The 110325-nt window shown below is 55.8% G+C and overlaps 5 protein-coding genes across 19 annotated transcripts in view; 2 read left to right on the plus strand and 3 right to left on the minus strand.

Annotated features, from left to right (window-relative positions):
* The window catches only part of JAK3 (Janus kinase 3), a 15178-nt gene extending 6940 nt beyond the window's left edge, over nt 1–8238 (plus strand). The window contains exons 10-24 of one of the 3 annotated variants that reach the window (XM_086698648.1): nt 74–260; nt 1237–1364; nt 1533–1664; nt 2381–2465; nt 2851–2978; nt 3602–3734; nt 3810–3961; nt 4081–4231; nt 4828–4967; nt 5049–5238; nt 5512–5636; nt 5902–6074; nt 6500–6617; nt 6833–7055; nt 7985–8123. In XM_086698648.1, coding sequence (XP_086554774.1) covers nt 74–260; nt 1237–1364; nt 1533–1664; nt 2381–2465; nt 2851–2978; nt 3602–3734; nt 3810–3961; nt 4081–4231; nt 4828–4967; nt 5049–5238; nt 5512–5636; nt 5902–6074; nt 6500–6617; nt 6833–7015 — 2025 coding nt within the window. In that variant the 3' untranslated portion in view covers nt 7016–7055; nt 7985–8123. Of the gene's footprint in view, nt 1–73; nt 261–1236; nt 1365–1532; nt 1665–2380; nt 2466–2850; nt 2979–3601; nt 3735–3809; nt 3962–4080; nt 4232–4827; nt 4968–5048; nt 5239–5491; nt 5637–5901; nt 6075–6499; nt 6618–6832; nt 7056–7984 lie in introns of those variants that run through there. The other 2 variants (XM_086698647.1, XR_015248465.1) reach the window with 2 other exon arrangements.
* Nucleotides 8239–12461: 4223 nt separating this feature from the next.
* Nucleotides 12462–14339, plus strand: INSL3 (insulin like 3). Of its 2 annotated transcripts, XM_086698649.1 has the most exons (3): nt 12462–12681; nt 13552–13638; nt 13795–14339. In XM_086698649.1, the coding sequence occupies exons 1-3, from the start codon at nt 12489–12491 to the stop codon at nt 13995–13997; spliced, it is 483 nt and encodes a 160-aa protein (XP_086554775.1). In that variant the 5' UTR covers nt 12462–12488; the 3' UTR covers nt 13998–14339. The 2 variants fall into 2 exon arrangements, with proteins under 2 accessions (XP_086554775.1, XP_025772284.1); XM_025916499.2 differs by lacking the exon at nt 13552–13638 and having other exon boundaries at nt 12463–12681.
* Nucleotides 14340–17311: 2972 nt separating this feature from the next.
* Nucleotides 17312–32845, minus strand: B3GNT3 (UDP-GlcNAc:betaGal beta-1,3-N-acetylglucosaminyltransferase 3). 8 transcript variants are annotated; one of them, XM_086698658.1, is made up of 4 exons: nt 32829–32845; nt 22070–22119; nt 19982–20583; nt 17312–18367 (listed from the first exon to the last, which is right to left on the minus strand). In XM_086698658.1, the coding sequence occupies exons 3-4, from the start codon at nt 20558–20560 to the stop codon at nt 17816–17818; spliced, it is 1131 nt and encodes a 376-aa protein (XP_086554784.1). In that variant the 5' UTR covers nt 20561–20583; nt 22070–22119; nt 32829–32845; the 3' UTR covers nt 17312–17815. The 8 variants fall into 8 exon arrangements, with proteins under 8 accessions (XP_086554784.1, XP_086554780.1, XP_086554778.1 ...); XM_086698654.1 differs by lacking the exon at nt 32829–32845 and adding an exon at nt 31842–31882 and having other exon boundaries at nt 19982–20580; XM_086698652.1 differs by lacking the exon at nt 32829–32845 and adding an exon at nt 31699–31835 and having other exon boundaries at nt 19982–20580.
* Nucleotides 32846–42755: 9910 nt separating this feature from the next.
* On the minus strand, nt 42756–69495 carry FCHO1 (FCH and mu domain containing endocytic adaptor 1). 3 transcript variants are annotated; one of them, XM_086698660.1, is made up of 29 exons: nt 69424–69495; nt 64433–64477; nt 64115–64201; nt 63607–63677; nt 60407–60498; nt 59300–59374; nt 58112–58253; nt 55848–56000; nt 55644–55748; nt 54211–54309; nt 54021–54117; nt 53050–53094; nt 52854–52932; nt 52329–52353; nt 51945–52002; nt 51332–51510; nt 51222–51246; nt 50833–50884; nt 49907–49998; nt 49269–49544; nt 47341–47453; nt 47137–47224; nt 46892–47000; nt 46038–46193; nt 45587–45719; nt 44918–45117; nt 43972–44027; nt 43437–43601; nt 42756–43027 (listed from the first exon to the last, which is right to left on the minus strand). In XM_086698660.1, exons 4-29 carry the CDS (start codon nt 63631–63633, stop codon nt 43005–43007), a joined length of 2664 nt encoding a protein of 887 aa, XP_086554786.1. In that variant the 5' UTR covers nt 63634–63677; nt 64115–64201; nt 64433–64477; nt 69424–69495; the 3' UTR covers nt 42756–43004. The 3 variants fall into 3 exon arrangements, with proteins under 3 accessions (XP_086554786.1, XP_086554788.1, XP_086554787.1); XM_086698662.1 differs by lacking the exon at nt 49269–49544; XM_086698661.1 differs by lacking the exon at nt 42756–43027 and having other exon boundaries at nt 43464–43756.
* A 12097-nt stretch (nt 69496–81592) lies between these two features.
* On the minus strand, nt 81593–99470 carry MAP1S (microtubule associated protein 1S). 3 transcript variants are annotated; one of them, XR_015248466.1, is made up of 8 exons: nt 99324–99470; nt 97885–97986; nt 96340–96422; nt 95202–95342; nt 92192–94547; nt 83267–83502; nt 82195–82427; nt 81593–81820 (listed from the first exon to the last, which is right to left on the minus strand). XR_015248466.1 is itself a non-coding variant. In XM_025916575.2 (7 exons), the coding sequence occupies exons 1-7, from the start codon at nt 99442–99444 to the stop codon at nt 82272–82274; spliced, it is 3195 nt and encodes a 1064-aa protein (XP_025772360.1). In that variant the 5' UTR covers nt 99445–99470; the 3' UTR covers nt 82187–82271. The 3 variants fall into 3 exon arrangements, 2 of the variants coding, with proteins under 2 accessions (XP_025772360.1, XP_086554789.1); XM_025916575.2 differs by lacking the exon at nt 81593–81820 and having other exon boundaries at nt 82187–82427; XM_086698663.1 differs by lacking the exons at nt 81593–81820; nt 96340–96422; nt 97885–97986; nt 99324–99470 and adding an exon at nt 95597–96333 and having other exon boundaries at nt 82187–82427.
* Between the last annotated feature and the right edge of the window lie 10855 nt (nt 99471–110325).

Below are 110325 nucleotides of genomic sequence, written 5' to 3' on the forward strand. Positions count from 1 at the left end.
TGCTCAAGGGAGAGGGGGTGAGGGGGAGGAAGGTGCTGCCCGCTTCCACTGAGGGACCACTCCTCCTTTGCAGACCCCCCTGGGTCCTGATTACAAGGGCTGCCTCATCCGGTGTGACCCCACTGGAACCTTCTCCCTGGCTGGCCTCGGCCGGCCCCACAGCAGTCTTCGAGAGCTCTTGGCAGCCTGCTGGGATGCTGGGCTGCACGTGGATGGGGTTGCGCTGAGCCTCACCTCCTGCTGCGCCCCCAGACCCAAAGGTGAGCCCGCCCCCTCCCCTGGGCCGCGCAGTTGACCCCGGGGCCCTGCCTCGTGTGTGGCAAGCGGCAGAGATTGCCCGTCAACATGGGTTAGGGAAGAAGAGGTGACTTCTTGGCCTGTGGAATGGATGTTACTTTCAGGCACCACTAGGTCCAGACGCGGCGGGATCTGAGAGATGTCACTGGCGCGGAGTCTCTCTCCGTCCATCTCTTGCCTCTTCCTCTGGGTGACTTTCACTCTCAGACAAACCCCTTGGCGGGGACAACTGGAGGTGTGGGTTCTTCGGAGTCTTCCAGAATCTCTAGCAGGACTGAGACTAGGTGGCTCACAGGGTCACCTCCCCCCCGCCCCCCCCCCCCCACTGGGGCTTCCTGGAGTCTCCTTTCATTTTTTTTCTTAAAGGTTTTTAAAATTTATTTTTGAGGGGCGCCTGGGTGGCGCAGTCGGTTAAGCGTCCGACTTCAGCCAGGTCACGATCTTGTGGTCCGTGAGTTCGAGCCCCGCGTCGGGCTCTGGGCTGATGGCTCAGAGCCTGGAGCCTGTTTCCGATTCTGTGTCTCCCTCTCTCTCTGCCCCTCCCCCATTCATGCTCTGTCTCTCTCTGTCCCAAAAATAAATAAACGTTGAAAAAAAAAATTTAAATTTATTTTTTAGAGAGAGAGCGAGCGGGGGAGGGGCAGAGGGGGGGAGGGGCAGAGGATCCAAAGCAGGCTCCACGCTGATAGCAGTGAGCCAGATGGGAGGCTCGAACTCACGAACCGAGTGAGATCGTGACCTGAGCTGAAGTCAGACACTTAACCAACCGAGCCACCCAGGTGGCCCCTGGAGCCTCCTTTCAAAGAAATCATGTACTCGAGTCCTGACCTCAGGGTTGGCTTCTGGGGGAGACCCCAGACTAAGACAGGGTGTGACCCAACCTTAGGGGGTCTTTCACCTCTGGCCTTTGGTTGTTCCCCCACTACCTCCGCCCCATAGAAAAGTCCAACCTGATCGTGGTGCGGAGAGGTTGCAGCACTCCCACATCATCCCTTGTTTGGCCCCAATCCCAGTGCCAGCTGAGTCAGATGACGTTTCACAAGATCCCTGCTGACAGCCTGGAGTGGGTAAGCGGCCCCCGAAAGTGGAGGGGGGGAGCCTCCTTTGGGGTCCACATCCTGTCTACACCCTCTGCTGTGTGGCCTCAAGCATGTGACATGACCTCCTTGTGCCTCTGTTTCATTATCTGTAAAATGAGGCCAGGGTCCCACCAGGAACCCCCCTTATTCTTCCAGCATGAGAACCTGGGTCATGGGTCCTTCACCAAGATTTACCGAGGTTGTCGCCATGAGGCTGTGGACGGGGAAGCCCGGGAGACAGAGGTGCTACTCAAAGTGATGGATGCCAAGCACAGAAACTGCATGGAGGTGAGGGTGATGGGGACCATGAGTGTGGGGTCAGGACTGGCTGGAGAGAGCGTTGTAGATGCAGGGAAATTTAAACACACACAGGTCTTAAAACGACAGAAATGTAGCCACGGCATCTCCAAACCATGAAATACAGAAGGGGTCAGAGGATTTAGACGCAAACAGAAAGAGTACACCAAACAGAAGAAACAACCAGTGCAAAGGTCCTGAGGCAGGGTTGTGCCCGGCATGTTTAAGGAACAGTGAGGAGGGGGCACCTGGCTGGCTCAGTTGGAAGAACATGTGACTCTCGATCTTGGGGGTCATGAGTTTGAGCCCCACGTGCGGTGTAGACATGACTTAAATAAATACAACTGGGAAAAAAAAAGAAAAAAAGGAACCGTGAAGAGGCCAGTGGATAGAGAAGAGGGGAGTGAGGTAGATGGAAGTGTCAGCAGGGACTGGGCCACCCAGGGAAGGCTTGAGCCTGCTTTCAACCCCAAATGTCCCACTTCCGTGTGAGAGACCCAACGCAGATTTTGCAGCAGGGACTTCCAGCCCCCGCCAGAAAACCTTGATAGAGTGCTGTGTACCCCGGTGACAGACTCCAAGGTCAAAGGAGGCTTGGGACGAGGTCTCTTCCTGAGGCCGATTTGCGAGCAGCGAGTATGGGGTCCTCGGTGTGACCCTGGAGCGGGAGGAACCCATGGGCCTTCTCTCCCTTCTCCTCTCCCCAGTCCTTCCTGGAAGCAGCGAGCCTGATGAGCCAAGTGTCGTATCAGCACCTCGTGTTGCTCCACGGCGTGTGCATGGCTGGAGACAGTGAGACACCACCCTCGTCCCCACCCCTGCCCACGGGGCGCATAGCGGGGAACATGACAGGGGGATAGATACGGGATCATGTGTGTTGGGGGGCGGCGCCCTGTGGGTGGTCAGGGGCCGCTAGACCGCCTTGGAGGTTAGACGGTGATTCTGGGTAAGTTCGAGGCAGAGAAGGCAAGGGTAAGTAGGGACGAGGGGAGAGGAGGAAGGGGCGTGTTCCCGGCGGAACACGCAAAGGGCCGGAAGTGAGCTCTGGAGAGAGCTCACCGCCTTCCAGGAGGACGGGTGCGTCGAGTAAGGATGGAGGGAACGGTTCGGACTGAGAGCCCGCGGGACCCCTGATGCAGTCCCGCCTCCCAGCCCCGCCCCGCCCTGCTGCCACCAGGTGTCATGGTGCAGGAATTTGTGCGCCTGGGAGCCCTGGATACATATCTGCGCAAGTCTGGCCACCTGGTACCAGCCAGCTGGAAGCTGCAGGTGATCAAACAGCTGGCCTATGCCCTCAACTATCTGGTGAGTGTTCCTCTGCCCGCTCTACCCTCCATTCATGGAATGGAGGGGGAATGGAGCGCGGGCTCTGTGGTATGCGTAGGAGTGTGGCAAGGAGGCCAAGAGGGGCATTTGAGACTGCCGGAACAGCCTACGTACGGGCTCAGAGGTGTAAGAGCAGGAGGAGGGAAGAGCAGCTGGTCATTGGTGGGTCTCCGGGGCGTAGGGAGCAATGAGCCTGGGCAGGAGGCCAGAAGAGGGCCGGAGCTGGGGTTTGAAGGTTGCACAGTAGCTTAAGGGGAAGAAAGAAGGAGGCACAGCCCAGGCCAAGGTCTGCAGATTAGAAGGTGTGTTGCATGTCCTGGCATGAATCAGGCAGTTCGGCTGGCAGGAGACCAGGGTAGGGGTGTGGAAGAATCTCATAGGGACAGTGAGCAAGTATCTCAAAGGGCCTTGAAGGCTAGGCTGAGAACCTCTGACCTTACCCTGAAGGCAACAGGGAGCCACAGGGTGCGTTTGAGAAGGGGAGGACCTACCAGTAGTCCAGGGAGTGGTCTCAGCAGTAACAGGTGGGCTTTGAAGTCCTGCAGCCAGACTATCCATCCATCAAACCCTCCCTGGCATTTCTCTGTGTCCGGCCCCCTTAGGAAGACAAAGGCCTCCCCCATGGCAATGTCTCAGCCCGGAAGGTGCTCTTGGCTCGGGAGGGGGCTGACGGGAACCTGCCCTTCATCAAGTTGAGTGACCCTGGTGTCAGCCCCACTGTGCTGAGCCTGGAGAGTAAGTGTGGAAGGGTGGAGGCAGGGGCCTCGTGGGGCCGGGGAGCAGATCCCTGACCCCAGCCCCGCTCCCCAGTGCTCACTGACAGGATCCCCTGGGTGGCCCCTGAGTGTCTCCAGGAGGCCCGGACCCTTGGCTTGGAAGCTGACAAGTGGGGTTTCGGTGCCACAGTCTGGGAAGTGTTCAGCGGGATCCCGATGCCCATCAGTATCCTGGATCCTGCCAAGGTCAGAGCACCAGTGGTGGCCTCCAAAGCCCCTATTTGGCAGCTTGGGGAGGATGGGCTGGTCTGGAGGGGCCTCCTGAGGGTGCGCTGGCAATGACCAGCCACTCTACCCACCCTCAGAAGCTCCAGTTTTACGAGGAACGGCAGCACCTTCCTGCCCCCAAGTGGATGGAGCTGGCCACACTGATCCAACAGTGCATGGCCTATGAGCCAGGCCAGAGGCCCTCCTTCCGCGCCATCATCCGTGACCTGAACAGCCTCATCACTTCAGGTGCCCGCTGGGCCGGGCAGGGTGGGCGGGGCTGGCAGGTCATATCGCGCCCAGAGCAGGGAAGAAGGGAGATTTGCCCGCAGAGCCTGCCCTATGTGCTTGGCAAGGTTGGAGTGGTTGGTGACTGTAACAGTCAGCATGAGCCTCAACAGCTGCTGTAACAAACAGACCCCTCCCCGCCTCAGCTCTAGGTTGAATGTGATGGATATTTACTTTTCATTCAATGAGGGTGTCCGGGTCAACAGGCACCTCTCCCTCTGTGTGGCTCCATGCATCCCGTGCCGGATCCTTTGCAGACAAGACGGAGACTGTGGAGGGTCCCCATGTTGGGTTTCCGTGGGCCAGGCCAGCGCTCCTCCAGTGCTTTACCTGTGCCCCGGAGCTATGGGTAGTTGCACAGCTTGCATGGCACCTAAGGGGGCTGCCTTTGCCCAGCGAGCATCTTTTTCCAGCCCCCACAAAGTACCCTTAGGCTTGCGGTGGCCCTGCCATAATGCACAGAGAGGGTAAGCAGGCGGATCGAAGTCCCACAGCAAGTCAGCTTAGGAGCGGGACCCAGGACTCAATGTGCTGGTCGCTTTACCTGTGCCCCGCAGATTATGAGCTCCTCTCAGACCCCACACCTGGTGCCTTGGCGCCCCGTGATGGGCTGTGGAATGGCGCCCAGCTCTACGCCTGCCAGGACCCTACCATTTTTGAGGAGAGACATCTCAAGTACATCTCACAGCTAGGCAAGGTGAGGTGGGCTGGGCTGGGCTGGGCTGGGCTGGGCGGGGAAGCACCCCTGCACGTGGACACCAGCCCCGCCGTCCCCCAGGGCAACTTTGGCAGCGTGGAGCTGTGCCGCTATGACCCACTGGGCGACAACACGGGGGCCCTAGTGGCTGTGAAGCAGCTTCAGCACAGCGGGCCAGATCAGCAGAGGGACTTCCAGCGGGAGATCCAGATCCTCAAAGCCCTCCACAGCGACTTCATTGTCAAGTACCGCGGTGTCAGCTATGGCCCGGGTGAGCCACTTCCCAAACGTGGAAGCTTCCATTTCCACACCCGAAAAATGGGTCATTATGAGGTTTAAGGGAATCATTGTATATTGTAGAAAGTACTCAAGAGCCATTGGCCATGAAAGGCGTCGTTGTTGGGGTTCCCATTGTATAGAAAGCAATCCCGAGGCTGGGAGGGGCCCGGGGTCATACTCTGACCGCGGAGGAAGAATGGAGAGGGGGGGTGGACAGAGTTGGGCCCTGTGGTGACTCCCCCCAGCCTCTCCCCGCTTCACCCAGGCCGCCAGAGCCTGCGGCTGGTGATGGAGTACCTGCCCAGCGGCTGCCTGCGCGACTTCCTGCAGCGACACCGCGCGCGCCTCGACGCCAGCCGCCTGCTCCTCTACGCCTCGCAGATCTGCAAGGTGCGGGGCCGTGCCTGGGGGGACCTGGGGCCTGAGGTGGCTAGGCCCGGGTGGGGGTGTGCGTGGAGTCGCGGGGAAGCCTGCACGTTGAAGTTTGCAGCCTAGGTCCGGTCGGAGAAGCGGTTGAGTTAGGGCTAGGGTCAGCGCTGGAGTGCAGGATGGGTCCAGGGTAGGGTCAGGCTTGGGGTCTGTGGGATTGGATCCCAGGTCAGGCTTGGGGCCCCTGCGGCTTATGCTGGGGTCCGCACCTCGTGGTCGCCCGCAGGGCATGGAGTACCTGGGCTCCCGCCGCTGCGTGCACCGCGACCTGGCGGCCCGTAACATCCTGGTGGAGAGCGAGACGCACGTCAAGATCGCCGACTTTGGCCTCGCCAAGCTGCTGCCGCTCGACAAAGACTACTACGTGGTCCGCGAGCCCGGCCAGAGCCCCATCTTCTGGTGGGGATCCCGCCCCGGCCTACCTCTCCTCCCCACTGCTCTGGCCCCCACCTCGCTCCGGCCTTCGGGGGCCGGCCGCGGCCCCGCCCTTGCCGCCGTCCTGGCCCCTCCTCCTAGCGCACCGGCCCGCCCCCTCGGCATCGGCCCCGCCCCTCCCCCTGGAGCCTGGGCCCCGTCCTGACCCCGCCCAGGCCTCCCGCTTCTCCCTCTCCCCTGATCCCTCCGGGGCTTTCACAGTCCTGGCCCCGCCCCTCCCACCGTCCTAGCTCCTCCCCCCAGAGCCGGGAATGCCCTCCTACATTGCGGGGGGGGGGGGGGAAATGACCCCGCCTACAACTGACCAGCTCCCCTAGCCCAAGGCTGTCCCCTCTCCCGTCCTCTGCCTCACTCTCGCATCCCAAGACCTCCTTGTCCCCCCGCTCCAGGTACGCCCCAGAGTCCCTCTCTGACAACATCTTCTCGCGTCAGTCGGACGTCTGGAGCTTCGGGGTCGTCCTGTACGAGCTTTTCACCTACGGCAACAAGAATTGCAGCCCCTCAGCCGTGAGTCAGCGCCCCTGGATCCCCAGTAACCCTCCTCTCCCTCATCCCTTCCTGGCCCGTCCCTGCCCTGTTTGTGCCCTATTTGCTCAGTCACTGGTCCCAGCGTTATATAGGCCGTCTATAATGCGAAGGACGTCTTCACTATGGCTGACCCCCACTACCACTGGCAGCCCCCTCTGCCTCCATCGCAGATGACCCTTCCTTCTCCCTTACAGAGGCCCTCTCTCTCCACCGCGGGTGATTTTCTCCCTGCCTTCACTATGGCTGCCCCTTGGCCCCAGTCTCGGGCGGCTCCTCCCCCACCACGGGTGCTCCCTTTGGCCCTAGGAGTTCCTCCGGATGATGGGATGGGAGCGAGACGTCCCCGCCCTCTGCCGCCTCCTGGAGCTGCTGGCTGAGGGCCAGAGGCTGCCCGCGCCTCCTGCCTGCCCCGGTGAGGTGAGCGCTGGAGGGCCTGCCTCAGTTTCCCACTCTAGATTTTCCCCGGACCAGCCAGCTGGCCCCTTTGGACTTCCCCACCCATGGCTGCCTTTTGATGGAGAGCATACCCTGGGGCGTGAAGCTGAAGGGGATTCTGGCTGTTCTGTGGCTGTATGCCAAGTCACAAATCCTCTCAGATCCTCAGTTTACCTATCTCCAAAACGGGAGTAACAATGCCTTATGGGGTGGGGGAAGGTCAAGCAAGTCAACACCTCTCCCGTACTCAGTTTAGAGTCCATAAACGTTAATGACTCTTACAGTTGATCATCACAACTTTTGCGGAAGTGTATGACGTGAGGCTGGTCATCTGTAAATTGATCTGCCCAGGCCCCAAATGTTTACTGAGTGCTGACTGTGTGCTGGGCTTTGTGCTGGGGTGCTGGGGACCCAGCAGAGGACAGAACAGATACAGATACAGATACAGACAGAACAGATACTATCCTGTCCTCTTGGTAACCAGCAGAGGCTAACAAGAACATTCTGGTGGTTATCAGTGTCTGGAAAGAGAGGAACAGGGGGACATGAGGGTGGGTGATAAGTCCGGGAGGGCCTCTTAGAGGGGGCGATCCTGAAAGGGGAGGAGGAGGAGCCCACCCCTGGGGAGAGCCGGGAGAGGGCATTCTCGGTGGAGGACACAGCAGGCACAAAGGCCCTGAGGTGGGAATGAGTTTGGTGCATTTAAATAATGAGATGGGGGCAGATGCGGCTGCAGGAAACAAGAGACCAGGTGATGGAGGGAGACAGGGGAGGGGATGAGATTTTGTTCGAAGTTCTGTAGGGAGACATGGGAGGCTTTGGAGCAGAGGAGGGATGGAGGTGAATTTACATTTTAAAACGGTGAATAGGAGTTGCATGTATGATCCTGTTGTCTCCTCGCACCCCCTCAGGTTCATGAGCTCATGAAGCTGTGCTGGGCCCCGAGCCCGCAAGACCGGCCAACATTCAGTGCCCTGGGCCCCCAGCTGGATACACTGTGGAGTGGAAGCCGGGGGGTAGCATAGAGCGTGAGACTCACGCCTGCCCTGCTTGTCCGCAGGGAGAGCCCCACGCACTTCCTTTTTCTCTCTCCTGCACGCTGCATGCACACCTCTGGGTTCTGGTCTTTGTGGATTGGCCGTGTGCCCTTCGGCAGGAAGTTGCCACTCTCTGGGCTTCCTGCTTCACAGAGATCCCCACGGGGCAATGACATTGCCTTTGGGAGGGCTACCCACCCCTGTTGGGGGGCAACAACCGTCTTGTGGCCTCAGCAACTTGAAAAGGTTCAAGATGAATCCCTCGGTTGGGGGCGTGGCCAGCTGTGCCTTGCGACGGGAATTGAGGAACCAGACTGAAGCCCCTCCCATCTCCCTACCCTCTTGGATTTGGTCCTGGGCTTCCTGGCGCAGCGAGGACGTGGCATAGCTTTAAATATATGATCCCAGGCTTCTGTCCCCCCTCCCTCTTGTGCTGGAGCGAGCCACAGACAAGAGCAGCTGCCCTGGTTGGAAATTTGCTTTGGGGGGCCAGGAAGGCTGGGATCACAGTCCACCCTAAATGTACCAGAGCGTGTCAGGTTTCATGTTGGCCCACTTGCACACTGGGGCCCTTTCTTGGCCCACTTGCACACCGGGGCCCTTTCTGTCCTGACCGGAGGGTCACACAGTTGATGACCCTGGAGACTTGCAGCAGCTAAGGGAAGGAAAGGTATTCTCGGCAGAGGGAACAACATGGTGAGAGTGAGGAGGCTCAGAGGACAGAGTTTAAGAGCCCACGGTTCTGCCACTCACTTGCTGTGTGATGGCAGGCAAGTTGCCTCCCCTTTCTGGGTCTCCTGTATAATGGGCAGATTAATGGTGCTGGCCTCCTGCTGTACAGTTTCCAGAGCCTTGTGAGAAAGCATCTTGGGCATAAGTAACCCCCACCCCCACCCCCACTTCTCCCCTGCCTGCAGTCTTTTCTGCCACTTTTGCCCCCTGGAAAACGTATTTATCTCTCAAAACCCCAGCTATCCCCTCCCTGCAGCCTTCCCTGGCATGCTCCCACCACTTCTCACCGGCCGATCACTCTCCCTCTGATCCTAGGGCTGGGGTGTCTGTCCAGATCTGTGTCCTCTCACCCAGAGGCTCCCTGGGGGCTGGGCTGGGGGGGGGGGCGGGGAGCCACAAAGGGGATTCTGGGAATGTTTGTTGAATGAATAAAGTTCAGCGAGAAGAATGGTTAAGTTGCTGGACTTGGGGTGATGGGGCATTATGGGAGGCTGTAAGCTGGGGAGGAATGTGGTTAGGGCTGGGGGATGGAAAGCTCCAGCTGCTGGCCTTGGCTCTGTCCTGAGAAGCTGATTACGGCCTCCTGGTGGGTGGAGAGAACAGTTTGCTCTGGGTGGGGGGGTCAGAGGGCAAGGTTGGGCTGGGAGGGCTAGGCTATGAGGAGGGGGTCTAACATCAGTGGGGGCCAAGCAAGTCTCCGTCGGGACTGCTGGGAGATATGAAGAGGCACAGAGAGAAGTAGAGAGAGAGAGACTCAGAAAGGGCAGGAGAGACACAGTGTCTCTCTTCTGTCTCTCTCTCTCTGTCTCACCTGCTGTCTTAGCCCCGGGAAAGCCATCTGCTTGGGTGCAAGGTGGAAGGGGGCTGCTTTGGGCTCAAGCAAGATACGGTTCTCAGCCCGGGCCCTCTTTTGTCTCTGCTTCTTTGCCCTCCTTGGTAGAACAAGGTCCTAAGTCCTCCTGGGCACCAGGCTGCCACCAAGCAGATGCCGAGCAAACACAGCCAGCTTCATTCTGGGCCCACCAGTCCCTGCCCAGCCCAAAGGGAGAGACAGAGCCGGCCAACAGCCCCAGCCCCAGGCCCAGCCTCCTATGACCATGGGCAAGTGTGGCGGTCCCCTCTCTGAGCCTCGGTGTCCTTATTTATACAGTAATAAAGGGGCGCCTGAGTGGCTCAGTTAAGCGTCCGACTTCGGCTCAGGTCATGATCTCGAAGTTCGTGCATTCGAGCCCCGCGTCGGGCTCTGGGCTGACAGCTCAGAGCCTGGAGCCTGCTTCGGATTCTGTGTCTCCGTCTCTCTCTGCCCCTGCCCCACTCATGCTCTGTCTCTCTCTCTCAAAAATAAACATTAAAAAAATTTTTTCTTTAAATAAATAAAATGGTGGTGGTTGTGGTTGTGTTTAAAAAGACTGCTCCCCCGCGCCTGGGTGGCGCAGTCGGTTAAGCGTCCGACTTCAGCCAGGTCACCATCTCTCGGTCCGTGAGTTCGAGCCCCGCGTCGGGCTCTGGGCTGATGGCTCAGAGCCTGGAGCCTGTTTCTGATTCTGTGTCTCCCTCTCTCTCTGCCCCTCCCCCGTTCATGCTCTGTCTCTGTCCCAAAAAAATAAATAAACGTTAAAAAAAAAAAAATAGTTTAAAAAAAAAGACTGCTCCCCCATTGCTCCTCCTGGGGGAGCTACGCCCACGGCCCTGGCCCAGGGGGAGGGCCCCTCACTGTCTCATGCAGATCCAGCTGATCGGTAACCAGTGTGGAGGTTACAACCACTCTTGGGGTTCTTCCTACAATGGTGAGATGCCCTTCGGCAACACCCATGGTACACGGCCTCAGGCCACACATGGAGGTCACCTGTAGGAACAGAGTGCAAACTCAGGCTTGGGGCTCTGCTGTCACTGGGGTCCAGGGTGGGGGCCTAGGGTTTCCCCGGCTCACTCTGGGTGGATTTAAGACAGCGGGAGTTTAATGTTCGGAGCACAGGGCTCGCTTCCCCCCACATGGTGGCCTGAGTCCCTGTGCGTGGTTGCGTAGGCGTCCTGGTACAGACTCCTTCCTCCGGCCGTCTCGGGCCCCGGCTCAGCGCGTCCAGGCTGCTGTGGCACAATACCAGGCGGCTTCCCCGACAGACGCTTCCTTCCCGCAGCTCCGGAGGCTGGACGGTTGAGACCAGGGTGCCAGGGGTCGGCCGAGGGCGGGCCCTCCGGCTTCCAGATGGCTGCCTTCTGGCTGTGTCCCCGCGTGGACAGGGAGGGGGCGTGGGGGCACATCCTCTCACGGCCCCTCCTTCGGCAGCACCAACCCCGGGATGGGACCCCCACCCCCCTGGCCTCCGCGACCTAACCCCCTCCCGAAGCGACCCCCTCCAGACACCATCACGAAGGGGAGTGGGGCTCACGCATAGGAAATGAGGGGGTGTTTTGCACTAGTTAGGGCTCAGCTGATCGATGACTAGTGTCGTGGTTGGACTGGCCTTTGTGGTTCTGCTTACAAGACGCCCTTCCTCCGGACACCCATCGGGAAACTGAAAAAAAAATAAAGGTTTCTCACTTACCAGACCTGGAGATCACCCAGGGCGCCCAGGGCCACATAATGAGAGGGGCGAGGGGGGACTGAGACAGAGCTGCTTGGTCACTGGCTGGGCCTCTGCTCTTATTGGGTCCAGGATGGGAGCCCAGGGTTTCCAGGGCCCATTGTTTCTTGGTAAACTTAAAACATACGAGTAGTGGGGGGTGCGGGGGCAGGGGTGGGGTGGCGCCTGGGTGGCTCAGTCGGTTAAGTGTCTGACTCTTATTTCGGCCCAGGTCGTGATCTCTCAGTCTGTGAGTTCGAGCCCCGTGTTGGGCTCTGTGCTAACAGCTCAGAGCCCGGAGCCTGCTTCGGATTCTGTGTCTCCCTCTCTCTCTCTGCCCCTCCCTGGCTTGCGCTCTTTGTCTCTCAAAAATAAATAACCTTTTAAAAAGAAATTAAAAAACAAAACAAAACATACGAGTGGGAATTTAAAGCCCCAGGAGGGGAAGAAACGGGGGGGGGGGGGGGGGGGGGAAGGCAGCCTGGTTCTTTCTCTAGTCGTGTGGCTGGCAAATCGGTTTATTCCAGAGAGCCATCATTTTTTTTTTTTAAGTTTATTTTTGAGAGAGAGAGGGAGAGAGTGAGCACGTGCACAAGCTGGGGAGGGGCAGAGAGAGGGAGAGGGAGACACAGAATCCAAAGCAGGCTCCGGGCTCTGAGCTGTCAGCACAGAGCCTCACGCAGGGCTGGAACCCACCAACCGTGAGATCATGACCTGAGCTGAAGTCACTTAACCGACTGAGCCACCCAGGCGCCCCCAGATAGCCACCTTTGAAGATGGGCCATCAAAAGTTTAAGTCAGATACTATACCAAAGCCTGGCTCAGGCGGTGGAGCACGTGACTCTTGATCTCTGGGTCTTGAGTTGGAGCTCCACTTGGGGCATAGAGATTACTGGGGTGGGGGGGGGAGTGGAGGAGGGACACACCTGCTGGGGCTTACACTACACTTGCACTCACCCCACCCTTGACCTTCTCCCTGAGCCATCCCGCGGAACGTTCTGTCCCCCATCCAAGGTCCCCCAGCTGGGGCTGGCTGGCCGCCTATAAGAAGGGATCCCCGCTGGGGCCGGACTCCTGCCGCCATGGACCCCCGCCGCCCACTCACCTGGGCACTGGTGCTGCTGGGCACCGGTCTGGCGCTCGCGCTGGGCCCCGCGCCTGCTCCGGAAGCCCCAGAGAAGCTGTGCGGCCACCACTTGGTGCGCGCGCTGGTGCGGGTGTGTGGCGGCCCGCGCTGGTCCTCCGAAGACGGGCGGCGAGTGGCTGGCGGGGACCGTGAGTGGAGCCGCGCGACGATTGCGCTCCGGGGTTTCTAGCTGGGGCAGGTGCACGCGGGCGCTGGCGTCGGGGCGGGGGCAGGCGGGTGGTTTGCAACGCGCGTCCCGGGGGTCCACTTGCCCACCGGTGTGTGCAAATTCGTCAAGGATGCGTCCCCTGCCGGGCAGGAATCAGTGCGAGGCGAGCGCGGCGGAGTCTTACAAGCGCGCACGGTCAGAGCCTGCCTTATTTACAATCCCAGCGTTTTGATCTTCGCGATTTGGGGCGTTACTTGAGGTTTTTTTTTTTTTTTAATTTTTTTTAACGTTTATTTATTTTTGAGACAGAGAGAGACAGAGCATGAATGGGGGAGGGTCAGAGAGAGAGGGAGACACAGAATCCGAAACAGGCTCCAGGCTCTGAGCGGTCAGCCCAGAGCCCCACGCGGGGCTCGAACTCACGGACCGCGAGATCGTGACCCGAGCCGAAGTCGGCCGCTTAACCGACTGAGCCACCCAGGCGCCCCTAGGTTTTTTAAAAACAGTGCATTAAAAGAGGATTAATCTTCATTGTTGAGTGTTTAGGCTCCCGCTTGAATTGCGCACTGAGGCCAGCGCTCGCTCTTCTCATCCTACTGCGGGCCCTGGTGCGGAGGATGGAAAACAGATTTGTGTGCCCATGTGCGTCACACGTGTGTGTCCTGATGTGTGCATCTTTGCGACCCAGATGCAGGCGGGCACCCATAGGGAGAGACTGGGAAGGGGTACGAGGCTGTGTGCCCGTGTGTGCGTGTGTCCATGTGAGCCTGCACACAGGTGCACACGTCTATGTCACATGTCACCTCTGCTGTCTTCGGCTTTGTGAAGCGTCTGCGCGTCTGTGTGGTAGGTGGCTCGTGGAAACGTGCACAACCGGGGACCCGTGAGCGTGGCTCGAGAGTGCGCACACCTGGATGGGGGATTATGTCCGTGCTCGGTATACAGTAGGCACTTAACAGTCGCTCCCTTTCTAATTGTGCACGTCCTGAGTGTCTGGTGGGTCACGGCACAACGTGAGCGTGCAGCTGTCTGCACGTATTGGGGAGGGGTCCTCTAGGGTCCCCTGTCTTGCTGAATTCTGCTCCGTCCCCAGGTGAGCTGCTGCAGTGGCTGGAAGGACGACATCTCCACGGGCTGGCGGCCGATGGGGACCCCACGCTGGTTGTCGTGCCACAGCCCCTGCCCCAGGCCTCTCGCCGTCACCGCCCCCGCCGGGCAGCCGCCGCCAACCCTGCACATTTCTGCTGCCTCAGTGGCTGCACCCGGCAGCACCTGTTGACCCTGTGTCCTCACTGAACCCGCCTGGGTGTGGCCTCAGAGGATCCAGAGACACCCCCCCCCCCCCAGGGGTCGGGTCTGGCGGGCTCCTGGAGCACCATAAAGCCCCATCTGGGAGGACGGGGCGGATCACCTCCCAGCACTCACCGCCTCCCCCGGGCCACCTTCCTCTGTGGGGCCAACTGCAAAAAAAAAAAAAAAAAAAAAAAAAAAATCGCACCTCAACCCTGGCCTGGAGGGTCCTTGGTTTCACGGGGATGCCAGACCTCTGAGGAGCCCCAGGCGCCACCCACCCCGTATCTGTGGCACCGACCCTCGTTGTTGTCTCCCTAATAGTAAATAAATGAAGCTCCTGCAGAATCCGAAGCAGCCTTTTGCATTTTTCTCAAGGAAAAAGGGACAAGCCTGGGTCAGCCCTTGCGTGGGTGGGTCGTACCCCGGCAGCCGGGGACCCACGGGGACCCACCCATCACTTTCAGGAGCGTGACGGCAACTGGTGAATCATCACAATGCGAAGTGGGAAAACAAGGGGCACCTGGGTGGCTCGTGGGCTAAGCATCCGACCCCTGATTTTGGGTCAGGTTGGTAGAATCAGCCCTGAGATGCACGCATGCGCGCGCTCTCTCTCTCAAAATAAATAAACAGTAAAAAAAAAAAAAAGGGAAAACTAAGGCCCGGGGGAGATGGCTGTTTGCCAAGGTCAGACACAGAGGCAATGGCCAAGAGCAGGATTTGAATCCAGGTTATCTGTCAAGACCCGTGAGGGGGACGGGCTTCATGTCACCTAACGTCCACTTAACGGCGGACAAACATATGGACGCCGGAATGAGTCACAGTGGCCACTGACTGATCCGACTCTGACCATTTTTCTCACCTGCAACCTCCAGTCACCCTGAGATGGAAATAGTACGATAGGCCTCCGGAGTGAAAACGACCAAGCATTTGACTACGCGATCCAGTTGTCGCATGTGTCTTACTTCCCTACATCTGCCATAACAAATTAGCAGAAACCGGGAGTCTTAAAATAGTAGAAATTTCTTCCTTCATGGTTCTAGGAGCCAGAGACAGAAGTCAAGGTGTGGCCGGGTGGTTTCTGTTCGGTTTATTTAGTTTTGAGAGAGAGAGAGAGAGAGAGAGAACGAGCGGAGGAGGGGCAGAGAGAGGAGACACAGAATCCGAAGCAGGCTCCGGGCTCTGAGCCGTCAGCACAGAGCCCAGTGCGAGGCTGGAACCCATGAACCTTGAGACCGTGACCTGAGCCGAAGTGGGACACTTGAGTCACCCAGGTGCCCCTCTGTCTTTTTAAAAAACGATGTTTATTTTTATTTGAGAGAGGGAGAGAGAGAGAGAGAGAAGGGGAGGGGCAGAGAGAAAGGGAGAGAGAATCCCAAGCAGGCTCTGCACTGCCAGCCCAGAGCCCGATGTGGGGCTTGAACTCATGAACTGTGAGATCACGACCTGAGCTGAGATCAAGAGTCGGACGGTTAACTGACTGAGCCCCCCAGGAGCCCCTCTGTCTCTGTCTTCACGTGGCCTTCTTTCCATGTCTGTGTTCATTTCTCTTATAAAAACACCTTCATTGGGTTTGGGACCCACCCCATTCCTAATCCAGGATGATCTTACCTTGGTCCTTACCTTAATTATATCTGCAAAGAACCTATTTCCAAAAAAGGCCATATTCTAAGGTTCCGGGGGGCTGTATCCTGCTCAATCCGGGGCAGCAGGGGAGCAGGACTCTCCCCCCCCCCCCCGGGGGCAATGGGGAGCCACAGGTGTGTGAGCAGGGGCAGGATGAGGTCTGACCTACATGTTAGAAATCCCTGCAGCCCCTGTGTCATCCGGGCCTGCCTTCCCTTGCCTGGATGGTACTGTCACCCCCCTTCCCAGCAGTCCCTATGGCAGCCATAGGGCTTCTTAAAACTTAAAAAACAATCATGTCCTTTCATTGCTCAAAGGTACCATCACTCTCAAAACAACACCCTCTCTCCTCACCCCAGCCCACGAGTCCCCATGTGGCCAGCCCCTGTGACTTCGCGTCCCTCCTTACTCCATATCATCCTTACTCACCTACCTCTAGCCGCGGCCTTTTCGCTGCAACTTGAACATTTCCGGATTGTCCCACCGCAGGGCCTTTGCACATGCTGTGCCCTCTGCCTAGAACACCCTTCTCCCGGTTCCTCCCAGGGCCATGTCCTCCTTCCGCAGGTCCCAGCTCCAGTCTCCTGATCTCTCAGCTAATACTCTTTCCCATCCCTGTGTGTCCACCTGCTTGACTTCTCCAAGTTCCTACCACTTCCGGTAACTTCCTATTTGTTCACAGGTTTGTTTTCTCACTACAGGGTGGGTATCTGCCAACACAGCACCGGCAGCAGGAATATAGGGCAAGGTGTGCAGCATACAGGAGGCGCACAAATCCTTAAAGAAGGGAGAGCAGGAAGTGGGACAGAGGACAGCGGAGCCACGATCCTAGTGGGAGGGGCGTCTGGGGAGGAGAGGGGCTGGGTGGTGTTTGGAAAGAGCCTTGCCGGAAGCAGGAGGCCCACAGCCAGGAGCAGTCTCACCCCTGTGCCTCTCTCTCCCCCCCGAGCGTGCTGTCCAGCTGGCGGTGAGACCCAGTCTGGGTGGGGTGACATGAGCTGAGGGTGATAGGGAACCATCAAGGGTACGTGAGCAGGGGCAGGATGACGTCAGACCTGTTGACAGGAGCTCCTGTTCATCCAAGTCATTTTTGCTGGTGTGTTTTCTACTACAAACGTGACTTGTACAGATCGTAGACTGGTCTCAGTTAAAACTTGCAAACCGCTTTAAAAACAACAAAACCCCCAAAACTCAGGTCCTCACAAAACATTTTATTCCCGGAGGGCCCACTCCCCAGTCCTCACTCTGCCGAGGTACCCCCTTCCTCCCTCCCAAGCACAGCTCCGAAGCCTACAAAGTCCAAGCCCCCCGACATCTGCCCAGAGCCAGCAGGGCTGGGGTGGGGGGGTATCACTCTTCTGCTTGGATCTCCCCAATCCAACATACTGGGGTGGGGGCCGGTCTTGGGTCCCCAGAGCTCAGAGACATCCAAGGGCTTGAATCGCCCCGTTCTCTGGGCACCGGGGTGAGCGCGTGTGTTGATCTCGTTCCCGGAATTTGGGGGGAGCACAAATATGGGAGCTGGGCTCTCTCGGGGACTCCAGAAAGTCCGAGCTCTCACAGCCTGAGTCAGACAGCCGTCTGCCTCCTCTGCCCGACATTTCCACCATTAGAGCAGGGAGGGGGTGGTCCCACTCACGGGGCTCTCCAGCCCCTTCTACCATCCGAGGTCAGAGGTGGGCAGAGACCCCGGGGTGTGTGGGGGGGGAGGCAGAGGGAGGGAACAAAACCCCTTTCCCAGCCAGCCAAATACTTCTCACTTCAGCTGCACATGGACCTAGGGTTCCCAACGGACCTTGAACCATGGCTGGAACTCACCTACCATTAAACCACTGTGGCTTTACTACCAAGGAGGGCTTGGCCACCATGGAAGGTCCGTCCCATGATCAAGGTCGGAGCTGGGAAACGGGACCTTGACTCAGAAGTGCTTCTGCAGTTGGCTGCCCTGGGAAGAGATTGTCCCCCTTCAGCTGAGAGGCTAGGGAGGATGACGGAACATGGGTTCGAGGACCGGGTGGGTTTTGCAGGACGTCTAGGAGTTTGCCAGCTAGACTAGTCGCTCATCAAACCCGCCCTGGCGCTCCGCTGTGCCCGGCCCACTTGGGAGAACAGAGCTTTCTGCTTTCCGGGAGGAAGATGCAGCCCCTTCCAGTGGGGGTGGAGACCAGAGCCTAGAGGCTGCGGGCCCTGATCCCACCTCAGTAGACCTGCATCTGCTGGCCACAGGTGAGGTTGGGTCGGCTCAGGGCGTCCCACATGAGTAGCATCTCGTATGGCAAGAAGCGATGGACCAGCAGCAGCTCCCGGTAGAAGCAGGGGTCAAAGGAGGATACGCGGGCCGAGGGAGCCCCAATGCCAGCTGTGCGGATACCGCCGTGTGAGGCGGGCTTCAGACCTTCCTGCTTCAGGCACATGCCCAGGAAGACATCATCGATAGGGAAGAGGTCCAGTGTGGAGGCGGCCCGGCGCAGGGCAGTGGCCGTGAAGCGGGACAGCAGGAAGCCACCCCCCCCACAGTAGGGAGGGTACTGCTCCTCCTGTGTCACCACTGTTGGCACATAGTACTTGCTCCAGGGAACCCGGATGGGGCCCACACTGTGGATCAGTTGCCCCACAAAGAGGTGGCGGTCGGGATTATGGTCCCGCAGGTAGGAGACCATGTTGTCTGTGTGTGCGAAGACGTCATCATCCCCATTGAGCACGAAGCTGGCATTGGTGCACCGAGTCTCCTGCCACTTTAGGAAGAGCACCTGAAGGCGAGGCGGACAGGGCACACGAGCTTGAGGGCTGGGGCAATCAGCTGTGGGTCCCGGCCGGCCGCCCAGCCCAAGGAGCCCAGACGAGGCTGTGTCCCCGGGCCAGCTAGCATGGGTTTGAGGCCCCACCCTGAGCTTCAGTCTCCAACCTTCCGGACAGACCTCATCAGAGGACCTGTCTCCGGGAGTGTTGGGGACCTGTGGAGATGATGCTCAGTAAAGCGCCAATAAGTGCTGGAAAATTGTCACATTTACATTTATTGTAGCTCCTTCTGACTCTGCCTGGCCAAGCACTGCTGGTAAATAGTTACTCGTCTGTCTATTATTTAACATCTACCTTCCCCACCAGACTCTAGGCTTCCCCTGGGGTGGGGGTGGACTGTGTCTCTCCCGTGTTATCTCCCGAGCACCCAGTGTGGGGTCATCGCTTCGTAGGTACTGGATTCAGATTTGTCAAATTGACATTTTTACATGCTTTTGTGTTTTGAATGAAGAACGTGACAGGTTGAGAGGCTCTGGCCCTCTAACCGCCTTAGCTTCAGTTTCCTCCGTAATAACTTTTGCTGCAACGCCAGGCACCACCCTGCCTGGAGTCTCTCCTGCAAGCAGGGGTGATCTTCAACCCCATCTACCGATGAGGAAATAGAGGCTCTGCAGATAAAGTGACTTGGACAAGGTCACACAACAGATACGTAGCAACTTAAGGTCTTGAGCCCAGACCCGTCTGTGCCAACTGTAAGCAGGGACCTACACTGGGTCCCCTTCGACTCCTGGGTAGGTCCTCAGAGCCTCTAATTCTAATCTCATTCTAATTCTGGTCTAGAGAATGTCGGTGATGGTGTGTATCAGAATGCTAGAAGCTCGGAGCTTCCTAGTGGGGCAAGTGAAAAGGGAAGCAGGAAGCATCCTCATAGCTCTCAACGGATAAAGAGGGAATTCTTTGGGTTTCTGGGCCATTTCTGAGGCAGGGACGTGAGGAAGACCAGGTCAAAAGCGGGGGGGATTCCGGGCACACCGAGCCTGGGAGGCTCACCTAAGGCTACTCCTTATCTGGGTCAAGGCAGGGTTCTCTCTACTTCTTGTGGGTTCTGGTCCACCAAAAAGGTCTTTATTGAGCACCCGTGGCACAGACGTGGGCCTCACGGGGAGACAGAACAAGTCAACAAGATGTTCTGTCCAGCGCCCCGAACCCCCGCTCGTCATCTGAACATCTGGCACTGCTCTAGAAGCTTTGTAAATATGATCTCCTGTAATTCTCGTAACAGCCCTGGGAGGGAGGTGGGCAGATCCAAGCAATCCCATTTCCTTGATAACTATGAGGAAACGGAAGCCCCGAGTGGTAAATGATTATCAAGCAAGCAGCAGAGCATGAATTCAAACCTAGGGCATCAGGCTCCGAGAGCCAGCCGGGCTTGTACATCGGGTCACCCTGCCCTTTCCCCCCCCGCCTCCCTTAGCGACTCCGATCGCCGATCGCCGTGAGGGCAGCGAAGAAAGCGGGGAGGGATGGATGGGGACTTCTGGGCCCCTGGGCCCCTCAGAGGAGGCGGTGGTGAGGGGGCAGGGAGGAGGGGGTGGCCCTCATCAGGTGACTCCCCGCGGGCTCACCTGTTTGAGCGTGAGGTTGAAGAAGGAGTCATGGAAGTCCCACTGCAGGATGTCGCCGTGCGCCTGTGCCTCCAGTGCCAGCAGCCGGTTGACCTTGCGAGCCTCCAGGGGGTTAGGGGCCGTGCCCACCAGGAAGAGGCGGCGCAGCGGGGCACCCCGCACCTGGCGCTCGCGGCCCCAAGTGCGCCGCACCAGCTCCCGCCGCTCGTAATTCCTGGGTGAGGATTTGATCACCAGCAGCAGGAAGACGGGCGGTGCGCACTTGCCCAGGGGCACGTCCTGCAGCAGCGGGAAGTCACGGCAGTGCTTGTACAGCAGGAAGTCACGCACCTGCTGTGGCTGCCCCTTGAAGTTGGGCAGGGTGGCCACGGAGGCGTTGGCCCTGCAGGGGGCGGGCGGGGGGCGCGGGGCGGGCCGAGAGGGTAGAGAGGGCCAGGTCAGGGCCACGGGGTTGTCCTGGGGCTCCTTCAGGCTCTGGAAGGCGGGCGATGACATGTACAGACTGAAGAAGAAGAGGGTGACGATGCTCAGAGCTACAGGCAGGGCCGCCTCTGTGCTGCGGGGCCGAGAACATCTCATCCTGGCCGGCCTGGTGGTTCCTGGTAGGAGTAACTACCTGGTTAGGTAGGCACTGAAGATACCAGACGGGTCAAGCGCCTTCCCTGAGGTACCTGTGGACCCCAACACCTGGGTGCAGCCCTACAGTCGCTCCGGTCGGTACGGTATCGAAACGCACCCTCTCCTATCCCCCCCACACCCCACACCTCCTCCCGCCCCTCAACCCACGTTGGCTCTGACAGGTGCCCAGGCCCTGCGGGGGATTAAATCCTTACAGACAAAACCGAGGCCTGGAGATGCCAAGGTGAGCCTCCCAGGCTCGGTGTGCCCGGAATCCCCCCCGCTTTTGACCTGGTCTTCCTCACGTCCCTGCCTCAGAAATGGCCCAGAAACCCAAAGAATTCCCTCTTTATCCGTTGAGAGATATGAGGATGCTTCCTGCTTCCCTTTTCACTTACCCCACTAGGAAGCTCCGAGCTTCTAGGATTGCGAGATCGTGACCTGAGCTGAAGTCGGACGCCTAACCGACTGAGCCACCCAGGCGCCCCCGGGAAGCCCTCTTTAACCCCTCGGGAACACTCCTGATTCTGTCTGGCACCTGTAGCTCTGTCTACCCCTCTCTGGTCCAGTCTTGATCCCGCGGGGGTGTCTGCGTTTAGCTTTGTCTTTCTAAGACTGGTGACTTCCTGAGGGTCCCTGAATTGCCCAGCAGGGGGCAGACACATGGGGGAAGCAGGGAGTGTTTGAATGAATAAATTCATGAATAAAAGTAAATTCATGAAGGTTCTCTCTGGTAAACTCTGACTCATCCTCCGAAACCCCAGCTCTAATGTCGCCTCCTCCTAGAAGCCTTCCTTCCCCGTATCCAGGCAGAGCCCTCGGTCTCCCTTCCAGATCCCTTTCCCGGGCTTCCCTGGATTCCCTTAATGTCCTTTCGTCTGGAGAGGTAGTGTCTCTAGTGTTTTTCAGTCCTAAATGTGAAGGTCTGTTTTCCGGCGCAGCATGAACCTACTGGATGAGACCCAAGGCAGGACTCACCCATTCTCAGATGCGTGGTCGTGTTGACTCACCCCAGAGAGGTACAGACTCCAGAGCCCCACTCCTGGGTTTCAATCCCGCTGCCATCACTCCCCGTGCGTCCTCTATACCCTGGGCCTCGGTTTCCTCAGTTATAAAAGGGGACATCTGGGGCGCCTGGGTGGCGCAGTCGGTTAAGCGTCCGACTTCAGCCAGGTCACGATCTCGCGGTCCGGGAGTTCGAGCCCCGCGTCAGGCTCTGGGCTGATGGCTCGGAGCCTGGAGCCTGTTTCCGATTCTGTGTCTCCCTCTCTCTCTGCCCCTCCCCGTTCATGCTCTGTCTCTCTCTGTCCCAAAAATAAATAAACGTTGAAAAAAAAAAAGGGGGGGGGGACATCTGAGCCACCTCCAACTCACAGGACTGTGCAAGCATGAAGGGAGCTCCCAGCACCTGGCACCTAGTGGGCACTCAACGAGTGTTTGTTGAATGAATACGTGGACCTCAGGACTTACCTCAGGCTGCCTGTGCTGTTCTGGGGTCTCTTTGTTCTGCCCACCGGCACCTGGAAGATGTGAGGCAGTCAGTGGATTCCGGAAGTCTCCCCCTGCCCCAAGCGACCCCACCCGGCTATGGCCTGGAAGCAAAGAAGAGAGCAGCTTCCCATTTCCATCTAGAGCCGGGAAGGGTGCCTTCCTCCTGGATCCACGAGGCCATTTCCCTAACGTGTCTGCACGCTGCCCGGCCAAGCCCCTCCGGCCAGATGTCTCCCGGAAACAGGGCTCAGATCTTACCCCACAGGCTCTGCTGTGTGACTTTGGAAAAGAAGCCTGCCCTCTCTGAGCCTCCATGTGAAACGGGGAGAATTAACCCCACGTAAGAGTTGTTTTTGTGGGGGTTTTAACCTCAAACACGCTGGGTATGATCCTGCATCAGGATTTTTGCACAGATTATTCCCTCTGCCTGGAATACTCTCCTCCAGACGTGCACACGGTTCCCTCCCTCACACCTTTCTGGTCTTTGCTCCAACGTGCCCTCCTCAGGACACACTATCTCACTAGCAGCCCTGGTCCCCGACCCTGTTCTCCTTTTTTTTTTTTTTTCTTCCATGGCACTTTACATCTCCTAAGATATATGATGAAACTTGAAAAATGTGTTGTTTCTCAGGGCCCCCCGGGGGGCTCGGTCCGTTCAGCGTCCGACTTCGGCTCAGGTCATGATCGTGATCTCGCGGTGCGTGGGTTCGAGCCCCGCCTCGGGCTCTGTGCCGACAGCTCGGAGTCCGGAGCCTGCTTCGGATTCTGTGTCTCCCTCTCTCAAAAATCAAGCCAAACATTAAAAAGTATATATATGGTTTCTCATCCATCTCCGCCACCAGAACATGAGCTCCTGTCTCGGTCCCCATCTTATTCCCAGCCCCCAGAACTGTGCTTGGTGTGCAGTAGGCGCTAAATAGGTGCTGAACGGACGAGGAACGAATGAACGCTGGATTTCCACAGGCACGGGGTACCTAACCGTCTCCACTATGGAACCCTCGCTCTTGAGGGCGAACAAACGCCAAATTAAAACCTCACTGAAATGACACGAGGTGACAAAAGGCACAGGAGGAAATGGGGCCTGGTGGCAGGTGTGGCTTTTGAGGTCTGGCGGGCATGCCAGCTGGATGTGAGTGGCACAGAAGAGCCAGGGTGGCTGAGGTCTGGGGGCAAGGTCCCAGGGGAGGGAAGGGCAGGTGCACGGAGCTGGCGGAGCCTCAGCAGCTTCAGGACCCTGTCCGCGGGTGGCATAGGGCCTGTCTTGTCGCTGCGACATTCCAGCTTGGCTGCCAGGCCGGGGGGGGGCGGGGGGGGGGCGTGGTTAGGCTGCTGGAGGGCAGGTCTGGGAGACCCCAAAAGGCAAATAACCTTGGGATAAAACCGTGCACCGATGGATGAGGCCCAAGAGTGAATGGAATCCCGGAAGGACATTTTCCCCGAACTGAAGAGAGGCCTGAGTTTAGGATGGACGACGGGAAAGGTGTGGTTCCCAGGCAAACCCCGAGCTACAAGGATAGAAAACGGGTGCCTGGGTGGCTCAGTGGGTTGAGCCTCTGACTCTTGGTTTCTGCTCAGGTCACGATCTCGTGGCTCGTGAGTTCGAGCTCCGAGTCAGGCTCTGCACCGAGAGTGCGGACCTTGCTTGGGATGCTCTCTCTCCCTTTCTCTCTGTCCCTCCCCTGCCCATGCTCGCTCGCTCTAAAATAAATAAGTAAATTTTGTTTAACCTTTATTTATTTTTGAGACAGAGAGAGACAGAGCATGAATGGGGGAGGGGCAGAGAGAGAGGGAGACACAGAATCGGAAGCAGGCTCCAGGCTCTGAGCCATCAGCCCAGAGCCCGACGCGGGGCTCGAACTCACGGACCGCGAGATCATGACCTGAGCTGAAGTCGGACGCTTAACCGACTGAGCCACCCAGGTGCACCCCCCCGCCCCCATCTGCAGTTTAGAGCTGAAATCAGGGATTTTCAAACAGGTGGTTCAGTCCCCAAGATACACTTGGCAACATCTGGAGACATTCCTGGCCGTCACCGTTTGCAAAGGGTGGAGGTATGGCGCTGTTAATGGCATTAAGTGGGTGGAAGCCGGGATGCTGTTGCAATTAACATCCTGCAGGATCTAGGATAGCCTCGCCTCCGGATAATCCAGCCGCAAACGTTAACATTGTCAAGGCTGAGATATCCTGGTCTAAACCAAGAGAAACCCAGAACAGAGAACTCAAAACGAGGGAAGATTAGAAGTGGAGACTCAGGGTGGAACACAAAACCTTGCGCTGGGTTTTTATACAAATTCATCATATGGAGGAGTTTTGCGCTCTACTGTTCTTTTTTCTAAGTTTGTTTATTTTTGAGACAGACTGAGCACAAGCAGGGGAGGCACAGAGAGAGAGGGAGACGGAGAGAATCCCAAGCAGGGCTCAAACTCCTCATCGGTGAGATCGTGACCTGAGCCGAAACCGAAGAGTCAGACACTTAACCGACAGCCACCCGCATTCCCCATTTTTTTCTCCCCAGGTCTAAGGTTTCTCTCAATGGAGGGATTCTGGGGCGCCTGGGTGGCTCAGTCAGTTAAGCGTCCGACTTCAGCTCAGGTCATGATTCAAGGCTTGTGAGTTCGAGCCCTGCATCTAGCTCTGTGCTGATAAGCTCAGAGCCTGGAGCCTGCTTAGGATTCTGTGTCTCCCTCTCTCTCTGCCCCTCCCCCACACATACTCAGTCTCTCTCTCAAAAATAAACACTAAAAAAAAAAAAAAAAAAAATTAAACAGGGATTCTGCTGCTTTACCCTACCAGCCCAGCCCCCATGAGGTTCCTGATTAGGGTCTGAGAGCTCAAGTTCGAGGCAGAGGAGGGAGACCCACTTCCCCTCCTCCCTATAATAGACCTCCATTAATGTATCCGAGACCCCCTTCCTTTTGCCATCCACCAAGGCAGAGGAAAGAACTTCTGGGCCTCCCTGTCAGCAAGGCTGAGAGCACATAAGATTTACTGGTCTAGTAAACCTTGCTGGGTGCCGCTGTGGGTGGTGCCCCAGGTAGTGTAGTCACGGGTCTGTCCTTGTGGGTTTGGTTATTACTTCCTCCAAGCTACTGAGCGGCAGCCTGAGGCCTTTGTTGGGTGGGCCAGGTAGCTGGTGAGAAAGAAACTCCTCGCAGGCCTGGGTCCAGTTCCCTGACCCTGCTCCAGTCCTCACTGTACAGAATGACTGGATTTACAGAAGTCCAAACAGCCTCTAACTCAGTAAAGTCCATGGGCTTTGAATAACCCTGGGGAAATCACCACCCCCGTTTCATAGATGGGGAGGCGGAGCTCACAGTTATCCCAGGGTGGCCCAGTGGGTACCTCATGTCACCACAGAAACAACCTGCTTTGTCTCCAGGTCCTTCAGTCCTGAGAAGGGTCTCAGCAGCTCTTATCCCCCCAAAAACCGATAATATGAAAACCGTTCATTCATTCACGCATTCTTTCATTCATTCAAGAAATAGGTCTGGGGAACCTGAGAAGCCTCAACCCTGGGCCCGGCCCCCCCAGAAGCTCCCAATCTGGGGGAGACAAATCCAGGTACCTGTGGGATCAGGCCTGGGGCCAGAAGAAGGGACCAGGATATTGAAGCTAAGGCTTTGAAGGATGCATAGGAGCTCACCGAAGGGAATTCAGGTAGAGGAAAGAGCAAACGGAAAGGAATGGAAGGGAGAGAAAACAGGCCTATTCAAGGTATCGTCTGTGGCTTATTTTGCTGAAAAGCAGAATTTGGGGAGGGGGTGATTTCCGAGGCTAGGGAGTGGGGCCAGACCCTGTAAAGACCTTGAATGCCAGATTGAGAAGTGGGCTATCTCCCGGAGGTCGGGGGAAGCCACAGAGGGTATGTGAACAAGGAGTGGGAAAGCCCGATTCGTTGCTGAACCCCAGCCCCGAATTGACCTTGGCCAGCCACTTCCCTTTGGACGAGGCGGTGCTGAGCCCCCCGACACCCACCCGCAACGAGGTCACTTGGAATTGGCTTTAACCACACTGGCTGTGTGGTAACCACTCAGTGACCTCGTCACTGTACTGGCTCCTTAGGTGCCCTTAGAGTCCCTGCTTGCAGATGGGGACACTGAGACTCAGCGTGAAGCAGAATTGGAGCCCAGGACTCCGACGGGTGGAGTCCGTCTATCCTATTCTTCCCGAGATGCAGAATTTCTGGGAGATTCCCCACCCGGACCTCAGAGCCTTCCAGAATCTGTCAAAGGAATCACGCACTTAAACATCTGACAAAGGACAGACCACCGGAGCCCAGGTCAGCCAACACTCCGCTGCTGGGCCACCCTGGGTGCAGACAGGCGAGTGGAACCTATGAACAGGTATAACTAAACCAGCCCCTTTCTTCCGATGTTAACACCAGAAGGAGGTAATTCGTCTTGTAGCATCCTGATTAACACTGTGGGAGAAGGGCGGGCCCATGGGTGGGGCACCTGATCAGCCTGGGAACTCCTGAAGGATAATAAAGATAATAAGAAAAGATAGAAAGGTCAAAGCCTTGGGGGAAGGGCATCTTGGGCCGAGGGCTTAGCAAGCGCAAAGGGTCAGACCCCAAATGTAAGGTGCCGAAGGCAGAGACAGGGAGGCCCTGTGGCTGGAACGGGGCGACAGGAGGGAGATGAGGGGGGGTTGTCAGACCATGCCAGGGGGAGGGTGGGGGGAAACGGGGCAGGCCACGAAGAACCTCTTATGTTGGCACATGTGAGGGGCAATGGGAACCACGGAGGGGGTGGTTGAGCAGGAGAGGGAAAAGATCGATCTATGCCTTTAAGAAGCCCCCTGCGGCTACGGAGGGGACAAGGACAATCAGGCAGGAGTAGAGGCCAGGCAGCAACCAGGCAGAAGAATCTGGGGGCCTGGACAGGGGCTGGTCAGCGAGGTGCAGGGAGGGGAGCGGATTCAGGAAAGACGATGAAGGGAGTCATCAATGGGTAAAGCCCATGGGAGGCGGAGAAGGAAGGATCGGGAGGAACAGTGTACAAAGCCTGGGAGCCTTTCCCATGGGATGTTCTGGGGCAGTGGTTGACTTCGGTGTGGTGTCCAGCCAAGAGCTGTGGGGACACGATGGCAAGTAAACCAGGAAGGCCCAGCAGGTATTTGACGGAGGAGCACATCTTTCCACTGCTTGCCCACGGCAAGGCCTCCTTCATGCTTCTTCCCTGCAGATCAGACACAGCGGCTGTGGACAGAGTCACAGCAGTGACATCTGGGCTGACTCTCAGGGACCCTCACTGCCAGACCAGCTGATCCTGCTCCTGGCTGTTTGCCTTCCAGACACACTGGTGCGATTTCGCCATCACCCAGAGCCTGCGTCTTCTAGTATACACGGAAAAGCCACTTGTTTCAACGTTTTCAAGATCCAAGAGCCTCCCTCTGGGGTGTGGCTGCCAGGTATGGGACCTCTCAGCTCCCGTCCCCCCGCCCCTAACGACCATTGCCTCCTGGTCTGCTCCAGCCGCACCAGCCTTGTCAGCTTCTTTCAGCCCTGCCACAGGGCCTTTGCACCTGCTTGACTTCTGCTCTTTCCCCATTGATCTTTAGGCTCAGCCCAATGCTGCCTTCTAATTTTTTTTTTTGTTTATCTTTGAGAGAGAGAGAGAGAGAGAGAGAGACAGTGTGCGTGCGAGTACAGAGAGAGACAGGGAAACAGAGGATCCAAGGCAGGTTCCTCGCTGTCACTGCAAAGCCCGATACGGAGCTTGAACTCACAAACCGCGAGATCATGACCTGAGCCGAAGTGGGACGCTTAACTAACTGAGCCACCCAGGTGCCCTCAATGTTGCCTTTTCAGAAGGGCCTCAACCTCCCAGCTAAAACACCCTGCCCCCAGCTCTGATTCTCTCTGCCGTTCTCACCACCACTGCACGTGGGAAATCTACTCACTTCTCTCCTGTTTATCTGCCCAACCGGCCTGGAGCCCCAGAGGTGGGGCCAGGTGTCTCGCCCCCCGACAGCTGTGTCCCCATGTGACGCTCACTGGCTGTTTGTTGAACGGGGGAAAAAGACAACGGCCCACACATCAACAATTTCCTCATGCCTCATTTCAGCCCAAAGCCCGCTGCACGTGACAGGTGCCACGGCCCCGTCTGCCCTACAGGCCTTGGGGCACGACGGCGATTCAGTCATGGTGAGTTAGCAAGTGCCCGTAGAGCAGAGACAGGACCAAGAGGTACTAATGCACTAAGGAGCCAAATCTCCGCAGCGCTGAAATACTCATGATACGTTTAATGAGCAAGAACCCCGACGTTCGTAACTGTTAATGACCGGCTAAACACGCGGGAAGCACCCAGGAGTTCTAACATACGACGGAACACGTTCGCATTCGTGATGCATGAGTGAACATGAACACAAATGACAATGAACATGAACCAGCCACTGAAGGGTCCTGAGACTGAAATATACAGTCGCTGGGTGGCCACGATTCATCGCAGAAGGGGCTGATCACTCAGCAGAATTCATTCATTCGTTCGTTCGTTCGTTCGTTCAGGACGCCTGCTCCTGTGAGACCATGGCGGGCCCGCCTGACACGGGCTTGGAGGGTCCCATCAAATCAAGGGGACTCCCCGCATGATGCTCCCGCTTCCCAGATGACGAAACTGAGGCCCGGAGAGGGTGAGTCCTGGACCGCTCTCCGGGCCCGTCAGACCCACTCCCTGCCCCAGTCGCTGGGTCTCAGTTTCTGAATCAGAGAAGTGAGGGCTAAAACCCTCGCCCAGCAGCCGGGAAGACCGACAGCCCCCCGAAGTCGGCTGTGGCGGCCCCGTCGGTGGACCCAGGGCCGGTAGCGGGTCCCTTCTGGGCCTCATCTGCAAAGCCGGATGCTGTCAGCTGCTAACCCATGGCTCACTTCCCGCAGGCGAATGAATACCGGCCTCACTGGGGTCTTCCTCATGCTGTACTTAACTTGACAAGGCTCAGCTGGGATTCTGAAAAGGGCATGGAACGTTCTGGGACTTCCAGAAGGCAAGGGGAGGGGCAGGGGGGGTGGTGGTGACAGGAGAACCCCAGTTGTGCACACGGCGACCGGGGTCCTGAGACAGGCTGTAAGCCAAACCACACATTTAGGAAGCGCCAACAAGGACCAGTTAACATCCGCGTCGGTGACCGTTGTCACATACACGCTGTGACTGCTGAGCCACCGCCGAGCACCTAGTGTGTGCCATGCCCTTGGTATACGTTCTGGGCACGCGGCCAAGATGACTGCAAGAAACGCCCGTGTTCACGGAACTGATGTGTGAATCAGGGGCAGAAAGGCAGTGAATGCGACAGCTTTCTAGAGAAGTTCCTGGAAGAGACTCAAGGGTGGGACTCAGGGTATTTGCAGGAGAGGGTGTGAGGCCCCGGCCTGGGGCGTGATCCCTGTGACTGTCCTTGTGAAGCCCGTGAACTACCTTCCAGGCAGACCTAATCTCCAGTTCCCAGGTGATTGAGTTGGGCCCAGAAAGGGAGGGCTCATCCCCCGCCCCCCACCAGAGGTCACACATCCAACCAAGGCCAAGAGTGGTTGCTAGGATTTGAACCCTGATCCGCTGGACCCTGATCACTGATTTCATACCAGCTAGGCCTCCCAGTAATGATGGACCGGTCCCTTTTTGCAAGAAATAGAAGTTATTTTTGTAAGCAGAGCGGCGGGGGGGGGGGGGGGGGGGGGGGCAGGAAAAAAGGGCTCGTCCCGGATGGCTCCGTGGAGGAGGTGACCTGGGAGAGCCCACCTCAGAAACTGCTCAGGGTACGTGGGATGGGCCAGGTGGGGACCTGCGGCCTCGAACTAAATGCCGGCCCTGCCCCAGCCGAGCCTCAAAGGACATCCTTGGACTTGTTTCCTAGATGGAGGAATCGAGGTCTCATGGGACCTTCCTCTGGGGGCCTCCCGAAAGCCCCCCCACACCTTCATGCCCTCCTTCAGTCAGGATTAGAGTTAATACCTGTTAACACCTCTTAAGCCCTGTGTGTGGTCCCATTTGGACCACCTGCTCTCCACCCACGACACCTGCGACTGGCAGGGAGGGCTTTGTTGGCCTGGTTTTTTATGGATAGGGAAACTGAGGCACAGAGCCCTCATCCAAGGAAGGTCATGTAGGACCTCAATCCCTGCCTGATGAGGCTTCCTTTAGTTTGCTGTGCTGGTAGTGAGCTCCCCATGACGGGGATCCCATCAGGGGGCCGGATCACAGTGGGTAGCCTTCTTGATTCATGGGGGGTGGGGGGACAAGTCACTGTCCCACTCTGGGCCTCAGAGGCAGTGGCAGGAAGAGAAGGCGTCCAGTAACACCTTCCCTCCTCCTCCAAGGCTCACCTAGCCCAGCCCTGGGGTTCCTGGGCCAAGGAAGCCTGTCTGAATCCCTCAAGCTCTGGCCTGGAGAAGGGACGTTTCGAGGCCCCTCCTTGGTTCCCCCACACCCAGGGCACCTGGAAGGAATTGCCACACCCGACGGGTGAGGGAGAAAGGGAAAGGTACCCATCTGGGTTGGACGAACAATCCTCTCACTTGGGTTGAGTGGGGCCCCCGCTGCCCGACGCAGGGTCCACACCTCTTTCTCCAGACTCCTCAGCCCTTGCCCGGCCGGGTGGCCGCCTTAGGAACCCGCAGGGCGGTGCGAGGACGCCGTAGCCCCAGGGCTGGCCCCAAAGCTGGGCTACAGGAGGCTCTGGGGGGGAGGGGAAGTGGGAGAGCTCAGTTTCCCCATCTGAAAAATGGCCATAAAAAAACTCGCACCCCCGGGGAACCTGGAAGGGTGGCTAATGATACAGTAATACTTAATATAGTGACAGCTGGCTTTCCCTGGATGTCCACTCACTGCACGGCTGCAGTGCGAGCCCACGTACTTGACCCTCCCCACAGTCCCCTCCAACCCGCCCCACCTTGACACATAGGGGAACGGAAACTCAGAGACCCAAAGTCACTCTCTTGAGGTCCCCGAGGGGTCGGGGGCCCCCGTCATAAAAACTGCCGCTGGCCGGACATCTCGGGCAACCAAATGGAAGCTGAGTCATTGTCCTAGTCAGTCAGGGAGGTGACACTGAGGTGCGTTCAAAAACCAGGGGCACCCTGCCCAGGCCACCGAGCCAGGCATTGGCCGAACAGGGAGGGTTGGGAACCCCAGAGGGAGCCGTGAGCTGAGGTCCCCAGCGCCTGGGAAGGCTGGCGGTCAGCGGCGGTTCCCTCAAGAAACAATAAAAACCCCAGCCTGGGCACCAGGGTGCTGTTCCTGACAGACCCTATCAGTGCGCCAACAATCTCGACACAAACGAGACATTCAGCCCTTTCCTGGGAAGTGGGCGTTGGGGAGTGGGGACAGGGGTCCAGGGACGCCTCCCTATGTCCAGAGTTGCGACGGGACAGTGCCAGGCGAGGCTTCCTTGCCCGCCAGGCTCGAGCCGGTCTTGGAGACGCCGGCGACGACTATCACTGATGGGTGAGGGCCACGGAGTCATTGAGACCTGGGGCTCCGGGATCTCCCGGCATCTTGAGGGTAAGCGCGGTGGAGACCCGACCCCAGGGACCTGCCTGGGCTTCCCTAGAGCCCCGACTTCTCCTCTCCCCACCCCGGAGGGCCGCCAGGTCCTCAGGGGCCCCCAACACTCACCCCGGACCACGGTCCAGCCTCTGACCTCTTGGCTCCTCTGCGCTGCGAGCAGGAGGGAGAGCTTCACCTGCGCGCGAGCCTCCGCCTATACCTTCCTCCGTCCCCCCCAGGTTTAATTCCTTCCTGCCTCCTCCCAGCCTCACCTCCCTCCAGGCTCCCCACTCCGCGCCTGGCCGAGCTGCTTAATAGCCCAGTAGAAATTCACCCCGCCGGCCCCTCCCTTCTTCCCCTCCCGACCCCGCCCCTTCACCTCTGCCCGCCGGCTCCCACCTCAACCTTCCTCTACCACCTCCTGCGCGCCCTCTCGGGGCTCTCAACCCCAATTGGGTCCCGCCCTCCCCCCACCCGCCCCCGCCAGCCAGAGAGTGAGCTCCCCGCGGCCCGGGGGTGTGCAAGCAGCGCCTTCCCAGCCCCTGGCACGGGGCCCCGTGCAGGGTTGATCCACCCTGTGTTCGATGAAGAGATGATGGAAAGGGCGACAGCAAAGCAGGTTGAGCCCAAGGGGCTCCTCGGATCTCTGCAAGGGGTTTGAAGACTCCGCAACCCGAAAGCCTGTCCTGAACCCACAGCCCTCGGGATGGGAGAGGTTCTGGAAGTTGGAAGTCGGATTTGAAGGTTCTTGCGGTTGGGGTTGGTAAAGATCCGAATCCTGCCTCACGCCGCGTCTGAAATTTCTAGTCTTGACACGTTGGGGTCGGGAGCTCTGGTTTGGGGGAGAACCAGTTCCGTAGGTGTGAACCAGGTGATGGTTCGAGTCACCCCCTGCCTCTCCGCCCCAAGGAGGAAAGGGGGGCGCGTCCTGGGTGGGTGTGACTCAGTTTCCTGCCGCCGAAAATGGAGGAACTAAGCCCTGGCTCTTTTAGTTGGGAGAGGTCTGGGGAGCAGGGTCAACACAGAGCACGTGCGTCACCTCCATACACTGAGGGTATGAAGGGCCATTGCATCAAATGTCACTGCACCAAACGTGGGCATTTCATGCTGCACTGGGTGCCCACCCACACTTTCTTGCTAGGAAAAATGCTGTAACTTTGGAGCCTGTTGAGGTCAATTCTCCCCGCCCCCCCCCCCCCCCCCGGGGTTGGGGGTGGGGAGCGTCAGCTCAGGCTTCAGTTTAGGTTCCTTGCTTTTACCTTATGGGGTCCCTTGGGTTTTCTGAATTCATGGGCCGCACAAGGAGCTGGCATCGGGTGCCTGATCTGGAGGGAGCAGCCCCTCCCTTCTGCAACAGACACTTCCTGCATCCCTTGCCCTGGAAACTTACTTAGGTGTAATCTTGTGTTCAGAGTCACGGTGGAGGAAGTCAGCTGAGGCACGCCCAGCCCCAATGGCTGCAGGAAACTGAGGCCTGCCAGGTCTGAAGGTAGAAGCATGGAGACAGCAGGAGTGACTCCATAATCTTCCCCGGGCAGATGAGGGTGCTGGAGGGCCTGGGTTCACGTTGCACCCAGAAGGAAGTATCTCATCACCCAAGCAGTTCTCCTGGTAGGTAGCTACCCAAGAGAACTGCAAACCGGTGTTCAAGCAAATCCTCAGTACATGCATGTCCCTAGCAGGGCTATTCACGGTAGCCAAAAGGTGGAAACAACTCCAGAGTCCATCAACAGACCAGTGGATGGACACAGTGTCTATTCTGTGAAAGGTAATAAAGGGAAACCTCGCTAAAGTCCACTTGGGAAGGGGGAGCCATACCACGGGTCAATTGCAGGAAGAATTGTCAATTACAGATCCAACAGAAGAGCCATCAAGAGGGAAGAATTATCAATGGCAGGCCCTAAAGGGGAAAAGGTAGACTTTTGCATTTCCCCTTAAGAGATCAATTACCCCTGGCCCTCGGCCAGTAAATGTGTCAAACTCAGCCAGTAAATGCAGTCAATCACCCTGAACTTCTGCCTTTCTCCAATGGGCTTTAGGTCAAAACAACCCCTCCCAACTAACTCCTTCTCCCTAAAACAACTGTTCCTCCTCTCCTTTGTTTTTTGACATGCCCATAGTTATGTCAGAGCTTGCTTGTCCCAAGTTGTGGTTTCTCTGCTGTTCTCGAATAAATCCATTTTGCTGGTAAACTAACCAGCTGTTTAATTTTATTTTTAAAAATTATTTTTAAGAGAGAGAGAGAGAGCGGGGCAGAGGGAGACAGGGAGAGAGAGAAAGAGAGACTTCCAAGCAGTCTCCATGCTCAGCACAGAGACCAACACGGAACTTGCTCCCAGGACCCTGTGGTCATGAAGTGAGCTGAGATCAAGAGGCGACCTGAATCACCCAGGCGCCCCTATTTTTAAGATTAACATTATTTGGTGATCACAAGTGGGATCCAGAGAAGAACCCCCACCCCCACCCCAACAATCCTGAGGCTGGTAAGCAAAGAGGTGCCAGAACCCACAGAGCCAACGGAGCCCTAATACTTTCTTCCCAACCATGGAGGGGAAGTCTCTCCTGGATTTTAAGCTCTGCTGTCTGCGTGTTTTGAGCTCTCCGGGTTTTCGTTCAGGATCTGTTTTAAGGCTTTGTCTTTTCTGAGAGGACTCATTTGGCCTTTGGTCTGCATCCTTTCGGGCACCAGGTTGTTCCTATTGGAACTGACGCCTCTGGGCTGCCACCTTTTCGGAACTGAGCTGCTCCGATTGGAACTGTACTGGCCTTTGTTCCGATTCCTTCTGGAACTGGGCTATTCCTGTTGAAACTGGCTGTTAAGGAGTTTTTCTTCTTGCTCTAGAGGAAACTTCTAAGAAATGGGATCTTAGTCATCAAAATGCTGTGAGCTCCCCTTACTGGGACCCCGGCCGGTTTTAAGTTTAGAAAGTGCAGTCCCGGGGCGCCTGGGTGGCTGAGTCAGTTAAGCATCCGGCTTCACTTCGGCTCCGGTCTGATCTCCTGGATCGTGAGTTCGAGCCTCGCGTTGGGTGAACTCAAGCCCTGCATCAGGCTCCGCACTTCTCCCTCTCTCTCTGCCTGTTACTTGCTTTCTCTCTCTCTCTCTCTCAAAAATAAATAAACTTGAAAATAAAATAGGGGCACCTGGGTGGTGGCTGAGTGGGTTAAGCGTCCAGCTTCGTCTCAGGCCATGATCTGACAGATCGTGAGTTCGAACCCCGTGTCTTGCTCTGTGCTGGCAACTCCGAGCCTGGAGCCTGCTTCCGATTCTGTCTTCCTCTCTCTCTCTGCCCCTCCCTGCTCAGTCTCTCTCTCTCTCTCTCTCTCTCTCTCTCTCTCGAAAGTAAATAAAACGTTAAAAATAATAATGAAAGTGAGGAACCAAAGAAACCCCAAATTTCTTACAGTTCTCTGGATTAAGTATGAACTATGAGCAAGAGTTCCCCCCATTTTTTTTTCTTTTTTTTTGAGAGAAAGAGAGAGAGAGCAAGTGAGCAGGGGAGGGTCAGAAAAAGGGAGATTCTCCAGCAGGCTCTGTCTGCTGTGAGAGCTCAAACCCCTAAATGGTGAGATCACAGCCTGAGCCAAAATCAAGAGTCAGGTACTTACTTAACCGACTGAGCCACCCAGGCGCCTCCAGGGTCAGGGTTTCCCAAGGTGACTGAGGAACCCCATAGGTTTGCTAAGGAATTTAGCCTCGTTATTCAAAACTTACCAAGCTGGTTTCTGAGATTTTTACCAATTAATCCACATGCTCGGTGGTGAGGGCCAGGCCAAACACCGGATGACACACACTAGCCTGGTGAGAACATCCTGAAAGGGATTTGGCGAAACAGACCCCTAACTTGTGGCAAGATGCTAGAATTCTCGCTGGAAATCTCCACTGAGCAATTATAGTAGCTTTTGGAACAAAATTCAGGCTTGTACGTAAAAGCCTGGTGAACTTGTTCAGGGCCATTTAATCAATGTCAAATTGATTTTTATTATTTATTTACTTACATATTTTTTTTGAGAGCTAGAAAGGGAGGGGCGGGGAGAGTGGGGGACAGAGGATGTGAAGTGGGCTCTGCCCTGATAGCGGAGAGCCCGACGTGGGGCTTGAACCCACGACCGTGAAATCATGACTTGAGCTGAAGGTAGACACTTCACGACCGAGCCACCCAGGCGCCACTTAAATTGTCCTGAAAGAAAATTCTGGTCTTCCTTTAGATGTTGGATCCACCCAGGTAGCATTTAATCCTTTGGTTTTTTTGCTTAAAAAAAAATTTTTTTTTTAATGTTTTTATTTATTTTTGAGGCAGAGAGAGACAGAGCATGAGCAGGGGAGGGGCAGAGAGAGAGGGAGGCACAGAATCTGAAACAGGCTCCAGGCTCTGAGCTGTCAGCACAGAGCCTGATGCGGGGCTCGAACTCATGAATCGCGAGATCATGACCTGAGCCAAAGTCAGACGCTTAACCGACGGAGCCACCCAGGCGCCCCAACCCTTTGTCTTATTAATGGGCTGAACCAGTTAAAAGGACCAGGATGGAAGGAGAAATCTGTCTCGGCTCCAGATTTAGTTAATTTGGCAAACCACCTCTCTGACATCCTAGATGAGTCAGCCAGAGGAAAGCCTGCTAATTCTCAATTTTCAGCTCCAGCAAATGAAGGCCCCCAACCCACACCAACCTCCCCCGCCACCCCCGCCCCCCGCCATTTTCTGCTATTATTGCCAAGGGCTAGAACATTGGAAAAAAAGATTGTTACCAATTTAAGTGCCCCAGGCGCCTTCAGCCCCCAGCCAGCCTTTCCAACGCCCTTCTAATTCTCAGGGACTGGGGTTCTGCCCAGTCCTCCCTCTTAACTGGCTCAGAGAAACCTGTCTCCAGTTGGGGAATGAATCTCTCTGTGTCCTTACGGACACCAGAGCCACCCTCAAGAGCTCAACCCCGCTGCTCTCCAGCAGCCCCTGCCTGGGAGGACTAGAGAGCAGTTCACGTAGTCCGGGGCTCTGATAGCCTTCAACATGTTCCTGTCTCTGAACTTATCCCCTTTGCGCCCTTTGAGAGACGCACACCCTTTTCTCCTTAGCTCCTCTGCTCCCATTCATGTGTTGGGCCGAGATTTCTCAGAAACGTACCACGCCGGGATTTCTTCCGTCCAACAGGGGGAATATAACTCTCGCATTTGACAGTGGTAATCAAAGTCACCCAGCAGGTGGACCAGAGGACCCTTTGCCATCTTTTATTTGCTCCGCGTCTGACGGCACGACCCGTGGAGTCTGCGGGCACTGAGCGCTTGTCCCTTTGGGAACAGCTTGCGTCCTCTTCCCCGGGCCAGATCTTCAACGGATGGCCGCCGAACTCACAGCCCCTCGCGGCGAGATTCAAATAGCTCCCTTAAAAGTTCTCCCTGGAATTAATGAGTAGCCTATAAATAATGATATGTAATGATAATAAGCCTATCATCGGGCCCACGATGGAGGACTACAAGGCTCATGGCCTCATTATGTGCTGCACGTGTCCGGTAACACTCCTATTTTACCTGGGAGAAAACCCAACAGGCCAAGGGTGGAGGTTTGTCCGGGACCTCCGAGCAATAAATAGCATTGTCACCCCTCAGCACCCTGTGCCTCCCATCCCCTGAGACCCATTCCCACTGAAAGCCAGTGTTTTCCTCTGTAATTGATTTATTCAGTGAGTTGTCGAATTTTTTAACGTTTCGTTATTTATTTATTTATTACTTTTTTAATATGACATTTATTGTCAAATTGGTTTCCATACAACACCCAGGGCTCATCCCCGCAGGTGCCCTCCTCAATGCCCATCACCTGCCCCCCCCCACCCCCCCATCAACCCTTAGTTTATTCTCAGTGTTTAAGAGTCTCTTATGGGTTGGCTCCCTCCCTCCCTAACTTTTTTTTTTTTCCTTCCCTTCCCCCATGGTCTTCTGTTAAGTTTCTCAGGATCCGCATAAGAGTGAAAACCTAGGGTATCTGTCTTTCTCTGTAGGACTTACTTCACTCAGCATCACACTCTCCAGTTCCATCCACGTTGCTACAAAAGGCCAGATTTCATTCTTTCTCATTGCCACGTAGGATTCCATTGTGTATATAAACCACAATTTCTTCATCCATTCATCAGTTGACGGACATTTAGGCTCTTTCCATCGTTTGGCTACTGTTGAAAGTGCTGCTAGAAACATTGGGGTACAAGTGCCCCCATGCATCAGCACTCCTGTATCCCTATTATTATTTATTTTTGAGAGAGAGGGAGACACAGAAACCGAAGTAGGCTCCGGGCTCTGAGCTGTCAGCACAGAGCCCCAACGCGGGGCTCGAACTCATGAACCATGAGAGCTGAAGTCAGATGCTTGACCCACTGAGCCACCCGGGCATCCCTCTGAGTTTTTTGAGTATTGCAATTGATGAGGAAAGCCAATACCTTTTTGCTTTCACTTGGGAAGGATGGAAATATACCTGGGCAGGAACGCCTACAGCTTCGCAGAGGGTCCTTCTTACTTTTCACAAATCTTCGCAGCTGATTTGGATGACCATAACCTTTCCTGAAGGTTCTGCTTTGTTACCATATGCCCAGGAGTTGCCTCTCTGCTCCCCTTCTGAAACCTCTTCACAGAAAGACAGCATCCACCTGTTAACATTTGTGACCTTAAAGGGCCATAAAGCCTCCAAAGAAAAATTGCTATTCGCTCCCTTGGTCTCAGAACAAGTTTGGATCCAGGCAGCCTTCAAGGCATCCTCAATTTCCCCAAATCTGAAAATAAGTGCCCATTACGAGGCTTTCTTGGACTGGAGGACTACTGGCAGAACTGGGTGCCAGACTTCTCTCTTCAAGCTCAATCGTCGGTTGAGCGTCCGACTTCGGCTCAGATCGTGATCTCGTGGTTCGTGAGTTCGAGCCCCGCGTCGGGCTCTGTGCTGACAGCTCCGAGCCTGGAGCCTGCTTCGGATTTTGTGTCTCCCTCTCTCCCTGCTAGCACTCTGTCTCTCTCTCTCAAAAATAAATAAACATTTTTAAAAATTTAATTAAAAAAAAATGGCTCCTGTGTCCAAAATTTATTAGCTGCCATACATGTGCTGGTTTCTCAGGCTATTATTAAGATGGCCAGGCATTCCAGACTCAAATCCCTGGAGGACAAAATAAACCACCTCGCTGATGTTTCTGCCCCAAATGCTGCTCTCCAGAAAGCCAAGAGCTAAACCTCTGTCATGGTCCAAAGGGACATTCTCCCACACGATAATTTGGAAACGACTGACCAGAGACATCCAATAATTGGTTCCAGAAAAGGAAAAAACAATATTGGGAATCTAATAATTGTTGGTTTGATAAAAAGAGAGAACTCTGGTTTGGACCAAGGAATTCGGCCCTAGCAGAAATCCTGAAATTCCCACGAGTTACCACTGTATAGGCACTAAGCCATCGGTCTCTTGACAAAATGAGAGCATCCATGAACCAGTGCTGGTGGGGAATGGCAATAAAGCCACCAAAAGTGCCTATCTCGCTTGTCTCACCTGTTCAAAATACAATCCTGGGAAACCTGTTTGCACAATGGATTTCATACAGCTTCCAATGCTCGTGGGTTCAAGCCCTGCATCGGGCTCTGTGTTGACAGTGTAGAGCCTGCTTCAGATCCCCTGTCTCCCTCTCTCTCTGCCCCTCTCCAGTGCCTGCTCTCTCTCAAAAATAAGCAAACATTAAAAAAATTAATAAAAAGGCAGTGCCTGGGTGGCTCAGTGAAGCGTCTGACTTCGGCTCGGGTATTGATCTCACGGTTCGTGGGTTCGAGCCCCGCGTCGGGCTCTGTGCGGACAGCTTGGGGCCCGGAGCCCACTTCGGATTCTGGGTCTCCCGCTGTCTCTGCCCCTCACCTGCTTAAGCTCTGTCTCTCTGTCTCTCTGTCTCTCTCTCCGTCTCAAAAATAATTGACATTAAAACAAACTTTAAGGGGCGCCTGGGTGGCTCAGTCGGTTAGGCGGCTGACTTCGGCTCAGGTCATGATCTTGCGGTCTGTGAGTTCTAGCCCCGCGTCGGGCTCTGTGCTGACAGCTCAGAGCCTGGAGCCTGTTTCAGATTCTGTGTCTCCCTCTCTCTGACCCTTCCCCGTTCATGCTTTGTCTCTCTGTCTCAAAAATAAATAAACGTTAAAAAAAAAAAACAAAAAACAACTGTAAAACCCTAATAGCTTCTAGGAGAAACTAACCCTGCTGTGGTAGAAAGATCTTTTCACAGCCCGCTCCCTGGGGGCCGACGACCTTAAGCATCACCCCTTGCCAACCTGGTGATTTCACCTCTTGGAAGAGACACCTCCGGGGAGGCGGTCTTCAGCCTCGCTGGGAAGGCCCTTCTCAGGTACCGCTAACCACCCTTGTGCCACCAGACGCCACAGAGAACAGGCTTGGGTTCACGTGACTTGTCTAACCCTGGCTGGGCCTGCGTACCATCTGGTGACTCGTAAGTAAAGACTTCCCAGAACCGAAGCCGGTGACCTGACGTGACGATTTCCCCACGATGTCCACGGAGCCGGCCTGCATACCTTTTCTTAGAAGTTGTGCTGTTTTGCAAAAAGTTCACTAGCTGTCGCCTGCCCCGTATCTTCCCAAATGCATCTGGTAAATTCCTTCAGCGTACTCCTGCCGTAGTCACTCTTCTGTTTTCATGCCCCCTTTAAGCAGGGACTTCCAGGAGGCATACACGACTCTGGGTTTGCCTCCATAGAGAGAACTTTTCTCCCCTGTTGGAATAAGTGCCGATACATTAATTTTTAAAATTATTTGTATTAAAAAATATTTTTTAAGTTTATTTATTCTGAGAAAGAGAGAGCTCAAGTGCGTGCTAGCAGGAGAGGGGCAGAGAGAAAGAGGGAGAGAGAGAGAGAATCCCAAGCAGGCTCCACACTGTCAGCGTAGAGCCCAACTTGGGGCTTGAACCCACGAACCATGAGATCGTGACCTGAGCGGAAACCAAGAGTCGGACGCTTAACCAACTGAGCCACCCAGGTGCCCTAAAGATTTTATTTTTCAGTAATCTCTGCACCCACTATGGGGCTGCAACTCACAACCCCGAGATCAAAAGTCTCACGCTCCACCGACTGAGCCAGCAACGAGCCCCGGTGCCAATAAATATTTTTAGTTGGCTGCTCTCAGATCTGGGCAAATTTACACCATATGGTAACTAACTAGAATTTAAAGGAAGCCTTGAAACAAAAGCAAAACGAAACAAAAAACCCAAAACAGACACAAAAAGTGGCCCCCGGAGAGGGAGCCCTACCCCTCAACATCAGTGAGGGGAAGGACGGTCAATTACAGACTCGGACAGAAGAATCCTCGAGGGGAAAGAATCATCAACTAGCGACCCCAACAGGAAAGGAGGGGCATTGCACCTCCTACAAGAAATTGTCCCCTCAACTCCCACTACTCTTCGATGGACTTTAGTCCAACCCCATCCGGGCTTCCTCCTCCTCTATGAAACAACATACCTCTCCTTTGTTTCTTGGACATGCCTAGGTTTTACCGTAGCTTTCGTGTCCCAAGTTGCAGTTCCTCTGTTGAGCTCGAATAAACCAATTTTGCTGGTAAAATATTTGCTTATTTTTAAGGTTAGCAACCCCTGCAATGGACTATTACTCAGCCATAACAAGGAATAAAGCGCTGACACGCTACGACACGGCTGAACCTCAAAAACACGGCGCGTGAAAGAAGCCAGACACAAAAGGCCACACATAGTGCGCGATCAATTCATAGGAAATGTACAGAACAGGTAGGTCTACAGAGACGGCAAGCAGGTTGGTGGTTGCCAGGGGCTGGGGGAGGGGAGGGGAAGTGACAGCTGATGGGGACGGGGTCCCCTTTTGGGGGGTGATGGAAATGTTCTGGAACTAGATAGAGGTGATGGTTGTACTACATTGTGGCTGTGCCACGTCACTGAATCGTTCACTTAAGAAAAGTGTATGTATCTTTGAGAGAGAGAGAACAAACAGGGGAGGGGCAGAGAGAGAGGGAGACACAGAATCCCAAGCAGGCTCCAGGCTGTGAGCCGTCAGCACAGAGCCCGACGCGGGGCTTGAACCCACGAACCGTGAGATCATGACCTGCGCCGAGGTCGGACGCTTCACCCCAGGCGCCCCAGTTGGCTCTGAAGTCTCAACGCCGTACCTGTTTGAGGCGACAAAGTGAGCACGCTGGAGCCTGGAGCCGTCGCCGCCTGGAACGCCCCTGTTTGTTACAGCGACTCCTGTAAACTGCCGTCCATGCAGGCACCGACGATGATGCACTGGGCGGTTGATGCTCCCCAGACGTCTCCCAACTAGAGGCTTTCCCCCCGTTTTGCAGATGAAGAAACTGAGGCACACTCAGACCTCCCCCACCCCCCTGCCCACACACAGTCGGTGCCTTGTGTCTTGGGAGGACCAAGTGGGAGGACCATCCGGCCCCGGCTTGGTCCTCGGGATCTGTGTGGGCTCAGGATCCTCACGTGTCCACCGGGATTCAGGACTGACCCGGGGCCCACTCAGGCCACACCCCTTGCCCATGTGTGCCGCCCTCCGCCCTGGCTCCCAACAGCTGCCAGCCCAGCCCTTCGGGGGAGCTCATTCCGTATCAGGTGGTCTTCAAAGTGTGCAACCTCCCTACAGCCTCCGACTGAGGTGGGTTCCGGGGGAGGAAACTTGAGGCCAGGGAGGTTAAGTCACTCGCACAAAGTCACACGGCCACCGGTGGCCAAGCAGGCTCTAAACCCAGACCTTTTGGGTTCAGAGCCTCATAGCTTCCAAGAGCACTGTCTTGCTCACAGCCACGTCCCATACAGCCTGGCATACAGTAGGTAGTCAATTAATGTTTGTGGATTGACTGATTTCTCTCAGGACTCACAAGTCCCCATTCCTTTGCCTGGGATGCCCATCCCCATCTTGCAAACTCTTATTCATACGTCAGAGCCCCATTTATAATGCCCTCTCCTTAGGAAGAATCTGACATCCCCCTCTGGGTTCCTCTAGTCCCTTCTGCTAGCTCAGATGTCCATGGAGCCCGGGGCGCCTGTGTCTGGCTTTTTCTCCCCCTGGTGCCGCCTTGCATAGTGCGGGGGGCGGGGTGAGGAGGGAACATTAGGGCTATTATATCTTCCCCACCCATCCAGCCATCTTCCCTTCCTCTCCTCTCCGGCGACGTGAAGGAAATTTCCTGGAGCAGGAAAAGGCTTATTTATTTTATTAGAAAATAAAGTGTTTATTCAAAGAACATTAAAAGTCCGAGGACCCGCGTGAGAATTGGCTGGAGCAGGAGTGACCCTCAGGCTCAACCAGGCTGGGTGTGGGTCTCCTCTCCGCGGAGTCGGGGGGCGGGGGGGGGGCGCCCAGGGTCCGGCAGGAAGGCGGGGATCAGTCATCGAGCACCAGGACAGTGCAGAGCTGGGGCCAGCGGTGCCGGTCGGCCTCTGCGGGCTCAGCAGCTCACCAGGTACATCCCTGTGCGGGTGGCACCGTGAGCAGGGAGGAAGAGGGGGGTCCCTTGCCCCTACCCTGGGACCTCCCAATCTTCCTCAAAGCACCCCTGTAATTCACTCTTCCCGGTGCCCCGTGGGCCCCAGCAGCCCCTGTGGCAGCAGAAGAATGGGCTGGGAGCCGCGTGGCAGTGGGGCTTCTGGCCTCCTGCCTTGGGTCCTGGCGAGGACACCCTACGGGGGCCCTTCCTGACCCCTCCCACTGGGGCCCTGCTACCCCTCCCCACTGGTGCCCACCAACCTGGGCCTCCAGGGCCCAACGCCCACCGACCTTCCCAAACGCCCCAACTCCTCCCCCTCCCCCCGCACCCTGGCAGAAGCAGGGGGCCCGGCTCCAGGGATGCGCAGCAGCCGGATTGGGGGGGGGGGCATACCTGTGGCAAACCTCCTCTTTACAAGCGACATGCGGTAGCCGCTGCCCACCAATTCCAGGTCCACGCCAGACAGAGTGGCCCCCTCGCTGGTGAACTGGGCGGCCACAGGGCTGGGCGTGCTGGGCCCCGAGCAGGGCTCCCAGCTGGCGGATAGGTGGCCAGAGCCTGGGGAGGCCTGAGGTCAGCTGTGCCCCAGCCTCAGCCCGAGTCGAGTCCTGCTGTGACCTGGGCTCCTCCCGGGCCTTTTGATCTGTGGCCGCCGTCTGCCCCTTCTGACCTCCTCTTGTGCCCCGGTACCCTCTTCTTTTGGCCCCGTGGGGCTATGTGTAATTTGCAAAGGAGTTCTGCCTCAGGGCCTTTGTACCTGCTATGCCTGCCTCCCGCCATGTCCTCCCTCACAGCTTTGTCACAGCCCTTTCAAGCTTTCCTTCGTGCCCGCGCTCCGCCACCCCGAGCACATCCCCAATTCTCCCCCATTTTCAATAAGCCCCTCCCACCCGAGACCCCCGCGATCTCCTGCACAGCCATAACTCACCCCCTGCTTCAGACACATCTGGAAGCTTCCAAAGGAGCCGCTTCTCCTCTAGATTCCTGGCATCAAGAAAAAGCTTGGTCAGCTCTCTCCCCAAGAGGACACGGGGAGCCCAGGGTCCCAGCTTGGTCACCTCTCAAGCTACACGACCCCGGCAAGCCAGGTCCCCTCTCCCCCACCTCAGTTTCCCCATCTGTAAAATGGGTGTGGGGTATGGAGCAGCTGGTCCCCGGGGACCCCAGGGCCTCGCAGCATCTTTAGATCATACACTCAAGTCCTTTAAGCCTGGCTTCTTTGCGCCAGGTTCTAGCTTTGGCACGAAACAAAGGCAACGCTGCGTGGCGACTAAGAGACCAGGGCAGGGGCACCAGGGCGGCTCAGTCGGTCAAGCGGCAGACTCTGGCTTTCGGCTCAGGTCGTGGTCTCACGGTTCGTTGAGGTTCGGCCCCAGGTCAGGCTCTGTGCTGATAGCGTGCAGCCTGCTTGGGATTCTCTCTCTCCCTCTCTCTCTGCTCCTCCCCCGCTCGCGCACACGCCCGTGTGCACTCTCTCTCTCAAAAGAAATAAACTTCCAAAAAAATAGCCCAGGGCAGAGAGGGGCTGTCTGGGTTCAAATCCTGGTATGACCTCAGATAAGCGACTCCGCCCCTCTGTGCCTCAGTTCTGCCTCCGTAAGTGGGAATGATGGCAGTCCGCACCTCAAGGGGTTGTTAGAAGCCCTGAGCCGGTCAGCGTGTATGGAGCACGTGGAACGCGCCTGACACACAGGAAGCCCTTGGTGTCCAACATTATTATGGTTCAGCGTGTCGTCCTCGGCTCTAAGCAAGGCGAGTGCACACGGAACGGTTGGACCCACGGGGGACCCTTTAGCTGCTGCATCGAGGGGAGGCCCGGGAGGGTCCTGGGCCAGTGCTGAGCCTCCTCCGGCCTCCCTCCCGCACGCCCTCACCAGGTGGCGGCTGGCTGTAGGCGGATGTTGGTCACGGGCTCCCCCACGGGCAGCAGGATCTGGACGTTGGTGAGGGGCGTGGGCACGGCCGTGGCGCCGGGCCGGTAGCTGTACTCCACCGACACCTGAGTGAGGGTCCCCCCGCACTGCCAGTGGGCGCTCAGCTGCAGAGGCACAGACTGGGGACCCGGGCGGGAAAACTAGGAGGGGCGAGAACAGGAGACAGCACACAGCTGAGGCCCTCTGGTCCTGCCCCAGCACGTGCTGTTCCACCAGGACCTAACTCAGACCCAGCTCAGCGTCACCGCCGCATAGACCACTCGGTGGGGCCTAGTCCTTCTCCCTCAGAGACACCGCAGATCGGGGTCCGCGTGACGCCATGCTTCCAGCAGAGGGCGAGAGAGCGCCCGGTTTCGACAGAGCGGTGGGCAGGTGCTGGTGCAGGGCCCTTGGGACAGGCCCTCTTCTAATTTCCATAATGGTGCCATCTGCACCGGCAAACGCCCACCCAGCCACCATTCATTGGCTCCCTCCCTGACTCCCTCCCCTGCTCCCTCTGCTCTCTTTACCCCCCCTTCCCCAACCCCCGCCCCCATTGCCACTGCTTGCTCTCCCTGCCAGCCCAGCCCCTCCCTGCTCCCTCCGTCCGGGCCCATCCACGCGGCCCACCTGGTATCTTAGCAACACCACATTGTAGTAGGAGGCAGCTGGATTCTGCTCTGCCTGGTGCTGCAGGGCCTCAGTCAGAGCCGCCATGTTGAGCCAGAAGTCTTTGGTCTCAGGGTCGCTCTGGGAGGGGTCACTACAGAGACCAGGAATAATCACCCCAACCCCTGAGAGTCCCCTTCCCCAAGGCCCTTGGCATCTGACCTACCCCAAGGGCTTCCTAAAGATGCAGATTCCCTGGCTCACCTTGGGGCCAGTAGAGCATGACCCCCCCCACCCCCTGGGGGGAGGGTGGGGGGGGGGAATGGGAAGCAAAGGAGAAAAGAAAAATGAGGTTCAGAAGGGACAGTGATTTGCCCAGGGCCACACAGCAAATCCCAGGAGGCAGAGCAGGAATTCACCGCCGGGGAGCTCCCGGGCCCCCCTGCCTCTGACCCCCCCACTCCTATAGTACCTAAAGAGCAGGTCAGCATTGGGCTGGAAGTGCTCAATGGCGGACGTGTGCACGAGGCGGAAGCTGAGGACAGGTGGGGGTGGGGTCCCGCTGAACACACGCACGATGCCAGCAGGGAAGGTCATGGTCAGTTCCCCAGTTACTCGAGCCAGGCAGCTGAGGTGGGGGGGTGAGGAGACTGCGTGTTGGCTCAGGGCTCTGCCGGGTACCTCGTCCTCCCCTCTCTCCTGGCTCTGCTGCAGCTTGTGGCCCCCCAGGCTCCCCAGAAGAAGCAAGGCCCTGACCGTGCCCGGCATCCTCACTCCCAGCCTCCCCTCCTTGTGTCCTTGCCTGGACAGCCATCCAGGCACTGGGAAGAAACCACACTGGGCTGAAGAAGGCAGAAACATCCCCTTTCCCTAGTTCTCTTTTCCTCTAGGCCGCCAGGAAGCTCAAAGCAAAACAGTTATAATACGGTCCTCAGCTTGGGTTTCAGGCCTAATACTCTCTCCTATGTGTGGTCTGATCTTTCCTGCTGAGCACTGCTCCCAGATTATTCCTGGCCCCTCAACTCACCCTTAACCCACCCCGCCAAGGGCCTTGCTCCCTTCAGTGTGATGCCCACAGCAGCCTTAGGGGACTTGCTCTCAACTGTGGTTACAGCAAGGCCTGGCCCCTGCTCAAACACCCTCTGTGGTTCCCACTGCCCTCGGGACAGGGGCCTGGTTGCTTGGCCCAGAGTTCAAGGCCCTTCCGTGGTAAAGCAGGTCAGGAAACACACCGGAAGGCTGTTTCTCCTGGACCCTAGACGCATAGGCCCCAGAGAGTCCTGTTTGTCCCTGTCACTGTCTGTACTCTCCCCGACCACTGCGTACCTGGGGCTGTGGCCTCGAAAGTAGGCGTGGACGTATTCGGTGAAGGCTGTAGCCACAGGCAGGGCATCCTGGGAGCCCAAGACCACAGGGCTGGGTCCCCGGGAGACTCCTGGTGGCGGAGGGGAGGGGACAGGGACAGACAGAGTGGGCACAGGTCCCAGGCTCCAGAACCCACCCTCTGCCCGCCGGACCTCCAACGCATCACTTAGTGATGCCCGAGAAGGGCCCAGGGCCGCCCCCCATACCGTGTCCTGCCTGCGACGAGAAGCTAGGCCGTTCTGAGATGGTGCTGGCGGACGAGGAGCCCAGCGGGGAGGGGCTCAGAGACCGGGACTGGGGAAGGAGACAGGCCGGGCTGCGATCACCCAGGAGCAGTGCCCTGGGGCTGCCCGTGCCCCCACCAGAGGCGCCCCCAGCCCCACTCCTGCCGCGCGCCCCCTCACCCTCACCAGGTCCCCGTTGCTGCGCGTGAGGGGGCACGACACCTTCCTGGTGCGGGGTCTCCGGGGCGGGGCTGCCAGACCGTCTCTGGCTGTAAGGTCAGCAGGGGCAGGCATCAGGTCTGGGGAGCGAGCGTTAGACAGACAGAGCTCAGATGCTGCCGTGGGCCTCTCGGGCCGCCCCAGAGAAGGGACTCGGCCCAAGACTGGGAGTTGGGCTTATTTTGGGGACACCCCTTGGGTCTGAGGTCTCGGGGCCGTGGAGAGAATTGCCGGACAGGACTGCAGAGGCCATCCACAACCCCCAGCCTCCCAGACACCAGCCCGACGGGAGGTTACTGGGAGTGCGCAAACAAGGGCTGGATGCTCAGGAGGCAGGCACAGTCGGGGGGGGGGGGGGGGGGGGCGGGGAGGGGACGCGGCAGGCGTTTTCATCCAACATCAGCAGTTTCGTGACCTTCATCCTCTCTGTGAGGATGAGGTAGCCTCCCACCCTGGCCTCTGTCCGAGTCTCATCCGTTAACTAGTGACTGTATAAAACTCAGCTTCCTCTCGCTTCCCTGCTTCCTCGGTGTCCCCTGCCACCCACCCCCGAGACGTGCTCCTCTCTTCCCCAGGGCTGCTCAGCCGCGCTGCTGACGCCTGGGGCTGGAGCATTCTCCGGGGGGACCGTCCTGGGCACCGTGGGGCGCTGACCAGCCTCCCTGGCCTCCACCCACCGCAGATGTCCCTAGTACCCACCCCCCCTAGTGGTGACAGTCTAATATCACGGGTGACACTGCCAAGTGTCCCCCAGGGGGCAGAACAGGCTTGGTTGAGAGCCCTAATTCCATAGTGCCGCTCAGACCACTCAACTGGACTAGTCTACACCGTGGTCTACACTCACTCTCCTGGGCCCTTCCGAACCGGCTCTTTTCTCTATTCAAGGATGGTGCCAAGCACCCCTGTCACCACTTCTGGGGACCTCATGGGGTCGAAGCCCACAGCCCTCTGACTCAGGCCCCCAGGAGAGCCCATCCCCCACCCCCTTCACCTGCCTCTTCCTCCGACCTGTAGCACTAGGCCCTGGCCTCTCCCGGGTGGCCTCCCCTCCCGCTTCACACAGCTGTGCCTGGGGTGCCCCAAGCTGGACTCCCCCGAACTCAGGGCCCACTGTCCGCCTGACATCTAAAGGCCCAGTCCCAACACGCCCCGGGCTTCTTCCGCCCCACATTCCCTGCCCCTCCTGTCCCTTCCTGGAAGAACAGCCAGCTGCCCGCAAGCCCTCCTCCCTGACCCTTCTGCTGTCTCAGCCCTGTGCCCTCGCGCCCGCGTCTCCCCACCTCCCTGGACTCCCGTCCCTGGTCTCCAGCTCCCACCCTCGCCCCCCAGGTGGACAGAGGGAGCCTGCGATCTGAGCCAGGTGCTCCTACTCCAACGCTCACAGCCCCTCTGTGGCCCAGACCTTGCTAGGAGTAAAGCTCACATCACTCCCATCAGGTCCCAGACCCCGCACGGGCCCATCTCCCTGCTGACATCACTCCCTCCTCTCCCTCCGCTTCCGGTCATCACTCTGTTTTGGCCTCACGGCCCACCCCCCAGCCCCCGAGCTGTTCCTCAGAGGGCCTAGGCAGCTACCCACCACAAGGCCTTTGTACAGGATGCGCCCTCTGCTGGGAAGCAACCCCCCCCCCCAACCCCCCACCACATCCCAATGGCTCCTTCCTCACCTCCAACAAATCTCAGCTCCAATGTCACCTCCTCAGGGAGGTTCCAACCTTCGGAGCCCTCACCAGGCACCTGCGACCTCCACTTTGTTAAATGTCTATCTCATTATTGTCCCTGCCAGGGTGAAGGTTCTGGGCTGTGTCCCCAGCCGCCCATTCAGGCCCTGGCCACAGTAGGCGCTCAGTCTTCCCCACCCAGGGCTCTGATGACTCTCAGACTCCTGGACTCACCTCCTCCAGCCACAGCCTCCAGCCCCCAGGGACCCGGGGATGGGGCGAGGGGCTGCGGCGAGTCCGATGCTGGCAGGGGCCGTGTCCCCCTCGACTCGGAGGCCGGTGCCCTATAGCTAGGTGGGCTCTGCGGGGTGCCGGGGCGGGGGACCCAGGAATCCGGGGAGGGGCCAGGCGCCACGTGGGATGGCGAGTCCAGGCCGGAGTCCTCCACATTCTCGGGCGACGAGGAGGAGAAAGGTGAGGGGCTGGAGGTGAAGCCGAGGCTGCTGGAGCCTAGAGGGGGGGGGGGGGTTGGGGGGGGTGGGGGCGCCAGCTCCAGACCCCGCCCACACGGAGGCCCTTTCCTTCCTCCTGCAGGCCACGCCCACGCCGAGGAGGGGCCCACCCCCCTCAGGCCAGGCCCTCTGGTCAGTTCCATCTCCACCGATGCTCCGCCCATCTGCCCATCGTCACCTACACTACCCGCCTTCTCGTCGGCCCCGCCCACCATCTCACTGCCAAGTCTATCTTCTCAGTTGCCTACACAGGACCCCCAAGTGCTCCCTCCAGCCTGTCCCCCGCCAAACCTGCCCTGGCAATGGACCCACCCATCTCGCTAGCCAAGCCTGTGGCCCCGAAGTCCCCACCCCCATCACCTGTAAAGTCTTCGTGGTCAAAGGCCGACTCTAGGGGCGGCCCAAAGAGGTTCTTGGAAAACTGCTCATCTGACTGCAGCTTCTCCGCACAGCTGTGGACCAAGTGGAACACGGGGATGGTTTCTATCCTTTCCATGTTTCCTCCCCTCCTCAGGGCCCGTGCACAGACCGTTCCTGGTCCCGAGCTCTGTGTCCCCAGCCCTCCCTGAGGCCACGTCCTGCCGTCTTCAAGGCTGGGCTCAAAACCTCCCACCCCCATCCCAGAGCAGCCTCCCGGGCCTCCACTAAAGCTGCCCGCTGGTATCTCCCACCACACTGCCTGCTTTAGTTTCTTCACAGCATCTGGAAGTATCCAACGTGCTCTAACTTGTTTGCTGTTCTTCAAACCCGAGCCACGATGGGGCGCCTGGGTGGCTCAGTGGGTTAAGCGGCTGACTTGGGCTCAGGTCATGATCTCACGGTTCGTGAGTTCCAGCCCCGCGTCGGGCTCTGCGCTGACAGCTCGGAGCCCGGAGCCCGCTTCTGATTCTGTATCTCCCCCCTCTCTCTGCCCCTCCCCTGCTCATGCTCTGTGTCTCTCTGTCTCTCAATAATAAATAAACGCTTAAAAACAAAAACAAAAAAAACCCCGGGCCACGAGAATGTGAATCTGAGAAGGAAGACCTATCTTGGGCATATGTCTCTGAACCCAGAACAGAAGGAGTACACAGCGAGTGCTCAATAAATGCTCGTCAAATGAACGACTAAGTGGTTCCTCAAATACAGCATGCCCTCAACTCCCTGCCAGGGTGAGAGGAGGGGAGGCAGAGACACAGGGAGGCAGCAGGGGAAGAGGGGAGAGGAGTCAGGGACAGCCCCCACCTGCTCATTCATGTTGGCCCAGTGTGTCCCCATCAACCCCCCCCCCCCCCCGCTATAGGACCCACCTGCTGGCTCTTGGGGCAGATCGAGGCCTCTGTGGTTTTCCAGCAGCGTCCCCTATGAGAGATACACCACCTTGAGCCTTCCTGTCACCCTGCCTCCAGTGCCCCCTCTGTCACAGACCAAGAGACTAAGGCTTGGGTCTGTCCAGCCAGCTGTCCAAGGTGATCAGCCAGTCGGGCAGAGAGGGCTTTGCGCCCGAGCCAACCTGTCTCAGCTCTCATTTAACTCTCGCAATGACCCCATTTCATAGAAGAAGGGACTGAGGGTCAGAAGGGGTAAGCAGCCTGCTTACACGGCAGGGCTGGGATTCAAAGCCACACTCATATTCCAGGCCCAGCCTCCCCTCTTCGTGTTCCTCCCCACACCCGAGACCCCTTCGGAGGCTGCTCACGTGAAGAGTGGCGTTTCATGGTGCCCTGTGGACAAAGTGGGTGGCGTCAGGTCGGGCGCAGCCAGCCAGCCCCACCGGCCCCACCCGCGAACACCCCTCCTATGCCTCACCCCTGGGCCGGGAGGAAGGATGAGGCTGCCAGCCGTGGCCCTGAGTTGCGCCGCAGCTGCCTCGGGGCTGCAGGCCGGGGCGCGGGCAGGGGCGGGCTTGATGTGCACGTAGAACTTGCGGGGTTCCTCATCATCGAAGTCCGAGTCGCTGGAGGAAAAGCGGGAGGGCTCCGCCGTGCGTGCACCGCAGTCAAGGGGCCAAGCGGATCCCGACACGGGGGTCACCCACCCCTTCCTGCTCAAACCCTTCAAGGCCCTGCACAATCCGGTCTATCACCACTTGCCACCCCGGCCTCGACACCACGGTTTTGCCCCCAAGTCTTTGTACAAGCACGCCCGGCCCTAACCAGCAAACTCTTGGTCTGATGCTAAACCCCAACACCGGTGCCCTCTCCTCCAGGAAGCCCCCTTGGCTCTCGCCCTGCCTCTCTTCCTCAGCCCTGAGGATTCTTCGTTTCAATCTGCTTTGTCTACCCTGAAGGCCGCCCCCCCCTCCCCCCCCCCCCCCCAGGATGTACGCAGAGAGGGTCGCTATTTGTGGAGGGATCCCTGCCCCACAGCGCTTTGTCCTTGCTGTGCCCACAGTTGCCGCCAGGGGGCACCAGGAGGATATTGTTCTGGGTCACATCAGGCCGGACAGTGAAACCTTCTTCATCCACCTCTGGACACGTCTGCGGGGACAGGCAGGGAGTCAGGCTCCCCGCTACCGAACCTCCCTCCCGTCTCTCCCTGCCACGGCCCCTCCCACCTCTGGGCCCGGACTCGGACCTAAAAACAGCCCCAGTGGCAGTAACAGTCTTCCCTGGTGCAAGCAGGGGCTTGAGGGAACAGAGTACGCCATGGCGGTAAGACTGAGGGGCACCTTGAAGCTAAGTGGGGACATCAGTCCTTCCCACATGGCTCCACACGCAGCCGGGATGAGATTTAGCCCCCTGAGCTCCAGGCTTGGGGCCCAAGGTGGGAATTGAACCCCTCGCACTCGCAGCCCGGTACTCACCCCTGAATCGGGCTCCAGGGAATCTCTGGGGATGGAGAAAGAGATACCGATGTCAGCTCTCCCACCTCACCTGCATGCTCCCGACCCCCCCCCCCAACACTAGACATGGCGCCTGGGGGTGGCCCCTGGGCCACGATGTCCTGAGCTGGTCCTCCCGGTGATAGGACACAGGGGTTTGCCTGGGGCTGGGGGCAGTGAGTCTGGAGTTGGCTGAGCACAAGGTCTCCGCAAACAGCTTGGGAGGGGAGGAACCCGGAGCTACTCTGAGGGGTTGGCTCCAGGAGGTCGGGAATGGAGGGGCTAGCCTCAGCAGGGAACCACCAGGACTGACCTTGACAAGAAGAAGGATTTGGGATTAGGTTGGGGAGTGGCAAATTGAGCTAGCCGGGGACAGAGGTTCCGGGATAGCCTGGGACAGGAATTCTCCCGGGGCTACCCTCAGCAGGGGACTTCTGGGATAGCCTGGGAAGGGGGAAGGGATCCCGGGCTAGCCTGGGCCAGGGCTGGGCAGGGGTGCTTCCTCACACAGCTGCAGGGGGCTCCCGCTCCCGCCGGCTCAGTCCTGGGAGGCGAAAGGCCTTGGCTCCCCGCAAACGTTTCATTGCTGAGAACAGATGAGGGGGTGCAGCTGAGCCCTGGGGGTGCCCCCTTCCCATTCAGATCTGCCTCCCGCACCCCCAGCGTCCGTCCAGCCTGGGCATCCAGGCCCAGACGTACTTGCCTTCCTGCAGGGCAGCTGCACTGTATGCCTCAAAATCCAAAGGCCCTGGGATGGAAGAGACGGAGAAACTCAGCCTGGCTGGGAGACCCGGCCTGGGGAAGGGCAGCGAAGCACCCGCGGGCTCACAATGGCACCTGCATCGGAGCTCGAGGCCAGCGGGCATCCAGTGCGCAAGCCAAGGGGCTGAGCCAGCCCCAGAGATGGTCATGAGTGGGATGGGCCAGGGGTCCAGGTCCCCCTTGGGGATGCACCGGACGGAGCGATGCCCGAGTTACTTTTTCTACTTCCGGCATTGCTCACAGGCACTTGAGTGGGTCAGGGGATGGACCGTGAGTCTGTACAGGGGACTGAGGCTCAGAGAAGTCAAGACAGACATCCAAGGTCACATAGCAAGTAGTGAGGAACAGACACAAACCCAGATCTGACCCCAACACTTTTGCTCTTCAACTCCTCCCTGACCTCTCATTTGGACATTGTTTTTTCAAATTGGTCCTTTGCTCAACAGTCCTCAATGGCTCCCTTGGGCCCTCAGGGTAAAGTATGAAAGGCTGGGCCTGGCCTTCAAGGTCCCTCTGGTATCTGGTTGTAAGAGATTTACACATAAGATGGGCCATGAAGGGGCGCCTGGGTGGCTCAGTCAATTAAGCGTCTGACTTCAGCTCAGGTCATGATCTCCCGGTTCATGAGTTCAAGCCCCATATCCAACGCTCAACCGACTGAACCACCCAGGCACCCCTGGGTGTAGATTACTTAAATAAATAAATAAAATAATAATAATAATAATAATAATAATAAAAAGATGGGGCATCAAATACTGTTCCTATGTGGGCTGGGGAGTTAGATTTGTCATCGGCCCGTTTTTCTGATGAGGAAACCGAGGTGCAGGGAGGTTCAGTCTCCTGCCTCTTGAGTCCTGTTCCTTCCCTGTAGTTGTGGCCCCAGAACCCAATCCCCACGATGTCCCAACTCACCAGGCTTCTCCCGGCCTGTGCCCTTGCTCTCTGCAAACTTCTTCAGCAGCATCTCCACACTGACGTTCTCTATGTTCTGCTTAAACTCCTCGTGCACCTGGGCCAGGCGGATGAAGCGTGTAACCAGGCACGGCCGGGGCCCTCCTGCCTGGCACCGTTTGCTTCGCTTCCCACCCCTGGGGCCACTCACCTGCCCGATCTGCACATGGGTGTCCTCCACGGAGTGGGCGTAGGAGCCTAGCAGGGCCTTCATGTGCCGCAGGTGGGTCTCCTCCATGGCTTGGAAACGCTGAGCCGGGAGGGGAGGGGCAAACAGGAAGGTGGAGGCCATGAGAAGCGGCCACGTGACCCAGACTGACCAATCAGAACGTTCCAACCCCCCTGGCCTCAGTGACTGGGCGGGGAAGAGCCAATGAGAGTCTTCCCTGGGACTTTGGCTAAAACTATGGGAAAAGAGACACTTTCATACCCTGAGTCAACGAGATGGTGGGATCCATGTGGAGGCTGCAGGTGGCCACTTTGCTGCCAGCGTGTGCCACTGCCCCCCCCGCCCCCCCCGCAACAAACACACCCACGCACACCCAGGAGGGGCATCTCTGCTTGGGAGTGAAGTCCCCAGGGAGAAAAACAGACTCAAAAAGCAGAGAGGCACAACTTTAACACCAGTTGAGTACCTGGATCTAGCCATGCCTGAAGCTCTCCCTTCAAACTTTTCAGTCCCCTGAGCCTTTAATCTTCCTTGTCAGTTTGAATGAAGGTTTCTATCATTTGCAACTTTCTATCACTTGCAGATAGAAAGTCAGAAAAAAAAAAAAATCCGATTCCTAATCCTGACATTCCAATCTGCTTTTCACACATTTGAGTAGTTCCAGAGAGGTATAGCGTCTTATAAAAAGGTTACATAGCTGGTGAAGAATGGAGACTGGGGCGGAACTCAGGTCTTTCAGCCACCATGAACCATCAGTAGGCTCTTGGCTTCTAAACCCTGCCCTGCCCTGTTCAAAAACCTCATCCGTAACGATAGAAATTGTAATCCCTTCTGGGGCGCCTGGGTGGCGCAGTCGGTTAAGCGTCCGACTTCAGCCAGGTCACGATCTCGCGGTCCGTGAGTTCGAGCCCCGCGTCAGGCTCTGGGCTGATGGCTCGGAGCCTGTTTCCGATTCTGTGTCTCCCTCTCTCTCTGCCCCTCCCCCGTTCATGCTCTGTCTCTCTCTGTCCCAAAAATAAAAATTAAAAAGTTGAAAAAAAAATTAAAAGAAAAAAAAAAGAAATTGTAATCCCTTCTAGAGAGGTGTCCATGCACCCAGTACGAGTCTGAAAACATCACATAGAGTGGCTCATTTAATCTTCACAAAAACTCCGTGAGGCAGGTACTGTTACTGTTCCCATTTTACAGATGGGGAACCCAAGGCACAAAAAGGATTTGGCTTTTGAAATAATAATGCCAACAACAACAACAACCACCACCGCAACAGCTAATAGTCTCTAGAATTCTATGCCTTTAAACCTGTGATTCTAAGGCTCCCGGGAGGCGAGGGTTTCAGAGGTTCTGGACTTCCGACGCCCATAGATCCTGGGCCAAGGGATGTGTGGGTCTCCAAGGCACCGATGCCTGCTTCTTACCACAGCCGAATCCAGCATCTTCTGCTCAAAGTCTGCGCGGGCTGAGTTGTATTTTTCCACCGAGCGCCTCAGGCTCTCTGCCGCCTTCTTCGTCTTGGTCTCTGCCTAGGAGGCACAGGGAGGGGATGAGGTCGGGAGGGGACAAGCATCCCCTGGGTCTGCAGAGGGCCGACGGCAGCCGGGGACCCGCAGCCGAAGGCCCACCTTGTCCATCTCTTTCTGGCTGGTGCTCTCCCTCCGCAGCCGCTCCTGGTCCATGCAGCGGTTCAGGTAGTTCTCGCGGGACTTGGGCAGGAGCTGGCTGACACCTGCCAGGACCTGCACAGCGTCCAGGGTGCCCACCGCGTCCTCTTTGCACTGCAGGGGGCGGGGGGAGCATGGGTAGGCCCTGAAGCCCCCAGCAGGTGTCCACTGGGAAATTCCCGGCTCTTAAACCCAGGTTCCACCGATTACTTTTTTCTGAGTATTCTATTGCTTTCAAAAGTTTTAACGTTTTGGGCGCCTGGGTGGCGCAGTCGGTTAAGCATCCGACTTCAGCCAGGTCACGATCTCGCGGTCCGTGAGTTCGAGCCCCGCGTCGGGCTCTGGGCTGATGGCTCGGAGCCTGGAGCCTGTTTCCGATTCTGTGTCTCCCTCTCTCTCTGCCCCTCCCCCGTTCATGCTCTGTCTCTCTCTGTCCCAAAAATAAATAAACATTGAAAAAAAAATTAAAAAAAAAAAGTTTTAACGTTTTAAAATAGGGGATAGTTACACATAGTTCCTATCTCAGAAAGTTTCACGGGGTGAGCTCAGGGAAAAACCTACCCCTCCCTGATCCCCAGCCTCCCAAGCCTCTGCCTAGGAGTAGATCTGTCTCCAGAAATAATCAGCACATAGACAAGCAGATGTGTTTGTTCTAGGCCTTTTTTTTTTTTTTTAATTTTTTTTTCAACGTTTCTTTATTTTTGGGACAGAGAGACAGAGCATGAACGGGGGAGGGGCAGAGAGAGGGAGACACAGAATCGGAAACAGGCTCCAGGCTCTGAGCCATCAGCCCAGAGCCCGACGCGGGGCTCGAACTCACAGACCGCGAGATCGTGACCTGGCTGAAGTCGGACGCTTAACCGACTGCGCCACCCAGGCGCCCCTAGGCCATTTTTTAATGACAAGTAGGGGCAACCTCTGTTTAAGTCACAGCTTATTCAGCTTAATAATCTATTCCCAAGGTTATTCTGTATTAGCCCGCAGAAAACTTCCTTGTCCCCCAGTTCCAAAAAAAAAAAAAAAGAAAAGAAAGAAAGAAAGAAAGAAAAAACTCAGGGTAACACACACATAACATAAAATCTATCATGTTAGCCATTTTTAAAAAAACATTTCTTTTGGGGGGGGGCATTTATTTCTTTCTTTTGAGAGAGAGAGAGCAGGGGAGGAGCAAAGAGAGAGGGGGAGAGAGAGAGAGAATCGCAAGCAGGCTCCACATTGCCAGCACAGAGCCCGATGTGGGGCTCAAACCCACGGACCACGAGAGCATGATCTGGGCTGAAGTCAGACGTTTAACTGACTGAGCCACCCAGGCAGCCCCCCAACTCCCTCTTTGAATTTTAAATTTTTTTTTTCAACGTTTATTTATTTTTGGGACAGAGAGAGACAGAGCATGAACGGGGGAGGGGCAGAGAGAGAGGGAGACACAGAATCGGAAACAGGCTCCAGGCTCTGAGCCATCAGCCCAGAGCCTGACGCGGGGCTCGAACTCACGGACCGCAAGATCGTGACCTGGCTGAAGTCGGGCGCTCAACCGACTGCGCCACCCAGGCGCCCCATCCCAACTCCCTCTTTGGACAGGAATAGATGCGGCTCTAGGCCAATAAAGCTTTATTTACTGGCACTGAAATCTAAGGGTCATAGAGTTTTCACCTATTATGAAATATTCTTCTTTTGACTCCCCCGCCCTCACCATTTAAGAATGTAAAAACCAGGGGCGCCTGGGTGGCTTAGTCGGTTGGGCATCTGACTTCAGCTCAGGTCACGGTCTCGCGGTTCACCAGTTCGAGCCCCGCGTCGGGCTCTGTGCTGACAGCTCGGAGCCTGGAGCCCGCTTCGGATTCTGTGTCTCCCTCTCTCTCTGCCCCTCCCCCACTCACTCCCTGTCTCTTTCTCTCTCTCTCAAAAATAAATCAGAGCTAAACAAACAAACACATAAAATTAAAAAAAAAAAAAAAAAAAAAAAGCACGCGAAATCCATTCTTAGCTCTCAGGCTGTGCAAAACCAGGCTGCTTCTGGTCGGTGTCCCATAGCGTGCAGACCCCTGGTCTAGAATTTTGAGTCTGAAATTTGACCGGGGTCAGGTCTGTGGGACTCCGGGTTTGACGCGGTGGAATCGACTGAATTCGCGGAGGAACACACGCCAGGAGCTGGAGGTTCAAAGGCCCCCTAAGTTCTGGGGTCCTTCCTGTCACTGTCACCACCCGCCCCGCGCCGACACACACACCTTTTTGTGTATCTTGAGCTGCTCCTCGCCGTAGCGGAGCACGTCCTTGATGAGGTCCTGCAGTTTCCGTGTCAGCTCTAGGTGACAGAGCGCCAGCTTGTCTGAGGAGACGCGGAAGACCTCCCACAGCGGGGCGAAGGTCCTGGAAACAGGTCACACACACCCAGGGTCCGGCGGGGCCCACCCCCCAGGGGCTCCCCTCAAACAGCACTGCCAGCACCCACCGCGCGCCCCAGGCCCTGCTGAGGCAGCTGCACCACAACTAGGAGGCAGGTCTGTGACAGATGGGGAAACTGAGGCATAGGAGGCTCCACAATTCACCCAAGGCTCCTTAGGAAATTGAAACCCAGGCTCTGAGGCCCCAGCATCCTCACTCTGGACTCCAGGCCCCAGCTGATACTCAAGGGCAGCTAAGGCTCAACTTGCCCAAATCAGGTTCACAGGGCTACATTGTCAGAAGACCTCTTTGGCCTCCCCCCGGCTCACCCCCAGAACCTTTGCCCCAGAGCAGCCCCAGGAAATCCTGCAGATGCCAATGGGACCACATCACCTGTGAATCGGGCGTGCACCGCCCCCCCACCCTTGTCCAACCTCCCGTCTCATCTGTCCCTCACTCAGACCCTGCAGCCAGCCTCTTTGCTCTTCCTCGAACATGCAAAACCCATGGTTGCCTCAGGACCTTTGCACTGGCTCAGCTGCCCGCCTGGGTCTCTGACCCAGACACCCCTGTAGCTGGCTCCATGCCGCTATCAAGGTCTCAGCTCACGGAACCAAGCCGCCCCCAGAGGAAGCACCTGTCTCACACCCCCATTTCATCCCCTTCCTAGAGCTGTTCACCCCAGGAAGGGACTTTGTTCATGTTTGTAGTTAACATCTATCTTGCCGCACGCCCTACATGAACGTGGCATGCAGGTGACTGGGGTTTTATCTGTCTTGATCGCTCCTGGGCCTCCAGTACCTAGAATGGTGCCTGGCACACAACAGATAAATATGTGTTGAATGAATGAATGAGGAGGAAGCGAATGAATGATTTATATTCTCCTGTCCAATTAGCCCCTTGCGTGGGGGAGGGTTGATTCCCTATTCTACATATCACTTGTGTGAAGAGATGTCCACCCAAGAGTAGGCCCCTGATACCCCAGGACCCTGCATCCTTGGCGACCCCTGCCTCAGCCAAGGCCCACTCACCCCACGGGGGTCCCGTTACTGGCCAGCTTGGAAAGTTTTGCCATCGCCTTTGAGTAGGTCTCCTCGATGGTGGCCCTGAACAGAATGGAGAAAAGATGCAGAAGGTTCTGGGCGCCTTTGGGAGACGCTCCATCCCCTTGGGCCTCAGTTTCCTCATTCAGACATCTGAGCAGTAGCTCTCAAGGAGGATGGTATAGTCCCCTGCTGGGAGGAGGCATTTTGGAAAGTCATGGGCGAGGTTAAGTAATATGCTTTTACTAAGGACAGCAGGAGTAACAGCAGTAACAAGCATCAGATAAAAAAATTTTTGAGCACATACTACAAATGCTTTATATGCTTCGTCTTGTTTAACTGCGGGAGACGAACTTCTATTACCTTTTTGCCTCTGGACAGACACCGCTAATGCCTACCTAATCTCCACTCACATTTTTGTCCAGGTTAACAGAACCTCGATTTTGTTTGGGGCCACAATATGCCCCGTGAAAACCAACTACCCACGGGCTCATTTTTTGATAGAGGCACCCAGAGGGTACCACGGGCAATCGTGGATGGGTCCGGGAGGGCTCTCTAAATAAAGAGTGGCCCCTGTCCTAGACAGCGCAGACAGGTCTCGCTAGACAGCCACAAAGAGAAAAACCTGGTTATAATCTTTTGAACTCTGCCCGGATTCAACGCGCATTCAGCTAGCGAGTGGCCGGGGGGCAGAAGGCTGCCTTGCAATTTCAATGTATTATGTTTTCTGGGATATAGATGTCGGAGCAGAGCATTTCCATGCCGAAATGTCGATTATTTCCTCATACGTGTGTTTTATCATATTCAGGGCATGAGACTGAGTTTTCAGAATTCCCCTTGTAAGTAGGTCATATCACCGTCTCTTCAGGAGGAGGCGTCAGAAACCTGGGAATTGTTGACAAGCGGGCACAGGGCTGACAGTGTTGAGAACCGCTGGTTTCCAGGGCGTTCGAGCAGGTTGGGCAGGGTGTGGAGTGGAGGCGGTGGGACGGGCCGGGGAGAGGTGGGGCGGAGCCAGGGCGGGGCCACGAGGCAGGCGGGGCTGACTGGGCTGCGGGGCGTGGCCAGGTGCGGACCGAGCCTAGGGATCCTCACCTCTCCCGGATGAAGTCGGCCAGCTCCTTGGTGGAGATGGGCCCCTGCTTCACGCTGTGGTACAGGACCTCAAAGCCATGGTTCTTTTCACCCTGCAGGGGATGGACGTGGAGACTGAGAAAAGGGGTGGAGGAGGCATCAAAGGTTGCCTAGCAACGGGGGCGTGGCCGGAGGAGCCAACCAGCGGAAGCCCAACCCCTTGGCGGCGGGGATTGCTTCAGGCCTGAGCCAATCAGCCTGCTGTCTATCCCCTTGGGGGCCTTGAGAGGAAAGAGAGAGAGAGAGGGAGAGAAAGAGAGAGAACGAACAAGTAGAGGAGGGGCAGAGAGAGAGAGGGAGGGAGACAGAGGATCGGAGGATCCGGAGCGGGTTCTATACTGACAGCAGAGGGCCCAGTGTGGGGCTCGAACTCACGAACCACGAGATCATGACCTGAGCTGAAGTCAGAAGCCTAACCGACTGAGCCACCCAGGTGCCCCTCATTTTTTAAAGTTTATTTATTTATTTTGAGAGAGAGGGGCGGGGGCAGAGAGAGAGGGAGAGTAAGAGAATCCCAAGCAGGCTCCACACTGTCAGCACGAAGCCCAACGCGGGACTTGAGCCCATGAGCGGTGAGATCATGACCTGAGCTGAAACCAAGAGTTGGACGCTGGACCGACTGAGCCACTCAGGCGCCCCTCAAAATTGGCTTTCCAATCCCATCCCCCAGCTTCTTCCTCTTGGCCTCGCCAGAAAAATGGCAAACAGTGCAAAGACATACTGTGCCTTCCTACCACTGTCCCTTTGCCTGGGCTGTTCCAGCCCACCAGGGTGCCTCTCTTCCCATCCATCCAAATCCTTCCACCTGTCAAGGATCCGTTCCAGGCCCACCCTCTTCAGACGCTCACTTCCCTGAATGTTCAGTGGTGCTCCCTCCTGCTTCCCAGGGATGTGTCTCAGAGCCTCCTTTTGTGCCCTGGGTCACTCTGAGCTAGTAACTTCACCTCTCTGGGCCTCCGTTTCCTCATCTGACAAATGGGGACAAGGACAGCACCCACCTCCCACAGGTCTCGGTGGGATGAGGCTCGCAGCGTGCTGAACACAGGGCTTCCTGCACGGTGGGGAGGGCTCAGCAAACAGGCCCAGCAGCCCCCACCCCCACCCCCGCCTGCCCCACCCAGGGGATCCTCGAGTAAGGCTGCACCAGGCACCGCTGCCCAGGCCAGCATCTGGGGCTGACTTGCAGCCAACCACTGGCCCGTTTCCCAGACCTGGCAAGGCCCCCAGTGGTATCTGCCTCTCTCAGGCTGTGCTGGCAGTGAGGGTCCTAGGAGGGGGTGTCTTGGGCCTGTGTCTCTTATCAGAACCTCTCTGGACTCCAGTCTTGCCCCCAGGCCAACCCCAGAGGGATCTTTCTAACACAGCTTGATGATGTCCCTCTCCTGCTCACACTTCCCTCATGGCTCCCCAGTGCCCTCTATGCCTCCAGCCCTGCCTTGGCCCAGTGGGACCAGGGCTTCCCTCTCTGGCTTGATCTCCCCTGACTGGAGGAGCCTCTTTCAGGCCAGCGACACCCAGCAAAGAGCCACCATTACAGACAATTGATTAAAAGAAACCTTGCCAGTGAAAGACATCCCAGGGTACTCCCTGAGTCCTCTTGGGAGGCAGGAATTATATCCCCTTTCCCAGATGGGAAAGCTGAAGCCTGGAGACACAAAGTCACTTGCCCAAGGGCTCCCAGCAGAGCCCCGGATCAAATCCTGAACTCAAAGCCCTTATCCACTCTGCACCAGGCTATCTTTGGGTGGGGAGTGCATCGGGGGTGGCTTCTATTTTCTCTCTGCTGATCTGGATTTTCTGCAGCAAGCTTGCATGCCTCATGCAATTAAAAAGAATTTAAAATAAATGTAGGTGCCTCATGCCATTAAGTGGAATTTAAAATAAATGTAGGTGCCGCTGTCAGGGTTCCAAAACGTGGGCAACAACTGATCAGCAAACAGTCAACCTCCTTACATAGAGGCACCAACAGGGGCTCAGAGAGGAGCGGGGGGCCCCTTGCTGGGGTCACATAGCTATTCAGAGACAAATCCCGGGAATCTGACCCTTGGGGAGCCGGTGGAGGTCAGGCCCCCTCCCCCCTCTGCCCCCTCCCCCCACTCCCTCCCAGCAGGTGGCAAGGGGGTGAGGCCCCTTTAAGAAAGCAAGTGGCAGTAAGAGGAGCCCCAGCTGGGGAGGGGAAAGGGAGGGAGAAGGCCTGTTGCCAGGGGCAACCAGTTACCTAGCAACAAGCTTCCTCTGGCAAGCTCAGGGCATGCAACTGGGGAAGGGGCTTTCTGCCCTGGTCCTTCCTAGATTCTTCTGTTCATACATTCCCTGTGGCTTCCCAGTAGCCCGGCCCTGGAAGAGGAGTCCTTGTGCCCTCAACTAGTCAACCTTGTCACGCTTCTGGGCTTTTGCTCAGGCTGTTCCCCCTGCCTGGAATGCCTTTCTTACATCCTGGAAAATCTCAGCCCTCCAAGCCCAGGGGAAACATGGCTCTCAGCCCTCCTCTGGTTGCCCCCAAGTCGGGGGGGGGCCCAGCCGTGACCCTGCAGGGCTGCGGATCTCTGGCTGGCTCTATGATTCCCAGATTGGGAGCTTCTTGGGGTCAGAGCCAGGATGAAGCCCCTTGGGGGCCTCCTCAGGTTCCACAGTAGGTTGGGTGTAGAGTAATGGTGGAAGGGAGGGAGGGAGCAAATGAATGAATGAAAACAACTTTGTCTCACTGGCCCCCTTGGGTCACAGTATGTGGTCCCCGGACTGGAAGGCACAGGGCTGAGGGGGGCCACTAGGGGCCAAGTCAAGAAACCCCCCAACTCTCCAGGGTGGGAAAGACGTGGAAATTCCCTGGCTGAAATGACCCTGGATCCTGGAAGTTCAGTCCGGCGCTGGGTTTGAGCCCCGACTCTGCACTTTCTCACTAGGCAACTTTAGGAAAAGAATCCTACTCTGGGCCTTAGTCTCCCTGTTGAAGCTGGGACTTGTCCAAGGTCACAAGGTCCATGAGGTCTGAGGGTATAGATTCATATCCAGCCTGACTCCTCCCACATTAACTTCGATACCTTGCAGACCCTCCACCTGTCCAAGGCTCTGCCCATAGGCCGCCACATACCCCCAGCTCTGTAAAAGTCCCCACAGCCCTTCCAGGAGCCCCTATCAAAATAAAAGTGCATCTTACTTACCCAAAAGTGCTCCCCAAAATACGACATCCTGATGGCCTCTGTGGAGACCCCCGCAGGTTCCTGTTTAGTGCCTGTCCAAAGAGAGGCAAATTTGAGCTACAAAGCCATGGCCAGCTTGGGCCTTAGAGGGGAAATTCCAACTATCCTCCCTGTGGAAGAGGAAGAGAAAGGATGGAGGAGGAACCAAAAGCCCCAAGGCTGGCATGCCAGGGCCCCTGAGATGATTCATCCCCAGGCCTGGCCCAAAGTAGCCCCCATTCTAGCGGGGACAGATCAGGATATAGATGTCCCAAGTCCTGTGCAGTCAGAGCCGGACTAGATAGAAGGATAGGGGCTGGGGAGCTTGGTCTAGAGGGAAAGGCACAAGAGTAGGGGTTTTTAAGCACAAATAGGAGTTCACTGGGGGCTGGAATACTGGATGAGCCCCTCAGCCTGAGCAGAAAACCTCAGGGCCATTTCACAGATGGAAAAACTGAGCCCCCCCCCCCTGCAGAGGGAAGCCACTTGCCAAGGTCACACAGCCAGGAAATGACAGATTTTCACCCTGGGCCAGCTGAATCGAGACCTGAGCACTCAGCTCCACGCTGGGCAGCTCCTGTTGGAAAGGGTCTGCTGAGAAATGGACACTGGGACTGTGATCAGCCACATGGGGGCTGGGGTCCCTGAAGTGTCCCCAAGGACCCCTGGGGGTCTCCCAAATCCCTCTACACCAGTCCGCATCTCATGCACACTCTGGAATGGAGAGCTCACCCCTCACCATGATGACCCAGCCGGCAGTGGGGGCCCCCATGAGTCCCAAGCCCGACTCCCAGAAGCCACTGTTCACCTGGTGTCTGAGTCACTATCCAGCTCTGTGCCTCAGTTTCCCCATCTGCAAAACAAGAGGGAATGCCTAGAAGGGGTCTTGTTGGGGGAACCCAGGCCTCCCCGCAGAGGGGGGCTGGGCCAAGCTGCCCGGCAAAGGAGGGACACTTGGTGTCCTTGGCACGTTCTCGACGCTGGGCTTGTCACAGGAGCCCGCAGGCCTCATCCATAATTCATGACCCCTCGGGCAGCTCAGCAGCAGCTGGGAGCCTAGGAGGCACAGTGGCAGCAGGGACAGGGCTGGTGACCGCAAAAGGGAAAGCTCCTTGGGCCTCACTGGGAAAGGACCAAGCAAGGACCTTGGACAAGGCTGCCTTCATCGAGCCTCAGTTTAGCTAATCTTAAAAGTGAGTTTAATTTGAACCATTGTCGTCTAGCTCCAGGTCCTTTGACTTCTCTAAGTCACCCAGCACCTACCATGTACCCATGTGGCCAGGGCAATGCAAGGGTCCACGAGAGGGACCCGAGGTCTGGGTCCTGGGTCTGGTCCCTGAGGAGCCCCCAGCCTAGGGGTGTAGAGCCAGATGCACCAGTCCTGCAGGATCAGGGCTGGGCCAAACGTTAGAAGGGACTGTGGGAGCCTGGACTGAAGGAGGGGGGCATGGGAGGTGGGAGGTTAAAGCATGGATAGGAGTTCACCAGGCAAAAAATTATTCCATTCAGCAAATATTCCCAGGACGCCTGGGTGGCTCAGTTGGTTAAGCGTCGGACTCTTGGTTTTGGCTTAGGTCACGATCTTCGCGGCTTGGTGGGTTCGAGCCCCCTATTGGGCTCTGTGCTCGTAGCACGGAGCCTGCTTGGGATTTTCTCTCTCTCTCTCTCTGTTTCTCTCTACCCCTCCCCCACTCATGCTGTCTCTGTCTCTCTCAAAATAAGTAAGTCAACTTAAAAATACGTGTATTAAAAAAATATTTACTTCCAATAACCACCCTGTGCCGGGTGATGCTGGGGACCTTGAGAAACCCTAGTCACTGTGCCCTCCCAGAGGAAACCCAGTCTGGTCCGGAGCTAGGCTGACCTCCCAAGGGGGAAAAGCCCTAAATTCCCATCTCATTTCTTCATTCCTGACCATGATTTGGACCCAGAGTATCTCCAGATCCCTTAGGGCTGAGCTGAGTGACATGGGAGCCACTAACCTCATGTGGCAAGTGAATTTTAAACGAAGTGCAATGAAATACAATGAACGCCCCCCCCCGCCCCCCCCCCCCCCAATCCCAGCTCCTTGGAGCCAACCTTGCTTCCAGGGCTGGTGGCCACCATATCGGACAGCACAGAGAGAGAAAGTTCTGCTAGAAGATGCTGCTTAGAGGATCCTAGGAGCCCCCGGGCCCAAGTTCCTCAGAAACCGAGAATCTCAACTGTTTTCACAGCTCTGATTAGATTGCCCCTCCCCCCACAACGCGCCGAGAGCCAGTATGTTTGTGGGTCGGTATCCAGCCCCCCCCCCACAGGTACCTGTTCATTCAGCCTTCACAGCCACACCATGGGGCTCCACCCCAGCTTTACAGATGAGGAAACTGAGCCACAGAGAAAGAACTCACTGTCCCGAGGTCCCTGTGATTTTGTCCCTGGCCTGCCTGCCAAAGAACTCTCGTTTGGAACCACCGCATGCGGCTCTGGGGGTCCGTGTCCCCCCCTACTGCCCCACAGCTAGGCCCACCACTCCGAACCGTAATGGGGGGCAGAGGGGCAGAGCGAAAGGTGGCCGCCACGCAAGCTCCTGCCCGGCCCAGGAAGTGACACCTGCTGCTTCTCCAGAAACCCCAGGCCAGGCAGAGGCACCCCCCCAACTTCTGTTCCTGAGGGGGGCAATGGGGACCTCCTGGCAGGGCTCGAACTCACCAGACAGGGCAGCGAGCAGGGCTGGGGGCCCCCCCGACAGACAGGGTGGGCACCAGGAGATAGCCACGCGGGCCCCTGCCACTTCCGTCAGTCAGCACCAAGCCCCAAGGAGGCCTGTGTGCCTGGGGGACAGGAAGCTTACCCTGCCCCGCCTACCTCCCAACCGCCACCTCACCTCCCCCACCAGACCAGCACCCCTGGGACCTCCCTGGAACTGGGCCGGCCGAGGACGGGTAAACTGAGGTACCTGAACCTGGGGCCCCACGGCTGGGGCTGTTATTACCCAACAAATAACAATCATGACAACAATTGTGAAATAACAGCATGCCCTAAATTGCATCTGTCCTGGGCTCAGCTTTCCACATCTCCCCATCCTGAGGTGGGCTAATGATGCCTGCTTTGCAGAGGGGAAACCAAGGCTCAGAGAGGGGGGGAGACCACATGCTCGTGTTTGTACAGCCGAGGCTCAAACGCAGGGCTGCGTGAAAACTTTCACGGGCCCCTTCCCCTAGCAAAAAAAAAAAAAAAAAAAAGAATTTAAACTACATGTTACGATTGCATTGGCACAGAAATGCATATATTAATATTACATGTGAAAATGTCTTCTTTGACCCCAAAGCTCATCTTCTTCCCTTCTGATTTTGAAAGAGGTTAAGACACTTCCACGGACCTCTCAAAGTATCGTGTCTGAGACACGGTGGCCTCTGTATCTGATGGAGAAAAGAGGTCCATAGCACCAGGGCAAAGCCCAAAGATGGACAGGGACTTGCCCAAGGTCACACAGCAGGCTGTCAGTTGACCGGGATGCCCCCATCCTCTGGCTGCCTGGAGGAGAGAACAGAGCCTGTCTGACGCCTGCCCCAGGAGCTGCCAGCACCAATTCCCCCCAAAACCTGGGGCTCTGCACTGGGTCGAGCATGTGAGCAGACCCAGGAGCAGATAAAAAAAAGACAGGAATAGAGTCAGCAAAGAAGGCAGGGCTCACTAACTCTAAGCCACCTGTCCAAAGCCCCTGACCTCCTGCTGTGACCTTGGGCCTACCCTGACCTCTGGGCCTCCAGGGTCCGATGGAAGAGGCTCTGACATTTTGCTCCCCGCAGACTCCAGTTCTGTACCCAGTAGGGCCCGTTTGGGGTTTTTCTCTTCCTTTCCTGTGACTGGCCTCTTGGCCCTGCTGTTTCAATGACCATCTTCTGTCATGAACTTCCTCCCTTCCAGGCCCAGCCACCAGTGACCTTTGCACAATCCGGGTTCATTCTCGCTTCAAGGCGGTGTCTCAGCGTGGCCATTACCCCGCTGGGGAAACTGAGGCACACGCCCCATGTCATACGGTGCCCAAACTGTCAGGCTCGGGAAGTTTTCAGTCCTCCCCACTAGTCTCTTCCCTCTTTGTCATCTATTTGGCAAACACCTATTGAGCACCAACTGTGTACCTGGATGCCGGGCTCTAGAGACACAGCAGGCAACACCCTTGAAGACTCTCCTCTCTCCTCCCTGATCCCAGGCAGCTGTGACCCCATTTATGATCACTAATTTTGTAATAGTATTATAATGACCATGTCTGTATTTACAGCGCTCCCATCTTCCCACGTCTCTTATGATCTTCCAAGGGGGATTCAGCCCATTTCACAGAAGAACATGCCAAGTCCCGGGGTGGGGGTGGGGGGGGGAGAATCGAATTTAAACCTGGGGGTGTTGGACTCCCAGGCCCACACTCACCCCTGTGTCCACTGCAGAGACAAGAGATGGGCTGGCCTGGTGCCTCCCACCTCCTCCTACCCAGGACCCCACCCAGGAACTGGCTTACCCCTGGCGTGGGTGACAATATGTGGGTCAGGGTGTGCCCCAGGCAGTCCCACCGGTAAGACCAGGGTGGTGGAGCCCCTGTTCCAATGATCACAGCTTGGTAATATATTTTACCGTCCGGCAGAATAGCCCTTCCGGCAATGCCAGAGTGACCACGAATCCATTTTGCGGTGCAGTAAACTGAGGCTCAGAGGCCGGCAAGGCATGTCAGGGGGTCTCCCAACCCACTGCCCTCTCACCCCCAAACCACTGACATCTTAAGCAAAAGGGGAAGTTCTAGTTTGGCTAATGATGGAGTGTGTGGGTTTCAGAATCTGTGGAATACAGCCTCTGAAGCCCTCAGCCCCATTTTCAAAGGAGAAAACCAAGGCTCAGGGAGGTGCTGTCACCTGCCCAAGGTCACCAGTGAGGCAGGTCCATCAAAGCTGCCTCCTGGTCCCCACTGCGGCTGGGGCAGGCAACTCCCAGATTTGAGGCAGATGGAGGGGCCGCCCACCCCACAACCCTCCTCCGCACCCCACTCGCAGTCAGCCTCCGGCAAGATCCTAATTTACCTCGATTTATTTTAATCTCCAGAACAGATGCTGGCTGCCCACCCCCCACTGAGACAGGGACCACCCCCAAGTCCGTGCTCCAGGCCCTTCCAGGCCTTGCCTGGCCAGTCCCCATGCTGACCCCTCCCCAGAATTCCAACTTTGGGGGGTCCCTGCAGAGGATGCCCGTGAAACGCCCCCCACCTCATCCTTGCGGTAGGGGGCTGGGATAGAACAGTCCAGGGGAGGGGCCCGGGGACCACCCCCCACCCCCCAGCTCCTCCTCCAGGCAGATCAGGGTTCACAGTGGAGAAAAAAGGGAAGGGGGTTCTTCATCTCTGTCCTCAGGGGTCTGCAGACCAGAGCTGGGAAGAGGGAAATTGAGAGTGGTCTCCACTTCGGCTGTCCTGGGTCCCAGGCTGGAGGGAGAGCGGCGCCCCCATCTTTGCAGCCCTGGAACCTGCACCCAAATCCAGGCTTAGAATAAAGAGATTTGGGGAGGGGTCTCACGTGATAGCCGCCCTCCTGCACGCTCCGATTCTAGGCCAGGAGACGGGGGCATTGGAGAAGGGTCCCTATCTCCCTCCAAAGACCCCCGATTATGGCCGCTGGGAGGCCGGGCGCCCACCGCGCAGCCCCCAACCCCCAATTTCGCCATCCCTCATGCCCTGCCGCGCCTTTGCCCCCAGTGGCTTCCTGGGCTACTGGGCGCGGTACGCATGAGGGAGTGCGCGGGCCAGGGGATTCGAGGGGTCCCGAGGACTGCACTCACCTCCCGAGCTCTGGCCGCCCCGCGCCCGCCGCCACCTGCGGCTCGGTCTCTGACACCCGAGCCCGCCCCGCCCCTACCTCCGCGGTTGCGGCGCGGCAGCCGCCTGGCTCCGCCCCCGGGGCGTGGCGTAGAGAGTCCCCACCCACCCGACGGCGCCCGGGGGCAGGGGCGGGCTTGGAGTCCGCGCGGTCCGCCATTGGGCCATTCAGGCGGCTGGCTCCGTCGGTCCGGCGAGCTGATTGGCTGATCCAGAGGAGCGGCTCCTTTTTTTCATCACCCCCCCCTTCCACCACCCGCAGCTTATTTGCATAAGTTAAAGCAACAGGCTCCTCTCCCGCCACCTGAGACCCAGGGGGAGAGGGACGGGGTGACCACAGTTTATTGAGGGCCCACTGTGTGCCAGGTACTGAACAGAGCTATTTGATGTCCCCCACCGACAAGCTTGTGGGCGGAACCTTATCGGACCTTATTGATTCTCAGTTTATAGATGGAGAAAATGAGACTCAGAAGGGAAGAACTCCCTCGGAGGCCACACAGCAAGTCCGCATCCTTGGCCCCAGGACTGGGAAGAACTATCCCCAAGAATGCTGTCATGTCACAAATCAGAAAGGCTTCCGCCCCCCTCACCTGGGCCCTCATAAAATGAGATTTATACAATGCACCTGTCATTCAGCCCTCCATCGGAACACTAGGATGATCTCCCAGCCCCAGGCCTGCTCCCCTAGCTCAGTAAGGGTAGCCCAAGAGCATGCGCCCCGAGTCCCATAGTCTTTTCTTCCTGTCATCCACACGTTGGTCCTGCTGGCCCTGTGTTTCTGAAACACCCCAATTTGTCCATTTTCCTGTAACTCCTCACCCCGTGGCTCAAGGTCAGGCCGAGTCATCTCCAGCCTGGATGCTGCCTTGGCTTCCTACTTGGGCCTCTGGTTGCCTCCACCCCTGCCCAGAACAGTCCCTGTTCCCATGGCAACTATAGGGTTTTTGTTTTGTTCTGTTTTTTCTTTTATACACGATTTATTTTAGGGGCGCCTGGGTGGCTTAGTTGGTAGAGTTCCTGACTCTTTTTTTCCCCATTGATTTATTTTTTACAATTAATTAATTAATTAAAATTTTTTTTATTTTTTAAATTTATGTCCAAATGAGTTAGCATATCGTGAAACAATGATTTCAGGAGTAGATTCCCTAATGTCCCTTACCCATTTAGCCCATCCCCCCTCCCACAACCCCTCCAGTAACCCTCTGTTTGTTCTCCACATTGAAGGGTCTCTTCTGTTTTGCCCCCCTCCCTGTTTTTATATTATTTTTGCATCCCTTCCCTTATGTTCATCTGTTCTGTGTCTTAAAGTCTTCATATGAATGAAGTCATATATTTGTCTTTCTCTGACTAATTTCACTTAGCATAATACCCTCCAGTTCCATCCACATAGTTGCAAATGGCAAGAGTTCTTTTTTTTTTAATTTATTTTTTTAACATTTATTTATTTTTGAGAGACAGAGAGAGGCAGAGTATGAGCAAGGGAGGGGCAGAGAGAGAGGGAGACACAGAATTCGAAGCAGGCTGCAGGCTCCGAGCTGTCAGCACAGAGCCCGATGAGGGGCCCAAACTCACAAACTGTGAGATCATGACCTGAGCCAAAGTCGGATGCTCAACCGACTGAGCCACCCAGGCGCCCCAAGAGTTCATTCTTTTTGATTGCCGAGTAATACTCCCTCGGCCACATCTTCTTTATCCATTCACCCATTGATGGACATTTGGGCTCTTTCCATACTTTGGCTGTGGTTGATAGGGCTGCTATAAACATGGGGGTGCATGTGTCCCTTCGAAACAGCCTGACTCTTGATGTTGGCTCAGGTCATGATCCCAGGGTGGTGAGCATGGAGCCTGCCTAAGATTACCTTTCTCTCTCTCCCCCACTGCTCCCCGCCGCTCACACTCTCTCTAAAAAAATAAAATAAAATAAAAAAATACACAGTTTATTTTAGTTTATGATTTCCAGAATTATGGTGAAGATAGTACAGAGTTCCTGTGTACCCCATGCCCAATTTCCCCGATTATTAACATTAATCCGGTATATTTGTCACAATTGTGAACTGAATACCAAGACATTACTAATAACTAAAGTCCATATATTATTCAGATTTTCTCCACTTTCCCTAATATCCTTTCTCTGTCTCAGGACTCCATGTTTCACTTCGTCTTCAGGTCTCCTTAGGCTTAGACAGTTTCTTGGACTTCCTTGTAGTTGTTTAATGTTTATTATTTATTTTGGAGAGAGAGAGAACATGCAGGGAAGGGGCAGAGAGAGAGGGGGACAGAGGACCCGAAGCAGGCTCTGAGCTGGCTGCAGGGAGCTCGATGGGGGTCTCGAACTCACGAACTAGGAGATCATGACCTGAGCTGAAGTCGGAGGTTTAACTGACTGAGTCACCCAGGAGCCCCTTGGGCTTTCTGGTTTTTGATGTCTTTGCCAGTTTTGAGAACTGGTCAAGTGTATTGTGGGAAATCCCTGAGCCGTGATTTGTCTGGTGTTTCTTCATGGTTGGCCTCGGGGGGGGGTGGGGTGGTGGTGACAGCTCTGGGGAAGACCACAGAGGTGAAGTGCCCTTCTTGTCACACCAAGTCCACAGAACATGCCACGAGCGTGACTCTTGACTGTGACGTTGACCTTGCTCACCTGCCAGAAGTGGCATCTCTCAAGTGTCTCTACTGTGAAGTTACTCTCTTCCCTCTTTTGGCGCCGTGCCCCGTGGAAGGAAGTCGGGGTGTGCAGCCCACGCCTGAGGGGTGGGGAGTCATGTTTCCCCCTGCACAAATTATTTTGAGTTCCTCTCTTCTCCCTGTTTATTTATCTCTTCAATCATTCCCATCGGTATGGAGTCATGGATATTTATTTCCTACTTTGGGTTAAAACCCAGTACTACTTTGTTGATTTTCTTGCTCAAATTTGTGTCAGCTTTGGCCATCGGAAGCTCATTCAGTTGGCTCCCAGGGCTCTTTGACATGCCCCCATGACACCCATGGTTTCCACCCATAGTACCTCCTTACTTTGTCCCTACGAAATACTTCATGCTCCTCTTGTATATTTCCTGCCCCCCCTCTGACCGTCGGCCTTTTCTCCAAGGAGCAGCCCTGGTGCCTTTTGCTGGAGAGTACAAATAGTCTCCCCTTTTGCACAGTGTCAGTGGTCTGTGATCAACCGCAGTCCAGAAGCAGATGGTCAGAAGGTCAACGGTAGCCTGGTGCTACATCACAACGCCTGCGTCATTCGATTCACTTCATCTCCTCACATAGGCATTTTATCATCTCACATCACCATGAGAAGAGCGAAAAGAGCGAGTACAGTACAAGATGCTAATCTGAGAGACAGACCGCAGTAAATTGTTATCGTGTGCCTAATTTAGAAATTAAACTCTATCATAGGTATGGATGGAGAGGAGAAAACATAGGATAGATATACAGTTCATTACTATCTGTGGTTTCAGACATCCACCGGGGATCTTGGAATGTATTCCCCACAGATAAAGGGCGCGGTGCTGTATTAATATAAACCAAGATCTGGGCGGGTGTGTGTGTGGCCTGCCACCGGGGTGTCATTGCTTCTAGGCCCTCATAGCTGACGGAGCAAGGATCCAAAATGTGTCTATTAACTGTGTATATACACAGATCTGTAAATATCTCCATATGTAACTGTGTCTATATTAAGTTACACACGAACTCATGCAGAGGTCTCCACACCTAATCCGTTAGCAGACGGATCCTTCTAGTCTCCTCCCCTTGCCCGTCTATAACATGCCTCGCCGATGGTGAGAAACCTGGCCCCCACCCTCTGCTTAAGTGCCCCATTCCAGTGTGTGCACGGTGGCTTCAGGATGTTTACATGTGCCCCTGGGTCTGGGCGGAGTTTCCAGACAGAGACAGATCACCTTCCTTTCCAGCTCCAAGCCCTCTCCTGAGGGGTCAGCACCCTTAGTAAAGACCCCCACACCCTCCCCACAACCTTCCAGGCCTATGCAGGAGGGCCCTGTGCACCTCCTTGTCCTTTCTCCTGGCCTGTTCACTGCTGCCCTAACAAAGCCAGTCCCACCTCAGGGCCTTTGCCCCTGGTCTTCCCTCGCCGGCAGTGCTCTCCTCCCAGCTCTACATCTGACCTGGTGACTTAGCTCTTCGTTCCTACACAGAAGCCCTGGCCAGGCTTCTTTCCGGCCCAATGCTGAACAGCCCCCCCCCCACCCCCCGCCCCGGGCCGGGGGAAAGGAGGTGGTGATTCTTATGTTACAGGACTGAGGCTCTGAGGCTGCGGGACGAGAAGCTACTCTTTGAAGTCCCACTCCCAAGACAGGTCAGAGGCAAGACTTGACTCGGGTGCACTGGTGCCAAAGCTCTCACCGGCCCTGACCTCGGATCCTAAAAACCGATGCTGTGGGGATGGGAAGGACAGGATGCAGAACTGTCCGTTGGGGAAGGAAGCCCTGGGGGTGGGGGTGTGGGGGGGAGGCCTCAAGCCCTGAGGCCACCTTGAAATTCAGGCCAATTTTCTTCCTTCTAAGATAGGGAGAGGTGGGGGCAGGGGCCCACAGGGAGGTTAAGTAACGTCCCCAAGGTCACCAGCAGTGCAATCGACATTTCCTGAGCACCTACTATGTGCCAGGGTTAGGGTTAGGCACATATCGTGTGTAGATGGGTGCCCACCTTGTCCCGTCCTGGCTGCAACCCAGGCTACAGATGAGAAGGAAACAGAGGAGGGTGACTTCTGGTGGACAGCTTGGCATTTAAAGGGAGTGGGTCGGGAAGAGCCAGAGGAGGGCCTGGAGTGAGGAAGGACAGAACCAGAGGGAGAACAGGGAGGGCTTCCTGGAGGAGAGGTCCTAGCAGGTGGGGCTTGGAAGACGAGAGCTTATTGCACTGCTGTTCCCAGGAGAGGCAGCCATCCCCTCCTTCATAACCACCTCCTAAAAGTCCACTTCTTCCCAGAAAAATGCCCCAGATTCCCAGCCCCACCCTGCTCCCCCGAGCCCCTTGAAGCAGAAGCCCCAAGTGTTTGGGGTGGGGGGTGTCCGGGCAGCTGTAGGGCCCACCCTGCCCCGCAGCAGCCTCCCCCTGGGGAGCTTCAACACTACCAGTCTCCCCCCCCCCCCCGCCCCCCCATTCCTTTAAGAGACCGAGCCTGGGCCTCTGTGGTCCCTCCGCCAGGTGCGCTCTTCCTCTTCCCCTAAAGTGGTTTCATTCTCTGCTTCCTCTCGAGGGTTTCTCTCATCCCCAAGGGGCACGTGGGTCCTCCTCTGGCCCCGTGCTTCCCGCCCCCCGCCCCTGACACCGTGGGTGCTTGTATCGCCCTACGTGTCTGACTCTCCCACCGGACACTGTTCCCCGTGAGGATCCAGTATTTGTTGACTGATGAATGGCTGGATGGTGGCCTCCCAGAGAGGACAGCATGGGTGCAGAGGCCTGGAGGTCTGACCTGGATGCTGAAGGAACATGGAGAAATCAGGGGGCAGTGGTGGCCCAGGCTCAGGGAAGCAGGGAGGGGCTGCCCGTGAGCAGGCTGTGCTGAGAGTGCCCGGGCCAAGGTCGCACATCCGGCTCCTGGCGCATGCTCCAGGGCCCCCAGGTGCTTTGGCTGCTGCCGGGATATTTTTAGTGCGCACTCTGGCAGAGGCTGGGCCAGACAGCTGTCAGGACGGCTTGTGGGGAGAGGGAGGAAGAAGACAGACACAGAGAAAAGAGAGAGAGGGGAGAAAGAGGGAAACGGAGGGGTGAGACCCCAGGCCCCAACCCCTTCTAGCTATAGATGTGAAAGAGTCAGATGCCCCAGACCAGGAGCTGGCAAGCCACAGCCCAGAGTCCAACTCTAGCCCACAGCCTCTTTGTGTAGTTTTTTAAAATTTATTTTTTATTATTAATTTATTGAGAAAAAGCAGGGGAGGGGCACAGGGAGAGGGGGACAAAGGATCTGAAGCGGGGTCTGGCTGACCGCAGAGAGCCTGATGTAGGGCTCAAACACACCAATCATGAGATCATGACCCGAGCTGAAGTCAGACGCTTAACCGATTGAGCCACCCAGGCGCCCCGTCCCCTCTTTGTGAAGTTTCACTGAAGTTTTTAATGCAGTCATTTCCATCTGTTCAGCTACAACAGAGACCGTATGGCCCGAAACACTGAAAAAATTTACTAACTGGTTCTACGGAAAGTTTGCCAGCCCCTGGCCAAGACAAAACTCTGTCTTTGCAAGAGGGACCTGTCAGTAATCAGTTGATTTTCACCACTGTTTCTGATTCTCCTCCATCCAGGGAGGAGTGTTCCCTTCAGCCCCAGAATCAGGCAGTCATGTGACCCACTTCCATCAACGAAATGACAAGTGGGATTGTCACTTTCTGGTAGGAAGCCCTGACTCACCGTGTTCCTTTCCCGCCTTGCCACCTGATATTCTAGGCAGTAAGAGTCCTGTAATGCTGGGCTCAGTGAGGGTGATGAGCCAACATCAGAAATCCGAAGGGTAGGGAAAGATCCACCAAGGACTGAGGGCAAAAGCCCAGATCCCGCCCCTGGCCCCGCCCCTTCCCAGTTTATTAAAATAAAAACACAAAGTGGAGTTATTCATAGGAATGTGAGGATAGATCAGTGTTAGAAAACCTACTAACAGGGTAAAAAGAAAAAAAAGGTAAACTTATGATCCCCTCCAGGGGTTATTTTCAGGCTCCATTGTTAGGTGCGTAAAAGTTCAGAATGGTGACATCTTCCTGGTGAATTAAAAGTTCTGATAGGATATTCCTTATTGATATTCCTTATTTCTAAAAATACACAAAAATATAACTTTACTAACGTATGTGAGCTTTCTTTCTTCAGTATTTGCCAGGTTTATTTTTTTCCCTACCTTTAAAGTTTTCAGCATCTACGCATAAATGTTTAGATATTTCTTACAGATGGCTTAAAAACTTGAATTAAAAAAAAGATAACAGTCTGGGGCACCTGGGTGCCTCAGTCAGTTAAGCATCTGACTCTTGATTTTGGCTCAGGTCATGGTCTCACAGTTCGTGAGTTCAAGCCCTGGGTCCGGCTCTGTGCTGACAGTGCAGTGCCTGCTGGGGATTCTCTCTCCCTCTGTCTCTTTCAAAATAAATGAATACACTTGAAGAAAAAAAAAAGTTAACAGTCTGACCATCTTTTGTCTTTTATCTTGACCATTTACATTTATTGTAATCACTAGTAAATTTTATGCATTTCCATTATTTTATTTTGGGCTATCTGTCCCTCCTTCCCTATGGAGGGATTATTTTGGATTATTTCCTTTTCATTCTAATTTTTGCTCCTTCCTAGTTTGGAAGTTATAGACTAGTTCTAGTCTCTTATTATTTACCACAACCATTAATGTTCCTACTCCACTCAACCGGGTAATATGTCACACCCTCCTCAAACAATACAGGCATACCTCAGAGATATTGTGGGTTGCGTTCTAGACCATGGCCACAATAAAGCAAATATTCCAATAAAGTCAATCAAATTTTGTGGTTTCCTAGTGCATATAAAAGTTATAGTTACACTGTACTGTAGTCTATTCAGCGTGCAATAGCATTATGTCTAAGAAAATGCACATACCTTAAATAATCACTGATCACAGGTCACCATAACAAATATGAGTCCGAAATACTACCAAGCGTTACCAAAATGTGACAAAGTGGAAGATGCTGTTGGAAAAACGGCACTGACAGACTTGCTCAACACAGGGCTGCTCCAAGCCTTCAGCTTGTAAAAATTGCTAGATACAAAGATTTTAAAGCCTGACTCCAATCAGCTATGTTTTGCCATTGTTGTCTAATTTCGACTTTAATCGTACCCATTGGACATTTTAATCCTTGCTAATGAAGGTGATGTTTCTTCACCTCTGCTCAGGCATTTCCCACCTTTTCTGCTGTCTCCTCCTGCGTGTCAGCCCTTCCACCTGGCTCATTTTCTTTCTGCCTGAAACAGTTCCCTCAGGATTTGTTCCAGCGGGGATCTTCACTTCTCTACCATTTCTGGGCTGTTGCTTTCTCTCAGAGCCTTGAATGTGGTGCCCCTCTGGGTCCGGAGTTCCAGGCTCTGGGTCTGAGAAGCTGGCTTTCCATCCTCAGGCTCGCTTTTTCTTGCTGACTTGGATTTTCTGCGCTGAATCGGCCGTGTCTTTTTATACACCCTGCTTGGGACGCAGTTGGCTTTCTGAATACTGGTGAATTGACGTCTCGCGTTCGTTCTGGAAAATTCTCTGCCTTCATCCTCTTCAGAGTTTGCCTCTGCTCTTTCTCTCTTACCCTCCCTTTTCTTCCCGTATTTGGGAAACACACTCTGCTCCATCTTCTAACTCATCAGTTTTCTCTTCGGAGAGCTCAAATCCATGGTTAGCCGCATCCAGTGTTTGAGACCTCCATTATTTGCTAATTTCTTAGTTATTTTTGGCTCTTCTCCATATGTCTTGCCCTTTGTTCCACACTTCAGGATTCAACGCACTAATTCTGGGTCTAATGATGCTGAGCTGGAAGTCTCTGCTGCCTTCAGGACCGCTGGCTCCCCCGCCATGTGGACAGGTTGAGTTTCGATAGCAGTTCATACGCAGTTCCTGGGACGTGACTAGGGGAGTTCTTTGAATGTTTTGTTTATTTTGGACAGAGACAGAGAGAGACAGAGACAGAGCACAAGTCGGGGAGGGGCAGAGAGAGAGGGAGACACAGACTCTGAAGCAGGCTCCAGGCTCTGAGCTGTCAGCGCAGAGCAAACACGGGGCTTGAACTCACAGACCACGAGATCACGACCTGAGCTGAAGTCAGAAGCTTAACCGACTGAGCCACCCAGGTGCCCCATGACTGGGGGAGTTCTCGAAGGCTGGGGTTGGAGGCTCAAACAGCAAACCTTCAGGGTCACCACCACCCTGGATGACTTTAAACTGCTTTGTCTACTGGAGGCCTCTGGACACCCAGATACCGCTAGAGCTGCAAACTCAAGCGAGGTCACCAATCATTGGACTAGATTCTACCCCCCCTCTTCCTCCCAACAGACAGGCTGGAGATAACCGAGTTTCCTTTCCATTCCTGGGAAGATCTTATTTCGATTGTGACTTCACCCTTTGAGGTCTTGACGTAACAGACCCACCATCGTGAAGGTCCGTGAAAACGAAAGACCAAACCCAGCCTAACGCAAAAGCTGCCTCCCGCCTCTGTGGACATTCTGGCCTCTGACTGCTCCTTCGCCTCTGTTTGCCCAAGGACGCGTTCATCAAGATTTAACTCTTTTTACTCGGCAGTTTTCACTGTTTTTCTTGGAAGATCGGCTTGAGAATCTAGTCTACGACGTGGTCAAAAGCAGAAGTTTATAACATTTCTTTCTTTTCTTTTCTCTTTTCTTTTCTGTCATCCCTTCCTTCTTTCTTTCTTTTTAAAAGATTTTTATTTTTTAGGTCCTCTCAACACCCGGCGTGGGGCTAGAACTCACAACCCCAAGATCAAGAGTCACATTCTTTACCAGAGGAGCCAGCCAGGCGCCCCCGTGACGTTTCTCATACATGTGTTTGGGCCCCTCTGTGCAGATTCTAGAACTCCCAAGAGGAAGGAGCATGTGAAAACAGCTGGGAATTTAAGAAGGGAAAAAATAAAATTAAGGAGAAAGAACCTGCTAAGGAGCTATTAAGAGACACCAGACTATATACCAGTGAAAATAGAGGGGAGAGGGCCAGAAAAGCTGGTGATGGATTAGAGCAGATGTAGAAACAGACGCAAACCCACTGGGGTCTTAGGGAGGAGGGAGCGTTTCAAATCTGCACCAGGCCTGGGGCAATCGGCTGGCCCTTGGGGCTCGGGCAACCCCTCCATCTCTCTTCATCCCCAAATAAGTCCTAGACGGATAAAAATAAAAGTTAACATGAGAAACACAGAGAAAACACCATGGGAGAACTTGTGCCAGCCGCGAGGAAGGCCTCTCAGAGCACAAAAGAAAGACCTTTAAAGATTGTGGTTTGAAAACCATGAAAACAAAATGCTTACAGAAAAACTGTTCATAAAGTGGAAAGATGTGGGGGGGGGGTGGGAAACAAACTCACCGCACAAGAGCTTAATGGTTAAGATGGTAAATCTTACGTGTTTTTTAGCACAATTAAAAACCTTCTCACGTTTCTTGAAAAAGTAGAGTTGTGACGTATCAGTGAGAAGAAACACCTATAATAAAACAGTGGAAGCAGCCGATTAAACAATTAATACCAATGCGAAACCCTCCCTGGTGAAAAAACGAAATGGAGAATTGGAGGCGGCACCTGCCACAGGGCAGTCTGGCCAAAATGTCACCTCGGGCAGTGTTATAAACAGCGGCCCGCCCCCAGGCCCTGAGCGAAGAAGCCCACCCTTACCCACAACAGGAAAAGGCAAGACAAAGGGCCGTAACCCTAACCCGCACGCTTTGCGAAGGACACGCCTGGCGGGGGGGGGGGGGGGGGGGGGGGGGGGGGGGGGGGCCACTCGGATCCCAGCACTTCCGCTTTCCCGGTAAACGGACAGAGGGCGCAGGGTCACAGACCCAGGTCCCAGGCGCTGGGGAGCTCCCCAGGCGGCTGCCGCACCTGTCCCCGGCCGGGTGCGCATTGACCTTGGTCGCGGCCTCAGCGACGGTGCCCTTGTGGGCCCTGTCCCTGTGGGCGCCCACGCAGGTTCCCTTGGCGTCCACCTGCCCTTCCTGATGCCCGGCCTTGCCAAGTCCCGACATCCCACAGGAAGACCGCCAGACGCCGGTTCGGTGGCTCCCACACGAAGCAGTCAGGTCCCACAAACCAACCCTTGGTAGGCAAGACGTGTCCCTGCCTGCTGCGGCCCTGCCAGCTCCAGACGGAATTGTGTGCCCCCCTGTGGGGTAAGGCCAGTTTGTTTCCTTCTTGTGATGCGAGTGCGGGACGTAAGCTTTGATTGCCCAGGCATCCTCTTCAAAGATGGTAGCTGGAATGAACCTACTCGCCAGCCACGCCTCTAGAGAAAGAGGCCGCCTGCCCCGACTGTGGCTCCTTGTTTTAGAGGTCTTGGTTGATTTTGGTAACTGGCCTTTCGGGCCACTCGTTTTGTTTTGTTTTTGCTCCCTCCCATCGCTTTAAATTCCCACTGGGAGGTTTTAAGTTTACCAAGAAACAACGGGCCCTGGAAACCCTGGGCTCCCATCCTGGACCCAATAAGAGCAGACGCCCAGCCAGTGACCAAGCAGCTCTGTCTCAGTCCCCACTTTCCCCTCTCACTATGTGGCCCTGGGGGCGCTGGGTGATCTCCAGGTCTGGTAAGTGAGAAACCTTTATTTTTTTTCAGTTTCCCGATGGGTGTCCGGAGGAAGGGCGTCTTGTAAGCAGAACCACAAAGGCCAGTCCAACCACGACACTAGTCATCGATCAGCTGAGCCCTAACTAGTGCAAAACACCCCCTCATTTCCTATGCGTGAGCCCCACTCCCCTTCGTGATGGTGTCTGGAGGGGGTCGCTTCGGGAGGGGGTTAGGTCGCGGAGGCCAGGGGGGTGGGGGTCCCATCCCGGGGTTGGTGCTGCCGAAGGAGGGGCCGTGAGAGGATGTGCCCCCACGCCCCCTCCCTGTCCACGCGGGGACACAGCCAGAAGGCAGCCATCTGGAAGCCGGAGGGCCCGCCCTCGGCCGACCCCTGGCACCCTGGTCTCAACAGTCCAGCCTCCGGAGCTGCGGGAAGGAAGCGTCTGTCGGGGAAGCCGCCTGGTATTGTGCCACAGCAGCCTGGACGCGCCGAGCCGGGGCCCAAGACGGCCGGAGGAAGGAGTCTATACCAGGACACCTACGCGGCCACGCACAGGGACTCGGGCCACCGTGTGGGGGGAAGCGAGCCGTGTGCCGACCGGCTCAGAACATCTCCCGGGACCGTCACAAGGTCCCACACACAACAGTTCATTCTTGCAGTTCTGGAGGCCCAGCTCTGAAATCAAGGTGTGCACAGGGTCGGTTCCTTCAGAAAGTTCTAGGGGAGAATCACTCCTCACCAGCTTCTGGGGCTGCAGCATTCCTCGGCTGTGGCCCCATCACTCCATCACCCCAGTCTCTGCCTCCATCTCCGCGTGCTCTTCCCGTGTCACCTCCTCTGTCTCTTATAAGGACACGCATCATTGGACTTAGGGCCCATCCAGAGAATCTCAAGAGCCTTCACTTAACAGTCACACTCACAGAAATCAGGTGTCAGGGCTCAGACGTACGCTTTTTGGGTCGCCGTTCAACCCAGGACACAGGGCACCTCGTCTAACGTTCTAGCTAGGTTATCTCCACGCGTGCAGAGAGCAGGCAAGGGGTTCTTCGGGAATGGATGTTTTGTAATCTCTGGGTTCCAGGTTCTCCTCTAAGACCTCCCTGTGGCATGTGACTCTCCTGCCACGAGCATGAGGTATCTCTAGGAACGGAGAGTGACCTGTTCTATCGCTTCGGAGCACGGAGCCTGGGGTTCCAGTCTCACCCCGTCCCTGGCCGGTTTGTGTGGCAGAGTGGAGTCCGGCTGCCCTCAGGGGTTCCAGCTTCCCCGCCAGTAAAAATCGGCCTCTCACGCTTGCCGGGTCGGGCCGGAGGGCCGCGGTCAGTGGCGGGCACCAGCTGCCGGCGGTCACTACCGGAAAGGCACACCCCCTCCCCGGGCCTGGCTTTTGCGGCCTGCGACACGGAGGCCGGAGCACGCCTGACCTGGGGGCCGACACGGCGGCGATGACCGTCCCGGAGGCTGCCAAGTCTCCCGCCAGCGGAAGGAACTGAGGCCACAGCCGGGTGGAGTACCTGGTTTATTTGTGACGCAGGTGAATCTCAGGGTCGGGGCGGATGCCGGGCTGCGGGGGCGGGTGTCAGGCGCCGAGCTAGAACTCGACCTTGCAGGCGGGGAAGGCCTCGTCCTGCATGGACACGGTGCTGTTGCTGCCCAGCACGGTGATGCCCAGCGCCTGGTGCCGGGCGTGTGTCTCCTCGTACCACTCGTGCATGGCCGCGGAATCGAAGGTGGGGATCAGGGTCACCTGTGGGTGGGACAGACGGGCTGACGGTGAGGGGGAGCACCTGTGACCTCTGGGCCCAGGCCCCTGCTCCACCCTCGGCATCTGAGGCCCTTCTTCTCTGACCACAGTTGCTCTGCTTCCCTTAGCTCTCGCCTGGCTGTCTGCACCCGCCCATCCCTGAGGTCCTTTCCTGTCCCCACGGCACCCAAAGGACCCGGGCCCCTCTCCGGCTCCTCCCTCGCACACACCAAGTTTGCCCTACCTCCACCCGGTGCCCGGAACCCTCCGTCCTGGCTCCCGACAAGCTGTGGGGTGGGAGGGGGTGCGGGGGGGGGGATGGGGGACAGGGGCTGCGCATGCTCCCTGAGAGGCTGGGCGTCGGCACCTCACACGCCGGATGGGTGGCCAGGCACCTTCAAGCCAGAGTTGCGTCACCCTTCAAGGATGTGCTTCAAGGCTTCCTTGGGGGACAGCCCCAGCCCACAGGATCAATTCTCAACTTTCGCAGCTACGTGGACACCTCGCCTATTCCTCCCGGCCAATTCTCGTGACTGGGATGGTTAAGAGCCCAGGAGTCAGGGAAGCGGATCAAACCGGGCCCGTCCTGCACCCTCATCCAGGCTGCTCCAGACAGAGGGGACAACGGGAACAGAGTCCTGAGAGCCGGTGGGACCCATGAACCTGCCTTCATTTCTGTGGCCTTGGGGACACAGCTCAGGCTCTCTGAGCCCCACTCCCTCTCCTGTGGGCGGGTGAAGGTCACACAGACCTCCCAGGACTAAGTTCAACAGGAACACGCCAGGAGGTGTGCGGCCCGACCTCGTGCCAAGACTGTCTGGGGCCCCGGGGTGGTCACGCACCTGGAGGTCACGGTCCCATTGCTGCTTGCCAGCCAGCAGCGCATCCAGGACAGCCCTCATGCCCTCTTCCTTGCGCTGGTCCTGGCCACTGATGACGTAACAGAGCGCACGCACCCTTCGGAAGAATTCCTCGTCCACCAGCCGGGCGCTGCTCCCGCTGGGCAGGTAGGCCAGGTCGAGGTAGACAGGGGAGCCGGGAGGGGCTGCTGACCCACCTGGCCGGCTGCCAGCTGACCCTGCGGGCAAGAAGGACGGGGTCAGACCTGAGCTCCTGGGACCCAGGACCTGGGAAGGGGCTCCCACCTCTGTCTACATCTCTCTGAGTGGCTCCCTCCTCAAGGAGGAGGCCTGATCTCACTATCTTAAAGCTCTCCTTGGCATGGGAAGTTACTCAACGAACTCTGCAAAGACCCCTGGCCATATCCTCAGTGCTTGGACCCTCCCTGGCTGGTCCCTGGACACAGACATGCCCAGGGCCAGAGGTAAGGAGGGTAGGAGGAGGCAATCAGGGAGGGCTTCCAGAAAGACGGGGCTTTAGAGCTTAAGCTCCCAAGGCAGCCAGTATCTAGAACAATCTGCTGCTTCTGCAGCATCCATCTGCTCAATTACTCAAAGGGCATTTATCAAGTCCTCCCAGGCATTAGGCACTGGGGACGTGCCAGTGACCCAGACAGACAAAAATCCCTGCCCCCAAGGGCAATGGGGAGACAGAGTGGGTGTGGGAAGGACAGAACTGCAAGAGGGAGACTGGACGTGGCATTGCTTTCAGAGCCTCATGCGTGGCCCTGAACCTAGAGCTTATGCAAAGGGGAATGAGGCCACCGGTCCCAGGCGAGTGTCTCATAATCATAATCAATTGAGGACAAATCGGGATCTGAGGCACGGGAAACCGGCCAGATGCTTGACATCTCTGGACCGTAAACACTGCCTGGCTCAGGGCGTGGGCCCAGAGGGCTGCCGCGGCATCTGCGGGGTGAGTGAATCCCCTAGCTTTGGGCAGGCGGCATCCCTCACTCATAGCTGGGAACAGTGGCGGTGAGGATCTTAAGTCTCAAGAAGAGAAAGCCGCCACGGCCGTGACGAGCCCAAGGGAGACAGGAGCAGCAGAGGCGGAACAGCCAGACAAGGGGAACATGGGCAGAGGCCGCAGGACAGGAGGACGGGGTGGGGCAGGGTCCGGCCAACTACAGCAGCGCCTGCTTTCGTAAACGCAGTTTTACCGGAACGCCCTTTGGGTTCCATACGAAGCTGCTGTTCTGCCGCGGCACGGAGTCGAGTTGTTGGGACAGAGACCACCTGGCCTGCAAAGCTGGCAACATTTACCCTCTGGCCCTTTTAAGACACAGTCTGCTGACACTAGCAGAGGGTCAGTCTGTCCGAGGCAGTGGGAGAAGGAGACCCTCAAGGGGCCAAACGCCCAGGCACACAGGGGCTCGGATGACTCCCAGCCTCCAGGTGCCAGCCTTGGCCACAGGCCTGGGTAGCCACTCTGGGCTGGGGACCCCTGAGCTGCTAAAGCTCACAGGGGCCCATCAGGTGTCTCCCCCGGAAAGTGCCCAACGAGGATCAAGAGGGGGCAGCTCAGGGGGGCACCGAGCCTGGGAACTAACGACAAGCCACGGGGCGAGAGAAGCCTGGGACATCGGTCAGCTTCCGGAGGGCAGGGCCACCGAGGCACCTACAACCGGTGAGCAAGCACTCAGGGACGCCAGCTCAAGTCATCACCGTCCCCCCACCCCCGGTACTTCCAGGCCCGCAGTGCCCTCCGCCGTGGTCACCGAGCACTGGAACGTGGCCGGGACGAGCTGACACGAGCTGGGGTTCGGTGCAAAGCGCACACCAGGCACCCAAGACCCGGCGTGGCCACCAGAAGGGGAATTAGCTAGTCATCTTTCATACCGACGGCATGTGTCGGAATATCCTGCGACCATCACACGCGTACAGAGTGTGAACGCGGCAGGAGGACCCGGGGGACGACGGTGCAGCTGGGAAGCACCGGGAATCCGTCTCCCCCTCCAGACAAGAGTCGTGCGGGCGGGCAGCCTCTCCCTGACCTTCCAGGAGATCAAGACAACGGGAACATTTTTTTCTCCTTTTCTCCCATCTGCCCCTCCCCACTTCATTTTTCACTTTTTCCCCTTTTTTTAAAAAAAATTTTTTTTTCAACGTTTTTATTTATTTTTGGGACAGAGAGAGAGAGAGACAGAGCATGAACGGGGGAGGGGCAGAGAGAGAGGGAGACACAGAATCGGAAACAGGCTCCAGGCTCCGAGCCATCAGCCCAGAGCCTGACACGGGGCTCGAACTCACGGACCGCGAGATCGTGACCTGGCTGAAGTCGGACGCTCAACCGACTGCGCCACCCAGGCGCCCCTACTTTTTCCCCTTTTAAGGAGCCAGACACGTAAGGACTAAGCCGTTCAAAAGCCACCGCATGGAATCGTTATCCTCTACGCCTGAAACTCACATAGCTGTTAACTATACTGGAATTAACATTAAAAACTTAGTAATAAAAAAAAAAGCGCCACTGTATATATGGGAGATTTGGGAAAATCACCACACACACCCAGAAAGGTGCAGGCTCATGAAAACAGAAACAGCACATGATAATTAAACAAAGAAAGGGCGCCCGGGGGGCTCCGTCGGTGAAGCATCCGACTTCGGCTCAGGTCACCATCTCGCGGCTTGTGGGTTCGAGCCCCGCGTCGGGCGCTGGGCTGACAGCTCGGAGCCTGGAACCTGCTTCCGATTCGGTGTCTTCCTCTCGCTCTCTGCCCCTCCCCCGCTCACACTCTGTCTCTCTCAAAAATAAACAAACATTAAAAAAAAAAAAAAATTAAAGAAGCCACACAAACCTTCCCCCTGGGGAAGGGGGAGATTTGGATCTCCGGAGTTAACACATTATTAAACTCAAATGTCCAGTTTTCAACAACAGCAGAAATCACAAGGCAAACAAAGAAACAGGAAAAGTATAGCCCAAGGTAAAAAGAAAAAAAAAAGAAAAAAAAAAAATCAACAGAAACCACTCCTGAGAAAGGCCAGATGGTGGGCTTACTGAACAAAGACTTTAAACCAACTTAAAAATGCTCACAGAAAGGAAGACGTGCAAGAAAACGTTGTGTGAATAAAAACGGAAACATCACTAAGGGCAGAGAAAATTTAACAACAAACCAAAAGAAGATCCTGCAGCTAAAAAGTACAATAGCCGAAATGAAAAATTCACCAGAGGAATTCAATTCATGATGTGAACAGTGATTTCTGATAGGACAATAGCAATTACCAAGTTCGAGGAACAGGGAGAAATAAGGACCGAAGAAAGTGAACGGCAGCGTGAGGGATTTGTGAGACACCATCGAGAGGGCCGACATACACACGTGGAGTCCCAGGAGGAAAGGGGCAGAATGATTATTTGAAGAAATAATGGCCCCACGCTTCCCATGTTTGATGAATGGCGTTAGTAAACGTCCAAGAAGCTCAACAAATTCCAAGTAGGATGACACACATTGAGACACACGAATAGCCCGACTGCTGAAAGAGAATCTCTCTGAGAGAGAGCAGAGATAAAAGGCAAGTTTCTATGTATAAATGTTTATATTAAAAAAGAAGATCTCCATGCAACAACCTAACTATTAACCTAAGGAACCGGAAAAGAACAAAAGTAAATCTGCAGCTAACAGAGGAGAGGAAATGATAAAGATTAGAGCCGAGATTTTAAAAATTGAGAATAGAGGGGTGCCTGGGTGGCTCAGTCAGTTGAGCGTCCGACTTTGGCTCAGGTCATGATCTCGCAGTTCTTGAGTTCGAGCCCCGCATCGGGCTCTGTGCTGACAGCTCAGAGCCTGGAGTCTGCTTTGGATTCTGTGTCTCCCTCACTCTCTGTCCCTTCCCTGCTCATGCTCTGTCTCTCTCTGTCTCTCAAAAATGAATAAATGTTAAAAAAAAAAAAATTTTTTTTTTTAATTGAGAATGAAAACCACAAAAGATAACCAACAAAACCACGAGTTGGTCCTTCAAAGAGATTAACAAAACTGGGGGCGCCTGGGTGGCTCAGTCGGTTGAGCGTCTGACTTCGGCTCAGGTCACGATCTCGCGGTCAGTGAGTTCGAGCCCCGCGTCGGGCTCTGTGCTGACAGCTCAGAGCCTGGAGCCTGTTTCGGATTCTGTGTGTGTCTCTCTCTCTGACCCTCTCCCATTCATGTTCTGTCTCTCTCTGTCTCAAAAATAAATAAACGTTAAAAAAAAAATTAAAAAAAAAAGATTAACAAAACTGACAGCCTTTTAGCTAGACTAAGAAAAAAGCAAGAAGATTCAAATTGATAAGCTCAGAAATAACAGGGGGACACTACTACCTACTCTACAGACATAAAGAGCATGATGAGAGTACTCTGAACAGCTGTACAACCAAGAAACTGCACAGCCAAGAAGAAACATACAAATGCCTAGAAACACAAAACCTACCAAAGACTGAATCACAAAGAAACAGAAAAGCTAAACAGATCTATCATTAGTAAGGAGATTGAATCAGTAATCAAAATCCTCCTGAGCCTGTTTCTACCAAACATTTAAAGAAGAACTAACATCGATCCCTCTCTGACTTTTCCAAAAATACTGAAGAGCAGGGAACACATCCTAAGTCATTCTAGGAGGCCAGTGTTGCCCTGATACCAAGGTCAAAGACACTACGAAGAAAAGAAAACTACAGACCAATATCCCTTATGAACCTTGATGCAAAAATCTTCAACAAATATTAGCGAGCCAAATTCAGCAGCATATTAAAAGGATCAGACACTGGTCAAGTGGGAATCCCTGGGATGCAGGGATGGTTCCACATATGAAAAATCAACATAGCCACATGTTTGGTGTAGAGATTACTTAAAAATGAAATTAAAAACCATTTTTTTAATGTTTATTTATTTTTGAGAGACAGACAGAGTGCAAGTAGGAGAGGGGCAGAGAGAGAGAGGGAGACACAGAATCTGAAACAGGCTCCAGGCTCCCAGCTGTCACACAGAGCCTGGTGCGGGGTTTGAACTCCCGGACCATGAGATCATGACCTCATGGTCGGACACCTAACCGACTGAGCCACCCAGACACTCCAAAAAATGAAATCTTAAAAAAAAAAAAAAAAAAAAAAAAAAATGTATGTATGTATGTGTACACACACACACACACACACACACACACACACGTATGGGCCGCCCAGTTGGCTCGGTAGGTGGAGCATGCGACTCTTGATCTCAGGGTTGTGAGTTTGAGCCCCATGTTGGGTGTAGAGATTACTTAAAAATAAAGTCTTAAAAGGAAAAGAAAAATCAATATAACAGACCACATTAACAGAATTAATAAAACAACACAATCATTTCAACTGTTGCAGAAAGGCATTTGACAAAATTCAACACTCTTTCATGATAAAAACCCTCAACAAACTATGAATAGCATGAAACTGCCTCAACATAACACGAGCCATGTATGAAAAACTCACAGCTCACATCATACCCAATGGTGAAAGACTATCAGCTTTTTTTCCAAGAGCAGGAACAAGGCAAGAATGTTGGCTTTTGCCACTTAGAGTCAACACAGTACTAGAAGTGCTAGCCAGAGCAATCAGGCAAGAAAAAGAAAAGATATCTACGTTAGAAAAGAAAAAATTAGGGGCGCCTGGGTGGCTCAGTCGGTTAAGCAGCCAACTTCGGCTCAGGTCATGATCTCGCGGTCTGTGAGTTCGAGCCCCGTGTCGGGCTCTGTGCTGACCGCTCAGAGCCTGGAGCCTGTTTCGGATTCTGTGTCTCCCTCTCTCTCTGATCCTCCCCCATTCATGCTCTGTCTCTCTCTGTCTCAAAAATAAATAAACGTTAAAAAAATTATTTAAAAAAAAGAAAAGAAAAAATTAAAGTTATCTCTGATCACAGATGACACACTCTTATGTGTAGAAAACTCTAAGACGATGCGCGTGCGCGCGCGCGCGCGCACACACACACACACACACACACAAAATCTGTTAGGATAGATGTATTCGGCAACGTAGCTGGACACAAAACCAACACACACAAACCAATTATGCTTCTATATGCTAATGGTGAACAATTTGAAAAGGAAACTAAGAAAACAACTGTCTTTACAATAGTATTAACATAGAATAAAATACTTAGGGATTAATTTAGCCAAGAAAACAAAATATACAAAAACTAAAAAACACCGCTGAAAGAAATGAAAACATAAAAATTCACAGAAAGGACATCCCATATTTGTGGATTAGGAGACTTAATACCCGCCGAGCCGTTGACACTACCTGAGGCAAACTACAGATTCGGTGCTGTCACGATCAAAGTGCCAGCGATGGCTTTTTGCAGAAATAGAATAACCATCCTAAAATTCATATGGAATCTCAAGGGAGTCCAGGAAGCAAGACAATGTTGAAGAACAAAGTTGGAGGACTCACACTTCCTGATCTGTAAAGTTATGGTAAAGGGACAGTAATCAAGACAGTGTGGTGTTGACATAAAGACAGACACATGATAGGGGCGCCTGGGTGGCTCAGTCGGTTAAGCGTCTGACTTTGGCTCAGGTCATGATCTCGCGGTTCGTGAGTTCAAGCCCCGCGTCGGGCTCGGGGCTGACACCTCAGAGCCTGGAGCCTGTTTTGGATTCTCTGTCTCCCTCTCTCTCTGGCCCTTCCTCTCTCTCTCTCTCTCTCTAAAAAGTAAATAAACATTTAAAAAAAAAAAAAAAAAGACAGACACACGATAGGCCAATGGAACAGAAAGCCCGGAAATAAACCCTCACGTATGTGATGAGATGATTTCTGACAACGATGCTGAGACCATCAGAGGAGAAAGGACCGTCTTTTCAACCAACGGTGCTGGGAAAATCGGAGGTCTACGTACAAAACAATGAAATTGAACCCTTATTCAGCACCACAGACAAAAATTAACTCAATTTATCCTGGAACAAAATGTGAGCGCTAAAACCATAAAACTCTTAGAACAAAGCAAAAGCTTCACCCGACTGGATTTAGCAATGATTTTTTGGATGTGACAACAAAAGCACAGGCAGAAAAAAAAGCCGAACTGGATTTTACGACGATTACAAACTTCTGTGCGAAGAACACGATCAACAGAATAAAAAGGCAACCCCACACAATGGGAAAAAAATATTTGCAGATCGTATACCTGACAAAGGGTTAATATCCACAATATATACAGAACTCTCATAACCCAACAACAAAAAGACTACCCGATTCAAAAAGGGACAAAAGACCTGAACAGACATTTCTCCAAAAAAAGGTATATAAATGGCCGACAGCACACGAAAAGATGCTCAACATCATTAATTCGGGAAATGTAAATCAAAACCACCACGAGGTGTCACCTCACACTCATCAGGTGGCTACTCAAAAAATACCAAGTGCTGGCGAGGATGTGGAGAAACTGGAACCTTTTTTGTATGGCCGGTGGCAATGTAAAACGGTGCGGCCATTGTCGAAAACAGCACAGTGGTTCCTTAAAAACTCAAAAATGGAATTACTGTGTGATCCAGCAATCCCACTTCTGCGAATATACCCCAAAGAGTTGAAAGTAAGGTCTCCACGAGATATCTATCCAGTCACGTTCATACCAGCATTATTCAACAGTAGCCAAAAGGCAGAAGTAACCCAAGAGTCCATCAGTGGGTGAATGGATAAACAAAATTTAGTCCATCCGTGCAACACGGTATTATTCAGCCTTAAAAAGGAAGGAAATTCTTAAAAACGAAAAAAAAGGGGAAGAGAATTATGACACAGGCTACAACGTGAATGGACCATGGAGACATGATACTAAGTGAAATAAACCAGTCACAAAAGATAAATACAGTATGATTTCACTTGCAGGAGGTCCCTAGAGGAGTCAGATTCATAGAAACAGAAAGCAGAACCAGAAGGTGCCAGGGATTGGGAGAGGAGGAGTGGGAATTAGTTTTTAATGGGGACGGAGTTTCAGTTTTGCAAGAGAAAAAGGAGCCCTGGAGACCAATTGGTGGGGCTGGTTGCACAGCAATGCGAACGTACTTAACGCTACGGAATTGTGCACTTAGCAATGGCTAAGGTGCTAAATGTCCTGTGAAGAGATCTCATCACAACTAAGGAAAACCGGGAAGAAAAGTTACCGCAGCGTACCTAAAACTGCTATCCTTAGGTAGGTCTGCTTACGGGGTGGCCCTGGCTGGAGTCTGGGGAGCCTGGATTTCAGAAAGGTTCCCACCCCTAAGCAACAAGAGTGGCTCACCGCGCCTGTTTGCTCCGCAGCAGCGTGGCTCAGGCTGAACGCCTGCTTCACCCTTGCTGAGGAGTCTGGGATGTTGGCACATGTCAGGCAGAGGGTGCCAACGCGACCAGCAACACCCTGGGCGCTCAGTCTCTAACGAGCATCCCTGGTGGACACCACCTCGTATGGGTCACCAGGGCATGCTGCTCGGGCATTAAGCACACGGTGGGACCACACTGGGAGACGACTCTACAAGCCTGTGCCTGCCCCCCCCCCCCCCCCCGTGCCCCTTCTCTTTGCCGATTCCGTTCTGTATCCTTTTGCTCCAACACAGCTGAGCCAGGAGTAGGACTGCATCCCGAGTCCTGACTGCAACACTGAGCCTGGTGGTGGGGGGCTTGGGAATCTCTACGCAAACAGGTTAAATATACTATTAAAATTAATTTCACCCGTTTCTACTCGCTGTGGCACTAGCGACCTCATGATGACAGATGTGCTCACGTTATGCTTCCGCGGGTGGCACTGCTTGAATGCCTCGGAATTACAAGCGAGCCAGAGCTTCCATTTTGTAGGAGAAACTGACGCCCAGAGAGGGTGGCAGGCGTGGCTGAGGCCACACAGCAAACAGGGAACAAAGACTGGGGCCGGTAACCCTGCTGTAGGACTCCAGCCCCTGGGTACTTACCGGATGGGCCCCGAGTGGTCGTCTTGGGGACCGAGGACTTTCTGGACAGGGGTGCCCGACCTCCCTTGTCACTGGGCTCGCTCCGGGTGCCGAGGGGCCGACCGGCCCGGTCTCCACCGGCCAGTCCCTTGGTTTTGGCAGTGGTCGCGGGAGTGGCTTTGGAGGTGGCAGTGCTGGGGTGAGGGCGAACCCCAGACTTCCGGGTGCGGCCGTGGCCCTCCGTCAGCCGGGCCTGCTCAGGGGGGAGCACCTCGGGGTCCACCATGCAGATGCTGGGCGGGGTGGGCAGCGGCGGGGGGAACTTGAGGGGCTCAGGCAGTGGGTCACGGCGAGGGACCCCTGCGCCCTCCATGTCTTCATCCGAGTCCGCGATGCCGGGGGCGGCAGGCAGAGGGTCCGAGTCAGACAGGGTGGGCAGGGACTCGCTGACGGAGGTGGGTGGGGTCTCCTCAGCTCCCGGGGCCCCCGCCCGCTCCTGGGACCGGGCACTGCTATCAGAGCTGCCCGGGGACGCGGGCGCGGGCGCCACGGGCACAGCCTTCCGGTGCTCAAACTCACAGGGTGACACCAGGCACAGGTCCACGTCGTGCGGGGAGGCCGATCGCCGTACCCGGGGGCCGCGGAGGGGGAGGCTCAGCCCAGCCTCGCCCGCGGTGGCAGGTGGCGGCGGCAGCACCTGCTCGAAGGAGACGGACAGGGACTCGTCCACCTCCGTGGAGTGCGGGGATCCCACCTCGGCAGGCAGTGACGGTGTGGTCACCGTGGGCGAGGCATCCGGCCCAGCCTCCCCGCCCCGCAGCGGGCTCAGCGACAGCCGCCCGCTGCCCTCCACAGGGCCCTGGTGGGCTCCAGTAGGCGAGGGTGTACGCGGCCGGGGGGTGCAGGCACCCAAAAGCAGCTCCAGCGTCTTCTCCTCCAAGGTGCCGCCGTCCTCCCCGGCCGGGCTCAGCCCCAGCTCCAGGCTGCTCTCCTGGCTGGGGGTGGCCACCAGCTGGGGGGCGGGGGAGCCGCAGGCCTCTGGCGGCGGCGGGCTGGCCTCTCCACAGCGGAAACTGGGGGGGCTGTGGGGCCCGTTCTCCGCCGGCGGGACGCCCGGGCGGGGGATATTGGGTGCCCTGCGGGGCCTGGGGGCGGCCTGGGCACCCGCCTTCTTCACGCTGACCGAAGCGGAGGCTGCCCGGCGCACCTCCTGGGGCTGGGTCCGAGGGACGCTTGGCTTGGGGTCCTTCTTCACCTCCCGGGGGAGCCTGGCTTCTTTCTCAGCCCTGCGGGGGGCCTCGACTCGAGGCGGGTCCTTCCGGGCCCCCACAGGGCGCTCCGGGGCAGGCCTGGCCGTTGCCGTTGCCCGGCCTTCTCTTCTTAAGCTGTCCCGGGAGCCCACGCTTTCCTTGCTCTCAGCTCGCCGAGGCCCCACTAGGTCCTGGGGAGTCACCACAGGCTCTCGCAAGAACCCCAGGTGCTGCAGGCGGACCAGGCCATCCAGGAGGCGGGCGGGAGGTGTGCAGCCGGGGAACAGCACGCGCACCACCTTCTCGGTGGGGCCCGCGGGGTGCCACACTAGCAGGGCACACACGGAGGCCGACGAGCGGTCAGCACCAGCCGCGGGCGGGTGCAGCACATACATGTCCAGCCGGCCCACGCCCATCTTCTGAAAGAGCACGGTGGGCTCGGCCGGGAGCGGCCCGCGGTTCAGAGTCAGGGGTGCGATGCCTAGCCGGGCCAAGAGGCTCAGGGCCAGCTCCGCCTCGTCCTCGCCACTCACCAGACGCGAGATGGCCACGCGGGCGTTGAGGAACACGACCCCCAGGTTGGGGGAGATGAGCCTGCGGAGCCTGTCGTCCCCGGAGCCCCCGCCGGCCGCCGCCTCATCTCGCTCGGCCAGCTTGCGCCGCAGAAGACTGTTGAGGCCCGGGAGGCTGTCGGCGCCGGCGTGGGTCACCAGCACGGCGTCCACCCGGTCCAGGTGCCGCACCAGCTTCCAAAAGCTCGACTTGGGGTTGGAGCCACCGTTGACCAGCACGGTGAAGCCATTGACGGCGAAGAAGGCGGCGTCGCCGAGGCCGCCGGGGAAGATGTAGCAGCAAGGCCGGGCGAGCCTGAGGAAGCCCACGGACGCTGGCGGCTCGAGCAGCTCAAAGGGAGACGGGGCCTCCAGCGACTCAGCCACGTACTCCAGGAACTGGCGCAGGCCCTCGGAAGCCGGCAGCTGCACGGGTGGGTTCCACTGCACCCGGAGCGCGCCCTGGAGGCCCAGCACCTCAGGTGCCAGCTGGGCCCAGTCACCGAAGGTTGGGCAGGTGATGGTGAGCTTCGGCAGGTCTGCAGGTGGGGGTGTGGATGCCAGAAGATCCCGGATCTACAGAGGGGCGGGGGTGACGGTTAAGAAGCCCCCTGGAGCCGGGCAACACCCAGCGCCTTGGGAAAAGTGGGCAGAGGCCCCTCCATCTTGATTCCTGGGGCTGGGAGAGTCCTTTGGCCGACCCTCGTCACCATTACGACAAAACCCAGCCATCCCCTGGTCTGCAGAGACACAGGCTTCTGACTCACCACCTGCTTCCGTCCCCTCCCCCTCACTCTCCCTGCCCCAAGGCCTTTGCACTTGCTGTTCTCTACAGCACAGCTCCCTCCAGGGACACCTTCCATGCTCCCCACCTCTGCTTTTTAGCTCACCGCCGTCACCTCACTCTCTACAACGGAAAAAGGTGGTTCATCGGCTGGCTTTGTTCATTTGCCACACCCGGACGAAGGACTTTAGAAAGGACCCTACCCAGCTGGGACCTGGAAGCTGGGGTGCCACTCGAGGTCTCTGGGATATCTGCTGATCTACAGGCCTAGCCTCAAACCACACACCATCATGGGTGAGGGAACTGGGGCCCGACAATGGGAGGGACATGTGTCACTGCTGCTGCTCCACAGAGGAAGGGATGGGGTGCAGAGAGGGATAGGTCACTAGGGCCACACAGCCCGAACTCAGAGCCAGGGGAAGCAAGACGAGGAGGAGGTGGCTTACCTCTTTGTCCCCTAGGACCTGGAGGAAGTGGCGGGGCGAGAAGCCCCCCGTCTGGAGCAGCAGCTCCCCTGTCCCTTCCAGGCAGGGCCCAGCCAATACCAGCAGCTTATGAGGGGCAGGGTCCAGCAGAAGGTTCCGGAGCTGAGGAAGGGGAGACGGTTAAAGGCCCCACTCTGTGCCATGACAAGGCCTACACCCTGCTTTGAGACGGCTCCTAGCCCCAAATCTACATACAACCACCCGAATCCCTGTCCCCACCCCAGTACTCAACTAGAAGCTGGAAGGGTACCCTCCGGGTCTCCTGCTGAGCCCAACACCCTTCCCCCAACAAATTCCTGCTGCTCTTCCTACAAAGCCAGGCTCCGGGGCCTCCTCTTCCTAGAAGCCCACCATACCCTTTCTGGATTCCCTGGAGCCCACTCTCTCTGGCCCAGCCTCAAGGCCATGGAGAAGAGTGTATCTCTGTCTGGCTCTATCTCCTTCAGAGCTCCTTGAGGGAACACAAGGGAGCATTTTTGATCAGAGGAATCCACCTATACCGGGGTCTCTAGAGGGGCGTCCTGGGCTTCATCTTGTTCATTTTTCCTATGGGTAACTAGGAGAAGGGCATAAGATGTCCATGAATTAGAAGAATTAGGAAGTCAATTCGGGGGCTCCAGGGTGGCTCAGTCTGTTCAGCGTCCGACTCTTCGTCTTAGCTGACGGCACAGAGCCTGCTTGGGATTCTCTCTCTCCCCCTCTCTGCCCCTTCTGTGCTCTCACACACTTTCTCTCTCAAAATAAATAAATAAACTAAAAAACAAAGAAAACAAAAAAAAAGTCAATTCAGACAACTCTTGGGGGGCCCAGCCAGCGAGAGAGGCACAAGACGCAAATGTCAGCCGAGTCCCGCCTTCCTGCCTCCAGACCTTCCTCGCAAACTCCAGTCTTTCCTGACTTCACCTGTTCCTCCCACCGTCACCTCCGAGGGGGTGACAAGCTGAAGCTGAGGCCATCCAGGGAGACTTCCTGAAGGAGGGGGTGAGGCTGCTGAGTGTCAAGAGAATTTCTAACAGCACAAAGTCAGGGACGCAGGAAGTCAGGACTTGGGATGGTGCCGGTCCCGACAGCCTGCCCCCTGCGGATGACTGTTCCCTACCTCGTCGCACAGGGACTTGTCTGATGGATTCAGGAGGACCAGTGTCTCCAGGGCGTCTCCGCGGTGGTGCAGGCTCCGCTGGCCTGTGGGGGTATTGGGCTCTGTGAGTTTGGGGCTGGGCCTTGCGCACAGGGTCAGGCGGTCCCGGTGTCGAGCCCTGCCTCCCTGTGTGACCCCAGGCAGCCACAAGCCCCTCCGGGACTCTGCTTCCGGGAGACCCCAGCCAGGGGGTCATCTGAGAATCAACAGGCACGTGGTAGAGCTGCGGGTCAGGATGAGGCCAGAACAGGAAACCAGCATTGGCAGGCCTCACATTGGAAACAGTGACAACATGGCCATCCCTGCTTACGGGCCCCAATTCACAGCAGTCAGCCCTATGGGGGACATCACTGTCACCCCATATAGGTGAGGAGCCAGAGCCCAGGGCCAACGAGGTACACCAGGAGGAGGGCAAAACGCGGGCAAGGGCTCTGAGGCAGGACTGGGCTCCAAGTGAGGATCAGGAAGTGGCGGGTGAGGCTAGAGCGCGGGGAGCACGGGGGAGCATGGGGCCAGGGAGGCCTCATGGGCCAGGAAGAGGGGGGTGGGGATGATTCCCGGATCTGAACCCTCGTCTGTCCCTCAGAGCCCAGAGGTTTCAGAAATGGAGCACCAGGCCTAAGGCTAGAGAGGCAAGGACCTTTCGGCACTGGTCAACCTTTATCAGTTTATCACACGCTTATCATCATGTACGGATATTGCCCCATTCCGGTGGGGAAACCAAGGCACAGAGAGAGGAAATGGCCGCCAAGGTCACACAGAACCGATGGGATTTCCAGCCCCTTCCCACCCCCAAATCCTGCGAGGGGGTCAGGAAGCCACCAGGAACCGCTGGGACAATGAGGCGAAGGACACTTCCTTCCCCTCCTGCAGCGGCCTAGAGGTGACTCAACGGGCTGGCTGAGGCAAGAGGGGCTGCCGGTGATACCCGGAACCCGCCCACTAGCTGCTCTGTTCTGTGGGTCATCCTGGGCCGTGTGGGGCTGGCCCAGGCGTCCCAACCCCTCCCTCAATCTTGCTCCTCTCCCAGCTCCCCATCCACCGAGCACCCCTGTCAGGGGTCACAGCCACAAACCATACACAGTCCCTGCCACACGGGGCCCACACTCTACCCTCTAGGCCCACTCACCAGCCCCTCACTTTCCAAATATCTTCTCACCTTGCCTGGGCCCTTCCCTCCACTTGACACATCAGCCCCCAGATACCTCTCATCCAAAAAGCCCACTTCCTGGAGGTCTCCCTGTCCCCCACCCCTCAGCTGCCTCATCTGCAAAATGGGGACAAAAATACGAGTTCCTGCCATGTGTGGAGTTGATGACGAAGGGAGTCAGCAGTGCTGGTCGGGGCCTAGCCCTGCTCCAACTTGACAGATCTCGGCTGTACTGTTACTGTGGTTGTTTACGGCCATACCTGAACCCTCCCCCGTGCCTGGCACACAGCTGGCACTCAGAGAACACTTGCCCAATGAAGGGGAGCGGCTGGGACATGGGGGGTCTCCAGTCTCACCTTTCACGATGCTGGAGAAGGTGGCAGAGTGCCGGGACACGAAAATCTTGAGCTGCTCATCAAGGCTGCAAATGCCAGGGTCAATGTCCCAGGACCGGATGCCTGTTGGGGGCAAGGGGGGTGGTGGCCGGAGAAGTGAGGCAGGAAGTCAACTAGGCTCCCCAGCTCCCGCAACGTTTCAGTTAACTACCATCTGGCAGGTGGGAGCCATCCCAGCCCCTTCCCCTCAACCTGCCCCTGTACGCAACAGCCTGGAGACTCAGAACCACCTAAGGTGCCTCTGGCGTTCTCTCTGCATCCGCACCAAGGGACCCAAAGCGTTAATTTGGCATTTCACAGAGAAGATTCACAACATCAACAAAAGAGCCCCCACCTCCTGAACAGTCATCTGGTCCCCTCCATCATCTCCCCACCCCCACCACGGTCACACAGCCCCTTCTGCCCTGCCAGGAATGTTCCCACCTCCTGGCCTTTGCACCAGCTCTTCCCGCTCTCAGGAGGTCCTTCCCTCTGTCTCCCGACCCACCCTTTAGGCCCTCAGCGCTTCGCATCCTTCTGAGCACTCCTGACAGCCTGGGAGCCTAAAACTTGTCCTCACCCATTTTAGATCCTGCACCCTATCAGACTATTAGCACCGCGAGGGCAGAGCTGAACCTGTGGTTTCCACACTATCCCTGCGCACGGGGCGGGGTGGAGGTGGGGGAGGACACGGGCACAGACGACGACATTCCCAAGTACGCAGAGATGTGCGCTGCCTTTCCATTTTGCAGGCGCCAGACCGAAGGCCCTGCCCATCTGAGTGGGGGGGAGGGGGGGATGAAGGCCCTCCAAACACGGTGTGGGGTGCACGACGCCTGTGCCAAGTGGCTGCAGGTGAACCTCGCAGGTGCACCTACATGATTCATCTCCCCAGATGCCAAATCCCTTGGGCAGGCTGCGCCCGCCCACACCCCAATTAGCACGCTCCTTGTGGAGCAACGGAAAGTGGGCCCCGGGGCTCCAGGCCCAGTCTCTCCATCCCAGCTCCTCCCTCCGGGACATCCAAGCTGCTATGACCCGGGGGCTTCGAGGCGACCCCACCCTCCCCTCGGCGGGCCCACTGGGCGGGAAGCCGAGCCGTCGCCCGTGTTGCCCAATCGCGCGGGTCCCAAAGCCCGGGCCCCCGTCCCGTCCCCGGGCTACACCCGAGGCGGGGCGGGGCGAGGCAGCCCAATCCAGGCCCGGGTACCGCTTCCTCCGTGCGCGCCCAAGGCTTCTGCCCGCGCCGTAAGCCTAACCGTGAGGAAGACCGAGCCTCTGGGCCCCCAGGATCCCGCCGCCGCCCATCGCCTCCCCGCCCCCAGCCCGGCCGCCGCCCCCCCCACCCCCACCCCCACCCTCGGGCCGAGACGCGCGGCAGCGCCCGCCTCTCGCACCCCGTGGCCCCAGGCCAACCCGACCTCGTTCGAGCTCCTCCAGCACATAAGCAAGCAGCCCCGAGCACCCGCACTCGCCGCCCACCACGAGCAGCAGCGAGCTCGGTGCCTGGGTCGCCCCGGGGCCCGCCGCCGCCGCCGCCATCTTCGCGCCGCACTGACGCTCCGAGCGCCCACCCCACTGGCCCCGCCCCTTAAAGGGGCCGTACCGGAAGACCTGAAGACCCCGCCCGGAAGCCCCCTCGCCCCTCGTGTGCCACCGCTGGCCCCTTCAGGTCTTGGGAGCTGGGGACGTGGGCACGGAAGTGGCTGGCAGGCTCTTGGGCCTCCACTTTGGCCACCCTTCCCAAATGATCATTCATTCATTCATCCATCCATCCATTCGTTCATTCAAGAAGCTTTGACTGCATGCCCACCACGTGTTCTCAGGGAACTCATCACGTAAGAGTGGGCCCAGTGAGAACCAGGCCCACATGCCCCTAGGTCCCTGGGTCAGGGCTTGAACAGAGAAAAGAGAGGTATCTTACAGCTAGGGCTTTAAAGAATGTGTAGGAGTTTGCTAGGTATGAGTGGTGGGGCAAGAGCATTTGAGGCAAGTTAGAGCATGTGCAACGCTTTAGAGGTAGGAAAGTACATTTGTGGTTGGGACACATTCCAGAGCACTCTGGGCCCTGGCGCAGGGTAACACGCTTGCACCTATGTGTCAGGCATTTTACTCCATTAGCTCAATGAATAAACCTATGAGGTAGGTGACGTTATCATGGTCGTTTCAGAGAAGAAGCAGGCTTGCAGAGATGAAGTCATGAGCCCCTTAAGTAGAGAGCAGAGAGCTGAATCCAGGGGAGTCTGATTTTAAATCCAGTCTGCAGCAGGTGCCGACTGCCTGCCTCACGTCGGTAGTAACCCTTCCTCCCCAAACAATCGCACACAGCCCTTTTAACTATGGTGGTCACTGCTTTAAAAAAATCATGTTGCACCAAACTTGCTGACAGTTGCCTGTGCCCAGGGAGGGCTGGGCCGTCTCTCTTGGCACTGAGGCCTCCATCTCTGGAGGTATACAAAACAAATCAAGACAGAAGTGAAAAGGCCTGGGAAGCAGGATTGGCCTTCTGCTGCCCTTCATTATCTGGGGTCGTTCAGCCCAACTTCCTCCCTGGTCAGTGTGTAACAGTCACTGGCCACGTGCTGTCTAATGTTCTAGTACTCCACTTCCTCTCTCTCTTTTGGCCCTAGCATACTTCCTTTACCCTAGTCCCTCCTTCTTAGCTGCCTCCCCTGTGTCCTGGCTGCCTGTGATTTCTTGTATTAATGCTTTGAGCAATAATAGGAATGGGAGTGTCTCTGTCAGGCTCCGTCTCCCCTACTAGGCTGGGAGCTCGTTGGAGGCCAGGCCAGGCAGAGGCCTCTCTGGACCCCCAGCCTTTTGTAGGACAAGGCTGAACATCCTGGAAATGCATAATAAAGCCTTGTGGAATGGGGATGAAAAGCCCATCTCTCCACCATTCATTTATTCCTTCATGTGTAGTGATTAAGTTAGGAATTGAACCCAGGACCTTCTGACTGAAGTCTATGCTCTTCCTTCTGCCCAAGGCTGTGAGTTATGCTTGTTGCTAATTAATTCTAGTTTGTCTTAAAGGGCCCTGAAGTGTGAGAATGTGTCTTCACCAGGGTGTCTGATTTGGGAGGAAAGGTCCTCTCCAAGGACTCTGGGGGCTGGTGTTCTGAGTGTTCTGGAGTCCTGAGGATTTCCTGTCTCATGATGTCATCCAGACTGGGGACCCTCGTATGGGGAATGTGGGAAGCAACTCCCCAGAGATGAAGCATCTGGGGATCATTTCTGAAATCCCAGACACAAGACTAAGGTCACTGCCCTCCTGCCTTTGTCCCCACCCAGCTCCAGGCCTGTTTCTAGGTCATCAGTCCCTAGAGGGATCAGATAATAGCATTTGTGGGGACAATGGAACCCTTAGCCCTCAGGACTGATGGACATTCTTGTCTTCTCACCCTGGCAATTCTTTTCCCTTTTTAACATTTTTTTTTCTTGAGGCTTAACATACACATGGTCAAGTTCACAAATGTTAAACGTGGAGGGTGACAAGGGCAATGACACTCCAGTCAGGATCTAGGACATTCCCAGCTCCTGGCATTTCTTGGGGCTCTCCAGTTGATTCTCCCCTCCCCTGCCCTGACCTCTGTCATGATAGGTGAGTTTTACCTGGTTTCGAACTTCACATTAAAGGGGATCACAGAGGGTATCTGTTCTTGGATCTGGCTTCCCTTGTTCCCCATGTTACGGTGAGAAGCTGGCGTTGCTCCTTTTCATGGCTCTGGAGTATTCTTGGGTACCATTTTTTAACGTTGTGGCAAAACACAAAAAACATATAACCTCTCATTTTAAGGATTTTAAAGTCTGTCATTCAATGACAGTACATTTAGTTCCCAGTGTGGTATAACCTTCACTTAATACTAGCTCCATAAAACTTTCATTGCCTCACTAATTGTTCATTTCACCTGTTGGTGGACATTTGGGTTGTTTCCAGTTTGGGGCTATCACGGATAAACCTGTGTTGAGCCTTTTTTGTACCTGTCTTACGGTGACTATCCCTCATTCTCTCCCAGTAAATGCCTAGGGGAAGGATGGCTTGGAGATGGGGTAAGAGACGGCCAGACTGCTTGCCCAAGTGGTCCGTGAGGGAGGCCAGACCACTTCCATCCTGAGCAACCCTTAGGTTTCAGGCATTTTCTTGAGAGAAGGAGAGAGAGCTCGAGGGCACAGGGGCAGAGGGAAAGGGAGAGAGAGAATCTTAAGCAGTCTCCATGCCTAGCACAGAGCCTGACGCGGGGCCCAATCTCACAATCATGAGATCATGACCTGAGCTGAAATCAAGAGTCAGACGCTTAACCGACTGAGCCACCCAGGCACTCCAGGTTTCAGCCTTTGTAATATTTGCCTGTCTTCCCTCCTTCCTCTACCCCTCTCACCAACCCTGTACTTCAGCATCCATTAAGTGTACCTGTCGAGGACACTAGTTCTGGACGCTGGGGAGGGGAACAAAACTGCTGGTCCTGGGTGCACAGGGCTGGGACTGGAGGAAGCCTAAGGTCCCCGAGGCTGTGTGCTTTATGTATTGTTAATTTCATCCTCGCAGCAACGTGGGGCAAAGTCTCTGAGTAAACACATTTAAAAAAAATTTTTTTTGACGTTTATTTGTTTTTGAGACAGAGCATGAATGGGGGAGGGTCAGAGAGAGGTAGACACAGAATCTGAAGGAGGGTCCAGGCTCCGAGCTGTCAGCACATAGCCCGACACGGGGCTCAAACTCAAGGACTGTGAGATCATGACCTGAGCCGAAGTCAGATGCTTAACAGACTGAGCCACCCAGGCGCCCCTCTGAGTAAACACATTTGATAAATGGGGAAGCGAGATTCAGAGGGGTCAAGGGACAGATTCAGTGTTCAGCACCCTGGCCAGCATGCGAACCCAGGACAACTGACTCCAAGCCCTGAAACAGTTATTCATTCATTCACTCATTCATGTGTTCATTGATCTGCTGAGTAAATCCTTCCTGACAACTTTCCCGTGCCCCTAAAAGGTCTCAGTCCTGGTCCCCAAGGAGACCTCAGTTTGCAGGAGGAAGAGCTGTCCACAGATGTCCCCTAGCCCTGTGGAGTCAGGGTTGGGCTGGAGGGTGGGGCCAGGAGCTGGAAGAATTGGGGGGGAGTGAGGGCTTTGTCTGGGGAGACAGGGAAGGTGTCCTCAAAAAAGGGGCATTGGAACTAGGCTTTTGAAGAGTGCATAGGAGTTCACCGGGCAGAAGGTGTATTCGTTAATTCAGCAAACGCCTCCAGCCAAAACCTCTGTGCCAATCTCACCCCAGCCTGGTCCCAAGGAGTCCCCGGGCTGGGGGAGTCAGAACCAGACACAGACTCCCTAAAGGTCATGGATGAGTTGCAAGGAGAGGGAGAGCATAAAGATGCCCTGGAGGGACGGAACATGGGTGTTCTTCAGGGGCCCAACAGGGGTCTCCTAGGAGGAGGGTGTGGCTCCAATTTGCTCCTCCAGAGCAGAAGCAGCAGGTGCTGAATGTTTTTGCCTTGGAATATATTGCTTGGGTTAAATGAGGCCAAGATGACATGGTTCTGCCTCAAAGAGATGCTTGGACCTCCTCCAAGCCACCTCCCACCAGTGGAGCTTATGTCTCTCTAGGGGAGATATATGGGAGGAAAAACATATAACCCTTCCCTATGGGCCTGGTGGTGTAATGGTGATGGAGGAGGACTTGTTGATGGAGGTCTATGCATTTGAGACATTTGAGACCTGTGACCAGAACAGGGAGGTCCTTACCTGATCTGAAGAGATCTAGGAGGACTTTCTGGGGGAAGCAGCACTTGAGTCAGGACCTGAGGGAGGAGGAGGAGTTGAGCACATGTGCGGGACAGCACAAGGAGCACCTGGAGGAGGAAGAGCACTTCCTGTGGGGGAGAACAGCATGTGCAAAGGCCCTGTGGCCAGAAGAGACTGGGCGTGTGGGAAGACTCAGAGACCACAGAGAGGCTGTATGATGTGACAGGGAGATTCAGGAAGGTGTGGCCAGGGAGGCTGGTGGGGATTGGGCCACACAGGGCCCCCTGGTCACAGGAAGGTGTGTGGATTTTACTCTGAGGGCCATAGGAGCCAAGGAGAGTGTGGGAGAAGAAGGGACATGGAACGTGAACTGTAAAAACAACTGCGAGCTGGTTCCAAGCATTTTACAGATTAACGCATGTCACTACCCATCCCACTGTATAGATGAGGAAACTGAGGACTAGACAGAGTAAGTGACATGCCCAAGATCACACAGACAGCACGTGAGAGACCCAGGATTTGAATCCAGATGCCCTCCCTTTTAGGAGCTGGGCTCCTAAACACTTAGCTGGGAGTAGGCTGGTGGAGGTGGGGGCCCGCTTCCCATCAGTTCATTCCGCAAAGTCGCCAGGATGCCGCGCGGGAAGGAAGAGGGTTGTGCGTGGAGGGGGCTGCATTTTGTTTGTTTATAATCCGGTCCTCTGCGAGGGCTCTCAGCCCTTCCCGCTCCCTCCCCAATTAACTCAAAGACGCCGCCAGAAATGGCGATTTCCTGGGGCACCTGGGTGGCTCAGTAGGTCGAGCGTCTGGGTGGCTCAGTTGGTTGAGCATCTGACTCAGGGCATGATCTCGCTGTTCGTGAGTTCGAGCCCCGGATCGGGCTCTGTGCTGTCAGCTCAGAGCCTGGAACCTGCTTCAGATGCTGTGTCTCCCTCTCTCTCTGCCCCTCCCCCGCTTGTGCTCTGTCTCTCTCTGTCTCTCAAAAATAAATAAACGTTAAAACACACACACACACACACACACACACACACACACACACACACATACACACACACACATTTAAAAAGAAATGGCGATTTCCTTCCCTCTCTTCCCACCTGCCCTGGACCTGTCCAAACTCCACCCCCAAGGCGGATTGGACGAGACAGCGCCATGGCCACCCAATGATGGCTTAGGACACAAGTTCCCGCCCCTTCCTCTCCCTCAGGCCACGCCCAACCCCGCCTGAGGGCCGGCCCTAGAGTGAGAGCGAGTGGGAGGGAGGTGACTGGTTGGACCGGTTTAGGTCCCTGGGGGTTGCAGAGGACCAAGAAATGATGCTACGAGCCAGTACTGAGCACGCGTCATCTTCAGAAATGACGTACGTCCCTTCCCTCCTCCCCCACACAAGTGTTGAGCGCACACGGTGTGCCAGACTGTCCCGGGCCAGCAGCGTCCTGCCCTCAAGAGCGCCTAGCTCAGTGTTCTCAGAAGGGCCAAGGGCTCCCTAATTTTTAATACCAGATTAATTCAGTAATTATTACGCTTGACATATGTTTCTTGAGCACCTCGGCACCTACCAGGCAATGGGGAGACGACGTTTTCCGAGATCCCATCCTGGCTTTTAAGGAGCTTGCTGACCCGATTGGGAGAGAGACAAGAAAACTGGCATGAGGAGAACACAGGGAATTCTTCAGCCAGTCTTGGGGGTCAGGGAAGATTTTCAGGATGAGGAGGCTTTTCAACTGAGAGCAGGAAAGAAAGCAGTTTACCCAGGAGAAGAGAGGGGAAGGGGGGTTCGTGGCGGTGAAACAGCGCTTGCAAAAGCCAGCAGGCGAGGTGTGTCAGAGGAATTAAAGACACCCAGGGAGGCCAAGTCTGGAGGACGATGTAAGAGATGGGGAGGTCACGGCGGAGGCTGGGGGCGGGAGGGGGCGGAATCACTGAAGCCAGAAGAGCCTTGTGGGCGGAGCTTGTGGGCGGAGCTTTGTGGGCGGAGCTTTGTGGGCGGAGCTTTGTGGGCGGAGCTTGCGGGCGGAGCTTGCGGGCGGAGCGAGCCTTCTCTCTGGTGGTCCCTGTTCTACGAAGAGCTGCTTTAGCAATTACCCCGGGCTTGGTCCAATCAGCGCGGCCACAGGGGTTGTAGTCAGAGGTGGAGCTGCTCATTTCAGGAGTCCAGATCCAGAACAGGAGGTGACCTGCCTGGGTGGCTTGCAGTCTCGGAAGCTGGTTAGAGGGGACAGAGATGGGTCCCCACCTGGTTTCCCACCCCGTCTCCTCTGGCCCACGAGGCAGCGCCAGCCATGTCCTTACATCCAGACCCGAACCAAGTAAAAAAAAAGTCACAGTTGTACCCGCATCTCCCATCCCGCTAATGACCGAACGAGAAACGTAAGGTTGAGGACAGCACGAGGGTCACGGTGCATATCCCTAGCCTGGTGGGGTTCAAATTCCAACTATGTCCCTCTCCAGCTGTGTGACTGTCCCGTGCCTCAGTTTCCCCGTTCCTTGAAACCGTATCATAATAACTTCCGCCCAGGAGGGTCTCTGTGGAGATTAAATGATTTACAACATGGAGGAGGATCCAGTCCTGCACGTGCTAAGCTCTCACTTGGTTAGCTATTTGTGCAATTAATTTATCATTTTGCTTCAGAAATCGACCGGCCACGGGTAGCTGCCTACTCAAGAGAGGCAGTGACCCAGCTGGGGTCTTCCCAGGGAGACCATATCCAACCCCAGAACTGTTTTCTGATGCATCGACCTTAACCCCAGTGAAGCTGACATCCTGTTCCTGAACGTAATTAAACATCGATTTGTTTGGACCTGGAAGTTCTTTGCATTCTGAACCAGTGTGTGGGTAGCTGAGTCTCAACATTTTCACAGGACGCTGGAATACTGGGGAGCTCCAGAAGCAAGGGGTGGACAGGGCCCTGCCTGACAGTACCTTGATGGTAGTTCTAGAAGCATGAGAGCTTGCAGCTCTGGGTTCAAGTCCAGCTGTGCCTCCTCCTGCCTGCACAGCTTGGGCAAATACCTTGGCGTCTCTGATCTGCAGTTTTCCCACTTGGTGAAAGTGACAATCACCAAGGCCCCTTGTCGAATGTTCTTAGGCACCCGTCTCCCCCTCCCCAAGTCTGGGTGCAAGGGCACCGATCTCCAGCCAATCTGTAGTGAGGAAGCAAGATCTGAATGGCATGAATGAGGGTGCAGCCCTGGGCTGGGGCACAGCGAGGGACTTGGTTGGGGACAGTGGCAGCAGCAGCGGGCTGGAGGCTGCAGAGGGCAGAGGCTTTAGGTTCCTACTAATCCCTCCCCTGAGCTGGACCCAGGGCCACCAGTGGACGAGCCTCACATCCTCTTGGGATTCTCACGTTAGACACAGAACCCGCTTGGTGCCCCGAGCCCCTCCTCGGTGCTTTCAGACGAGGAAAACCTCATCTGCAAAATGGAAATGAATGTACCCATCTGGGGGATGGCGTGTAAGGTACACAGGAAGAGCTCAGCAATTGTTGAGAGGGAATCTTTGTTGTTGTTTTAACTATCATTTTAGGGGATTTGGGAGTCTAGGGGTTAAGGGCCCCAAGGGGCTGCCTGGATTTGAATCCCAACTCTGCCACTCACCGGCTGTGGGACCTTGGGCGCGTGACTTGCATTTTCGTTCTGCTTCCCGGTCGGTAAACTCGGTTGAGGGGATTAAACGAGTGGGCAGTGTCTGGCTCTCCTGGACAGGGTTCCTGCCTGCGACGGGGCCGGGCCTTGGGATCGTTCTTTGGCCCAGTACTGCCACCTGCTGGTCACTCGGGAGACTTCAGGCTGAGCCCCGCCTCTGAGCCCGGAGCCACACGCCCACTCCCCCTGGACCTATCGCCTCTCTTCGCACTTTTTGCCACCTCATCCTCTTGACCAATCCAATCGTCCTCTTTTTATTGTCCGCCCTCCGCAAGCCAATCCAGTGCTTCGCTTCCTTGAGTTAGTCCCTTGTCAGAGCCGTGCAGGTCGCGGCTGAGAACTCGCAAAGGGCCGCGCTGCCCTCTTCTCATTAGTTCTTTGGGTCACAGTTACCTTTTCAATCCCCGTTTTATACGTGATAAACCAAGACTGCCCGCATCGGTTTCTCTTTGTGACCCCGGCCTGAAGGCCCAGAGTAGGTCCAGCAAGTGGCACAGCCTCCGAACGTTTGACTCACCATGCCCTCTGCCAAGGAACGCTCGTCCTCTAATTCTCAGTCCTTTGTGAGATGTCCTCACTCTCCAGTTTCTGCTCTTCCAGGAAGCTGTTGGCAGCATCCCAAGAATCCCTTCTCCCTTCCTTTGTCCCTCCTCTGACCTTGGAGATTGGGTCCTGTTGCCCCGCACCCCCTCGCAGTCACCATATCGGACCCCGGATTGGATGCTGTGTTCATTGACTGAATGATTACATGAGCATCTGTGTTACGGAAATGGCCTATTCTGACAGTTGGTGCAGCTTCAATTCCCATCCCTCCAACCTCTCAGGAACTCGATCTTCCTGTCTATAAAATGAGCATACTATTGCTCCCACGTTAGGCCGCAAAGGATTAAGGGAAATAGCATCTGTCAGGCATTTCGGGACATTGCCAAGCACGCAGTAGGCTTTCTGGAACCGCCTGAATACTCTTTCCCTCTCCACTCAGGAGAACCTTGAATGGACGATCACCTACTTGTATCCACTTCATCTCCTTCAGTAATCCTCCACTCCCACCCCACCCCAGTACTCAAGGCCGTTGACAATAGAAATGTTGGGGGGAGATGAGACTGTATGGCAGTCCCAGGGGCTCTGAGTTCCATGTTCCCTGCACTTACCAGTGCTTGCTCCCCTGGTCACAGGGATTACCGCTGGGGATGGACAAACATATGGAAGGTGGACCCTGGGTTTGAATTCTTAGTTCTGGTCCTGGGAGTCAGGGGGCCCTTTACCCTCTCTCTACCCTCTGGGCCCAAGTGGCCACACCCATCTCATGTTGATGTCTATCCCATTTGTATCGCCAGCCCCGAGTTTCAGACTCAAATAGTCACCTGCACTGGGTATTCCCATTGGGTGCCTTGCAGGCATTTCCAACTCAGCAAGCCCAACACATAGGTCTCAGTTTCTTACCCCAAAGTTTCTTCCACTTCTTCATCAGTATGGCAGATGTCTCCACCATCACCCAGCCTCCCAGACCCCAAATCTGGACCCATTCTTGTCACTTCTCTTCCCTTACCTCCACATGTCCGGTTCATTGGCTGGTACTTTAGACTGAGACTCCAGAATGAACCTGAACCATCCCTCCATTCCCATAGGCCCTGTCACCTGCCACCTGGGTGCTGCTCTGGCCTCCTGTCACCTACACTCTTGCCACGACCATCCCTGCTCCCCTGGCAGTCTCAGAGGGATTCTTTTTTTTTTTTTTTAAGTTTTTATTTATTTATCTTGAGAAAGAGAGCAAGAGAGGGAGGGAGGGAGAGAATCCCAAGCAGGCTCTGCACTGTCAGCACAGATCCCATGAAATGTGGGATCATGACCTGAGCTGAAATCAAGAGTCAGATGCTCAACTGACTCAGCCACCCAGGTGCCTCAGGGATTCTTAAATCATAAATCAGATCATGTCCTTTCTCTGCTCAAAGCCATCTCATGGCTCTCATTACGCTTCAAGTAAAACTAACACTCCTCCCCGTAGCCAGGAAACTCCATGTGGTCTTTACCCCTGCCCATCTCCCTTCTCTCTCACTCTGTTCCAGCCACACCAGCTTCCTTGGTATTCCTACAATACACCAGACATGGTCCTACCTCAGGGCCCTTGCACCTGCTCTGCTGTCTTGAATGTCCCTTCCCCATCTCTTCCCATGCCTGGGTCCTTCTCTTCCTTTGGGTCTCCGCTCATGTGTTACTCCTCCAGATGGCACTTTTCCCATCCTGCACCATTCCTGTCTATCATGGGACCTTCCCGGTTTTCCTCATAATTTTCCTTGATGCCTGCTGTGAAGGCTTATTTGTTGCCAACGTTCATGCTAGGAGCCATGTCACTCGGTGGAACCTGATGACAAGAGTAGTCCCCAGCCTCCAGGAGGTGCCAACAAACACTTGCTTAACAAATTGATTGACATCCCATTCATATCTTTCCCCTCTGTGGAACTTTGTACAGTACGAGAGACATCAGATATACCCAGTAAAGACTGGGAATTTATTTGAAGACCAAGCATGGTTGCCCCTGGATTGGGGCTACAGGAGAAGCTCTTGGCATAGGGTATGAGCAAGTTTGGGCCCCTGGGGATTGCCAGGAGCTCGTTGCCTGGGAGGTGTGTGTGTGTGTGCACGCACACACACACACGCATGTTGGGTGATAGGTGGGTCTTTTCCTGTGTGTGTGCACGAGGGAGAGGAGTTGTACTTCTCACCAGTCTGTGTACTATCTCCCATTATTTGTCTTTGAATCACTTTTCTCTGTGGGCTTCATAGCATGGTAAAGAGAGTTAAACACCGGAAGCCAAGAGAAGAGGGATAGAAGGACAGAGAGTGAGTATGAGTTTGCCAAAGATTTGAATGCAGATGCCTAGTAAGAGGAGCCAGGGAAAGAGGGAGCTGCAGAGAAGAGAGAGCAAGAGAAACATGGAGGCAGCATGGCATAATTTTTTTTTTCTTTTAAGAGAGAGAACATGAGCCGGGAAGAGGGGCAGAAGGAGCGAGAGAGAATCTCAAACAGGTTCC

Source organism: Puma concolor, chromosome A2, assembly GCF_028749965.1.
Source record: "Puma concolor isolate L17-30 chromosome A2, mPumCon1.1.hap2, whole genome shotgun sequence".
Classification (NCBI taxonomy): Eukaryota; Metazoa; Chordata; class Mammalia; order Carnivora; family Felidae; genus Puma; species Puma concolor.

Bases quoted from the DNA above. Each gene is read 5' to 3' on its own strand.
- INSL3 (XM_086698649.1), top strand. From the start codon at position 12,489: ATGGACCCCCGCCGCCCACTCACCTGGGCACTGGTGCTGCTGGGCACC. The intron at 12,682-13,551 runs GTGAGTGGAGCC...TCTGTGTGGTAG, and splicing joins GCGAGTGGCTGGCGGGGACC to GTGGCTCGTGGAAACGTGCA. The intron at 13,639-13,794 runs GTATACAGTAGG...CTCCGTCCCCAG, and splicing joins GGGGATTATGTCCGTGCTCG to GTGAGCTGCTGCAGTGGCTG.
- FCHO1 (XM_086698660.1), bottom strand. From the start codon at position 63,633: ATGTCGTATTTTGGGGAGCACTTTTGG. The intron at 59,375-60,406 runs GTGAGGATCCCT...CATTCTGTTCAG, and splicing joins GCCGACTTCATCCGGGAGAG to GGCCACCATCGAGGAGACCT. The intron at 47,225-47,340 runs GTGAGGGTGAGG...CTCCTTCCCCAG, and splicing joins CGCGCAGCAACGGGGACCTG to TCCCGGTCTCTGAGCCCCTC.
- B3GNT3 (XM_086698658.1), bottom strand. From the start codon at position 20,560: ATGAGATGTTCTCGGCCCCGCAGCACAGAGGCGGCCCTGCCTGTAGCT. The intron at 18,368-19,981 runs GTGAGCCCGCGG...CCTCGCCTTCAG, and splicing joins TCAACCTCACGCTCAAACAG to GTGCTCTTCCTAAAGTGGCA.
- MAP1S (XM_025916575.2), bottom strand. From the start codon at position 99,444: ATGGCGGCGGCGGCGGCGGGCCCCGGGGCGACCCAGGCACCGAGCTCG. The intron at 95,343-96,339 runs GTAGGGAACAGT...CCCCTTCCTCAG, and splicing joins ACAAGTCCCTGTGCGACGAG to CTCCGGAACCTTCTGCTGGA. The intron at 94,548-95,201 runs GTAAGCCACCTC...GCCCCTCTGTAG, and splicing joins AGGTCCTAGGGGACAAAGAG to ATCCGGGATCTTCTGGCATC.